At 42.3% G+C, this 144,179-nt stretch overlaps 4 protein-coding genes across 8 annotated transcripts; 3 read left to right on the top strand and 1 right to left on the bottom strand.

Moving 5' to 3' along the window:
* Positions 1–3,969: 3,969 nt before the first annotated feature.
* Positions 3,970–22,178, top strand: LOC129826560 (ABC-type oligopeptide transporter ABCB9-like). The gene is made up of 11 exons (XM_055887440.1): positions 3,970–5,038; positions 8,600–8,714; positions 8,904–9,034; positions 10,599–10,804; positions 10,979–11,176; positions 11,454–11,582; positions 11,950–12,138; positions 19,265–19,438; positions 19,689–19,848; positions 20,072–20,208; positions 20,726–22,178. The coding sequence occupies exons 1-11, from the start codon at positions 4,339–4,341 to the stop codon at positions 21,044–21,046; spliced, it is 2,460 nt and encodes an 819-aa protein (XP_055743415.1). The 5' UTR covers positions 3,970–4,338; the 3' UTR covers positions 21,047–22,178.
* A 747-nt stretch (positions 22,179–22,925) lies between these two features.
* On the top strand, positions 22,926–44,346 carry LOC129826561 (vacuolar protein sorting-associated protein 37B-like). The gene is made up of 4 exons (XM_055887441.1): positions 22,926–23,154; positions 35,605–35,776; positions 40,800–40,882; positions 41,213–44,346. Exons 1-4 carry the CDS (start codon positions 23,050–23,052, stop codon positions 41,699–41,701), a joined length of 849 nt encoding a protein of 282 aa, XP_055743416.1. The 5' UTR covers positions 22,926–23,049; the 3' UTR covers positions 41,702–44,346.
* Positions 44,347–46,510: 2,164 nt separating this feature from the next.
* On the top strand, positions 46,511–93,180 carry LOC129826563 (serine/threonine-protein phosphatase 2B catalytic subunit gamma isoform-like). 5 transcript variants are annotated; one of them, XM_055887443.1, is made up of 14 exons: positions 46,511–47,185; positions 58,738–58,935; positions 61,936–62,060; positions 67,262–67,373; positions 74,010–74,155; positions 74,320–74,459; positions 76,636–76,713; positions 76,821–76,915; positions 77,134–77,259; positions 77,440–77,517; positions 80,614–80,704; positions 81,298–81,395; positions 83,643–83,669; positions 90,069–93,180. In XM_055887443.1, exons 1-14 carry the CDS (start codon positions 47,116–47,118, stop codon positions 90,209–90,211), a joined length of 1,527 nt encoding a protein of 508 aa, XP_055743418.1. In that variant the 5' UTR covers positions 46,511–47,115; the 3' UTR covers positions 90,212–93,180. The 5 variants fall into 5 exon arrangements, with proteins under 5 accessions (XP_055743418.1, XP_055743420.1, XP_055743419.1 ...); XM_055887445.1 differs by having other exon boundaries at positions 90,078–93,180; XM_055887444.1 differs by having other exon boundaries at positions 80,617–80,704.
* Positions 93,181–93,423: 243 nt separating this feature from the next.
* LOC129826562 (zinc metalloproteinase-disintegrin-like brevilysin H2a) lies at positions 93,424–120,337 on the bottom strand. The gene is made up of 22 exons (XM_055887442.1): positions 120,212–120,337; positions 117,480–117,565; positions 117,004–117,080; positions 116,626–116,704; positions 116,450–116,526; positions 111,408–111,591; positions 111,022–111,084; positions 109,269–109,340; positions 105,485–105,654; positions 104,526–104,607; positions 103,193–103,326; positions 102,736–102,913; positions 101,688–101,777; positions 100,270–100,465; positions 99,944–100,049; positions 99,667–99,823; positions 99,436–99,522; positions 98,576–98,669; positions 98,226–98,334; positions 97,963–98,047; positions 97,745–97,834; positions 93,424–95,923 (listed from the first exon to the last, which is right to left on the bottom strand). The coding sequence occupies exons 1-22, from the start codon at positions 120,267–120,269 to the stop codon at positions 95,894–95,896; spliced, it is 2,304 nt and encodes a 767-aa protein (XP_055743417.1). The 5' UTR covers positions 120,270–120,337; the 3' UTR covers positions 93,424–95,893.
* Between the last annotated feature and the right edge of the window lie 23,842 nt (positions 120,338–144,179).

Consider the following 144,179-nt stretch of genomic DNA (forward strand, 5'->3'; position numbering starts at 1 on the left):
GTTGCTGTGTGACAGAGGACAAAGAGGAAACCTTTCTCTTCAATCGACTGGTCTTCTGCCACGGCATCTTTAACTTTTATGGCATGCTTTCAGCTGACCCTGTTTTGAATCCATTTTCCGGTTCACTGTTCTTGGAGATGACACATCATTTGCCAAAATTTTGGAGTTATCAGTTTCAACATAACCTTTAGAAAATGCAGCTGTGTAACTATGGTCAAGTATATCCTGCTCCCGAGCGACGCAGCAGCGGTCTAAGGCACTGCATCTCAGTGCTAGAGGTGTCACTACAGACCCTGGTTCGATCCCGGGCTGTATCACAACCGGCCATGATCGGGAGTCCCATAGGGCGGCGCACAATTGGCCCAGCGTCATCCGGTTTAGGGGAAGGTTTGGCCGGGGTAGGCCGTCATTGTAAAATAAGAATTTGTTATTAACTGACTTGCCTAGTTAAATAAAGGTTAAATAAAAAATATCAATTCTCATTTGGTTTGACCCCACTAACGTTGCTGTCAACTGTCACTTCGATGACAACAAAGGTCTGCTCATTGATGTTCTCAATCATGACATCATCGTTGTGATTGGCAGCAACCCCACATACTCTAACCTAGAGTATCCATGTTCTGTAAGTGTGGTGCCACTTAAATCTGCAGTTGAATATACCCACTTCTCACAGACTGTTACCCCACTTCTCACAGACTGTTACCCCACTTCTCACAGACTGTTACCCCACTTCTCACAGACTGTTTCTGCAAACGATTGGGGGAAGGAGAAAATGGTAGGCTTAGCTGTTTTGTTAAGGCAGCACTTTCTCTTTGGATCTCAGGATAAACAGTCATCCTCGAAGTGGAGGGAGCACAGACGAGAAGTTGCGTTGGGTTTCCAATTCTGTCTCCTGACATTGACCATCCACTGCTGCAGCCTGGCTTCGTTACCCAAAGGGAAACTGTAAGGTAAAGATAAAGGTTTAGAAATGTAACCTATGTTCATTACTAAACAAATAACAGGGAGTAATTCCTCAATTTTTTACACGTTGACCCTTTATCACTAATACATTGATTGTAGTTTGTGCATTTACCATTTTACTATATTTATTTCCATTGTTTAGAAGCTTATTTTGTTTCCATAGTCTGTAATGTATTTTAGAAAATACACCAAACCAAATAATATGACATAATGGGTTCAGATACAATTAAAGTTGTTTTGGAGTGTTTGCAAGGTGTTTTAGAAATATTTTTAGAATGCATGAAGATCAAAACCAATATCAAAATCAAAACTTGGATGACAATTATGTCAATAACGGCAAATAATCTATTTTAAAAAATTACCTTGGAGGATCAACTAAGCGGACAGACAAGTGAAAATTGTGGTCAGTAAAGAAAACTTTAAGCTCCTCTCTCAATTAAAAGAACGTGTCAATACTTTGCCCCTTGTTAATTAGCGCACTTCTGTATGTTGTAAAATCGTTACATGGTCGCTGCCCATATCATTGCATAATGCAGAAAATACACAAGAGTTCAGGGGTCTTGCTTTAACAAAGTTAACAATTTTCACTGTAGTGTCCAAAATGTCTTTCAAGCTGTCAGGCATTCCCTTGGCAGCAAGAGCCTCTCGGTGGATGCTGCAGTGTACCCACGTGGCGTCGGGGGCAACTGCTTGCACGCGCGTTACCACTCCAATATGTCTCCCTATCATGGCTTTTGCGCCATCAGTACAGACACCAACATGAGTAGCAGCTACGTTTGGCAACATACGGACCGCTAGTGGAATTCCCGCGAGAGTAACGGTTAATGTGATTGTATGTTAATTATTTGACTAGGCTACCTGTATTTGACATTGTGTTGTTATTTCTCTGAACACTAGATGGTTTAATTTTATTCTTGGCAGTGAAATGAGACTACTCAGAGGCGAGAAAAAAACCTCACCCAAATGTATAGCCCTGATGGAGTAACCCCAGTTCAGAATATCTGTTCTAGTCCAACCATCTATCAAGTCCCATTCGCTCATTTTTCATGCCTTTGACATGCGGTAATCATAAATACTGGTGTAATAGCCTAGTTTTCTTGAAATATTGTTTTAATTATTGTGATAGGTTCATGTTTTACCAGTACAGTTTAAGTTACCCCCAACTATTTATTTTGCCTACCGCCTTACTTTCACCCCTGATTTTGATAATGAGTTTTGTTTTCACATAGTTACATATGAAATTACATCATGCATGACACAGCCTATGTATGACCCACTGTACAAAACATGTATTCATGTTGAATAGGTGTAATCTTTTTTCAATGCTTAGGCATTCGCATTCACATTATAGGCATTCGCATTATAAATAACAAGGCTGATTGTGCTATCTTTATGCAATAGCAACCAGAGCTCTATGAAACCGAATATATTTTCATAATTAATCAAAATATATTTGCTAGCGTTAGCTAGTTGACGTTTGCTAATTGTCTGTTTGTGTCAGATAGAATGCCCAGTTCGTGGAATACTAAATTAGTGCCATGATGAAGTAGCTAGCAGTTTCTGGGGCAAGAGAAGGCTAGTAGCGAAGTGTCTTGTCTGAGTCTGACACGTGTCAATCATTAACGTCAGCTAGCTAGCTAACGTCAGTTACAGTTCACAGGAACCAACATTTATCACATAAATGTAGACTATAAATGAAGTTGGGTCATGAAATGCAGGTCCATGCGGAGTTGATATTAACTAGTTAACAGACCTCTGTGACAAACCTGTATTCATGACTCATGAACACACTTGCTACTAGCAAACATACTGTAAGATGCTTTGTATGTCGCTCACTATTGAACATACAATTTGAACATTCATGCTAAGCTAGCATTGGAAGCTAGGCTATCTGCTAGTTAACCTCTACTAGCATAAACCTAGTCCTAGTTGACACGAAAATATGAAAGTGAATGAAAGTGAAAATCATAGTTTCTTTAGATTACAGATTTACCGGAAAAAAACAAAGATCATGATCCTCCTTCGAATGGCGATTAGTGCAGTTAAATCCTGAACAAGCCATGTTTTCCCTGCTATCAACACTGGTATCCAAACGACTCAGAAGAACAAACACTGAAAAGTGGCGCGATTAGAGATCGTACAATTATATCTGATAGCGTTTATATCAGCCTGTAGGGCGGTAGGAGACTAGAACATCTTTCTCGCAGGATGGTGACCATACGGTTCTCTCTTTTCTTCTCTACAGATGATTGTGAAATAGATGTATGTATGTGAAATAGATGTATTGAATCGGTTCAAGGACATACATCTGGTGAAATAGAAGCAAGTATTGGTACATTATTGAGTTCGGAAAATGTTTTTAACTCAAATCAAATGTATTTATATAGCCCTTCTTACGTCAGCTGATATCTCAAAGTGCTGTACAGAAACCCAGCCTAAAACCCCAAACAGCAAGCAATGCGGGTGTAGAAGCACGAATAATCCACGAATATTGACTACGAAGACCGCCATACTCCCATTGACTATAATCGAAGGGTCTTGTTTTCTGGAATCAATTACCTGCAATACCGGGGTCGGCCTTGAACTTCAAATCCTCAATGCGAGGGGGGCAGTCGTTCTCCCCTGCTTCTTAGACTTGCTGTCAATGGGAATTAGAAATATCTAACTCAGATTTCTATGTGCATTTGGTCGGGTCACCCAAGAAGTTAGATATTGCAGCTTTAAGACTGTAATGATAAATATTACTTTCACTTAATGCTTATTTTAATGTTAATGTTAATGTTAATATTAAAATAAATATTCACTTGTCAGTTCTGTTTTTCAAAAATGCTCTCTCCTCATTCACGCGCGCGCACACACGGACACACACTCTCTCTATTTTGAATAAACCTAATATAAATAACAATGTACAGGTCTGGTTGTCCATTTGCCCCGCCAAACCCGTCCTTGTATTATCTTGAGGGAGGAGCCTCTCACACCATAACTATTACCGGCTTCCGTATACACTAAACAATAAGGCATGAAACAAGAACGAGAGACGGGTCTGTCGCCTAAAATATAATAAATTGCTGTAGCAAGGAAAGCTGTTAAGTAATCGAATATCAGAGAGAAGACGAGCAGCGGTAGGGAAATGTGATAAATTAACGCAAGCCCTTGAAACCTGATGTCACGGGCGCATTAGTGATCACGGTCGGCATACAATTTGAGTTGAATTCAAAACTTGTCTGAAAAAAAACTTTCTAATTGTAATACCCTATTAATTTCTTCTAATAGCTGCTCTATTAAAACAAATATAAAAAGCTATAGTTTGAGTTTCACTGAAACTTGTTTCTCCCAAGACTTTTTGACATTACACCACTGATAGACTGAAACAGAATGGGGGTGATAGTAGTGGTGAGCTGCATCTTGGTATTCATCCTGATGGATGTTATTGTCACCACTGTCATCTACTTACACGGATCCCAGACTGCAATATTCACAGAGGATGGGCAGAACTTTGACATTCTCCACTCCGTCCTGGACCTCTGGGGTACTGTGCTGGTCAGAGTCTGCCTTCTGCTGGGGGCCTCCATAGGCGTGTTATGGAACAGAGTGGACGGTCCACACAGGGTCTCTGCCCTGGGGACCCTGACTCTCCTCATCTGCCTGACCATCAGTACCTATGCCTCAGCCAAGCTGCTGATCCTGTCGGAGCAGGGCGATCTGGCTCACCAACCCTGGTTTCTTAGCCTGTTCTCCTGGACCTGTGTGTCAGCGCTGGGGACCGTGCTCCTCTGGAGGCTCCTGGGAAGGCCTCCCAACACTGTTACTGAAGGAGAGGGAGGTGGTGGTGGAGGAGGACATGGGGGCTCTGAAGAGATTGAGTGGCTGGTGGAGACAGCTGGAGAGAATGGCACTGAAGAGGGGGAGGAACACGGACAGGAGCATGGGGGGAAGAAGAGGAGGAGGGCTAGCAGGAAAGGAACACAGGACCAGACGGACTCAGGGGCCACAATGGGGCGTCTGCTGTCCTACTGCAGTAAAGACGCTGGGCTGCTCTCTGTTGCCGTCCTCTTCCTCCTCATCTCTGCTGTGTGTGAGTAACTCTAACCTCTTATTTAAGGTCATTGCTAGAAGGGATGCCAGGGTCACCAACCAGGGTTGGTGAGCCAGATCGCCCTGCTCCGACAGCTAATGTCTTGGTGATGTCAAAAGCAGTGGCATGTATTCATGGATGCCAAGGGAAGCCAGGCTTCCTCCCCAAAATGACAAAGAAAATAACAAAAAAACATACAAAATAATTTATCTTATTTGTATAATTGACAGAAAAAAACTTGAATTGTTGCATCTCCATTGTGTCGTTTTCCTCCGGTGACTAACTAGCTAGCTAAAATTGTCCCTTTCCTAAATTAGCCATGGATGGAGATAGGGATTTGGAGTTGATTATAACGGCCATCGATTATAACGCCAATCTGATCCAACCAAAAATTCATACATTGATGTGCCCCTGGTCTGAGAGGATAGGAGTTAGACGTATTATGCTTAACAAGCTGGCCTGGCATATCGTTGCCCATCAAAGGAAGTTAGGGTAGGAAGCATGTACAGTGCCTTCGGAAAGTATTCACACCCCTCAACTTTTTCCACATTGTGTTACATTACAGCCTTATTCTAAAAAAAAATTTTTTTTTAATCCTCAGCAGTCTACACACAATACTCCATAATGACGTAGCAAGAAAATGTTGGGAGAAATTTTAGCAAATGTATTAAAAATAAGAAACAGAAATACCATATTTACATAAGTATTCAGACCCTTAGCAATGAAACTCGAAATTGAGCTCAGATGCATCCTGTTTCCATTGATCATCCTTGAGATGTTTCTACAACTTGATTGGAGTCCACCTGTGGTAAATTAAATTGTTTGGACATGATTTGGAAAGGCACACACCTGTCTATTTATGGTCCCACAGTTGACAGTGCATGTCAGAGCAAAATCCAAGCCATGAGGTTGAATGAATTGTCCATAGAGCTCTGAGACAGAATTGTGTTGAGGAATAGATCTGGAGAAGGGTATGAATAAAGGTCCCCAAGAACACAGTGGCCGCCATCATTTTTAAATGGAAGAAGTTTGGAACCACCAACACTCTTCCTAGAGCTGACTGACCGGCCAAACTGAGCAATTGGGGGAGAAAGGCCTTGGTCAGGGAGGTGACCAAGAACCCGATGGTCACTCTGACACAGCTCTAGAGTTCCTCTGAGGAGATGGGAGAAACTTCCAGAAGAACACCCATCTCTGCAGCACTCCACCAATCAGGCCTTTATGGTAGATTGGCCAGATGGAAGCCCCTCCTCAGTAAAAGGCACATAACAGGTCACTTGGAGTTTGCCAAAAGGCCCCTTAAGACTCTCAGACCATGAGAAACAAGATTATCTTTGACCTGAATACCAAGCGTCACGTCTGGAGGAAACCTGGCACCATCCCTACGATGAAGCATGGTGGTGGCAGCATCAAGCTGTGGGGATGTTTTTCAGTGGCAGGGGCTGGGAGACTAGTGAGGATCGAGGCAAAGATGAATGGGGCAAAGTACAGAGATCCTTGATGAAAATCTGCTCCAGAGCGCTCAGGACCTCAGACTGGGGCGAAGGTTCACCTTCCAACAGGACAACGACCTTAAGCACACAGCCAAGACAAAGCAGGAGTAGCTTCGGGACAAGTCGCTGAATGTCCTTGAGTGGCCCAGCAAGAGCCCGGGCTTGAACCCGATTGAACATCTCTGGAGAGACCTGAAAATAGCTGTGCAGCAACACTCTCCATCCAACCTGACAGAGCTTGAGAGGATCTGCAGACAAGAATGGGAGAAACTCCCCAAATACAGGTGTGCCAAGCTTGTAGCGTCATTCCCAAGAAAACTCGAGGCTGTAATCACTGCCAAAGGTGCTTCAACAAAGTACTGAGTAAAGGGTCTGAATACTTATGTAAATGTAATGTTTCAGTTTTTTATTTGTGAAAATTTATAAAAACCTATTATCGCTTTGTCATTATAGGGTATTGTGTGTAGATTGATGAGGGGGAAAAACAGTTTAATCCATTTTAGAATAAGGCTGTAACATAACAAAATGTGGAAAAAGTCAAGGGGTCAGAATACTTTCCGAAGGCACTGTATTTTAGCCAGGTAGTCTAGGACAACAAAAACTAAATGCGTGGAGTGTATGATAGAGTCATAGATCGTTTAGGCAACATGAAAGAAGAGGATGGCATTGGCATTTCGCTACAAGTAGGGTGAGTCAACATATTTTTTCTACTTGCATGCATGCACGCACGCACACATGCACACACACCATGCACACACACACACACACACACACTCAGTGATCAGTACCATGGACAGCTACATCATATTTAGCTTATGTTGTTTGGACTAAATCGTTTTTGGTGTCTTTTAGTTGTCACTGTATTAGGTGATTAGATGATGTTGAAGTTGAAATGTTGGTGGAAAAGTGGAGGCAGCTCCTGATTTCTTTGAGACTTGCGGTATCTCTCCATGGTTCTAAATCAATAGTTGTTTAGTGGTCCGAAAATAACTTGCTTAAGTATGCTGTAGGTCATGTAACTGTTTGTTACATGCAATAGGTTTTGTGGAATTCACAGAACAGATGTTGCTCTCCGGTTTTGTTGTGGTTGAATTCATTTATCCACTGTCTTCTTATTGTCTCGTCTTTAGGCCTCTATAGCACGTTGTCAAGGCATATGAACTAAAAGGTTATAGAGCAAACATCACAATTATCACAACACATGTTGTAATATGTATTTTTTTAATGGATCGGCTTCACCGGTGATTTTACCCAAGCACCGCTACTGGTCAAAAGTTGCATGTCTGAGTTGCATCGGGGATAATTTTTTCATTTTAGCTAACCCTAAACCTTTTCCTATCTTTAACCTAATTCTCCTAACCTGCCACGCTAATTCAGTTAACCTGCTGTGTAAGTTCTCGCAAATTCATACATTACAAAGATGTAATGGGTCCACACTCAAAAAGATGTCACATAAAGCTTACTTAATTTTAAAAATATTTTTTATTAATTTCACTGCATCAGGAATAGCATACACGTGCAGTGAAAACAACAACAAATGAAGTAAGCTTTATGTGATTTTTTTTGAGTGCGGACCCATCACACCTCTTGTTGGTTAGTAACATGGTCAGGAAAAACTCTGGGCCCTATAGATGACAAATCAAGTTGCTTAATGATCACCATTGTGAGGCATACACTTTACACAGTGCTGTGTGAGATAGTATTCTATCTACAGTTGGTCAAAGGTGAACATGGGTAATAAAGCAGCAATACTTTCTTTGAAGTTCTGTTTTGATCCCATGCGTTTGTGTTTTACGACGGTGTTACTCATACCAGCATTGTATTGCATTTACATTTGCAATATGTTTCTCTACTACTTATTAGCCAAACTTACTGTCCAATTACAGTAGATGACTCGTGCAACATGAGTAAATAACCTAAGCATGTTGTATAACTATTGCGCTATTCTTACTAATTTCGCTTCATTAGAGACATCAGTATGTTGCATTATCATATTTCTATTTTACACTGTTGTGCATATTGTTAGCATTTCATAACAGTTAATGATACAATGATATCCCATTCATAGGTGAGGCCTTCATCCCCTACTACATTGGGCAGGCTATAGATGGCGTTGTTATTCACAAAAGTATGAAGTACTTTACCAAGCCCCTGATCACCCTTACGGTGTTGGCCTTAGCCAGGTAAGACACTATGAATGGTTGAAGTTGTGTGTGTGTTGTGTTAACTTTTTAGACTATGTTGTGTGCTATATCCTCTCTGATGGGCTGTATCTGTGCTTGATTCTACATTTGAATAGATTATGACGTACATTCTTGTGTGTTTGTTGCGTTTATCCTTGGCAGTGTTTAATTTCTTGCATCTCTTCTCAGCTCTATTGCTGTTGGAGTACGAGGTGGTCTCTTTAGTCTAACATTTGCCAGACTGAATGTTCGCCTGCGGAACCTTCTCTTCAGATCTCTGATGCGTCAGGAGATAGGCTTCTTTGATGCTAACCACACAGGTGACATCTCAGTTGTGTACCAAATTGCATCCTATTCCTTTATAGTGCACTATGGGCCCTGGTCAAAAGTAGTAGTAGACTAAATAGGGAATAGGGTATCATTTAGGAGGTATTGTAGACCTCAACACTTATTTCCATTCATTCCCTTTTCCTTTGGTCCTCTGATCAGAAGATACATAAAACACTTGCCAACGCTTTACGTTAAGCCTGCAGGTATAATCTTTTCTTAGATCCCCATCAGCTGACACCATGAGAAGGGCTAGTCTAGCTGTTATAGCAATTTGTAATGCTTTCTAACTTGTTGTTCATGCTTTCTAACTTGTTGTTCATGCTTTCTAACTTGTTGTTCATTCTTTCTAACTTGTTGTTCATGCTTTATAACTTGTTATTAATGGGTTATAACTAGTTATTAATGCTTTATAACTTGTTATAAGGATGTATAATACGTCTTAAGTGATAATGTCTTATAACAAGGCATCCTATTCCTTTATAGTGCACTATGGGCCCTGGTCAAAAGTAGTAGTAGACTAAATAGGGAATAGGGTATCATTTAGGAGGTATTGTAGACCTCAACACTTATTTCCATTCATTCCCTTTTCCTTTGGTCCTCTGATCAGAAGATACATAAAACACTTGCCAATGCTTTACGTTAAGCCTGCAGGTATAATCTTTTCTTAGATCTCCATCAGCTGACACCATGAGAAGGGCTAGTCTAGCTGTTATAGCAATTTGTAATGCTTTCTAACTTGTTGTTCATGCTTTCTAACTTGTTGTTCATGCTTTCTAACTTGTTGTTCATTCTTTCTAACTTGTTGTTCATTCTTTCTAACTTGTTGTTCATTCTTTCTAACTTGTTGTTCATGCTTTATAAATTGTTGTTCATGCTTTATAACTTGTTGTTCATGCTTTATAACTTGTTATTAATGGGTTATAACTAGTTATTAATGCTTTATAACTTGTTATAAGGATGTATAATACGTCTAAAGTGATAATGTCTTATAACAAGGCTTATTATACTATGTTACGTCTCTCTATGCCTACAGGCTTTAAGTAAAGCGTTAAAGTTGTGGAGGAAAAAACCCACTCTGAAGGGAATCCGATCTCAAAATACAGTAAAGCTTTATTTGAGCATGCATGAGAAAACAAATTCAACTCGCTCTTTGTTCTCACAGACATTTTATACAGACCCAGGATGGGTGTGGTGTTTCACATGCCATTTGTATGAGTCTGGTAATTCTGCTTATCAGTAGATAGCAGCCCCACAGGCAGAAGACAAATCATACCAAGGACAATGATTAAGAGCAGTCTTACAGAAACTAAGAGGAATCAGATGACCTGTCCCTTCTTCAGGGCATATACGATAACAAATGAAATGTTCCTCTTCCACAAAGTGTAAAAGCTTTTCTCCTGGGCCCAGAGTTTGGTCCTCGTGACGGTGATCCCGGTTCGATCCCTGCATGAGCCCTTTTGCATTGTTTCCCTGCTTCTGTTCCTATCCTGTCATAAAGTAATGAGAATACGAAAGTTTAGAAAAAGTACAAGAAAAAAACTGTTTGTCCTCCAGGTGACATCACCTCTCGCCTGTCCTCTGACACTACACAAGTGAGTGACTTGATCTCTCTGAACATCAACATGTTCCTAAAGAGTTTGGTGAAGGGCATAGGGTTCTTCATCTTCATGTTCGGGATGTCCTGGAAGCTGACTCTGGTCACCATCATGGGATTCCCCTTCATCGCAGTCATCTCCAAAGTCTATGGGGAGTACTACAAGGTACACACACGCACAAGCAAGCACACACTCAAACGCACAAACACACACACACTTCACTTGTCTTTCCAAACCAATGTCCCCAGCCCATTTATTAAGTTGAAATACTTGTGTGTATTAACAGATTCATTCACACCGTATTTAGTTTGTACATTTTCTTATTAACCTTCCTCTCAGAGACTGACCAAAGAGGTCCAGACTGCCCTGGCTCAGGCTAACCAGGTGGCCGAGGAGACAATTTCAGCCATGAAGACGGTACGCAGCTTTGCCAATGAGGAACAGGAGGCTGATTCCTACTACGGCAGGCTACAGGTCATGTTTCAGCTGAACAAGAAGCAAGCGTTGGCCTATGCCCTCTACATGTGGTCCAGTTGTGTAGGTATTACCCAGATGTGAGACCGTCACTGTAAATAAGAATCAAGAATTTTGTTCTTAACTGACTCGACAGGTTAAATAAAAGTGAAATAAATAAAGATAGACGGGGACTGAACGTTGCTCTGACATACAACAGATGGAGATTTAATGAGCTGCCTCATGTTTTATATCTGTTTTGTGTTTTTTTTATTGTATGCACTGTGTCGGTGCTATACCCTTGTCGTTGGGTACATTCACAAATTCACAAGAGTTTCAAATGTGTTTGTCATTGTTTCAGATCTCAGAGCTTGTTCTTGAAGTGGCTATCCTCTTCTACGGCGGTCACCTGGTCGTTACTGAGCAGATGAGTGGAGGGGGCCTGATATCATTCATCTTATATGAGCTGGAGCTAGGAGAGTGCCTGGAGGCAAGTCTGACTCATTCAAATTAAAGTTTATTTGTCACATGACAGAATACAACAGGTGTAAACCATATAGTGAACTGCTTACTTACAAGCTCCTTCTCAACCATGCAGAGCTCAAAATCAGAGGTCCAAAATAGAAAATAGGATCTTAAAAAAAGCAGGGAAACAACACTAGGTCTGATAAAAATAAAAGCACATATAGTGTACATCTGTAACTGTACACATGACAATCACAACCTATTCCTTTAGAAACCTTACATTACCATAGGCAAGATGATGAAGACGTTCACTATGAAAATCCAGAGGAACTGAAAAAGACCATAATAATTGTATTATCATTATCCCCTGTCTTGATTGAATTGTGTTACAGAGCATAGCATCGGTCTACACGGGTCTCATGCAGGGAGTGGGAGCAGCTGAGAAGGTATTTGAGTACATAGACAGGGAGTCCAAACACCCACATGATGGGAAAGAGGTCCCTGATACCTGCAAAGGACTGGTCGAGTTTAAAGATGTCACGTTTTCCTACCCAACACGGCCCGAAACAGAAATTCTAAAGGTATGTGTCAGCTGACCATTAAAATTGGGCTCAAAGCTAGACTGCTGAGTGGAGCTATATACAGAAAAACTTGTCAGGCAATTCTGTATCATTTCATGCCAGTAGAAAGTTTATACACCATTACCATAGAGTAAAGTTACCCGCTACACGTCTCTTGTCTATCGTCATAAAATAAAGCGATTAATCAATGTCAGTACATTTCGTCATGTCTAAACGTATATTTGTGATATACTGTATGTATGCCTATGCCATGATGGCTGGGTGTGAATGAAGGGATGGTTGGTGTCAGAGCCATCTATTTAGAACACAGGTGTCAAACTCATTCCAGGGAGGGCCGAGTGTCTGCGGGTTTTCACTCCTCCCTTGTACTTGATTGATGAATTAAGGTCACTAATTAGTAAGGAATTCCCCCCACTTGGTTGTCTAGGTCTTAATTGAAAGGAAAAAACAAAAACCAGCAGACACTAGCCACTCCATGGAATGAGTTTGATACCCCTGATTTAGTAATTTGGCAATATGATTTGGCAATATGACTGTAATGAATACTGTAATGTATATAAACTATGTAGAACTGATAGCTCTGTCTGGTGCCACAGGCTTCCATCGAAATATAAATCAAATCCAAATGTATTGGTCACGTATACAGTTTTGTAGATGTTATCACACGTGCAGCGAAATGCTTATGTTTCTAGCTCCAACAATGCAGCAATATCTAGCAGTACAATAACAATACACAGATAAGAACGAGCAATGTCACAGTCTGGAATATAAATAAATATATATGTATGTGAATGGTGTGCATAGAGAGCACATACAGTGCCTTCAGAAAGTATTCATACCCCTTGACTTATTCCACTTTTTGTTGCATTACAGCCTGAATTCAAAAGTGATTCAATAATTGTTTTCTCATCCATCTACACATACTACCCCATAATGACAGAGTGAAAACAAGTTTTAAGAAATTTTGCAAATGTATTAAATTAAATACACAAATATATAATTTTCACAAGTATTCACTCCTCTGAGTCAATACATCTTAGAGTTGCCTTTGGCAACGAATACAGCTGTGAGTCTTCATGGGAAAGTCTCTAAGAGCTTTGCACAACTTATTCTTTTAAAAAATTCTTCAAGCTCTGATAAATTGGTTGTTGATCATTGCTAGACAACCATTTTCAAGTCTTTCCATAGATTTTCAAGCAGATCCAGGTGTGCAAAGCTCTTAGAGACTTACTCAGAAAGACTCACAGCTGTAATTGCTGCCAAAGGTGGTTATTAACTTAGGGGTGTGAACTTTGTAAATGAAATATTTCTTTATTTCATTTTCAATAACTTTGCGCACATACAATGCCTATAGAAAGTCTACACCCCCTTGAACTTTATTCACATTTTGTTGTGTTACAAAGTGTGATTTAAATAGATTGAATTAAAACATTTTGTCATAGATCTACACAAAATTAACCATAATGTCAAAGTGAACAGAAAATCCTACACATTTTTACAAATGAATAACAATTAAATAACAAAAAAAATGTTGTTGAGTAAGTATTCACCCCTTTAGTATTTATTAGGATCCGAGGCAGCGGCTACTCTTCCTGGGGTCCAAACAGGAAACAACACAAATCAAATCAAATCCAAATAAAATGTTATTTGTCACATACACATGTTTAGCAGATGTTATTGCGGGTGTAGCGAAATGCTTGTTTCTAGCTCCAACAGTGCAGTAATATTTAACAAGTGATATCTAACAATACACACAGTCTAAAGTAAAAGAATGGAATTAAGAATATATAAATATTTGGACGAGCAATGTCAGAGCGGCATAGACTAATATGCAGTAAAATAGGACAGAATACAGTATATACATATGAGATGAGTAGTGCAAAATATGTAAACATTATTAAAGTGACTAGTGTTCTAATTATTAAAGTGGCCAGTGATTTCAAGTCTATGCATAGGGCAGCAGCATCTAATGTGCCAGTGATGGCAACATCACAACCAATTAAAAATATAATATACATAAATCGACGTACATAGCACAACATTTACATTACAATTTAGCCATTCAGCAGACGCTGTAAGGTGTTCTTGTATCTGTTTTTTTGGGATTTGGTGTTATTGCTAGCTTGAGTTCCCTGGGATTCAGTGGTGTCGTGCTATTTTTTTTTAGGCGAGGGAGGCAAAAAAAAAAGTAAATTACGTCATCGTTTCCTCTATCAACGTTTGTACGGACAGATGTATCCTTATAGCCTGTCATTATAGAATATGCATAATATGCATCCTCCAATTGCAACTTCTGTCTATGCCCACATATATTGTCCCAAGAACATGTTCTATTTTAAAACCCTCAAACACCAAGTTAGGCATACATCATTTCAAAATAGGCCGTTATCACTGTCAACACTGTCATGTTTTACCCGTGAAACTGCATCTGCATGCCAATCATTTCAATGATCTCAATAAGTTTCATGGTAATAGCCAATGCATTTTGATCTTCTTAAGTTACTGTTTCGTGAGCGAATTAGAGCAGATGGTGTTAACAAACTTATTACACTTTCTTATATTTTGTTTAAATCAAAGCATGTATAATGCATAGTGGCGCGCTCTGTTGAGTTTTTGCGCATGATAAAACATGTTGACTATTCAGCTTCAGCTAACCATTCTAAAATCTCATTAGAAATTAGGTGCTGTTTGTGTAACAGTAACGTTATAGGCCTACTATGCTATTCTATTACAGTATATTCGGTTCTGTTATGTAAAATACTAATGATCTTGCGAGACATTGTTTCAACGTTAATCTAACTTTACTAAACAAACAAGCACCCTTGTTGGAAGTGATAATCTTCTATTTGTAATAATAATCAGAATAATAAGTGATGAGTATAGGACTATTAGATATTGAAAGCACAGCGCCAGGATCGCGCAATGATGTTAAAGAACTTGAACCAACTTGTGGTGCCGAATGATAACTCTGCCATTCGGCCAGTTCAGGAAAAAACTATCATTTCAGTATAACCTCATAGGCTTACGGTTACGTGATATAGTTATATGTATTTATTAGGCTATAACCTACACATATCTTAATTTCATTGCACTGTTTGCAGGAGAGCTTAAGTTGCGCGTAGGCATTTCTTTGTATTGTGTAGTTTACACTACGCTGTATTGATTGATTGATTGATTTGTTATTTTATATTTTTATTTAACCTTTATTTAACTAGTCAAGTCAGTTAAGAACGCATTCTTATTTACAATGACGGCCTATTCCTGGCAAACCTGGACAACGCTGGGCCAATTGTGCGCTGCATTATTTAATTTATTAGACAATAGTTAAAATACATAGATAAGGACCAGCCGGTGACTCCTCCATATACAATTTTCAAAAATCATCAAGGGTAACACAATAAAGCTTAAAAGCGTATTTCCATTGTGGTCCCTTTGGAAGGTGGGATGCAGCAAGGTTAGGCGGCAATAGTAGTAGCAACAGACAATGACAGACACAATTGTTGTTTGTTTCATCAAATTAGCTAATTAGTACAGTTTCATTTCCTAATAAACAACTATGGACTATTTAGCAATTTTTTTCAGTGAGAACTTCAAACTACCCATTGAAGGTATACGTTTCAAATTCAATGGAAGACAATTTCAAAGAATGGCAACTGAATAGAAAAAAAAGTGTATTTCCCCATACCACTATTACATCTAAAAGGAACAACGTCAGTTTCACTCCTAGTGGAATAATGATGGTTATCCCGGACCAAGTTAATGTTGTTACATAGGTGCCTGTGGATCATACGGTAGACAATCTTGTGTACAAGACACAATGTAATCTGAGAGACTCTCTTCTCCACTATGAGACATTTAAGGCTTTCAAAGCGGGAATGGTTAAGATGAGTACGTGCTAGAAGTTTAAGAATAATACTGACTAATTTGTTCTGCGATATCTGCAATTTATTTTTAATTATCATGGGGGCACTATTGCACCAGGAAATTCGTTTTAAAACAGCGAAAAAATCAAGCTTTTGGTGTGGTGTATTCATGCATCTCAATAAACTATAACCTAAATACATGTATTATTACCTCCAATTTGGCCCAATTCACATTTCCAATTTCCCACACTAACATCCCACACAAGCTAGATCTGGCCACGAGTCTCAACCAATAGCCAATCAGCTACAAATCCCAAGCACCGCTACAGCAACTTCTAGAGAAGGTCAGACACCCTTCGGCATTGCGGTGACTACTTTGGTTTGGGTGTGCTCGGCAGAACGGTGTTGCCGTAACCTAGTGGTCAAACATTGTTCTGGGTTCCACTGCGCAAGAGAGGGTCCGTCGAGTTTTATGAATAATCAAGCGGAACACACGGTGATTGTGATTAGTTTTTTTCAACGTTCTGATTGGCCAAAGTGGTCAAGCCTCCATCGGACTTTCACAGTGCGCATACACAGCATACAGGTTTTCATCATTCTCGCCATCGCCAGAGAGAAGACAGGGAAGAAACCACAATTTACTTACCTCTAGGCTGCTATACATATTTATTTGGTTTGCCATTCTATCGTTTTTCATGGAATTTATGGTAAATAAATATAATATATTTAGAATTTAGGAGAATACATTTTCCAGAAATAGTGTTACCAACTCTTTTACCAATTCTCAAATTGATAAAGATGATGGAGCACCGCTCCCCTGCGCTCCAGCAGCACTAACCGTGCTGGGGTGGCAGAGTTCCATTTAGTCATGGCTGTATTTAATACTGTGTGTTTCCCAGGTTTTTTTCTGGACCTGGCAACTGTCAAGAGACCTCTGGTTGTTTAGGCAAGCCTAAATAAGTTCAGAAGGAAAATGTGGCTTAACAAATCACATCATAATTTATATGGACTCACACTGTGTGAAATAATAGGGGTTGGCAGGATTTTTGAATGACAATCCTTTCCTCTGTCACCCATATTTACAACATGAATGTCAAGCACAGATTTAACTACAAAGACCAGGGAGCTTTTCGAAAGCCTCATAAAGACGGGCAATGATTGGTAGATGTGTAACAATAACAAATCAGACATTGAATATACACTACACTGCCAAAAATATGTGGACACCCCTTCAAATTAGTGGATTTGGCTATTTCAGCCACACTTGTTGCTGACAGATATATAAAATCAAGCACACTGCCATGCAATCTCCATAGACAAACATCAACAGTAGAATGTCTCAGTGTCTTTCAACTTGGCACCGTCATAGGATGCCACCTTTCCAAGTCATTTCGTCAAATTTCTGCCCAGCTAGAGCTACCCTGGTCAACTGTAAGTGCTGTTATTGTGAATTGGAAACATATAGGAGCAACAACGGCTCAGCCGCAATGTGGTAGGCCACACAAGCTCACCGAACGGGACCGCTGAGTACTGATGCCTGTAGCGCATAAAAATTGTCTGTCCTCGGTTGCAATGCTTTCTATTAAGTTTCAAACTGGCTCTGGAAGCAACGTCAGCACAATAACTGTTCGTCAGGAGCTTCATGAAATGGGTTTCCATGGCCGAGCAGCCGCACACAAGCCTAAGATCACCATTTGCAATGCCAAACGTTGGCTGGAGGGGTATAAAGCTCGCCGTCATTGGACTCTGGAGCATTGGAAACACGTTCTCTGGAGTGATGAATCACGCTTCACCATCTGGCAGTATCGACGGCGAATCTGGGTTTGGCGGATGGTAGGACAACGCTACCTGCCCCAATGCATAGTCCCAACTGTAAGGTTTGGTGGAGGAGGAATAATGGTCTGGGGCTGTTTCCCTTCACTAGCCCCTTAGTTCCAGTGAAGGGAAATCTTCACGCTGCAGCATACAATGACATTGTAGACGATTCTGTGTTTCCAACTTAGTGGCAACAGTTTGGGGAAGGCCCTAACCTGTTTCAGCATGACAATGCCCCTGTGCACAAAGCGAGGTCGATACAGAAATGGTTTGTTGAGATCAGTGTGAAAGATCTTGACTGGCCTACCCCAATTCCTGACATCAACCCCATCGAACACCTTTGGGATGAATTAGAACGCCTAATCGCCCAACATCAGTGCCCGACCTCACTAATGCTTTTGTGGCTGAATGGAAGCAAGTCCCTGGAGCAATGTTCCAACATCTAGTGGAAAGCCTTCCCAGAAGAGTGGAGGCTGCTATAGCCGCAAAGGGGAACCATGATTTTGTAATGAGATGTTCGACGAGCTGCTGTGCACATACTTTGGGAATGTAGTGTTTTTTTAAGCATGTCAAGTTAATAATTATGCTGTGGATAATGTATTAAACTACCCACATATCAAAGATGCAGTCGTCCTTCTGAACTGAGCTGCAGGACAGGAAGGAAACTGCTTAGGGATGGCACGATGAGGCCATTGGTAATTTTAAAACAGCTACAGAGTGCAATGACTGTGATGGGAGAAAACTGAGGATGGATCAACAACATTGTAGTGACTCCACAATAATGACCTAAATGACACAGTGAAAAGAAGAATACAACTATTCCAAAACATGCAACAAGGCACTAAAGTAATACTGCAAAAAACAAGGCAAAGGAATATACTTTTTGACTTAAAAGCAAAGCCTTATGTTTGGGGCAAAGACAATACATCATTGAGTAGTTGCCTCTTTATTTTCAATCATGGTGGTGGCTGCATCATGGTATGGGTATGCTTGACATCAGCAAAGACTGGGGAGTTTTTCAGGATGAAAAGAAACGGGTTGGAGCTAAGCACATGCAAAACCCTAGAGGAAAACCTGCTTCAGTCTGCTTTACACCAGACACTGGAATTCACAATCTGCTTGATAATCTATGGCAAGACTTGAAAATTGCTGTCTAGCCATGATACCCAACACCTTGACAGAACTTGAAGAATTTTGAAAAGAATAATGGGCAAATATTGCGCAATACAGGTCTGCAAAGCTCTTATGAGACTGCCAAAGGGGTTTTTAACATGTTATGACTCTGAAATTTCTTCCACTTTTACATTACAGTGTTTTGTGTAAATCGTTGACAAAAAAAATACAATTAAATCTATTTTACTCCCACTTTGTAACGCAACAAAATGTGAAAAAGGTTCAAAGGGTTGTAGACTTTCTACACTGTATATGACTCTGGTTTGTGTCTCCAGAGTGTGTCCTTCACGTTGCGGCCTGGGGAGGTGACGGCCTTGGTGGGACCATCAGGCAGTGGGAAGAGCTCCTGTGTGGGGCTCCTAGAGAACTTCTACCTCCCACAACAAGGCCAGGTGCTGCTGGACGGCCGGCAGGTGCACACCTACCAGCATGACCTCCTCCACTCACAGGTCAGCACTCCACACTTGTCCTCTGGCATTTTAACTCCTTGTTTACAATGGCGTCTTTGAGAATCTGTTTTAAATCGCCATTACTACCTGAGAAGTTTGCCATGAAATCCCCATATTCTGTCTCGTGCTAGATATAGCTTATACTTTTTAAACACCAGAGGGAAGCAGTGTTCCTTTTTAGTTGAAGACTGGTAAAGAATCCTATCAGGATCCCTATCCCTATGCCTCTGTATCTGTGTTGTTTTTGCAGGTAGCACTTGTGGGCCAGGAGCCTGTCCTGTTTGCCCGTTCTGTAGAGCAGAACATAACCTATGGCCTGACTGATATCCCTATGGAGGCTGTGGTGCAGGCAGCCACCAAGGCAAATGCACACGACTTCATCACCGGTCTAACCAATGGCTATGATACAGGTGATATTAATGCTATTGCCTAAGCTGTTGGAGTGAAATATAAAAACTAACATCTTAGGAGGTAACTAAAATCTACTGAATCTTATGATGTTTACAGCAACATAGGAAAATTGGTCGATCAGTATGTTGAGAAACACAGCATATCCTCACAATGTTCATATGATCTTGCATTTCTATTTTAAGATCTCTAACGCAGTGGAACTGTTCCTCATTCCTTTCTTAGGAGTGGGTGAGAAGGGGACCCAGTTGTCAGGGGGACAGAAGCAACGGGTGGCCATCGCAAGGGCACTCATCCGCAACCCACATGTTCTGATCCTGGACGAGGCCACCAGTGCACTGGACGCAGAGAGCGAACATGCTGTAGGTTAAGAGGCAGGCCAAATCAGTGTTCTGTGATCGTGTTCTGTAATTTGTGTTTAATTAGATCATGTTGTGAATTATAGATCAAGATACAGAATATCCTGAAAAATGAAAACCCCTCCCTGCCTTGGTGGCTCAAGTTTCATGACAATAACCTACTTCTTGTTTTAGTTCAATAACCTAGTTCTCTAAATGCAGTCTAATGTTATTATAAGGACTCTCAGCTGCTGGTGTCCTCTCCCTGCTCTCTGTCTTCATGCAAATCAAGTATTGAACTATACTAGATACTATTAACCCTGGAGAATCCGCTTTAGTATAAATAAACTGTCTGCAATGTAACTATGCTGCTTTCAAAAAGTCAGTATTATTGCAGAAGAATGTTTGCCAGCATTTAAACATATTCTCTTTATCTGTTGTCTCAAATTTGATGCCACTTTATCTAGTTTTCTGAATTCTATGTATTGTGTTATTTAGACTTAGTGTAGCTTAGGATCCTCTCCCTGTTCTCTCTCCTCAGGTCCAGCAGGCCCTGAACAACAAAATGCGTCAGCACACAGTGCTGGTGATCGCCCACCGCCTCAGCACAGTGGAAAAGGCAAACAACATCATAGTTATCAACCACGGCTGTGTGGTGGAGCAGGGGCCACACAACCAACTCATTGCCAAGGGGGGCCTGTACTGCAAGCTGGTGCAGAGGCAGGTCCTGGGCATCGAGATGGGGGCAGAGGTTCTCAACACCCCAGAGAAGCACTCCTGGAAGTCCGAGGGTGGTAGTCAGCAGAGTGGACCTGATAGCAGCAGTCCCAGTAAGTCTGAATGTGAAGCAACATGCTACTGAGAGAGCTTGGGCTCTATCGGTAGCTAACACTGACTGACTGGCAATCATGGACTAAGGAGTGCCCAATATCCAGGGAACTACATTACAGTACCCTAGATTCATTAAAGGCCAATAATCATTTTTTAAAATCTTGTGTTTTATAAATATTTCCACATTATGCGGTTGGAATAGTACTGTGAAATTGTGAAAATTATGATAATGCCCTTTTAGTGTAAGAGCTGTTTGGAAAGACCTGTTTTGGTGGGATGGAGTTTTGGCCTGATTGGTGAAATCACCAGGCAGTAAATTAGTTACAGGTCTAACTCCACCCCTTTCTCAATTTTCTATCAAAACAGCTGCATTGGACCTTTTAAGGGATTTAACGGTGTACAAAACCTTGAATAATGCATAATTATTGATGAATCAAAAAGAGTAATGAGATTTGGTAGCCATTTGACCAGCTTTGATGGACTTGAATGAGCAACACTTTAATTAGTTTATCAATGTTATTTTTCATAGAGTCTATTATACAGTCTATGGTTATCGCAGTGGTCTTCGTGTTGAACATACATGTATTTTGAGGTGGAGACAGCTCAAGCCAAAGTTATCATTGTTGATTGTATGACATACTGTGAGGATCTGTGTTTATTGCGCTATAACCCAATACTACATCACGTGATTGAATATTAGCAACTGTTGGCCTGGGCGCCTGGGTGTCTGTGTGTGTGTGCTGGAAGTAACATTTTGCCCCAGATAGTGTGCTGAGAAGCTGTGGTTGACCTTGCGCGAGAACAGTATGCTTTCTATGCAGGTGCAAATAGCTCAAACAATGTTACAGAACTGTCTGACCTCAGTCTCTAGGGTGTGAGAGCGTAATCTACACAGCAACAGCGCCGGACACCAAGGAGCGCCAAGAGGCTGGGACCAGCCTGAGCGCCGGCGAAAGGCTGAGCAAGTTTAAACCACGCTCAGCCTCTACTGTGATAGGCCAACAGACGGGTTGGAACTACGTCTATCACCGTATAAGAACAGCTGTTTACTTACATCCTGCCAGTTCCCTGTTCTACCCTGCGAGGTGTTACAGTGAACCCGTATATACGAAAATTGCATTTACCATTTATCGCTTGAGTTTAATAAAAATACTTAAAGTATATTCGGTGACTCTGAATCACATTTTATCCTGATACCAGATTTGAATTGACGCAAATCCCTTATAGTACAAAACAGTAATTGTATTGTGATACTTTATTCTTATGGCAATACTAGGTGGAAATGGTAAAGACATCGCCGCTTACATGTCAACAACTAAGCTTCTCTCTCTGTTAATGTGTAAATGTGTACTGTGTTCAGGACAGAGAGGTGCCTTCGCTGGAGACTATTTTTGAATTCTTTGCAAATCAATGGGAAGTGCATTATCTTCAAACTATGACGCTATCATTGCTGATTTTCAATAGATTACATTTTCTGTTGATGCTGTCTGATTCTTGATTTTGCACAATTAAATGTGAATTTACTGATTGAACTAAGATATGACTGTCATTCTGAACTAGGCTATTGAAAACATATTGGTTGTTGCCTATTGGTTTTACTGTAGCAGAGATGGCTCTGACTGTAGTATATTTAGATCATAGCATTTCTAAACCTAACACTAATCCTGTACTTTTTCTCTTATTATTTTTACAATTTCAAATTACAACACAATAACAAAAAGAAACAGGATATCACTACACTTATATTTTCTCTGAAGAAACTTAAAATAACTATACTTTTTATTTTCATATTTATAAAAAAAAAAAAACAACTATACATTCTGTAATGTATTGTCTTTGGTATGATGTCAAATCCCCACCAATCATGTCCTAGAGACCCACAGCTTCCGGTGATACTCTAGCTTTTTTTTTTTTTGTATCTTCAGCCAGTCACCTAGCTTGATGCTGTTGTTTATTCTCCGGATCGCGTGAACTCGGTGAAGTGAAGGCCCGAAAGGATCCGCGAGGTAAGAGAGGAACACAGCTGTGACAGAAATGTCAGGTTTTGGGAACAAGTTTAGTTCGTACTCGATGACACAGCTCAACGAATTGCTTGAAGATGATGACAAACTCAACAGCATTGTCCAAGAAATGGAAGAGGTAAGGCACTATAACAATATGACTATATCACTTGGGTTTTCTGCTGCATTGTTTCAATGTCAAGCCCTTTGTTTAGCTTTCGCCAGCTTGTAGGGTAGGCAACGAAGCCTCCAGGGAAAGTTAAGAATTTGCGGAACAATGACATACTTCCCACTATATATATATATATATATATATATATATTTACCTCAGTTATGTTCGGGGAGGTAGAGTAGCCTATTTCAATGTCATGTGTGTTACGCTCTTTTACGACCTTTTTAGAACGTTGCTTTCTTACTCGAAGTAACCTTCCTGGAACTCGAGACGTTTCGTAGAATCGAAGCACTGGTGCAGTTTGCATTTTTTACAGCATAACAAGCAAAAACACTCGCAGTGATTGACAGTACAAGAAACATGACAACAATGTTGTAGTTAAAATGGGCAGAATCCTTCCCATGTTTGTCTTGGTATTAGATTCATCATGATCAACATGTAATGAAAATAGTAAAAATGCGTACTTCCTCTCTGGGGAGGGAGTCCAGTATTGTGGTTGGTAAGTGACAAAGCAAAATACTGTACGCTATGTTGCCAAGCTGTAGCAATGACATGACATACAGTTCAGTTCAGCTGGTCAGAAAGGATCTGTTTGGGAAACGTCATTTGCAAGACCCAATAGGGCAGGCATTCACACTTATTTTTGTTTAAATTGGTGCAATGCCTCGAAGTCATGGTCATGCGCCCGATCTAAAAATATAAAATTTTCACTTGTATAACCAGCATCCTTTTTAGCCCAGGGGAACCCTGCCCCGAACACAGTTTGTTAGTAAATAAATGCATATGACTACAACTGGCCATTTTTAAGGACACTGATGACAACAAGGATGACGTTGTCAGCTGCTAAATGGACTTAGTTACAAACTGTGCCATGGCATTCTGCTCAACAAAACATAATAACTTTCAGTACTTTGTTAGATTATATTGAATGTAAACTACTCCACGGCTTAATACTGATGATTGCTTAAGTTTTCAGTCCTCCTTGGTCAGGACTTCTAGTATCACACAAAAAACAAGAACCTAGCTGTCCCACTGTATGTGAGGCTGAACTTACTTGGTTCCTAGACATGAATTCCATAGAATCCTCCTTTCCTACAGATGGATCTAGGCCTTCATAATCTGTAAGGTCTTTAACTGACATTGTAAAATAATCAATGAAACCAGCAAGCATTGATTTGCTTGTCTCAATGTGCTATCATCAGAGATCAGCTTTTTATAGTCCCAAGTTCCTTTTTTATTACTCCCTCTATCTGATTCTAGCTGACCATGGTTTCGTTTTACTACGTATGATGCAGCAACAGTTTGTGGCATTGGAGTTGAATGCCGATAGGGCTATATATCACAGAGCTAAGGCTGTAGGTTACCAACCATGGACCTTCAGCTATGTCATTACAGGTTACAGAGGGTGGTGTATTGACCTGGCAGTGGAGGGAATTAGTCATAGTCTGTGTACCAAATGGCACCCTATTCCCTATACCCCTTTTGACCAGGGCCCTGGTCAAAAGTAGTGCTGCTCTATGTAGGGAATAGGGTGCCATTTGGTACACAGTGTGATAAGTGAGAAGCGCTCCTAATGACTGGAAAAGGCAGTTCTGACTAACTCAGGACACACCTCATTGAGTAAGTTGGGAAGTTCTGCACCTTTATCATATGATGTCTGTGTGTATATTGTAAGGGGACAAAGGCGAAGCTGCTGGCTGTCACAGCTCTGAACATGTGAATGTAATCTGAGCAGGTACAGTAAGTAAGTACACTGTGTACTGCTCCAGGATTGAGAATTCATTGAATGCATACCTGTAAGTATAGACACGTGTACACTTCTGGCTAGCTAACACATTTGGAAACGCCCTCGCTGGCGCAGTTATTGTGTGCAAATGGGGTTACATTTAAATGTGGTCTGTTCTTATTATTTGAGATGAAGAATAATCTCAGTCTGAATCTACACGAGTCTCTTCTGTTTGGTTTACCTTGGTTTCATATCATAGGCTACATACTGACTGTTTTATGTTTGTCTGGCAGCCAGACATCAATCAACATTTACATTTTAATAATTTAGCAAACACTCTTATCCAGAGAGACTTACAGTAGTGAGTGCATACATTTTCATACGTATTGATATCAAATTATATTTGTCACATGCTTCGTAAACAACCGGTGTAGACTAAGTTGTGCCCTACCAGTAGATATAAACCTACTGTTCTAAGTTAACTCTGTGTATTATTATTTTACTGCGCTCTCTAATGGCATGTGTGGAGTGTGTGTGTGTGGTGCATGTTAGTCAGGGACAGACGGGGACTATAGCTGCCAGACTGGCCTTGGTTTGATCAGGCAGCAGAAACTGCACACTATTTTCAACTCAACACATCCAGCTAAGAATAGCATATCAAGCAAGGAAAGTTCCCTTTGAACAAATGTTACAGGGAGGATCTGGATGCCAGAGTGCTGGGTGACCTAGTTGTCTATCACCACATGGTGTATCTTATGAGTAACTTAACATGTGAAATGTACAAATTCTAAGTGAATTTGAGTTTAAGCTGATTGTCTACAGTCATTCAGCCTCTCTATGTGAATTCCTTCCATGATCAGTGTCTCAGCAGGCAAAGCCTCTTTCTCAGTGGAGCTGTAGAGAAGAGAAACATTGTCACCATTTTGATGTGATTGTAGTTAGAGACCGGAGGAAGTAAAATAACGTAACCACAGGTGTAAGCCAGTATCAGTCAGTGAATAAGAGACTGTGATATGTAACTAGACCTATACCAGGCCTGACATTGAGACATGTCCTCTTTATCTCACTCCCTGTTTGGGTTCTCTTGGACTGACAGGGCTCCAGACTAACCTTTTCCCCTACTAACTTTTTCAGTTGGTGATGACCAGGCCATGATTAGGTGGAACCCCCCCCCTCAAAAAATGTGTGCAGCGTCACACAATACATTTGAGTCATCATCTTATAAGTTATTATAAAGTCATTCACAAAGTTTTATTAAGAAATGACAGACTACTGAGATGGTATTCAATAAATAAGTTCTAACATGTCCAAACAGGAATTCATGATTCAAAATATTTAGATATGCAACCTAATCCAGTGATTTGTCATGAGTTTTGGGTTAACAATTGGGCCAAAATAGGACTACAGAATTTTGGTTCAATAGAGATGAATTTGCCTTCATCTGTGTGTGCACTAATATTATATATAGGCCTAATTTAATTTGTGGTTATTCACCATATGAGGAAGTGGAAACTCAAAACACATTAGCTAGATCGTAACTCTAATGATAAAATTAATACCCTTGTCAAACCAAAGGCCTTTGAAAATGAATTTGCTATCAATTTTAATCTCTTTCTAGAAAAATGTGATTTGCTGGTGAAACTTTGATAATTTCACAGGTAATTTTGGTGGGTCAAAATCACATTTCATTCAAGTCCAAGTTTTTTTTACAGACTTTTAGGGATATGATACCACAGAGGTAGGATTAGACAGACAATTTCAACCATTTAATCCTAAAAGTACCCACGAACAACTCAAAATCAATAATAAGTAAACATCCATGATCATAGTCTTTCACAAATTTTGATTTCCAAATATGTGTTTTATTCCTACAAATAAATCTAACAATTTACTTTTTTGATGTTGTTAGAAGAAAGAAAAAGGAATTGACTTGGGTAAATTATTCTAGATAAACCATCAGTCTTGCACAAAAGAACAAAACTCAATTTTGAGTCATCACGTTGCAGCCACTGATTTAAATAATCTCTCATGGAATTAAATATACTATCAATGTTGAAAGATTCTCTGAAACATTTTGTTGTGATAACAATTCTTCAATATTTAACTTTGTTTTTAACAGGTAGGGAGGCAATGTTGACTTGAGTCACAGCAATGAATTGGCATGATATCACATTTGTTAAGGTTGAGTCAACCCAGAGGCCATAGAACATTTCTTGTTTCTGTCAATAGCCAAGGGGGGAAAAGGGCAATATCATCTGCAAATTGACTGATATTTATATCTTTACCAAAAATATGGATCCCTTTTAAATTCTCAGTAAATTGTTGGCTACAATAAATAAAAGAGTGGAGATTGGACAACCCTGTCTAATTCCTCTAGCAATAGAGAAACGAGGGGATGTGCCATTACTCATAGCCACCAAACTGCTAGTATCATGTCTATCCACATTTTTGGCCTGATATTAGAAGGTTCTTGCTTTCGGTCTACAAAGAGGGTATTGCTAATCCTATTTTACCTCCTTCTTTGAGACAGGGACTAATAGTTTTTATGCCCAAACCAAAGAAGAACTCTCTTTAGTTGAACAATTGGAGACCTATCACATTGTTGGCAACTGACTAAGTTACTAGCCAATGTCTATGCTAATAGGCTGAAAAAGGGCCTTGATGATATCAGTGAAACTCAACCTTCATTAAAGGAAGGAGTATTCATAACCATATACTATTGATATTTTAGATTACAGTGAGTTAATAGATGGCTTTATATTGTGTTTAGGTTATATATTTTTTTGACACTTTAGAGCAGGGGTCGGGAACCTTTTTGACTAAGAGAGCCATGAAAGCAAAACATTTGGAAATGTATTTCAGTGAGAGCCATATAATATATTTTAAAAGTGAATTCAACTAAATGTCAGTATAATAAGCCTCTGAATTTGTCGAAGTGCCGCTTTACATTCGACCGTTTCATCGATGTAATTTTGTCATTGCAAATTAGACACACCGCAGAACCTGCTCTCTCCACAAAGGCGAATTCTTCGGTCCATTCGTCCTGAAATGTACGATACTCGTCATCTTTTTTTCTTTTCGCCATCTTCTTCGTCGAAGGGTTAGCTTTGAGCTAATGACCGAGCAGACTGATTCAAAAGGAGGCGTTTACCTGTTTAACCTAGCAACGGCCAACGTAGGCCAGTATCATTTAATTAAAATAATGGACAATTGCTCCTGCAGCCCTGAACAGGACATGAGCAGTGAAAAATCGATGGATGGATTAAAACAAGGGAGAATAGGCCTCCCGGGTGGCGCAGTGGTCCCGGGTGGCGTCCGGGTTATTGAGGGTTTGGCCGGTAGGGATATCCTTTTCTCATCGCGCTCCAGCGACTCAGGTGGTGGGCCGGGCGCAGTGCGCGCTAACCGAGGGGGGCGGGTGCACGGTGTTTCCTCCGACACATTGGTGCGGCTGGCTTCCGGGTTGGAGGCGCGCTGTGTTAAGAAGCAGTGCGGCTTGGTTGGGTTGTGCTTCGGAGGACGCATGGCTTTCGACCTTCGTCTCTCCCCAGCCCGTACGGGAGTTGTAGCGATGAGACAAGATAGTAATTACTAGCGATTGGATACCACGAAAATTGGGGAGAAAAGGGGAGAAAAAAATAAAACAAATTTAAAAAAAAGTGAGAATATTTTGTTTTATCTGCGAGCCAGATACAATCATCAAAAGAGCCACACCTGGCTCGGGAGCCATAGGTTCCCGACCCCTGCTTTAGAGCATAACATTTTTATTTAGAACTATCTCTACTTTTGGGTTCAAAGATAATTTCTGTAAAGTGATAAGGATGATGTAACAACAGCCCTTATCTGTGGTATATTGGCCATATACCACACCTCCTCTGGCCTTAAATATAACACCTACTGCTTGTTGCCATGTATTAATCTAAATGTAAATGTCCTAAAAAAACAACTTTACAATGGCTTAGTGCACTTGCAATGTGACTAGATGGTCACAGTCTGGAGCCCTGACTGAGCTCCAGAGGAGGCTCCAAATGAAAGCCTCTGTTTGGGTGTGCTGCCTCTGGCCTTCTGAGCTCTGTGGCTGTATGTGTGTTTATCAAGCATCAGAGTAGGAGTGCTGATCTAGGATTAGGTGTTCCCTGTCCATAAAATCATATTAATTATGATCTAAAAGGCTGAACTGATCCTAGATCAGCACCCCTACCAACTCTGAGCCGCTTGATACAGATATGGCCGCTGTACTCAAAACCCCACACAGCTAAAAGCCTCTGCCTTCAGCATAATAACGTCATTATGTTATATGGCATCTTAAATGGGAAGAAAAAGAATGTTGAGCATTACACTCTGTCTGGTGTGACAGTTTTGGTGTTCCCCTGTTAAATTTGTTCCTCATCTTCTGTCACTGTACAGAGAAAGTGGAGAGCCAGTCATTAACTATTTCCTTCCCCTGCAAAACATAGTGTTTTTTGGGGGGGGTTTGACAGAACAAGCCTGCAGTCATGGACGCCTTTTTAGGAAGTTATTTTTTTTCTCCAGTGCACTGCGTTGGAGTGGCTTATTGAGACACGGTTCTGAGAAGTTAGTTAGTTGGTTGTATGGTTTGGTCAGCTCAGGTCACGGCAGTACAGTGTGGGAAGCAGTGAAGCACAGTGGTTATGAATGCACTTAGCCTCTGGCCTTGTCTGAAATGTTGTTTTCTCTCTGTCACCATTCATACCCATCCACTCGCAGCCCAAGTCCACACTGCTGGCTGGCTTCTGTCATTCCACGACAAGATCATTTGTTTTGGAAGAAGTGTTCTACTGCCTATTCGGCTTGTTAATTCATTTTCAGAGCTGGGCCACATGATGCTGTTCACGCCCAAGCTACTCGCTTTTTCTGTCCATGTAGCTTGATGAGACTGACCTGAGTCATGTGGTAAAATGACTCGAGTCAATGCAATTAGTTATGTTCGTTTTCGCTTAGCATTTAGCTAACAGCGTCTGAAATTTCACTATCAGTTTGTGCAAATTTAGTTAGAATTATAGTAGAAGCCCCAGAGGGTGTTATTTTTTTTGAGCTACATACAGTACCAGTCAAAAGTTGGGACATACTTTCTCATTCAAGGGTTTTTCTTAATTTGTATTATTTTCTACATTGTAGAATTATAGTGAAGACCACAAAACTAGGAAATAACAAATATGGAATTGTGTAGTAACCAAAAAAGTGTTAAACAAATCAAAATATATTTCAGATTCTTCAAAGTAGCCATGCTTTGCCTTGATGCCAGCTTTGCACACTCTTGGCATTCTCTCAACCATCTTCATGAGAAATGCTTTTCCAACAGTCTTGAAGGAGGTCCCACATATGCTGAGCACTTGTTGGTTGCGTTTCCTTCACTCCGCGGTTCAACTCATCCCAAACCATCTCAATTGGGTTGAGGTTGGGTGATTGTGGAGGCCAGGTCATCTGATGCAGAACTCCATCACTCTCCTTTGTCAAATAGCTCTTACACAGGCTGTAGGTGTGTTTTGGGTCATTGTCCTGTTGAAAAACAAATGATAGTCCCACTAAGCACAAACCAGATGGAATGGCGTATCGCTGCAGAATGCTGTGATAGCCATGCTGCTTAAGTGTAGCTTGAATTCTATATACCGACAGTGTCACAAGCAAAGCACCATCACACATCCTCCTCCATGCTTCATGGTGGGAACCACAGATGCGGCGATCATCCGTTCACCTATTCTGTATCTCACAAAGACACGGCGGTTGGAACCAGAAATCTCACATTTGGACTCATCAGACCAAAGGACAGATTTCCACCAGTCTAATGTCCATTGCTCGTGTTTCTTGGCCCAAGCAAGTCTCTTCTTCTTATTGGTGTCCTTTAGTAGTGGTTTCTTTGCAACAATTCGACCAAGAATGCCTGATTCACGCATTCTCCTTTCAACAGTTGATGTTGATGTCTGTTACTTGAAATCTGTGAAGCATTTATTTGGACTGCAATCTAAGGTGCAGTTAACTCTTATCCCCTGCAGCAGAGGTAGCTCTGGGTCTTCCTTTCCTGTGACAGTCCTCATGAGAGCCAGTTTCCTCATAGCGCTTAATGGTTTTTGCGACTGCCCTTGAAGTTTTCCATGTTGACTGACCTTCATGTCTTGAAGTAATGGTGGACTGTCGTTTATCTTTGCTATTTTGAGCATTTTCTAGCAATAATATGAACTCGGTCTTTTGCCAAATAGGGCTATCTTCTGTATACCACCCCTACCTTGTCACAACACAACTGATTGGCTCAAACATATTAAGAAGGTAAGCAATTCCACAAATTAACTTATAACAAGGCACACCTGTTAATTGAAATGCATTCCAGGTCCACCTCATGAATCTGATTGAGCGAATGCCAGGAGTGTGCAAAGCTGTCATCAAGGCAAAGGGTGGCTACTTTGAAGAATCTCAAATATAGAATATATTTTGGTTTGTTTAGCACTATTTTTACTACATGATTCCATATGTTATTTCATAGTTTTGATGTGTTCACTATTATTTTACAATGTAAAAAAGATAAGTAGGTGTGTCCAAACTTTTGACTGGTACTGTACATAGACACACTGGCTTTACTCAAACCAGTGGCATGTTGTTAGTAAAGATTGAAAAAAGTAAGGGGCCTAAATAGCTGCCCTGGGGAATTCCTGATTCAACCTGGATTAGTTTGGAGAGGCTTCTATTAAAGAACACCCCCTGTGTTCTATTAGACAGGTAACTATTTATCCACAGTATAGCAGGAGGTGTAAAGTTTTTCCAGCAGCAAACTATGATCGATAATGTCAAAAGCTGCACTGAAGTCTAACAAAACAGCCCCACAATCTTTTTATCATCAATTTCTCTCAGCCAATCATCAGTCAGTTGTTTAAGTGCTGTGCTTATTGAATGTCCTTCCCTATAAGCGTGCTGAAAGTCTGTTGTCAGTTATTTTACTGTAAAATAGCATTGTATTTGGACAAACACAATTTTTCCCAAAAGTTTACTAAGGGTTGGCAACCAGACTAATTGGTTGGCTATTTGAGCCAGTATAGGGGGATTTATTATTCTTAGGTAGCGGAATTACTTTTGCTTCCCTCTAGGCCTGAGTGCACACACTTTCTAATAGGCTTAATTTGAAGATATGGCAAATAGGTGTGGCAATATCGTCCTCTATTATCCTCAGTAATTTTTCATCCAAGTTGTCAGACCCCGGTGGCTTGTCATTGTTTATAGACAATAACAAAAAATGTCACCCTCACTTTACGGGATTCTAAATTACAATGCTTGTCTTTCATCATTTGATCAGTTAGACTTGGATGTGTAGTGTCTGCGTTTGTTGCTGGTATGTCATGCCTATGTTTGTTAATCTTGCCAATGAAAAAAATTCATTAAAGTAATTAGCGATATCAGTGGGTTTTGTGGTGAAGGAGCTGAGTTTGCCTTTTTGGCCAAAGTTTTATTTAGGTGCTCCAGATCTTTTTACTCTGATTCTTTTATATAAGTTACCGTTGTTTCATAGTATAGTTTCTTCTTTGTTTTATTCAGTTTAGTCACATGATTTCTCTATTTGCATTACATTTGACAATCTGTTGGGCTGCCAGACTTATTTGCCATTCCTTTTGCCTCATCCCTTTCAACCATACAATTTTAAAATTCCTCATCAATCCGCTGTGATTTTAACCATTTTTAGTCATTTTCTGAATGGATGCATGCTTATTAGTAACTGGAATTAGCAATTTCATAAATGTGTCAAGTGCTGCGTCTGGTTGCTCCTCATTACACACCACAGACCAACAAATTATTTACATCAACAATAGAGGTCGACCGATTATGAGTTTTCAACGCCGATACCAATTATTGGAGGACCAAAAAAAGCCGATCCGATTAATCGGGCGAATTGTATTTATTTGTAATAATAACAATTACAACAATACTGAATGAACACTTATTTTAACTTAATATAATACATCAATAAAATCAATTTAGCCTCAAATAAATAATGAAACATGTTCAATTTGGTTTAAATAATGCAAAAACAAAGTGTTGGAGAAGAAAGGAAAAGTGCAATATGTGCCATGTAAGAAAGCTAACGTTTAAGTTCCTTGCTCAGAACATGAGAACATATGAAAGCTGGTGGTTCCTTTTAACATGAGTCTTCAATATTCCCAGGTAGGAAGTTTTAGGTTGTAGTTATTATAAGAATTATAGGACTATTTCTCTCTATCCGATTTGTATTTCATATACCTTTGACTATTGGATGTTCTTATAGGCACTTTAATATTGCCAGTGTAACAGTATAGTTTCCATCCCTCTCCCCGCTGCTATCTGGGCTCGAACCAGGAACACATCGACAACAGCCACCCTCGAAGCAGCATTACCCATGCAGAGCAAGGGGAACAACTACTCCAAGTCTCAGAGCGTGTGACGTTTGAAACGCTATTAGTTCGCACCCCGCTAACTAGCTAGCCATTTCACATCGGTCACACCAGCCTAATCTCGGGAGTTGATAGGCTTGAAGTCATAAACAGCGCAATGCTTGAAGCATTGCGAAGAGCTGCTGGCAAAACTCAAGAAAGTGCTGTTTGATTGAATGCTTACGAGCCTGCTGGTGCCTACCATCACTCAGTTAGACTGATCTATCAAATCATAGACTTAATTATAACATAATAACACACAGAAATACGAGCCTTAGGTCATTAATATGGTCGAATCCGGAAACTACCATCTCGAAAACAAAACGTTTATTCTTTCAGTGAAATAAGGAAACGTTCCATATTTAATCTAACGGGTGGCATCCATAAGTCTAAATATTCCTGTTACATTGCACAACCTTCAATGTTATGTCATACTTACGTAAAATTCTGGCAAATTAGTTCGCGATTTGTCAGGCGGCCCAAACTGTTGCATATACCCTGACTTTGCGTGCAATGAACGCAAGAGAATTGACACAATTTCACCTGGTTAATATTGCCTGCTAACCTGGATTTCTTTTAGCTAAATATGCAGGTTTCTTTTAGCTAAATATGCAAAATTATCGATTTACGATTGTTCTGAAAACTTGTAATCGGCCCTAATTAATCGACCATTCCGATTAATCGGTCGACCTCTAATCAACAACATGGGAATAACTACAAATTGTATTTTATGACCCCTTATACACTATATTAGGCCCAGCCTTTGGAATGTTGGTTTTCCTAGATATGGCTACTATATTGTGATCACAGCATCTGATGGATCTGGATACTGCTTTCAAGCAAATTTCTGCAGCAGTCGTAAAGATGTGATCAATACACGTTAGATTTAAATCCTGTGCTGTTTGTTACTAACCTGGTAGCTTGACTGATATCCTGAACCATGTTACAGGCACTAATTACATTTTGAAGCTTTTTCTTTAGTGGAAAGCTTGATGAAAGCCAGTCAATATTTAATTCACCCAGAAAATATACCTCTGTTGATATCGCGCATTTCACACACGTTATCCAGATATTGACTAGCTATTGGTGGTCTATAGCAGCTTCCCACAAGAATGGGCTTTAGGTGAGGCAGATGAACCTGTAGCCATATTACTTGAACAGTATTTAAAATTACATCCGCTCTAAGCTTTACAGGAATGTGGTTCTGAATATAAACATCAACACCTCCATTGGCATTTGTCTTTTCTGTAGGTTTTATAACCATGTATTGCTACCATTGTATCGTTGAAGGTATTATCTTAGTTTCAGATAGTCAGAATTTGAATGTTATCGGTTACTACCAAGTTAGTCATTTCATGAATCTTGTTTCTTATTAAGCTAAATATGTTAATGTGGGCTATTTTTAGCTCTTTACTGGGATGCTTGATTGTTTGCATTGCTTTACTGGGAAGCTTAGCAGAGTTTACATGCTCATGTTATTTTTGTTATTGCAAGGTGGGCTGCACACAGTGAGCTTCCTACTAGAATACACTGCCTCAGTGCTAACAATATAACTCTGGATCATAGGCACCTGATTACTGCAAACAATAGCTGTAGGATCAGCAGAGGCATTCAGGGCAGTTAGAGGAACATAAAATACGTTACTTATATTGTGTCTACCAACGCCCCTGGTATAATGTACTTTTGTAGTAGGATTATGACAACTCATCGATACAATGGTAGGGACTAACTGAGCTGGGCTTGGGTCACCGATAAGTCATTGTCTCAATGCAGTCTTATAATGGTGTGAAAGGATCTAGCAACCCAAATTATGCTATTGGATCCCATCCTCCTTATAAATGTGTTTTGTTTCCAAAAGGTATCGAAATTGTCAACAAAAGTTACACCCATTGCGCTGCAATAACATGTAAACATCTTAATCGGCGTTCCAGTGGTGTATTTGATCAGCGCATGTGCTAGCACTCCTTATGTGAGTGTAGTTCAGAAAAACAGAATACGCTTACTTGCAAACTTTATACTGTATATCCAAATTCAGAATCAAGTATGCTTCCCAAAAATAACATAGTCACTGTGGTAGAATGTTTATTTTGATTGCCGATTTTCTGATTGCCATCAGGTAGCCTGATTTTCCAGATGTGTCCATGTAAACAGGATTATTAGGGAAATCTTTCTTCTTGCAAACATTTTAATCTATTGTATTTATCTGACTATCCACAATAATCGCATTATTGTATTCATATAATCATACTCAATGTCTGTGTGATCCTTTGTATGTTGTAGATGCATGAGGTGCAACAGACCAAGGAAATGATCCTGGCCAGTAACCGGAGCCTGGCAGAGCAGAACCTTCAACTGCAGCCCAGACTGAATCACCAGAAGAGCCAGCTCACCAGGTGCTACAGCTCCCTACAGGAGAGCTTCGAGGCCTACCAGGTTCACAAATCCAAACTAGGTAATATATGTTAAACTAGGTAATACACGCTACAGAAACAAGACTAAGGTTCCTGCCCTATTGGCCATTCTGGCTCAGATGAGGCTTTCTTACGGTTTGAATTTATATATTTGAATTTGAAATGCATGACTGTTGACATGAATAGGTTGATATGATAAGCTTTTATTTTGGGTGACATGGTTTGTGTGATGGCTTGACGGTTTGAAGAAGTTCAATGCTATTACCCGGATTGCCAAATTGACAACTCACTTTGAGCTTTTGAACATTGTAATTTACTGGCATGGCGCGTAGTTTGTGAGTTTGCATAATATTTTCCTCTTGTTTGTTCTTCCATTGGATTATGACACACAGACCTGACCAGTTTCTCCAGCTTTTCCCATCAGAAGGCCCATATAGTGGCCCTAACCCAGTTTAATATCCCCTCCCGCAGTAGCTCATCTCTGCCAGTATTGAGCAGGATCCAGCATTGAATTGAAGGAGGGGGGGGGGGCACAATACCCTATAATGACAAAGTCAAAACATGTTTTAGAATGTTTTGCAATTGTATTAAAAATGAAATACAGGAATATCTCATTGACATAAGTATTCACACCCCTGAGTACTTCTACTTTGTAGAAGCACCTTTGGCGGCGATTACAGCTTTGAGTCGTCTGTGTATAACTGTATCAGCTTTGCACATCTGGATTTGGGGATTTTCTCCCATTCTTCCTTGTTAGATGAAGAGCAGCGGTGAACAGCAATCTTCAAGTCTTTCCTCAGATTTTCAATGGGATTCAAGTCTGGGCTTTGGCTGGGCCACATTGTTGTTCTGAAGCAATTCCAGCGTTGCTTTGACTGTATGCGTGGGGTCATTGTCCTGTTGGAATGTATATCTTCGCACCTGTCTAAGGTCATTTGCACTCTGAAACAGGTTCTCTTCAAGGATTTGCCTGTATTTGGCTCTATTCAATGTTCCCTTGATCCTTACCAGTCCCTGCCACAAAAAAACATCCGCATAGCATGATGCTGCCACCACCATGCTTCACAGTAGGGATGGTGTTAGACCGGTGATGAGCTGTGCCTGGTTTTATCCAAACATAGTGCGTTGCATTCAGACCAAATAGTACCATGTTTGTCTCGTCGACTACAGATTCTTTTGCTTTATGCTCTGTCTTTCATGTGCATTTTTGCAAACCCCCATCATGCTTCCGTCTGGCTATTCTTCCATAAAGCCCAGATTGGTGACGTGCTATAGAGACTGTTGTCCTTCTGGGGGATGTGAGTACGTAGACCCATGAGCCACTGTGGCTCCCATGAGGAGTTCTGTTTTTTTGTGTCCCCCACCACCATCAAAGTTGCCCATCCCTGATCTAAGAGGTCGATGAACACTTCCTTGGACTTCATGGTATAGTTTCTGCTCTGACATGCAGTTTCAACTGTGGAACCTTTATCTAGACAGGTGTTTCTTTCTAAATCATGTCCAAACAGTTGAATTGGCCACAGGTTGACTCCAAGTTGTAGGGACATCTCAAGGATGATCAAAGGAAATTGGATGCACCTGATCTCAATTTGAAGTGTCATAGTAAAGGGGTGTGAATACTTATGCAAGTGAGATATTTCTGTATTTCATTTTTAAGGTCCAGGCAAGTTTTGTAGGAAAATGGTTAACTTATTGCAATTCTACACATTTTTAAATGGGTCAGAGAGAAAAATGTACAGTTCTAATAGCTAATCTCATGCTATTTGACATATTTTGCAATGAGGCTGAGAGAAAATGTTGCAGTTTTAAAGTTAATTTTCTGTAATTCTAAACATTTTGTGTTACATTTGACGTGTTCATCTACTATCTGGAGGGCCCCCGAGCTTTAGGGGATCCCCCCTGCCTTGCGGGGCCTGTGGGGGTGCATCCTACGCCACTGAATAAATTGACTGCTGATACTTATGACCTGGTATGATGCGAAGGTTGCCAGGCAGCCCCCTCCAAACAGCATGCCAACATTTCACTTCAGTGTTTGTTGTGGATGTAGCACTCACTGATAAAGTTAGTTTGTCTTTGTATTCTCCTCTAGTCACAAGAGCAGTGATTTGGCCCTCCTCAATGCATAGGCTGCCATTTACCCTCCTGTAGCTGAACAGGCTTTCTGTCTCTCTCTGCCTCCTTTTGTACACAGTAGATGGTATTGTGCTTTTACATTGACATTTTAGTAATTTAGCAGACGCTCATATCCAGAGCGACGTAGTGCATTCATCTTAAGATGGCTAGGTGGGACAACCAAATATCACAGTTCTAGTATGTACATTCTTCCTCAAAGTAGCTATCAGTAAAGTCAGAGCTAGAAATGAAAGTGTGAGTGTTAGTTCACAAAATACATGTTCTTTTTTGGTGTGAGAGGGAATGCTGTGGGATTATTTAAGATACTCTTTGAAGAGGTAGGGTTTCAGATGTTTTCTGAAGATGGGCAGGGACTCTGCTGTTCTAGCTTCAGGGGGAAGCTGCTTCCACCATTGGGGTGCCAGGACAGAGAAGAGCTTGGACTGGGCTGAGTGGAAGCTGCCCCCCCCCCCATAGCGGTGGGAGTGCCAAGAGACCAGATGTGGCAGAACGGAGTACTCAGGTTGGAGTGTAGGGTTTGAGCATAGCCTGAAAGTAGGGAGGGGCAGTTCCTCTTGCTGGTCCGTAGGCAAGTACCATGGTCTTGTAGTGGATACGAGCCTCGACTGGAAGCCAGTGGAGTGTACGGAGGAACGGGGTGACATGAGAGAACTTGGGAAGGTTGCAGGGGTTTGATGGCACAAGCAGGGAGCCCAGCCAGCAGCAAGTTGCAGTAGTCCAGACGGGAGATGACAATGCCTGGACTTCTATTCCCATGCTCTACTTGTGTGACTGTTGTATCACGGAAGACCTCGCCACCTGCCATTTGTTTGTTGATGGCAAGTGTGCTTTTGTCAAATGTAGGATACCGGTTTCCCTGTGTGCTGGCTGGCGCTGGCTGTCCTAGTTGTGGATTTGCTGTAAGCAGCAGCCGTAGTGCATCTGCATGGGAAGGACAGAGCAGGGTTGTGTCCCAAATGGTACCCTATTTTTGCGCAATATAGTGGATAGGGTGCCATTTGGGAGACAGCCCACAGTGCTGGGAGCAACTGAACTCGGCCATGTGACCCAGATGAAAAGCATGGTCTTACGGCAGAATCAACCCAGTATTGTTTGGTCTGTGTCTTTCCTTTGCATACAGTGACTCCCTCCATCCTCCACCATAGCAACTGCAACAACGGTGCTTCAGAAGATTCTCTAGGGTGGCAGTTAGTGGGGACCAGGGTGGCAGAACAGACTGTGCCCCCCTGCCCCTTAGTACAACAGCGGGCTGTTGTGCTGCTGACGTGTGAGGGCAAAAAAGCACGGGAGGGAGGGAGGGAAAGAGCGAGAGGAAGAGAGGCCAAAAACTCCCCCCTCACTGTCAGTGCAGGCTGGTCTGTATCCATTACTAAATGGCAGTCTCATGATCCCTGGGTCCAAACTGTGTGTGTGTTCCACTCTGGTCTTTTAGAGGTGGAGAATCATTCCATTGTGTGGAGGAGTGCTGATGCTCGTGTGAGTCTGTCTCATTAGAGTGGAGAGGGGATGAGAGAGTCATTTGGCTGGGCCAGAGGAAGAGCTTCTATCCTCCTAACACTTCACTCTGAAACTCACACCTACAGTACGCTTGGATTTGGTTCTAATACACTACTTGGAACATGTCTAGTTCACAAACATATCAAACGATCTCAGTCATGTCAATTGGACCGATGACCACTTCCCCTCCCTGTCCTCTCTGTTTAAAAGTTGTTTTCCTGTGATATTAGACAGACAGTAGTTCTCTCTCTGTCAGTGTGGTCATTCACTGTGAGTGGGTGCACCGCTGGCTGGGGCAGCTGTGAAACGCCTTGCATCATGCCCGGGGAAGCTGGTTAAATTAAGCCAGTTTTATCTGACACTGCCAGGGGGGTGGAGGGGGCCAGGCCTTTGTCTATGCTTTACCGTGTTTTCTCGATCGGTCTTTCTTTTTCTATCTGTCTCTCTGTCTTTCTTGCTGGAGCTCCCTGATGTATAGCTCAGATCTGTCTTATTCTGACAAGTCAAATGGGTTTACACATACATACTTATTTTGTTATTACACAAACAATTGTAATAACCGATATGATTTAAAAAAAATAATGCATAGAAATTTTTCCAACCACTCATGTTCTCATCTTCTAGGCTACATGAGTTCTGTCTTTCTGTAAGGTGTGATTTGTCCAGTGTTGGTGAAATGTGGGTGAGTTGGCATTGGCACCACATTAGTGGTTAGGGATCATAAACCTAGAGTTTTGCTGTGTGATCTGGTTGCTTTGGTGTCCGGTCCTGCATGTAATTCCAGCAGCTCCAGCTGGTATTGTCTTTCAGTCAGCAGACTGACTCAACACAAAAACCAGGCTGGCAAATCGTTCAGATTCCTTGGAGACTCCCTGACTGGGCCAAATAGCACCCCATACTCACAAAGGGCTCTGGTCAAAAGCAGTGCACTATTTTTGGAGTAGGGTGCATTTACAGACACAGGCCCCAATATATTTCAGTTCACCACTCATTATGAAAGACAGTCAGTCTCTTTGCTCAGAGTGGTTCTATCCTGGCAACTCGTAATGAGGCCTTGGTTTTGGTGTCAGAGGTTGTTGTAGAGAATGAGTGACGGCTGGATATGGAGCTGTGTGTGTGTGTTCCCTGCTCACTGGTTGAATACTCCCTCATACTTCTGTAGCAGTCATCATGTGAGTCAGTGTCTCATGTTATTGAGGCCTACTCATTATTTTCAGCAGTACAGTTTCAACAGTCGTGACTATGAGAGGCGACTGTTTGAGATTAATTCTAGTTGCGGTCGTAAAACAAAATGTCAACTTTTGTCTTGTCCTTTCCGTTCTCCTCTGTTCAGACCACATATTTCCAAGTGTTGTCACTGACATGATGAATTCTAGCTGCATTCGTAAACAAAATGGTAACTTTGTTTATTTATTTTTTCTCTTCTGCTCACAGACCACAGCTCTGGGAACAGTTCATTGGACACATTTCTTGCTTTATTGCAGGCAGAGGGAGCCAAGATTGAAGAGGAGACAGAGGTAAGCAGCATTACAACACCTCTCTCTGTCAAAGGATGGCCCAATGTGTCTTGCGACATCAGTTTAAACACTGTGTGCTGCCGTTCCTGTTTTATTTCCGCTGTGGCCATGAGGGGCTATCCATTTATGGTTTATTCATCTGGTCCCGTTAGTTACAAGTTGGGGGAACACCTCACATTTGTTCTTTAGTTTTGTTACTGTCGAATCCTCACATCTATTCATCACGTTGTTTATACTTTATTATTTATTTATTTTTCCATAAAAGGTGTGCATGGAATCTCCAGACTGCTTTCTTGGAATGTTTTTAAACCGTCCCTCTTTTCTAAACAGAACATGGCGGACTCCTTCTTGGACGGGGACGTCACCCTGGATGCCTTCATGGACTCGTACCAGAACAACAGGAAGCTGGCCCACCTGAGGAGGGTGAAGATTGACAAGCTGCAGGAGATGGTGCTGAAGGGTGGACAGCTGCCTCGGGTCCCAGTCTCCTGCTCCCATCCTCAGGAGGTCTCAGCCAGGCCAACCCCCCTCTACACAGAGGCCAACAACCACAACCCCTTTCCAGTGCCTCAGCCCAGGAGAGCCCCCCCTCCACCTCCACCTCCAGCCCAACAACCCCCAGCTGTAGCCCCCCAGCCCCAGCCTGCTGTCTTTTCCTACCCTGCCACCCCATACCCCCCTATCCCCCCCAGGGCGGGCCACCCTTTGCTCAGTGTCAACCCTGGGTACCAGCACCCTTTTGTGTCTCAGTACCCCCCTGCCCTGCCTCAGAGGCCTCCCCCTCGCATGGCTCCGCAGTCTGGCTTCATGATTCAGTAGTGAAGGGGCCACAGTGAAGGTGCATTACAGTACACGCAGTGGACTTGCACTGCAGCCTCGCTGGAACTATCTTCTGTGTTGTCAGGCTGTGAACCTCTATGAATACGGTGCAACGTATCGCAAAGGGGGTTGATTGACTTGCTAAGGCTGGTCTGGGCATGTCCAACTGAAGAAGAAAAAAACAATCTATACAACATCGAGATTGAATTTGCACTCTTCTCACCAGAATCAGAACTCCATTGCTACAACACTCCAGAAAGGAGTTGACCTACCAGTCTGTCTATGTCTGCAAAGCTAAATCCCTCAGCGACAGGGCTTTAGATGTAGTCTAAAGTCAAATAAATGTCCATGTATGGTTCACTGGCCTCAGTAGCCTGGACTGGCCATCACCCCAGTTAAATGAGCTCTAGGTTTTCGCCACTTTGTCCCAGTCAGAAAGTCCATGCCCCTCAGTTATGTCCTCAGTCCTCCCTTTTTTCTTGATGGTGCCTCGTCTGAGGTATCTAAAGGGAAAGGGGACTATAGCCGTTCATCACTGTTTCTCATCTGATCTACTGTGTCATTTGAATTGGTTGTTTTTATGTTGCGTTACCAGAGACTGTTCACGGAAGATAATGGCGAACCATATGCAAAACGAACAGAGACCTTACTGTGCTGTTTTAAAACTTATTTCCCAGGTATATCTGCACAAACCTGTATACATTATATTCTGACTTACTGACTTATTTCCATAGGGTACTTAGAAATGTTGAGACTTCTTCTTAAATTAATTAATATATATTTAGAGTACTAATGTCTTACAGGATGCTGGATGCTTATTTTTGCCAGAAAGGAGTGGACAGACATTTTACAGAAAATGTGAGGTGGGTGCATCTCTTCTCCAGCACAGGGATTTGTCAAAGGATTGTATGGATTGCATGCTCAATCCAATACGGAGGACAGTTGGTCTCTGTCGCTCAGGGCAGATATGTGCAAACATGCACTGATAAGGGTGGGTGGGGCACTTGTCACAAACACACTGAACCCTGGGTCTCTTGCTCTGGCCTAATGAAGGATCTGTCCATGGCCATAAAATACATTTTCCTTAACTATATTTTAGTCCTTTATCTAATAAGCATATTTTATGCTCGGCAGTTGAGACATTTGTTTTCCTTTTACCTTTTTTTTGTCTTATCCTTCATCACTCCTTTCATCATTGAATTACCTTTTTATCTTGATTTTACTTGGGTACATGTTCTAAAGCTTATCATTCTTGATGTTTTTAGTTATTGCTGTTGAAACAAGATGTTGTCTATATATCTTAAACTGTGATATAACCATATACTCCATGTAAAATCAAGCATATAACTGAGCCAGTCATCCACAGTTGTGAGCAGTAGCATCCTCTGTATGTAGACAATGTTTGTGTTGGGCTCTAAAGATTTCATTCGGATCATATTGACTGAACACCAAAGATTCCATGTCATCTTAATGTCTCTGAAGTTGTTTATAAAGTAACCGTTGTGTAAAAGTACTATTTTCATACCTTCCTGCATATCCATTTGTTAGGTTTATACCCAAATGGCAGTAGTTTGAGGTGTGCACATTTTAACGTATGTAACCTATTGTTTCTTCACACCAGACACCATATTCAGGAAATGGAGTCTGGATCAAACATAATTCTGTACCCATCTAAAATGTATCTTGCACCATTTTTATTACAAATACTTATCCTGAAGGAGTCACATATCCTAAAACGGTGGTTGGTTACCTTGTCCTACATGCTGCAGTTGTGCGCTGTTAAAGAGCCACTTAGTGCCTACACTGGACTGATTATGGAGAATCATACTGTTCTAGACTTGATCTGTGAACACTGACCATGCTTGACTGCTCTGCTGCTCTGGATCCCCCTAGCCTAAGAACATACATGTATAGTATGTTCCTAGCCCTTTGCTAACCATACCATCAATGTTTTACTTCCCCTTGGCTGTGGCCCAGTTCAGTTTCCCAGTTCAGTTATCCAACTAATGTGATGGTTATGCATGCCTGGGGGCAGGAAAGGCTTGAGTCTGTCTGCCTGTCAGGATTCAACTCTCCTAACTGGTGCTATGGGGCTGGTGCCACCACTTCAGTTTGCTTCTGAATTTGTGCTTGAGAGGTATGTCTTCAGGGACTGTGCCTAATGCTTGTGTGGTACTTGTACCGCTTCTTTATACCATCAATAGAAGGTGGTTTGCCTGCCCTGAGGTGGGTGACCACTAGTTCTGTTCTTATGCATATCTATGTTTCACCAACACAATAGGACTCCTCCTAGAGTTTTTAAATGTGTCTGATATCGAACAAATGCATATTTTTGATAAATGGGCCACAATCGGAGCAATACGTTTGCTTGGGATTTATTATATACCCATTTTGTTTGACGAACTTGCATTTCTAACAAACTGTTAATCAATGATTAATTTCAGAGTTTTTCTCTGCTGTAGTTAGCTGTTTGTCTATAACTGGCATAGTTCAGCTGTTTGGGCTGCTTTAAAATAGACATTTGTAGTACTCATTTTCATACATTGTTTGCTATGTTATTCAATGTAATGTTGTAGGTCTTTTAGCTTTTACGATTGTAGAGGTGGTTGGTGGAATTATAAAACTATTTTTAAGGATGGTGAAAAGTGTTTTTTTTTGTTGTTGTTGTATTTGTTGTCTCTTGAGTTGCATCACACCAAATCACAAAGCTTGATCTGTAAGTTTAATGTAGGTTGTTCGGGAGTAGAGCTTGTACAGTTGCCCATTTCAACTTAATTCAGAATACTTAGAAAGGTTATATTCTAAAATGTGAGATTAACAATGACATCTGAGCTTGGAATGAACTTTCAATGGAGTTGATCTCCCTCTACGGCCTAGGCCTCACAGTCCTATTCCTTTTATAGGGCTCTAAATTTGACCAGGGCCCATAAGGCTCTGGTCAAAAGTAGTGCACTATGTAGGAAATAGGGTACCATTAGGAACACAGCCACGCTTACCTACTGTCTCACTGTTAATATATTTTGCTGTGAAGATGTATACATTGTCACATCTTATGTTAAATGTTATAATGAACATAAGAGTTAGAGGAAGTTTTTTTTTTTTATGAATCCTAATTACAATACAAGAGCCAGCCTTGATGGTAAAATCAAGCTGCAGGGTATATTGAAACAAGACTGCCATCTAGTGTTAATGTACTGACATTGCCATGAAGTATAATTACTGTATGATGTTCCTTGGACAACAGGGGAGTCTCAATTGCATCCTCTCACGTCCTCTCTCGATTCGTTCTCAAAACCCATTGGAGGAGGTCAGAGAGGCGGGACCTCTGGATGAGAAAGCCAATGGGTTTTGAGAATGAGACAAGGAAGCACAGGGTATGTAATTAAGATTCTCCCCGTGTGTGTATATGATGTCTCTGGGACAATATTTAGCTATTGTCTAAAAATGAACATATTCAGACTTTTCCTAATCTAAACAGAAATCTGAAGTGTATGGATAATGGTATGACAGATTGGCTGCCTGGTAGGTGTGTCCAATAGGTGTGCATTCAATACAAAAAAATGTTATTAACAACAATCAATGTCAATGAAACCGGACACTCGACTTAGGAACTACCTACACTGCTTTGAATTCATTGTAGACTTCTCATTTATGATTAAACTAATTTAGCTTTGGCAAATTCTCTCCAGTGTTAAACCCTTTCTGATACAGCCAAAACATTGTGTATTTTGAATGCACCCCAAGTGACATGCAGATGTATGCATTATGTTATCATAGCTACATCATGACCAGGTCAGGGTACAGAACAGAAAACCACATTTTTGGAGGAATGGCAACAGAATCCGCAACGAAAGTCATCTCTAGTGTTCAGAACTGGAACAGAACTGTTATTTTAAAATCTTGAGAACTGGTTTAATAATGTTATTTTTCGTAATGAAAATATACTCGTTTACAGTGGTGTAAAGTACTTAAGTCAAAATACTTTGAAGTACTACTTAAGTTCTCTTTTTGGGGTATCTGTATTTGACTATATTTTTGACAACTTTTACTTCACTACATTCCTAAAGAAAATGTACTTTTTACTCCATACATTTTCCCTGACACCCAAAAGTACTCGTTACATTTTGAATGCTTAGCAAGACATGAAAATGGTCCAATTCACACACTTATTAAGAGAACGTCCCTGGTCTGGCGGACTCACTAAACACAAATGCTTAATTTGTAAATTATGTCTGAGCGTTGGAGTGTGCCCCTGGCTATCTGTTAATTTTACAAAAACATGAAAATTGTGCCATCTGGTTTGCTTAATATAAGGAATGTGAAATGCTTCATACTTTTGATACTCAAGTTTATTTTAGCAATTACATTTACTTTTGATATTTAAGTATATTTAAAGCCAAATACTTTTAGACTTAAGTAGACTTTTACTGTGTGATGTTTACTTGAATAATTTTCTATTAAGGTATCTGTTACTCATGTATGACAATTGGGTACTTTTTACACCACTGCTCCCAGGATGCCAGCCTGGTTTAGGATCAGATAGGGCCAAGTAGTGGCATAGTGGTGAGGTTTTAATGGGTGTAGGGTTAGTTGGTAGGGCAATTTTCTCCCCTGTTGTCCGTCCTTTTCCCCTTCCCTTTTTGTGTACCAAAGTGTAATGAATTCATACCCCGAACAGTAGGTAGAAACATAGCTAGACAAATTCAATTAAATAATAGGGAGGTCGTGACCGGCTTCACACGCCAGTACATTAGGTGGCGATGTATGCACTTCTCGATTGCGATCAGCCAACACAAATTTAAAGAAGAAGGCGCATCGATTTGACAAAACTGGTCTGCTCGAACGCGCCCTGTCTGTGTGGGCTGTCAGATTAGCTAGAGTTTAATCCTTTAGGTTATGGTCAGAACGCTAGTTATACCTGGAACAGGGCTCAATAACCACGAGGAAACTCAGGTTTGAAAGCGATAGATTTTATGAATGAGTAGCTAATCTAAGTAATCCAAGCCATTTGATGAGATGTCTGAATAACGTTAGCATTCAAATGGCTTGATAGCTGGTCATTTGTCAATTTGATAGACATCTAACGTTAACGTTAGTTAGCCAGCTAACAGTTAGCTAGTTTGCTCTTAAACTCTTAAAGTGGAAAATCGTATTTTCCACAAAATATTAAAGACTTTTGATACGCGGAACAAGCAGTCCCGGTGTTGATGGTCCACTTCAGTTTGTGATATTTTGACACGGACTAGCTAGCTCGTTAGCAATCGAGCATAGCTAGCTAACTACTGTAGCTAATCAAATCAGTCTCTTCAGTCTCAACATAACGTCAAAACAGTGTAAGCAGCTAGCTAGTGTTAGAAGCTAGCTAGCTTGTTCATCGAGCTTGGTCCTGAGTTTTGAGGCAAGGCGAAACAATCATGTCTGGAAAAGACAAAGACAAGGAGAAAGCCGGAGAAAAACAATCTACAACTGAGCGGCTCGTAAAAGGTGAGTTGACTTTGCAGGAGCTAGCCAGTTAGACTTCAATTTAACAGTCCATGGGTTAGACAGTTGGCTAGCTAACCTTAGGTAGCTAACGTTACACCACAAGAAACTGCAAGAACAGCATGCTCGCAAGCTAGTCAACTATATTGAACGAACAAATTGTATCTGCTTGGCTGCAGTAGTTGGGTAGCTTAGCTAGCTAGTTCTGTCATACACACAGTTTGTAACTAGCTATATATATTTAGCATGGCTCACTCAACACCTATAGCTAGGTAGTCAACAGGCACGACATATACAGAATGGACAGAGAGACAATTAATGTTACTCGCAATCAAAAAAGTGAGTTTGTTATAAATTGTTGTCTAGCTAACTAGCTACTAAAATGTGTTTTCTAATGTGTATAACCAGGGGTGTAGACGGCCTAATCCAAAAAACAAAATGCTTGTTTTTGTGACAGTCACCAATTTCTCTGTGATGGGTTTACACTTGTGGTGGTATTTTTTAGGACCGGGTTTATAGCAGCCCTGCCATGAAGCTTGGCTGTGAACAGGACTCAGGGGGCCCCTTTGACATTGGCTCTAAATCAGGGTTATTTAAACTTTTTCAGATCGAGACCCAAAATGTGAAATTGACTGTCGTCCTATGACCTAAATTGTCTTCCAACGACCCAAATTAATAATAAATGGTGTGTGATTATAAATGTATTCTCATAACTCGTGACCCACCTCTCACATTCAGGGCCCACTTTGGGTCGCAGACAGACACCTTCTCCCATGTCTGCTGACTCAGTCTGTGGTCAAGGAACGTGATGCAGGGTGACATCATTAGGCAGGTTTCAGTGCGGCACTCTAGGTCTAGATAGGCCTGTAATTTCTCATCATGAGGAATTGAGTGACTGTGTGCAGTGTGTCACACAAGCGCGACTGAGGGAGAGCGTGCCGTGAGAGGTTTGCTATTGCTGTGATTAGGCTGGCAAGGGGGATTCCTGCACTCTGCTGTTGTGGCTCCCTGGGCAGGCAGAACCTCGTTAGCACAGCGCAGCCTGGCCTGAACCGGTCTCTAAAGCCAAACCCGAGCCAGCTCCCGGGGAGACCCCCTCTATCAACCCAGCGCTACCAACCCTTTCGGGGAGAGTGCTGGGCCTGCAGCAAGAGAATGCCCTGGCAGGGGATTGCAATTTGTATGCATGTCTGCCAGTGGTGAGAGGGTGAGTTAATTGCGGAAAGAATCTCCCCAGTGACGTGTACAACATGGTCTAGCTACCACAGGGTGTGAGAGAGTAGCGGGAGGAAGGAAGAGTGGAAGAAAAATTGGTTTGTTGTTTGTACAGCCAGCCAGAAGCAGTGGGGGTCCCAACCTGGCAGTTTAACTGTACCATGGCTCAGGAGAGACTTGGTGAGTAGGATGATACCGCTACTCCTCTGCTAGTGGTACTATCCACACGATTGATCTCACTCACTGCTAGATATGACTAAAAAGTTACTGAAACTGACACTTTGGATAGCCTACGTTATTGAAGAGATGGGATGTTGTGCAAGTGCTCTACTTGTACCACAATTGTAGCCCAGATGGAAAAGAGGAGGTATTCATAATTCTTTCTTTATTGGTGAGTTCATATTTCGCACTCCACTTCATTTGTGTGATTTATGGGGAGCCTCAAATCAATCATTTGGTATGGGTAATTAAAAACTGTGTAGCCTTGGCAGGTGTTCCTGTCTGAATGGGAGCTGCCCAGTTGGGTGCAGTGCAGAGTATGTGATGTCACTGACTAAGTGCCAGAGATGACCACAACTCTGTGTAATTAATTCATTGGGTAAAGTAAAATCATTCAGTGATTAGGGCAATTTGGATGGGAGGGACCTTCCCACAGCACCCTGGGCCACATCCACTGCCCTGATTCTGTAGCCTAATCAGTCAGTGTGCCATTACCCCCTTTTGTGAGTATTTGATTATATAATAGACAGACCGACTATAATAGACAGACCAAATCTGAAACAAGTTTATCAGAATTCAGTGTTTTCACTATATGCATTTAGCAGCGGTGCACCGCGGCTGCTAAATCATTGCTGCCACAATAATTTTTTGTTGCTCTTGTAGATGTATTGATAAAAAAAATAATAGGAAAAAATCCTAGGGGAAACACTGAGAATTAAATACATATTGTTTGTTTGGGTAAGATGTAGGCCTACTTCATTAGATTCAAGACTCATTTGTTATGAAGCAGAGGCTATTGAACAACCATGCTAATTAGTAAATTAATCTGAAGGAAAGATGAATTTACAGTGTAATGTTAGGGTTGTGTGGTGTCCAGATTTTCGTACTGTCATACAGTTTCTGTACCATACCGGGGTATATGGTATTACCGGAAGTGCACAGTAGGGCGCTATACCCCCCTTCCCCCCCAATACAAAATATGTATTTACTTTTTTACTCACATAACAATTTGGGCAACAGTGATCTTGATCCAGGAGGGGATTGATTGTCTCTGCTGTAACCAAGAAGCTTGTTCTTGACATCTAACCACTTAGTTAGCAAACCAAATGCATAGCTGGAACCCTGACCTGGATATCATTTGACATCTTAGAATTCTTATAGTTATAAGCAGTGGCGTACCACGCAGCTCCTGCAATGTGTAATTTAACGGTATTGACAATTATATCCTGGTATAAACTGTATATTGCCCAAGCCTAGTGTATGCCTATCCTAACCTATAATTTTGTTCCCAAACTCCTGGTCCTCCTGACCAGTAGCAGTTTGACTCTCACCACTACTGCAGACTGAGATCATGCGCAGGTGACCCTAGAATACATGACTGTGTGATCCAACTGCCTTGCTCCAGTTAGTGTCACTGAGATGGTGGCGTTGATCCCTATACCTGGCCAATAGTCCTAGCCCTTGACATATGGTCGCCTTTGCCCCTCACTGAGTCTCCATCCATATTTTCTTGGATCCTTGGGGCCAGGATCTTGCCTCCAGTGGGGCTAGCTTGCTAGGCTACCAAATACACAGACTCTGACCCTGTAATAATAGGCTAATAGAGGCTTTTCCCTAATCTCTTCTTAACGCTCGTACCCGGCTTACAGTTCCTTTCGCGGCCTGCCTCGTAGGCCCAGGAGCGCTTACGTTTATTTATACCACACTTGTGAGCATGACAGCTTGTACTGATCATAGGGTGAGTTTGAGTTCACTGTGTGTGCTGCTGTAGCAATCCTACTGCAGACTGGCTGTCCGATCCTATGCCAGCCCATCACATATTCAGCCTGTGCCACACCTGTTCTGTGCTGCACACCAAAACAAGGCTGCATAGTATCATAAGGTTCTGGTCAAAAGTAGTGCGTGAATAGGTTGGACTTGCGTTTGACTGATGGTTGCTCCAAAATAAGGATGCACATTTCGGTCAATTTTGCTGCCGACTAACCGACTCTCATTAACCGGTTAGCAAACTGTAAAATTAGTTCCAAACAGTAAAATGATGTGACCAACAGAGCATCATACACTGAACACAAGTTTTTCATTAAGAGCTTAATTGAAACATGCAACAATAGCAAGCCTTTTGTCTCACAGCCATGAATATGCAACTCCTGTAATGAAGCAGCCAATGTAAAACATTCTTAAAAGGGCACCTGATGCAAGCGGTTCCTTGTGTGACTGATGAAAATCTCAGGTTGAAACTTATAATGCGGGGGGGATCTAAAGATGGAGCAACTACAATGCATTTTTATTATGACTATGATTGTGCCTTTGGCTTCTGGACAAATAATGTTGATATGAAAACAGGGAGTGACACCAAAAAAAATGTGGTCAAAGGACAAGTAGGACATATTTTTTTGTTGTTTCAAAAGCCGAAGTCACTTGTACAAAATAAAAAAGTTTAACACAATTTTTATATTTTACGTAGGGTTGCACATTTTGGGGAATTTTCAGAGGTGGAAACTTTCTGTGTGGAATATATGGGAATTAACAGAAATATATGCAAATTAATATTAATACCATTTAAATGTAGATGTTTTTTGCATTGGATATACACTGCTCAAAAAAATAAAGGGAACACTTAAACACCACAATGTAACTCCAAGTCAATCACACTTCTGTGAAATCAAACTGTCCACTTAGGAAGCAACACTGATATACAATACATTTCACATGCTGTTTTGCAAATGGAATAGACAACAGGTGGAAATTATAGGCAATTAGCAAGACACCCCCAATAAAGGAGTGGTTCTGCAGGTGGTGACCACAGACCACTTCTCAGTTCCTATGCTTCCTGGCTGATGTTTTGGTCACTTTTGAATGCTGGTGGTGCTTTCACTCTAGTGGTAGCATGAGACGGAGTCTACAACCCACAAGTGGCTCAGGTAGTGCAGCTCATCCAGGATGGCACATCAATGCGAGCTGTGGCAAGGTTTGCTGTGTCTGTCAGCGTAGTGTCCAGAGCATGGAGGCGCTACCAGGAGACAGGCCAGTACATCAGGAGACGTGGAGGAGGCCGTAGGAGGGCGACAACCCAGCAGCAGGACCGCTACCTCCGCCTTGTGCAAGGAGTAGCAGGAGGAGCACTGCCAGAGCCCTGCAAAATGACCTCCAGCAGGCCACAAATGTGCATGTGTCTGCTCAAACGGTCAGAAACAGACTCCATGAGGGTGGTATGAGGGCACGACGTCTACAGGTGGGGGTTGTGCTTACAGCCCAACACCGTGCAGGACGTTTGGCATTTGCCAGAGAACACCAAGATTGGAAAATTCGCCACTGGCGCCCTGTGCTCTTCACAGATGAAAGCAGGTTCACACTGAGCACATGTGACAGACATGACAGAGTCTGGAGACGCCGTGGAGAACGTTCTGCTGCCTGCAACATCCTCCAGCATGACCGGTTTGGCGGTGGGTCAGTCATGGTGTGGGGTGGCATTTCTTTGTGGGGCCGCACAGCCCTCCATGTGCTCGCCAGAGGTAGCCTGACTGCCATTAGGTACCGAGATGAGATCCTCGGACCCCTTGTGAGACCATATGCTGGTGCGGTTGGCCCTGGGTTCCTCCTAATGCAAGACAATGCTAGACCTCATGTGGCTGGAGTGTGTCAGCAGTTCCTGCAAGAGGAAGGCATTGATGCTATGGACTGATCCGCCCGTTCCCCAGACCTGAATTCAATTGAGCACATCTGGGACATCATGTCTCGCTCCATCCACCAACGCCACGTTGCACCACAGACTGTCCAGGAGTTGGCGGATGCTTTAGTCCAGGTCTGGGAGGAGATCCCTCAGGAGACCATCCGCCACCTCATCAGGAGCATGCCCAGGCGTTGTAGGGAGGTCATACAGGCACGTGGAGGCCACACACACTACTGAGCCTCATTTTGACTTGTTTTAAGGACATTACATCAAAGTTGGATCAGCCTGTAGTGTGGTTTTCCACTTTAATTTTGAGTGTGACTCCAAATCCAGACCTCCATGGGTTGATAAATTTGATTTCCATTGATAATTTGTGTGATTTTGTTGTCAGCACGTTTAACTATGTAAAGAAAAAAGTATTTAATAAGAATATTTAATTCATTCAGATCTAGGATGTGTTATTTTAGTGTGCCCTTTATTTTTTTGAGCAGTGTATTTACCATATCATATGGAGACAGAAAAATTAACGTTTTACCTTATCATAAGTAGACATAATTGCAAATGATTCAATCCTTCCAATGGAAGAAAACAAATACAATTTTTTTATGAATTGAACTTTAATTAAATGAGTTGACTCTTCACATGGGATGATTGACTGAACAACAAAAGGGAATATTGAATGATCCATCACATCTCCCAAAAACGTTTTCAACATACATCTGTAAAATGATAGTGTAGAAACTAAAGCTTTGGTTGTCTTCCTCTCAGGCTTCCATGTCTTCTCCCTGGACCTCCTCGATGTCCACCTCTTGAACATCAGACTCTGAGGCTTCATCTTCACTGTCACTTTCCAACTTTGTTGAGGATGGCTCGTTGTCAGGCTCAAATTTGCCCGGATGGCAACCAATTTCTCAACCCTTGTATTGGTCAGGCTGTTGCGTGCTTTGGTGTGTGTGTCTGTGTTCCCAAACAAGGACCAGTTGCGCTCTGAGGCGGCTGATGTTGGTGGGATTTGGAGGATGTTGGAGGCAACAGGGAAAAGAGCCTCAGATCCACAAAGTCCCTTCCACCTGGTGGCTGATGATCTCATGTTGGCCCGACTGCCATATTGCATCTCCATCCCAAAGCCCTTGCTTGGAAGTGTACTTCGCCAGACTGCCAAGAACCTTTCCCTCATCCAGACCAATGTGGCGAGACACGGTAGTGATGACACCATATTCCTTGTTGATCTCTGCACCAGACAGGATGCTTTTGCCAGCATACTTGGGGTCCAACAGGTACGCTGCGGTGTGTATGGGCTTCAGGCAGAAGTCTTCACACCTTTTGCAGTATTTCAGAACTGCAGTTTCTTCTGCTTGGAGCAACCGTGAAGTGGGCAGGGCAGTACAGATTTCTTCTCTTACATCTGCAAGCAGAGTCTGAACATCAGACAGTATGGTATTGTCTCCCTCAATCTGTGCAATGGCTGCTACAATAGGTTTTAGGAGTTTCAGGCTGCTTACCACTCTCTCCCAAAATACATCATCCAGGAGGACCCTCTTGATGGGGCTGTCCATATCGGCAGACTGTGATATGGCCATGTCTTGGAGAGACTCCTTCCCCTCCAGGAGACTGTCAAACATGATGACAACACCACCCCAACGTGTGTTGCTGGGTGGTGCTCTTAATGTGGTGCTCTTATTCTTCTCACTTTGCTTGGTGAGGTAGATTTCTGCTATAACTTGATGACCCTTCACATACCTAACCATTTCCTTGGCTCTCTTGTAAGTGTATCCATTGTTTTCAGTGCCTTGATGTCCTTGAGCAGATTCAATGCATGAGCAGCACAGCCAATGGGTGTGATGTGAGGGTAGGACTCCTCCACTTTAGACCAAGCAGCCTTCATGTTCGCAGCTTTGTCTTTCACCAGTGCAAATACCTTCTGTGGTCCAAGGTCATTGATGACTGCCTTCAGCTCATCTGCAATGTAGAGACCGGTGTGTCTGTTGTCCCTTGTGTTTGTGCTCTTGTAGAATACTGGTTGAGGGGTGGAGATGATGTAGTTAATTATTCCACGATCATTCAACCACCCATCAGAGATGATTGCAATACAGTCTGCTTTCTCTATGATTTCCTTGACCTTCACTTGAACTCTGCATCCAGAAAATGAGTAGATAAAGCATGTCTGGTTGGAGGGGTGTATTTTGGGCGAAGAATATTCAGAAATCTCTTCCAATACACATTGCCTGTAAGCATCAGAGGTGAACCAGTTGCATACACAGCTCGAGCAAGACATTCATCAGCATTTCTCTGACTACGTTCCTCCATTGACTCAAAAAAACTTCTGATTTCAGGAGGACCATAGGCTGTTGCTGTCGAGAAGGTGTCTGATTCATCATTTTCACCTCGAATAGAAGTAGAGGGACTTTTGTCAGAGGTTGCTTGTTGTGAGCACAAAGGGAACTTTATGCACTTGGCCAGACTATTCTGCATCTTTGTTGCATTCTTCACATATGATTTGGCACAGTATTTGCAAATGTAAACCGCTTTTCCTTCTACATTAGCTGCAGTAAAATGTCTCCACACATCAGATAGTACCCGTGGCATTTTCCTGTAAAGATTAGAAAAAAAATAGTAAAAAAAATTCCAAATACAATTCCATGTTAAATTGTTAAGCAGTTAGATCAAATCAAAAATTTTTTGTCACATACACATGTTAGCAGATGTTAATGCGAGTGTAGAGAAATGCTTGTGCTTCTAGTTCTGACAATGCAGTAATAACCAACGAGTAATCTAACCTAACAATTCCACAACTACTACCTTATACACACAAGTGTAAAGGGATAAAGAATATGTACATGAAGATATATGAATAAGTGATGGTACAGAACGGCATAGGCAAGATGCAGTAGATGGTATCGAGTACAGTATATACATATGTGATGAGTAATGTAGGGAATGTAAACATAAAAGTGGCATAGTTTTAAAGGTGCTAGTGATACGTGTATTACATAAAGATGGCAAGATGCAGTAGATGATATAGAGTACAGTATATACATATACATTATATTAAGTGGCATTGTTTCAAGTGGCTAGAACTCCTTTGTAAGATGCATATTTTAAAATGAAACATGTATGGAAACAGGTGAATTAACACTCAGTTAGCAGGCTCAAGCAAGTTTAAATCCGTATGGTAGCAAACACTAACTAGCAGAAATGGTTAACAAGTTAGAATTGATTTAAACACACTTTGCTGTAGGCTACTGTTTACTAGTTAACAAAAAATCGTGTATGTCATAAAATATATTCATCCCACCCAGTATTGTAATCAAAACTTACCAGAAAGCATGTAGTCCTTGGCTCAGACTGTAGTAGTATGTGCTCAATAGCAGCTCATTCATGTACAAGGTCTTGAGAATCATCTGCACATGTGATGGAAGTGCACTGTGCATGCAGAGGGTTGCAATTCCATTGAATTGGGGATATTTTAACCAAAATATGCCACAAGACCTAGAATTGCCTTGTGTATCCGATTTAAAAAATGGTTCACTTTTGCGGCGGCAGGTAGCCTTGTGATTAGAGCGTTGGGCCAGTAACCAAAAGCTTGCTAGATCGAATCCCCGAGCTGACAAGGTAAAAATCTTTCGTTCTGCCCCTGAACAAGGCAGTTAACCCACTGTTCTTAGGCCGTCGTTGTAAATAAGAATTTGTTCTTAACTGACTTGCCTAGTTAAATAAAAAATAAGCTAACTTTTAATATCCCAAATTCAGACCTTTAGCAACTCTGATTGTACGATGCAAGGAACATTTGTTTTATTTATTGTATTTTTTTTAGCCTCTATTTATTTAACCTATTTTTTAACTAGTTAAAGGTAAGAAAAAAAGTGGGGAACCACTTTACAAAATAGTTTTTTTTACCATAGAGAATCAGAAAAGAATGTAGACTACACTCTGCCTATTGTCTTTCATATTCAAACCTGTCCCGAATTACAACAATGTCCCTTTAAGACTCTCCTGGAGGATGGTTGGCCACCCTTGGTAGCCTATACAATATTACAATTGCAACCGAATACTTTGTCTTTAAAATAATTCCCTCCAGGGCTCGATATTAAGGTTGTTTTTTATGGTTGGATTTTGGCTAGGCTACTTTGAAGCAAGGTAAGACATGCCTCATAATATGAACTAAGACATTCAGGTTTCAAACAATTAAGGAGGCTATATGTTTTCAAATTGCATACTGCCTCCAGTTTAGATTACAAGGTGCTGACACGCTTATAGTCCTATCGTTTTGCCTATGCACTCTAATGGATGACACCTTTCAATTAGTTGTTGAGAAATAAAAATGTTTTCATAGAAAGCTGGAATCCTCTTTTTAATCGTGGCCATAAACTCTCGATTACATTTAGAATTGTTGCACAATGATTTGGCTTATAAGAACACTTCACTCCAGGAGCTGAAGCTTTTGCGCTGTCCGACAGGTAATATTCCGCTCCTCACACACTTTATATGCTGTGCGCATGTGATTTAAATAAGATACATAGCGGCTACCTAAAAATGCATGTGTCAATTTAATTCCTCTAAATTATGCAAATGAACCTGTAGACTGATAAGCATGACCTGTCAAATGTATTTCCGGCAGCTAACCGATTTAACTGTTAACGTTAACATCCCTACTCAATGATGCTAGTGAAGAAAAGAAGCATGGACATTTGTTTCAGCATGACAAAGTGTTTGTCTCAGACAGATAATGTTATCAATTGATTCTGCTGCTGACACATTACACAAGTCAACCTCCCCTCTCATCTCTCCAGACCAGCGTCAACCTCCTGGTAACCTGAGATGAATGGTAGTAGGTTATAATGCATTAGGCTACCTCTGTTCCTCTGCAGAGTCAGGTGCCATCGCGCTGATTAAACACACTCACACAAAAGCTAATTAGAGCTCACTCATATTCCAGCCTTTGGTTTATGTCGCTTTCATGATCGTCCTTGATGATCTATACAGTGTTATAAGCAGAGCCATGGTGGAGACTGAGTACCTTCTTCTCAGGCATCGAACTCTTTCCATTGAGGTCCTATTGTCTGGGGTTTTTGGGTTCTTCCTTTCAATTAAGCTCTAGACAACCAGATGAGGGATGTTCTTTACTAAGTAGTGCCTTATATTCATCAATCAAGTACAAGAGAGCAGCGAAAACCCGCAGACTCTTGGCCCACCGTGGAATGAGTTTGACACCTGTGATCTGAAGTGACCATGATATGGATGTTTTTTTAATGACAGTTTGATTAGTTTGTCATTGCTGGGCTTCTTTAGAAAACAAAGACAAGTGTTCTTGTAGTATAAGACACTTACTGTGTGGCTCTGTGAAAGGTTATAGGTCAATTTACCTAATCTTTCAAACCAAGACAGAGGGAATGCTAGGCCCTACCTGCCAAACTGGATATGGCCTGCCTCATTATTCCGATAGTAAATGCCTCATCCTATCGGTCTGTCTGCTGATTTGCATTGGAACAGTCCTTTCCTGTTTAACGATTGGAGGTTGTTGCCCCATGTAATCCAACTGCCAACACATCCATTCCACACCAAGTCTATATTATAACCTACAACTGAAAACAACAATTGTTATATTTTCTAATTGCTTGCCTACTTGCTACACAATTTAGCCTAGTTTCTGAACAAAAAGAGGAGCATTTATTTTTCATTTGACAGCAGAGTCCAGTAGCTAAAACATTATCAAGTTTCTTATGCCATGGAAACCTTTTGCACTCTGTAAGGGATTGTGAGACTGTAGAACAGATTAGTGACCAGGCTAGGCGGTTCATGTGAGGTGAGCCGGGATGGATTGGTGCTCGGCGTCTGAGACCTTGCATGGCTGCATTATTATAGCGTAGCCTCCACATCAATAAGAGTCCTCTTGTGACCATAACTTCATCACTCTCTCTCTAAATGTCTACCTCTCCTGATAACACCTCAGTGGGAATGACATTTGATACAGTGATTGACTAGCCTACCAGAGATGCTGCCGTCTGCTTCACTAGTATATTAATGACTGGGTGGACACTGTAGGCAGATGGGGAAACACTTCCCATCAGTTTGTTTCAAATTATTACTGGATGGCTTAATATTGTTTCATTGCCTAAGATCTGGATTCTCATTCTATTTCTCTAGGCTAACTTAAAGCCTAGATTGTATGTGGTTTGCCAGCACAAATGAACAATCTGTAGTACACTAATGGTGGACATAATGCATTGTAGATTGCTGCACTCATTTAGGTATTGAATATAAATGTAACCCCTTGCATCTAGGTTTGCATCCCAAATGTCACACTATTCCCTATAGTGCACTACTTTTGACCAGGGTCGCATCCCAAATGGCATTCTTTAGCCTATTTAGTACACTACTTATGACCAAATCCCTGGTCAAAAGTAGTGTACTCATCCATAATACCTGTTTGGCCCTCTGTTCCCCTGTCTAGCTGTGCCATACCCTCCACAGCAGCGTCTGTCTATGAAGGAGCTGTTTGAGGATGGCAAGCCCAACCCAGAGACCCTCCGAACCCACCTGGTGAAGGAAGGCCGGCTGGAGGAGGAAGTGGCCCTCCGGATCATCAACGACGGAGCCAACATTCTGCGACAGGAAAAATGCATGCTGGAGGTAGAGGCACCCATCACAGGTAAGAGAAGTAGAGTACTTTATTGATCTGTTTGAGACATAAATGTTTCTACTGCACAACACCTTCGACATAAACAGACGTACATTAGGTTGGAGAGAAGGAACTTGGTCACCTTTTTTGTTGTTACTGTACACTGAGTTTACAAAACATTAGGAACACCTTCCTAATATTGAGTTTTGCCCTCAGAACAGCCTCAATTCATTGGGGCATGGGCTACAAGGTGTCAAGAGTTCAACAAGTATGCTGGCCCTATGTTGACTCCAATGCTTCCCACAGTTGTCAAGTTGGCTGGATGTCCTTTAGGGGGTGGACCGTTCTTGGTACACATGGGGAAACTGTTGCGTGTGAAAAACCTAGCAGCTTTGCAGTTCTTGACACACTCAAACCTTTGCGTCTGGCACCTACTACCATACCCCGTTCAAAGGCACTTAAATCTTTTGTCTTGCCCATTCATCCTCTGAGACGTGTCGACTTTACTGTTCATGATGCCTTAAGATTCTGATCATATAGTTCTGAACATGGAATTCCAAACGCGTAATGCATCTACAACTACATTTAAATGTGTCCACATTGTATCCGGATACCCTTTTCACGTGCAATAGGCATTCTACAAACAGTGGAATAGGCAAAATATGAAAACACCACAACTGATGGCTGTAGCTACCTAGCAATCAATGCTAAAGGGATTGAAAACGGGTTAGCATAACTTTATTTTTTTTTAAATTATTTTAGCTACCTGGCTAGCATTTGAGGCCAGCAAACACATTCCTCACACACTTAGAACGTATTTCCGCCAACGTTATAATGCCTCTCGGTCCCAAAACACAAGTCTTCTGGAGTCTTGTGGGAGGAGTGCTGATGCGCTTTCGGTAGCCTTATTGCATCCAGACTGAGGAGAAATCCGCACACAATGCCTCCCTTTTATTTATTTGTACTTTTGCCACTTTTTCGTGCTATTCAATTGGTAGTTATTCTTGTCTCATCGCTGCAACTCCTGTACGGAATCGGGACAGGCGACGGTTTAGAGCCGTGTGTCCTCCACAACCCAGCCAAGCCGCAAAGCTTCTTGACACGATGCCCGCTTAACTCAGAAGCCAGCCCCACCAATGTGTCGGTGGAATCACCGTACACCTGGCGACCGTGTCAGCGTGCATTTCACCCGGCCCGCAACAGGAGTCGCAAGAGTGCAAATGGGACAAGCACATCCCTGCCGGCCAAACCTTCCCCTAACACGGACGGCGCTGGGCCAATTGTGCGTCTTCCCATGCCTCTCTTGGTTGTGGCCGGATGCGACAGAGCCTGGATTTGAACCAGAATCTCTAGTGGCACAGCTAGCACTGCCTTAGACCACTGTGCCACTCGGGAGGCCCCTACACAATGCCTCCCTGACCACCTGAAATGGTCAGCCAGATCTGAACACAATCAGACCATGAAGTGTCTTTTGTGCGTCTAGACCTGTCTTTTCAATGCAATCTTCGTATTCTGATAACAGAAGTCGGATGCAAGTGTAGACGCGACCTGAATTGCACACATACACAATCCATGTCTCAAGGCTTAAAAATATTTTTTTAACACGTCTCCTCCCCTTCATCTACACTGAGTGAAGTCGATTTAACAGGTGACATCAATAAGGGATCATAGATTTCATCTGGATTCACCTGGTCAGTCTATGTCATGGAAAGAGCATGGAACGTTCCTATTGTTTTGTACACTGTGTATGTGCCTGGCTGTTGACTTGAAGCACCCTTTCAATGTTTTACGCAAAAAGATAGTTGAGTACATTCCCTCCCTTTTTCTGAGGAGCAACTTACCTGCTGCTTCAATAGCTGTCAGTCACCCGGCCTCCACTAACTTTACTTCAAACGGATCTTATGCAAATAGTCACGTTTAGCCTGTCATTAGGTCTAGTTGTGTTTAGCTTGTGAAGCCTGACCTTTTGGAATTTGTCTAAAACAACATCCGGGTTTAGCAAGTTAGTTTTAAACCCCAGGTCTTATGGATTTAGATTACATCATATACGTGCTATGGATTTGAATAGTACACATATTAGTGCCTTCTCGTAGCCTGGTGGAACCAGTCTGATTCCTCCATTTACCATTCTGTTTTACTGCACGTATCAAGTGAAGTAGAATGGTGAGAACACAGGGATCAGGTTGGTTCCACCAGGCTAGACTACTTCCTCTGGCCTAGACATGCTGAGTGAGGATGATGCATGCACCTCTCTCTTTTAGACAGACAGACAGTTAGTGCCATGGAATAGTGCCCAACCAGGCCCAGAGTAAACACAGCACTGGGCTGGGCAGTATGCCATGGTGCCACACCACTGTTTAATGCATCTGTTAGCAAAAGGTGTATTGGAGTGGAGTAGACCCATTTTACTGGCCAGAGTTCTGAACTCCGTTTCACACAGCTGTCCTTACAGTCCTGATCCAGCTTCAGCACATATCAGAGTCCAAAACGTGTACGTGTACACTCAGCAGTGTTCTAGGTTAGAGTATTGGACCGTTAACTTTCATACCTTTCAAATTCTCAGCACGGCTCAGGCAATTTCTCCAAATGTTAACACATCCAGATGAATAGAGGAAGAGTATGTGGAGCAGCGTTGGTTGGGAATTGTGTAGAGGTGCGTGTTTGACCTGTGCTTCCCCCTCGGATGGTGGTCTCAGAACCATGTACCTATGTCACAATGGGACACCGGACTCTGAATTACACGTTAATCTTTCTATTAGAGGCTTTTTCTTCTGACTCCCTTCAGGGTTATTCAATATGTTTTTGTATTACAGAGAAATAATGGAGGAAAACATATTGATTTAATATAGACCTACATTTATTCCCTGTAATTCACATTTTTACATCAATAGATTACTTCTTCATAGACTGAATGAGGCTACTCTCTCAAATTACTGTCAAACTATTGTCATATAGCACCGTGCCTCCTGTATTAGAGGATAATAACCTATTCTGTTTCCTTCCATAACAGTGTTGTTTGTTTGTCCTCAGTGTGTGGAGATGTCCACGGCCAGTTCTTTGACCTAATGAAGCTGTTTGAAGTTGGTGGCTTGCCCAGCAGCACACGCTATCTCTTCCTCGGAGACTACGTAGACCGAGGCTACTTCAGTATCGAAGTGAGTTTACCCTACTGCCCCAATTCCCTCAATTCCCCCAATTCCCTCAAGTCTACCAATGACTTATCCTTAATCAATAAGTCTACCAATGAAAAAGGAGAATCTAAATTTGGTTGGAGGGGGAAGAGTGAATAAATACTGGGAGTCATTGGGGGATCAGGGTTGGAGACTGCCTGGTGAGTATTAGAGACCACTCAAAATGAGGGCAAAAGCGATTGGCCCTATTTTAAATTCTGCAGCAGGAGGAAATTCCCTGTCTTGAGTTTAAAGGCGAGCAGTGCGGCGGAGGCATTTAACATTGTAATGGTTGTCTGGCCCTGCTGGACTGGTGTGCCATGTTTAATTAAAAAGTTGAGTCAGTGAAATGTTGCCACGAGCAGTATTGCAGATATTGAGATGAGCGTAATGCACGAGATGCTCTCTCTCAGGCCCAGGGAGGGACAGACAACCGCTCTGCTCTCACTAAGCATTATGTCATGTCTGAAGTTGCTTAGAGCCAAGTTGGCTAAGTCTTTTGTTACATCACATAGTCAAAACCTTAATTTGAGCTGCCATCTCGGTTTATGGTCATACGTCTGTGGCTTCCCACAAGGCAGAGCATGTGAATTGGGGTCAGTGTCCCCTACTTCAGCTCGATTAATCTGGGTGAACGTGTGTAGACTACAGAAACAGCCTGGGTTCTATTTCTATGGTGTAGCCTAAGTTGTTTTCTTCCAAGTAGGGATGATTATGTGTCTGCCTTTCTGTGCGAGGAGACTGGCTGTCTCATGCTAAGGCCCTTTGCTGCCTTCATGCCAGCCTCTCACTCAGCCATCTGTCTCTGTATAATGTCTGCTAGACACACAGAGATGGCCCTGCCAAGCCCTCTTCAGACCATACTGCCTTAAACACAGCCGAGAGAGAGAGATTTCTTTAACAGTCATTGTCGTCATCATGGACATCTCAAATGGGTTCTCTGTCTGCTGCTTTCCTGTGCTTTCTGAATGGTCATCATGGTTACTGCATGATTTAGTTTGAAATGTGAGTGAGAAGTGAACATTTCATTCTAGGAGCCAGTGTCATGTAAAGTGGATGGAAGCATTTTCACTTTTGCGTAGATGGAGAGCATTTAAATAATGAATTTTACAGCCAGTAATGAGAAGAGCAGCGTGTGGATGATTTTAGCCCTAAATTGGTACCAGACAGAGTGGAAACCTGGATCCACTCAGCAGAGTGGATTGGTCCACTGGCTACAGAGCTGGGCTGGCTGGGTTTTGAACTAGGGCTGTAAGTGGGTTAAATGGAATAGCCAACAGGGCCATAGGGCCTGGTCGGCTAACTGGGCCAAGCATTGATCAGTTCCGTCTGTGGCTGTGGAGGTCTTTTGATGGGAGGCGGTGGGTGAAATGTCATAGATGAAAAGGTGTCGGTGAAAGAGAATAGGGAATGACAGGTAGAGTCAAACACTGAGGGAGCTTTCCGGACAGGTGACTCCTGGGGCATTGAACTATTCTGGCTGAAATGTTGTCCTCCCCCTCATAACCCAGGCAGGTGACACCTCTGGAAGCACAATGGAGGGATGTGCTTGTATAAATCAAGGTTCATTCCACTTCCAAAATGTCAGAAACACTTAGCTAGTGTGTAGTCAAGCATGCAGTGTTTATTGTTCACTTGATTCTCACTTTACAACCTGGAAACCAGTGGCAAGGGTTACTCAATGGACTATCCTGGTTAATAAATACTAAGGAAATGACTCCATGTGCTCTCTGTTACACATCATATATAGGTTAGTAATGATGATCTACTGTGCCTTAGTGTAGGGGTAAGGAGGAGGGTACTGTCAGTGCCTTGCTCTCCTAGAAGGACTGGCAGAGAGAAGCTGTGTTTGCTGTGCTGCATAGATGAAACCAGTGTGTTAACTAGGCCAGTAATGAGATCTACTACTGGTCGAAGGCCAAGGGTGGACGAAAGGGGACTGACGCACAGCTCAATTAATGTATAGGTGGTACTGTCCAAAATGTCACGCTATTTCCTAATGTAGTGCGCTACTTTTGACTAGGGCTCTGGTCAATATTTGTGCACTACATGGGGAAAGTGGCGCAGTGGTCTAAGACTGCATCTCAGTGCTAGAGGCGTCACTACAGACAACCTGGTTCGAATCCAGGCTGTATCACAACCGGCCGTGATTGGGAGTCCCATAGGGCGGCGCACAATTGGCCCAGGGTCGTCTGAGTTTGGCCGGTGTAGGCCGTCATTGTAAATAAGATTTTGTTCTTAACGAACTTGCCTAGTTAAATAAAGGTAAAAAATTTGTTTTAAATATGGTGCCATTTGGGATGTACAATGTGAGATCTATCTACCCCACTGAATTCATCTCCATCCACCTCAGTATAATCCTCCCAATGGAACTCTGAATGGAAGCTGCCATGCACTTAGACCCTATCCCCCACACCCCCCAGCCAATGCCTCCTCTGTACACCTAGATTGATTTGATTCAACAGAGCTGGGCTCAGAAACCTGTGTATTCCAGTTCCTTATGATGGCCAAGCACACAGAGCCACTCTGGAATCACACATAAAGGAGGATAGGCTATACAAGGAAAGGGGATCTCAATGGAGTTACCTTGGTAACGGAAAGATTGACTTTATCCTCTCACAGAAAGTAGGTAGCATTACCATTTCAGGCTGGCGATTTGCTCGGGGGTCTAAATTGAGCGTGTGAGCAATCCATTTTATTCTTTGCCTCTAGGTCTCCTTTCTTCCTCTTTGATACAGGAAAGTGCTCTCACCTATGGACCTCCCCTCCCCCCAGGCAGCACACGTCTAGCTGAGGTGAAGTGTGTGTCGACTGTTGAGGCGAGGGAGGTAGCAGCCACTCATGTCTGACACACAATGTGCTGTTCTGCTGCCTTTGTCTGCCTCCCCCGCTCAGCTCAAGGCTCCAACAGACAGTCTGGCTGAAAGAGGGAGCAGGAGAGTGAGAACACAGGAGGAGCGCTGTCCTCATTTAAACGCCTGGTCCCTTCAGCCTCCACCATCCACCCCCTCACTCACACTAGAGGTCCTTTCACCGACTACTGCCCCCCTCTTCACCCTGGCTCCCTCCCTGGCCTGAACATCTCCCCATGGTCAGCCAGTCCCCTAGCCTGGTCCCAGATTGGTTTGTGCTCTTGCCAACTCTTTGCTTTCATTGTCAAGCCATGTTTGGCATGATGGCACAAAGACTGACACTCAGGTTACCATCTCAGCTCTGTAACACTTTGTCCGTCCTAGAAATTAGGATTCAAGGGTAGCGTAATGCTCCCTCCCCACACCTCTCGCTTCCATTGTTTGTTATTGGTGTATCATGAATGCACACCTGCTGGCCTTGGTTACCTCGGCACCCTGTTCTCAGGACTTAATGTAGGGCTCTGGTTGTGTTCCTGGCTGTATGTTTATTCTGAAGAGGAGGACTGGGGGCTGAGAGAGAGACTGAAAGTGCAAGCCAAGTGGAGACTGAGTGCTGCTACCTTGTCTGTCTGTCTGGGGGTGGAAGGGGAAGCAGTCTCATTTGGATTGTAAATGCTGCCAGCTTTTCATATTGTCGTTGCACATTAAATGCGTACTAGACTCTATTTGGGTCCAGCATCAAAGAGTGTCTGGGGATAAATTAATTTTGATTGAATCTGGAGGGCGGTGTTTCTCCCCCAATGAGTGGCCTAAATGGGGAGAGAAAAAATGGTCTATTGTTGCTTTTCGGAAGAGGTCAGTTTCAATGCGCTGTTTTTTTTCTTCTCTGTGTACTGTAGACACAGGCCATCTGGTTAGTTGAAGAGGTGGCTTTGGCTGCATCTTATTTGGCTGGATCATATGTTTTCACTAGGGCTTCAAAGGGAAGTTACTTTCAAGGTTTACCAGTAAACTACCAGAGTTTGGTAACTTTCAAGGAATTTATGGAATTCATCAAATGCCATCTAGTGGCCTTTTGGGGTACTTCGGATTATCACAGGTGTCTATCTCTGGCCCTTTGTGTGGCCTTATCACATGTTAAATATATAAAACAAGATTTTACAATATAATAAAAGCTGTAAAACATTATTCTGAATATAACCCATCAACTTAGTGAATATCATTGGTGTTTAATAGGAGTGTTTCAACATGAAATACCCTTTATATTTTACACCAGGGGTTGCGTTAATGCAGAATTCTGTGTTTTTCACACAGGAAAAAAAAGAACCCATAAGAAATATCTTGCTGCGTTTTGGAAATGCGGATCTAAAAGGCTCTTTATTGTAATTTCTGTTCGGTATCACTCATTTTGAGCTTCCATTACATGTGTAACTGTTTGAAATGTAGCTGGCTACATTCTTTCTTTGATCAACTTTAGAAATATCATTTTTACAAAAAAAAATACCTTGCTTTTTCATTGTAGCTCATTTACTTGTGTAGCTGCCAGCCCAATAGCATTCCACTTCTGTTGTCATCTGATGAAAATGAATAGATTTTCAGCCATATATGTTGCACTAATGTATTTTCTGTGAAGGAAAACTATAGTTGCACGCCCCTGATCACTATTGAAGCAAGTAAACACTTGATTTTCAATGTAAAACGCAGGTGAGGTCTGCTTTTTAAAAATGTAGATTTCTGAAGTGTAACGCGACCCCTTACGCACTTGTGTATTTTACTAGCTATGTCAATATGTCTTGTAATTGTTTTGGTGTCAAACTGGTGGCAGTTGTGAAAAAAGTCCAAAGTTGGAAGCGTTGCAGAGTTAATAAAAAATAATGCCATTGTTTATTAATGCTTTTTTCAGTAAGGCTATTTTCTCTTTAACCATATGATTTATCCACTAAACTCAATAACATTGCTATGGGGGCTGTGTTAAGTTAATTATAGCTATATAGAAATTTAAGATGTGTCAAATAAATGATATCTAGCTCAGGGCTCCAGCTATGTATTTGGTTTGCTAACTTCTTGGTTACATCAGAGACATTCAATCCCCTCCTGGATCAAGATCCCTGTTGCCTAAATTGTTTTGTGCTTCAAAGAAATAGCGGCCCGTTTGGTAATACCGTATACCCCCGGTATGGTACAGAAATGGTATGACTGCATGGATACCACCCAACCCTACTGTATAGTGATTTGTAATTAATTTAGGGCATTCAGGATCTATGCGGGCTTTGTGTTATTGAATTACATGCCTTGTCCCTCTCTCTCGCTGTCTTTCCTTCCTTCCCTCTGCAGTGTGTGCTGTACCTCTGGTCACTCAAGATCAATCACCCGACCACACTCTTCCTCCTGCGAGGGAACCACGAGTGCCGGCACCTCACAGAGTACTTCACCTTCAAACAGGAATGTAAGTACTGTCACTGCAGCATGGCAGGTCACACCAATGAGGACAAGCCTAATGTGATGCAACACTGTAGGGTACTACTTAGGGATCAAAGGACCTATCCAACCTAGAGTAGCAGACCTGGCTCTGCTCTGCAAACAGATGGAGCCTAAAGTACATGCTTAAAGTGGACCTTCTTCCCCCTAGCTTTGATGCCTATTGCTGCTCTTAGTGCAGTTGTATTTGTGGCTGATGAGCTTGGCATCCGTTCAGTGATAGACAGACACCAGGATCAGGAAGCCTGTCAGTCAGTCACCAGATGTAACGTCTCATCATTCAGATGTCTTTATCCATGCATAGAGAACATTTCTCCTATTCAAGGTACAGACAGAAAGTGAGCTACAGAGGCATGAAGAGCAGCCAGCCATGTTCTTATTCAGACAGTTAAACACAGAGCTGACACACCCACAATGTGTTTATAGAGGAGGTAGGTAGGTAGGTAGGTAGGTAGGTAGGTAGGTAGGTAGGTAGGTAGGTGTGTGTGGGTGACGTTGCATTCAAGTGGCAGCACAGGTGTGAGGCAATAGTATGCAAATATCGGCAAAGAAACAAACCCCACTTTGGCAAACAGGACAGGAAAGACAGCCACAACATTGAAAAATAGCATTTAATTGGCAAACACCCATTGGAAAGAAAGATGCTTGTCTAATTTGTTTATAATGAAGCACTCATAAGCATGCATTTAAACTAGTTGAGCAGCGCCAGGCAGGCGGAGGCAGTTTGCATGACTGATCCGTGTTGCCCTTCTCTTCAGGATGAAAGTAAAACAAGTGGTCTGAAAATGTCTAGTAATATGGTTCCTGGGTCGTTAAAACATTTCTCCAGGTGTTGTGAGATCTTATCCTCTGAAAAAGATGACCTGGAATGCCACGTGAGTGTGTACCTGTATGTTTCTCAGGCATTTTGAGAAGCGATGGGTGACCGGTCTAAGCCAGTGTGCGTCCCAAATTGCATCATATTACCTATAGTGGAATAGGGCAGGGTTTCCCAAACTCAGTCCCAGTGTTTTTGTTTCTGAAGCCTGGTCTGGTTGCTACGGCAACACTGATCCACCCTGGACCATCACACTGGGCACACCACATCATTTCAACGTGGGTAATATTTGGTTGAAGTTGATCAATGAGAGAACCTATGTTCACACACTCAAAAAGACAGCCAAAAGTGTGTTGAATTTCCGATGTGTTATCAATTTTTTTTGTTGCAACCATCTAAAAGCACAACCAAATTTCAATGTCTGATTTTTGGTTTAGTTGTCACCCCTATGTGTATACCATTGCACTTTCAACTATTTAAAAGCACAGGAAATTAGAATACAATTTGAGATATTTTGTTTATTTATACAACAGATTAATGTTATCACTGTGATTCATCGAATAGCAGAACCAAATTACCTTGTTTGCAGTTAACATTACATTAAAAGTACATGGTGCAAGTGTACTTAATAGGCAATTTATTGTACTTCAAAAATGATATTGAATTGTTTGGTTATCAATGCAACTAGGGTTGGGCTGTATCCAGATTTTCATATCGTCATACCGTCCTTCTCACGTTGGATTTACGGTATTACTAGTTTATTACAGAAGGTGGCACCAAGAAAAGCAATAAAAGCCCATTTGGTGTCTATTACCAGAATGCTAACAAAATTAGCGAATTTCCATGGAGGCTGCTGGCTAAATATGTTAAACAAGCGCACACGAAGATAATGTATATGCAAAGAACAGCAATCCAACTCATAAAGAAAGAGTACCAGTAAAACATTTGGACACATCTACTCATTCAAGGGTTTTTCTTTATTTTTACTATTTTCTACGTAGTAGAATAATAGTGAAGATATCAAAAGTATGAAATAACACACATGGAATCATAACACACCAAAAAAGTGTTAAACAAATCAAAATGTTTTTAATATTTCAGATTCTTCAAATAGCCACCCTTTGCCTTGATGACAGCTTTGCACATGCTTGGCAGGCTCTTAACCAGCTTCACCTGGAATGCTTTTCCAATATTGAAGGAGTTCCCACATATGCTGAGCACTTTTTGGTTGCTTTTCCTTCACTCTGCGGTCCAACTCATCCCAAACCATCTCAATTGGGTTGAGGTTGGGTGATTGTGGAGGCCAGGTCATCTGATGCAGCACTCCATCACTCTCTTCCTTGGTCAAATAGCCCTTACACAGCCTGGAGGTCCTGTTGAAAAATAAATTATAGTCCCATTAAGCTCAAACCAGATGCTGGTTAAGTGTGCCTTGAATTCTAAATAAATCACAGACAGTGTCACCAGAAAAGCACCATCACACCACATCCTCCATGCTTCACGGTGGGAACTACACTTACAGAGATCATCCGTTCACCTACTCTGCATCTCACAAAGACACGGCGATTGGAACCAAAAATCTCCCATTTGGACTCCAGACCAAAGGACAAATTTCCACTGGTCTAATGACCATTGCTGTGTTTCTTGCCCCAAGCAAGTCTCTTCTTATTGGTGTCCTTTAGTGGTTTCTTTGCAGCAATTTGACCATGAAGGCCTGATTCACGCAGTCTCTTCTGAACAGTTTATGTTGAGATGTCTGTTACTTGAACTCTGAAGCATTTATTTGGGCTGCAATTTCTGAGGCTATCAACTTTAATGAACCTATCCTCTGCAGCAGAGGTAACTCTAGATCTTCCTTTCCTGTGGCAGTCCTCATGAGAGCGAGTTTCATCATAGAGCTTGATGGTTTTTGTGACTGCATTTGAAAAAACGTTCAAGTTCTTGACATTTTCCGTATTGACTGACCTTCATGTCTTAAAGTAATGATGGACTGTCGTTTCTCTTTGCTTATTTGAGCTGGTCTTGCCATAATATGGACTTGGTCTTTTACCAAATAGGGCTAACTTCTGTATACCACCCTTACCTTGTCACAACACAATTGATTGGCTCAAACGCATTAAGAAGGAATTAAATACCACAAATGAACTTAACAAAGCACACCTGTTAATTGAAATGTATTCCAGGTGACTACCTCATGAAGCTGGTTGAGAGAGTGCCTAGTGTGCAAAGCTGTCATCAAGGCAAAGGGTGGATACTTTGAAGAATCTCAAATGTAAAATATATTTTGATTTACCACTTTTTTTGGTTACTAAATGATTCCATGTGTTATTTCGTAGTTTTGATATCTTCACTATTATTCTACAATGTAAAAAAATAAAGAAAAACCCTTGAGTGTGTGTGTGTGTGTGTGTGTGTGAGAGCCACCCATGCCTAAACACAACCAAATATCAGCATTTTGAAGGAGATTTATCTTCTACTTGAATAGTTCCGTCTGTGCCGCTGACTTAGTCTGGCTTTAATTAAAGTTTGTCTACAAATTAACAATTGATATGTTGGATTCCTCTTAACCAAAAATCTAAATAAAAAATAGGACTAAATCATACTTTAAATGCACTTTAAATAAAACATGTAATATGATTTAGTCCTATTATTGAACATCGATTTTTGGTTGAGATGGAGATGTGACTCCAACACATCCATTATTCATTTATAGACCAACTGAAATTTAAGCCAGACTTAAGTCAGTGGCACAGATGGAACTATCCAAGCAGAAGATGCATCTCCTTCAAATGTTTTTATTTGGTTGACAACCAAACATAATTCAATATCATTACATTTTAAATCATCCAGTGCGTAATACCCAAGTCCTATTGTATTGTCTATTTTTAGTTGAATTCTGAGTTAATTTAAATAATGGCTGTTGATGACTTTGCAAATGCTATATAGTCCTAAATATGATCATTTATGCTATGTGAGTGAAAATTATGGTCACGTTTTTAATTTGCTCTGTTAAACTTACCCATTGGAATGACATTGGTAGCAACCATGAATCTATTTTGGTTTTTAAGTGGTGATCTCTCAACATTCTCATTCTCACGATAGCACATTGGTAATAGTTGGTAATAGACAAATACTATAGCTAAGCAGGGCTTGGTTAAAACCCTGGATGGTAGACCAAAGGGTAGCTATAGATAGATCAATTCTCCAGTAGGAGGTGCTACCCATCCAATAGTTCTTTTTTTTCTGATTGGAGATATAACGTTGAAGATCTTGTTTTTAAAGGTACAAATTCAACATTTTATACAATGTATGTCAACGTTGAAATTTGGTTACCATGATATAATCTTGTGGTTGAAATTTCAACAAGTTTTGACTTTTTTCAAATGTAATATTTTTTTCGATGTAGATTCCATGTCACAATACGTGGACAAATTACATTGAAGCAACGTTGCGTCAACCAGTTTTTGACCAGTTGGTTATTAGCTCTCCTCTCTGGAAGTCAGCCAGAAGCTGATGTGACTGACAACAGTTTAGCTATGGGATCCTTCGGCATAGAGCTAGGCAATGTGGCCTGAAAATTATATCTAGATTTTTTTTCAAACTTATGGCCGATTTTCACAATTTAAGTGTTGTACAATTTTTAAAGGTCAATTACACTGCATTTCAAACAGTCAGCAATCATAAAGTTCATTCAGGGCTTGAAGTTTTACCTAGGCTAAATAAGTCTTCCACAACCATACGACCCACTAATAATTAAATTTTATCAAAGTAGTTGAACCTGTTTTTTTTTTTTTCTGCAATCACTCATCTAGCTTTCACGTATCTCTGTGAAAAATGCAAATTTAAGTAGAACCATGGATAATGCACATTCACTAATAATGACTCACTTCTTGAAGCATGAATTAGGCTGTAGAAAATGAACTCAGGCCTCATCAACAATCTCGCAAGCCCATGTGCTAGTGATTAGCCAGCTAATCTTTGTATTTCAAGTGTAGCCAACTTGGATCTATTTGCTAGCTAACAAGGTTGAACTGTTACAAACACACCCTTCTGTCTCCAACTTGTTGAAAAGCATGTTAGACTGTCCACTTTGTTCAGATGTTGAAATCAAGTGGCTTAACTTATTTCTCAGAATGAACAAGTCGCTAATTCCTTATATAATTGTTTTATGCTTATTGCACATTTATAAAACACAAACTAGACAGGTAGCATGACAGTCTTTGCCTAAAATGCTGCTAGCGGGACGTGGTACCCCAGTAGCGCACACGACAAACTGAGCATTAATTTTCCAGAGTCAATATGCATTGATACTCTTGTTTTAGTAGTGTCTGCTCTACGCACAATTTGAGTAGTTGAGACAACTTTTCTAACGATAGCCTTTTTTAATATCTCTCTTACAGTAAAATAATGTCTCAATGTGTTTTGGTGTCCATATGACCAACTCTGTTGGACCAAACCTCAGATGCAAATAGCAAGTTGAAACCGCTTGTCAAAGAGGAAGATGGAACCTCTCAACTTTGTTGCTGTGAGAGGCAGGGGAAGGGGGCTCTTGATGTGTGTGTAAACTGTAGAGTAAGTGGCGAAGCGAGAGGTTTCACTCTTGCTAAAACTGAGACTTGCATCTTGTCATTCTATACAAAACTCTGGTGTAAATGAGAAGACTCTCAGAAGAGCGAAGGAGACGAGACCAAAAATACAACATGAGAACAAGCGGACAAACGCTCATAAAAATAACAAACCTCGATTCTTGCGATAGGCGTTTTGAAATATCGCACAAAAACATACGTTCTAATTAATTCAATATTTCGCCCAGCCCTGCTTGGGCAGATGAATGGCTTTCACTTGATCGCCAAAATCTTTAACAGTAGATTCAATTAGATGGGCTATAGCCAAAGGCCTTAGTATTTCAAAGACTTGTTCTGGTTTGTCATTCAGCCTTTGGGTTAGTGTAAGGCTAGTGCAAGACTGATGAATTCCCTTATGTGCGCCTGTACAGGTCTCTGAACATTTTAACCATGTCAGGAAACATGAGTTCCATATAAACTGATTTCAAACACTGATGGTCAAATGGAGTGCGGTGTGGTTCTCTCTCCCTTCGCTACTTTAGAATAGTTTGAATGCTTCTCTCTCTCAATCATGGTACTCACTGATTATCTTGCTTTCCTTGGACTCTCAATGATAGTGGCCCCTGTCCAGTACTAAGCATTTTCATATAGGGTATTTTTTGGACTAGTTAATGAGAGAGGAAGGGACGTTTGTTGTTAGGCCGAACTAACTGCTCCTAATTTACTGGCCTAATAAGAAACACTGCCGTTCTCTCGCCTTATATGGACTTCACTTCCTCAACAGTCAGTCAGTTAATCTGACCTGTGGTAAGTGTTGTGCAAGACAAGTTACACTGATGAAAGTTCACCAGCATCTGAAGTAAAGAAGCTTAAGCAATTATCCAGGAAGACACAACATCCGCTGGGGTGTAGCCAGTAACTGTTAAGATAGTGGTTGAACATATGTAGGTTACTAGTCCCAAATGGCCAGTGTGAAGTATGTGCCCCCACTACATGTATGCTGTTGCTACTAAAGGCTGACAAACAAAACAATGAAACCCTCTGAAATACTAGGCTGTAGCTAATTGATTCTACTTCCTACTAAGTTATTTTGGCATGTAAACACGGTTAGTTTGACCTCAGTGACAATTGAATGTGGTACTGTCTTATCAAGTGTTTAACTAGCGCTAGTAGTTTCTCTCTGAAAGCAATTGTGAAGTTGTCTCACCTGTTCCATATTTAGGTAAGATTAAGTACTCTGAGCGCGTGTATGATGCCTGCATGGAGGCCTTTGACTGCCTGCCCCTAGCTGCTCTTCTCAACCAACAGTTCCTGTGTGTACACGGCGGGCTCTCCCCAGAAATCAACTGCCTAGACGACATTAGGAAAGTAAGTTCACATGACACCTGATGAGAAAGTGGTGTTTGAGTCCACGTTTGACTACAAAACCAAGTGTGGATACATTTGGTTGATTTTATTCTGTGATCGATCAACTTTCTGTGACTCACGGTGCTGTGTGTGTGTGTGTGTGTGCGCGCGCACGCGCTCCACAGTTAGACAGGTTTAAGGAGCCTCCAGCTTTCGGCCCTATGTGTGACCTGATCTGGGCTGACCCAGGAGAGGACTACGGCAGTGAAAAGACAGCAGAACACTTCAACCACAACTCAGTGCGAGGCTGCTCTTACTTTTTCAGGTACGGTACTAGTAGAGCACAATATGTGTCCAGTTTCAGATGGATAAAATAAATATTATATTCAATAATACTGGCCAATGAAATCAAATAATACTGTTTGCCACTTGAATAGTTTCCATATCCTCTGAGTATCCAGGGATAGGTCTACATGATACAACAAATGCTGACACTACACATCCAAGTATAACTGATTTGAAATGGTTAAATTCCAGGCTGTATCACAACCGGCCATGATTGGGAGTCCCATAGGGCGGTGCACAATTGGCCCAGTGTCGTCTGGGTTTGGCCCGTGTAGGCTGTCATTGTAAATAAGAATTTGTTCTTAACTGACTTGCCTAGTTAAATAAAGGTTTAATTTAAAAATATATATATATTTTTTAATTCTGTAAAATGTGGAAGAGGTGAGAATTGTCTATCAACAATGACAACCCACCGACGTCTGACAACAGATTAAAAATTACTGAGGATAATAGCGGACAATATTGCCACTCCTATTTGCCATATCTTCAATTTAAGCCTACTAAAAAGTGTTCCCTTAGGCCTGGAGGGAAGCAAAAGTAATTATACTACCCAAGAATAGTAAAGCCCCCTTTACTGGTTCGAATAGCCGACCAATCAGCCTGTTATCAACCCTTAGTAAACTTTAGGAAAAAATGATTTGACCAGATACAATGCTATTTTATTGTAAAAATAATTCAGACTTTCAGCATGCTTATAGGAAAGGACATTCAACAACTTACACAAATGACTGATTAGCTGTCAGAAATTGATAAATATATTGTGGGAGCTGTTTTGCCTGACTTCAGTATGGCTTTTGACATTATCGATCATAATCTCCTTCTGTAAATGCATATGTGTTATGGCTTTACACCCCCTGCTATATTGTGGATAAAGAGTTACCTGTCTAACAGAACACAGAGGGTGTTCTTTAATGGATGCCTCTCAAGCATAATCCAGGTAGAATCAGGAATTCCCCAGGGCAGCTGTCTAGGCCCCTTACTTTTTTCAATCTTTATTAATGACATGCTTGAGTAAAGCCAGTGTTGTCTGTATGCGGAGGCCTCAACACTATACACATCAGCTACTACAGCGAGCGAAATCACTGCAACACCTAACAAAGAGCTGCAATTATTTTCAGAATGGGTGGCAAGGAATAAGTTAGTCCTAAATATAACCAAAAAAAACTAAGCATTGTATTTTGGACAAATCATTCACTAATCCCTAAACCTCAACAAAATGTTATATTAAATAATGTGGAAATTGAGCAGGTTGAGGTGACCTAAACTGCTTGGAGTAACCCTGGATTGTAAACTGTCATGGTCAAAAACATGATAATACAACAGTAGCTAAGATGGGGAGAAGTCTATCCATAATAAAGCGCTGCTCTGACTTTTTAACAACACTATCAACAAGGCAGGTCCTACAGGCCCTAGTTTTGTCGCACCTGGACTACTGTTCAGTTGTGGTCAGGTGCCACAAAGAGGGACTTCTGAAAATTACAATTGGCTCAGAACAGGGCAGCACTGCTGACCCTTAAATGTTCACAGAGAGCTAACATGAATAATATGCATGTCAATCTCTCATGACTCAAAGTGGAGGAGATTGACTTCATCGCTACTTGTTTTTGTAAGAAATGTTGACCAACTGAATGTACTGAGCTGTCTGTTTAAACTACTAGCACACAGCTCGGACACCATGCATACCCCACAATAATATATTGTGTGTAAAAGCCAGTCCAGCAGCCACATTGAGATCTGTCTCTAATGGCACCCTATTCCCTATAGGGCCCTGGTCAAAAGTAGTGCACTATATAAGGAATAGGGTGCCATTTAAGACTCACACCAAGTCTCCTTGCTGGCCGTAGCTGTGAACTCCTGTTCTCTTGACTGCATTTGGATCAGCTATCAGAGCTCATAAATACCACTGCCTTGCCTCTGCTCTACTTTGGCCTCACTAGTTAATTAAACCCTGCCTACCTCCCAGGCCTGCCTACCTCCCAAACCCTGCCTACCTTCAATACACAAAATCTATTTCCAAAAGTAAAGAACTGCTAGAGAATGCTTCGAATGGTTTTACTCAAAGAATCTGTCACGTTGTCAGACTGACTCTGTGAGGTCCAGATTTAATTCCACTCACTGTTCTAATAGTTTTTTTTTCTCTCTGTCTTGCCTTGCAGTTACCCGGCTGTATGTGACTTTTTGATAAATAATAACTTGTTGTCGGTAATAAGAGCACACGAAGCACAGGATGCAGGGTAAGTTTCACTGTTTTTGATCACTTAACGTTACCAAAAATAGCAATATTTATTTTTGTCTCTCTTCACTATTGTGCTGTCAAACTAAAATAATTGTCTCATCCCAGGTATCGGATGTACAGAAAAAGTCAGACTACAGGCTTTCCTTCATTAATTACAATCTTCTCAGCACCAAATTACCTAGATGTGTACAACAACAAAGGTTTGTGTACTCCTTATATCAAGACAGTGTGTGGGTGTTTTATGCATAGTCTTTATATGGCTGTTATGTTTACTAGCTGGGATTGGCATTTCCCTCTTCTGTCTCCAAAATATGACAATTTGCCAATGTGTTACAAGTGCTACTTTTGCCAGTGCTACATTTTCTGTATATCAGAATGGCTAAGTGTATCATTATTTTGTTCTTGCTCCGACTTCCAGCTGCTGTATTAAAGTATGAGAACAATGTGATGAACATTCGGCAGTTCAACTGCTCCCCCCACCCCTACTGGCTGCCCAACTTTATGGACGTCTTCACGTGGTCTCTGCCCTTTGTTGGAGAGAAAGGTATGCATGTGGTCCCCGTCCAAACTGTGTTTCAGAGTTAAGAATGCGGAGTAGAATGCCAGAAAGGAGCATTGGCACATTCTAGTGTAATAGGTCTGCACCCAAAAAGATGCAGCAAAGAGTGTTTTGGTGGTGGTGCTAACCTGAGCTGTGGTGCTGCCGTCTCAACCCTCCCAACAGTGACAGAGATGCTGGTGAACGTGCTGAACATCTGCTCTGATGATGAACTCATGTCGGAAGGAGACGACCTGTGTGAAGGTAAGAGGCACAGCCAGGATTTCACCCTCGCTGGTCCCCAGGTTGCAAAACGCACACATTGGATATCACATTTTATTAGTCACATGTGCTGAATACAACAGGTGTAGACCTTAGAGTGAAATGCTTACTTAAGAGCCCCGAACCAACAATGCAGTTTTAAAAAAAAATAGATAAGAATAAGAAATAAAAGTAACAAGTAATTAAGGAGCAGCAGTAAAATAACAATAGCGAGACTAAATACAGATATACAGGGGGGTACCGGTACAATGTGTGGGGGCACCGGTTAGTTGAGGTAATATGTACAGTTGAAGTCAGAAGTTTACATACACTTAGGTGGGAGTCATAAACTCGTTTTTCAACCACTCCACAAATTTCTTGTTAACAACCTATAGTTTTGGCAAGTCGGTTAGGACAATTCCAGTGGGTCAGAAGTTTACATGCACTAAGTTCACTGTGCCTTTAAACAGCTTGGGAAATTCCAGAAAATTGTCACGGCTTTAGAAGCTTCTGATATGTTAATTGACATAATTTGAGTCATTTGGAGGTGTACCTGTAGATGTATTTCAAGGCATACCTTCAACCTCAGTGCCTCTTTGCTTGACATCATGGGAAAATCAAAAGAAATCAGCCAAGACCTCAGAAAAATAATTGTAGACCTCCACAAGTCTGATTCATCCTTGGGAGCAATTGCCAAATGCCTGAAGGTACCACGTTTATCTGTACAAACAATAGTACGCAAGTATAAACACCATGGGACCACGCAGCCGTCATACCGCTCAGGAAGGAGACGCGTTCTGTCTCCTAGAGATATACGTACTTTGGTGCGAAGAGTGCAAATCAATCCCAGAACAACAGCAAAGGACCCTGTGAAGATGCTGGAGGAAATGGGTACAAAAGTATCTATATCCACAGTAAAACGAGTTCTATATTGACATAACCTGAAAAGCCGCTCAGCAAGGAAGAAGCCACTGCTCCAAAACCGCCATAGAAAAGCCAGACTACGGTTTGCAACTGCACATGGGGACAAAGATTGTACTTTTTGGAGAAATGTCCTCTGGTCTGATGAAACAAAAATAGAACTGTTTGGCCGTAATGATCATCTTTATGTTTGGAGGAAAAAGGGGGAGGCTTGCAAGCCGAAGAACACCATCCCAACCGTGAAGCACGAGGGTGGCAGCATCATGTTGTGGGGGTGCTTTGCTGCAGGAGGGACTGGTGCACTTCACAAAATAGATTGCATCATAAGGATGGAAAATTATGTGGATATATTGAAGCAACATCTCAAGATATCAGTCAGGAAGTTAAAGCTTGGTCGCAAATGGACAATGACCCCAAGAATACTTCCAAAGTTGTGGCAAAATGGCATAAGGACAACAAGGTCATGGTATTAGAGTGGCCATCACAAAGCCTTGACCTCAATCCTATAGAAAATGTGTGGGCAGAACTGAAAAAGCATGTGTGAGCAAGGAGGCCTACAAACCTGACTCAGTTATACCAGCTCTGTCAGGAGAAATGGGCCATAATTCACCCAACTCATTGTGGGAAGCTTGTGGAAGGCTGCCTGAAACGTTTGACCCAAGTTAAACAATTTAAAGGCAATGCTACCAAATACTTATTGAGTGTATGTAAACTTCCTACCCACTGGGAATGTGATGAAAGAAATAAAAGCTGAACTAAATCATTCTCTCTACTATTATTCTGACATTTCACATTCTTAAAATAAGGTGGTGATTCTAACTGACCGAGACGGAATTTTTATTAGGTTTAAATGACAGGAGTTGTGAAACTGAATTTAATGTATTTGGCTAAGGTGTATGTAAACTTCTGACTTCAGCTGTAGGTAGCGTTATTAAAGTAACTATGCATAGATGATCACAACAGAGAGTAGCAGTGGTGTAAAGGGGGAGGGGGGAGGGGGGCAGGCAATGCAAATAGTTTGTGTAGCCATTTGATTTGGTGTTCAGGAGTCCTATGGCTTGGGGGTAGAAGCTGTTTAGAAGCCTCTTGGACCTAGACTTGGCACTCTGTTCTCTCTGCTACCGAACGGCAAGCTGTACCAGTCTGACTAGGGTGGCTGGAGTCTTTTTCAATTTAGGACCTTCCTCTGACACCATCTGGTACGGAGGTCCTGGATGGCAGGAAGCTTGGCCCCTACCCTCTGTAGTGCCTTGCAGTTCGAGTCTGAGCAGTTGCCATACCAGGCAGTGATGCAACCAGTCAGGATGTCCTCTGGTGCAGCTGTAGTACCTTTTTGAGGATCTGAGGACCCATGCCAAATCTCTTCAGTCTCCTGAAGGGGAATAGGTTTTGTCATGCCCTCTTCATGACTTTTGGTGTGCTTGGTACCATGTTGGTGATGTGAACACCAAGGAACTTGAAGTTCTCAACCTGCTCCACTGCATCCCCTTCGATGAGAATGGGAGCGTGCTTGGTCCTCTTATTACTGTCGTCCACAATCGTCTCCTTTATCTTGATCACGTTGAGGGAGAGGTTGTTGTTGTTGTTGTTGTTGTCCTGGCACTACACGGCCAGGTCTCTGACCTCCTCCCTATAGGCTGTCTCGTCGTTGTCGGTGATCAGACCTATCATACAATTAAAAGCAAAGCTGCCCTTCTGTTTTTAAAGAGGCACTTCAACGCCAACTCTATGACAGAGGCACACACACACACACACACACACACACACCACGTTATCGCTGGAGTGCTAAGTAAAGCTGGTAGCTGGTTTTATCAATCAAATGTATTCATAAAGCCCTTTTTACTTCAGTCAATGTCAGTGCTATACAGAAACCCAGCCTAAAACAGCAAGCAATGCAGATGTAGAAGCACGTCATCATAGCTCAGTCAGAAACAGTCTCTCATGCGTGGAGTTCAGCTCGGAGATCTCAGGACTCGCTAGAGATCTGACAGAGCTCTACTTCTCTCCCCTCCCCTTTTTGTCCTCTCCACTCTGCTTCTTCCTTTGGCTCCCTTAATTTGCATGGACTAATGTGTTGTTTTGTAGACTCGGCGTATGTCAAATGGTAGAAACCATTACAATGCAATATGAAATCTCCTATCTCCAGCTTAGGATTTTTTTTTTCTTATATTTTATGAGAAGACGGTGGAATCCCAGCGGTACGCAAAGAGGTGATCCGGAATAAGATCCGAGCCATTGGGAAGATGGCCAGAGTCTTCTCTGTTCTCAGGTGAGAAGTTCTCTCTCTCTCTCAGAATCACACCAGACAGCATATATTGTGTCCCAAATTGCACCCTCTTCCCTGTATAGTGCACTAGTTTTGACCAGGGCCCTAGGGCTTTGGCTATAAGTAGTACACTTTAGGGAATAGGTTGCCATTTCAGACGCACCCAAAGTCTCAAGACCTTGAGGTTGGGAGTAAACTGAAGTCTATTTTTAGTTTAGACTTGAGTGTAATTCATGACATGACTGAAGTCAGTTAAGTGCATAATGAAGTAATGTTTGAAAACACAGTGCAGCTTCTCAGAGGTTTAATGAGCAGGCAATAGTGAGTCACGACACAGCACCGTGGTGAGGCTGTGTAATGACATTAGCCTGCCACACAAATGCAATGGGGAAAGGGAGATGCAGATCAGCACAGAGATCCTAGAATTCACACATGTTCTATATGGAGGTCTATTACTGTTTCTGTATGTAGGACCATTAGTGGCCCATATACAGGGATGTCATTGGATGCTACAGAGGAGTGTTTTAACATATGTAGTTATTGAAAACTTTGTTAGATATCTAAGGTGTCTCTCCCCTTTCCCTCTCGCTCTTCAGGGAGGAGAGTGAGAGTGTGCTGACACTCAAAGGACTCACCCCGACTGGGTCGCTGCCTCTAGGAGTGTTATCAGGCGGCAAACAGACCTTGCAGACTGGTAAGTGTTCCTTTCACCCTCCCCTGTCTACCCTCACCTTGCTGTCTCTGTCCTCCTCTCTCTCTCTTGTACCCCCAGCTCCACCCGTTCCCCATGCCCTACCCTCAGAGGGCCCTGGGGTGCCATGTTGTTTTTAACCTGCACTAACGACACAGCCTTGCCACAGTAAACCGAAGGATGTACGCTTCACTCAATGTTTTGCATTTTGACATAAATAAGTTCACTTTGGGGAAAAAACATAATAGACCCGGCTCTTCTGCTTTCCTTTTTTCATGATGCTGTGGAGATGTGGAAACCATCACTGTCGCTGAAGCCTACACCTGGCTTTTGTTAATGTACATTAGATTAACATCATATTAGATTGCTGCCCTCACTCCCCTAGCTCACTGGGCTACTATGGGCCACACTGGTCACTATAAAGGGAAGATGTTGTGATTTGGGACACAACCTTCGTCTGTCTGGGGCTCTGTATCAAGCCAGCCGTCCCCGTGGGGTAGAGGGGGGACTGTGGGCGGGTGTCCGGGGGGTCGGCTCAGAGCCGCCTGTCACTGAAGTGGCCGTAGCCCTGATCTAAAGGTCAACCAGCCCAGCCAGCGGGGGAAATACACACACCAGGCCTGTCAGCAGGAAGGAGAGAAGGGCATGTTGGGGGCTGGTCTCCCAAGCGAGGCGAAGGTATACTGAATGTCGCCACAAAGCTGTGAGCACTCAGATAGAAACCACATGACGTGACCTTTACCAGAATGCCATTGTCTGTCTCAGGCTGCGCCCCAAATGCCATCCTATTCACAATCGAGTGCACTATTTATGACCGGACCCCTATTAGTAATTGGGACACACCCTGTGTCTTTCGCCCCTCCAGCCTCACCAAGGCTTTAACATCGAGGAGGCTAGGCTGACTGGCCAAGTTAAAACCCTGGGTTGGTTGTGTGTCCTGGGTCATTACATCCCTGTTTGTCTTCACTGCTACCTGACAGTGCTCTGGTGACGTTTAGGGAAATGCTGAGCCGTTTTGACTGCAGTGCCAGTGCTCTTTGAAAACTAAAGGGGGAAATGCCTTACTTTAGCTACTGTATTCAGCGCTCTGTTATGGTCTCAGAGCTAGATTCACCATGTGTTATTCAGAGTGACACCAGTAACAGAGCACCTCATTAAGAACAAGTTGAATAGAAAGATTAAAGCTGTCATCTCGCCACAGTTGTCATCTGTCATCACACGTGTTCCTTTGAGAACTGAGCCATAACACACTTCATTAAGAGAGATGTAGCAAGGAGATCTGTTCCCTTCTCCTCCCAGCAGACTTCGTCATTGGGTTGTTCCCATAACAAGATCCAGAATAGCCCAATAAAAGACGCTTGTGTGTGCGTGCTCACTGCTCAGGACCAGAGCCTAACTGATACTGTTCCCTATAGTGGCCTACTGTTGACCAGAGCCTAAATGACACTGTTCCCTATAGTGGCCTGCTGTTGACCAGAGCCTAAATGACACTGTTCCCTATAGTGGCCTGCTGTTGACCAGAGCCTAAATGACACTGTTCCCTATAGTGGCCTACTGTTGACCAGAGCCTAACTCATACTGTTCCCTATAGTGGCCTGCTGTTGACCAGATCCTAAATGACACTGTTCCCTATAGTGGCCTACTGTTGACCAGAGCCTAACTCATACTGTTCCCTATAGTGGCCTGCTGTTGACCAGATCCTAAATGACACTGTTCCCTATAGTGGCCTGCTGTTGACCAGATCCTAAATGACACTGTTCCCTATAGTGGCCTGCTGTTGACCAGATCCTAAATGACACTGTTCCCTATAGTGGCCTACTGTTGACCAGATCCTAAATGACACTGTTCCCTATAGTGGCCTGCTGTTGACCAGATCCTAAATGACACTGTTCCCTATAGTGGCCTGCTGTTGACCAGATCCTAAATGACACTGTTCCCTATCTGATACTGTTCCCTATAGTGGCCTACTGTTGACCAGATCCTAAATGACACTGTTCCCTATAGTGGCCTACTGTTGACCAGAGCCTTGTGGGTGCTCCTAATCCTAATATAATACATTGTCATTAGGGAGGCAGACTCTCTCTCATCACACTAAAAACGGTTTGAGGTGTATTTGAATGGTGCTGTTGCTCTGGAAGTATAACCTGTTTTCCTGGTTGGTTCGCTCTGTCTGTTCTGTTATTGATGTTATTTGGTCTCTGCATTGATGACTCACTTTTCTCCTTCTCACCACTACTCACATTGACATAGCTGCTGCTGAGGCCGCGGAGGCCAAAGGTACGCAAGTGGTCCCCGGATCCCTCCCTCAGTGTCTTGTCCTTGTGTAACTTTTAACCTTTTCAAATGCCTTAAATGTTCTATGCACTCCTGTTTTTGTGTCACTTTTGAAATGTTTTTGTTATTCTTGTTGTACGTTCACTGTGTGTGGTTCATGAAATGCTTTGTCATGGATTGATGTTCTTCACTTTGCAAAATGGCTGCTCTTGCATTACCAGTGCCTGCAACTACTCTGTGTGTGTCTGTGTGTGTGTACAGTTGAAAGTTTACATACGTCTTAGCCAAATACATTTAAACTCAGTTTTTCACAATTCCTGACATTTAATCCTAGTAAACATTCCCTGTCTTAGGTCAGTTAGGATCACCACTTTATTTTAAGAATGCAATGTCAGAATAATAGTTATTTTTCATCTTTTAATTCTTTCACCACATTCCCATTGGGTCAGAACTTTACATACCCTCAATTAGTATTTGGCAGCATTGCCTTTAAATTGTTTAACTTGGGTCAAACGTTTCAGGTAGCCTTCCACAAGCTTCCCACAATAAGTTGGGTGAATTTGGCCCAGTCCTCCTGAAAGAGCTGGTGTAACTGAGTCGGGTTTGTAGGCCTCCTTGCTCGCACATACTTTTTCAGTTCTGCCCACACATTTTCTATAGGATTGAGGTCCGGGCTTTGTGATGGCCACTCCAATACCTTGACATTGTTGTCCTTATGCCATATGCCACTTATGCCTTATGCCTTATGCCACAACTTTGGAAGTATGCTTGGGGTCAATGTCCATTTGGAAGATCCATTTGCGACCAAGCTTTAACTTCCTGACTGATGTCTTGATGTTGCTTCAATATATCCACACAATTTTCCTACCTCATGATGCCATCTATTTTGTGAAGGGCACCAGTCCCTCCTGCAGCAAAGCACCCCCACAACATGATGCTGCCACCCTCGTGCTTCACGGTTGGGATGGTGTTCTTCGGCTTGCAAGCCTCCCCCTTTTTCCTCCAAACACAACGATGGTCATTATGGCCAAACAGTTCCATTTTTGTTTCATCAGACCAGAGGACTTTTCTCCAAAAAGTACGATTTTTTGTCCCCATGTGCAGTTGCAAACCGTAGTCTGGCTTATGGCAGTTTTGGAGCAGTGGCTTCTTCCTTGCTGAGCGGCTTTTCAGGTTATGTCAATATAGAACTCGTTTTACTGTGGATATAGATACTTTTGTACCTGTTTCCTCCAGCATCTTCACAAGGTCCTTTGCTGTTGTTCTGGAATTGATTTGCACTCTTCGCACCAAAATACGTTCATCTCTAGGAGACAGAACTCCTTCCTGAACGGTATGACGGCTGCGTGGTCCCATGGTGTTTATACTTGCGTACTATTGTTTGTACAGATGAACGTGGTACCTTCAGGTGTTTGGAAATTGCTTCCAAGGATGAACCAGATTTGTGGAGGTCTCCAAAAAAAAAAAATCTGAGGTCTTGGCTGATTTCTTTTGATTTTCCCATGATGTCAAGCAAAGTTTACAATTGGCTCATTCATCCCCCTCCTCTCCCCTGTAACTATTCCCCAGGTCGTTGCTGCAAATGAGAACGTGTTCTCAGTCAACTTACCTGGTAAAATAACGAGAAAAAAAAGAAAAAAAAAGAGGCACTGAGTTTGAAGGTAGGCCTTAAAGTACATCCACAGGTACACCTCCAATTGACTCAAATGATGTCAATTAGCCTATCAGAAGCTTCTATAGCCAATTTTCCAAGCTGTTTAAAGGCACAGTCAACTTATTGTATGTAAACTTCTGACCCACTGGAATTGTGATACAGTGAAGTATAAATGTAATCTGTCTGTAAACAGTTGTTGGAAAAATTACTTCTCATGCATGAAGTAGATTTCCGAACCGACTTGCCAAAACTATAGTTTGTTAACAAGAAATGTGTGGAGTGGTTTAAAAATGAGTTTTAATGACTCCAACCTAAGTGTATGTATGTATATTTTTATATTTTAGTGGCAAGAAAAAGTATGTGAACCCTTTGGATATACCTGAATTGCTGGATAAATTGTTCATTAAATTTGATCTGATCTTCATCTAGGTCACAACAATAGACAAACACATTTTCCTTAACTTATAATTGTTTGTTATTAGTTTTTCATGTCTGAACACTCCGTGTAAACATTCACAGTGCAGGGTGGAAAAAGTATTGTGAACCATTGGATTTAATAACTGGTTGACCCTCCTTTGGCAGTAATAACCTCAACATTTTCTGTAGTTGTGGATCACTGCACAAGTGATCTGACTGCACAACAGTCAGAAGGAATTTTGGACCATTCCTCTTTACGAAACTGTTTGTTCAATATATGGGATGTCTGGTGTGAACTGCTCTCTTGAGGTCATGCCACAGCATCTCAATTGGGTTGAGGTCAGGACTATGACTGGGCCACTCCAGAAGGCTTATTTTCTTCTGTTGAAGCTATTCTGTTGATTTACTTCTGTGTTTTGGGTCATTGTCCTGTTGCATCACCTCTGTTGAGTTTTAATTGGTGGACAGATATCCTTACATTCTCCTGCAAAATGTCTTGATAAACTTGGGAATTCATTTTTCTGTCGATGATAGCAAGCTGGCCATGATGCTCCCTCCAATTTACTTTACAGTTGGGATGAAGTTTTGATGTTGGTGTTCTGTGCCTTTTTTTCCTCCACACATAGTGTTGTGTGTTCTTTCCAAACAACTCAACTGTAATTTAATCTGTCCACAGAATACTGGAACATCCAGGTGCACTTTGCAAACTTCAGACTTGCAGCAATGTTTTTTGGGACAGCAGTGGCTTCTTCCGTGGCCACTCCTAGGGAAAGTAGCAACAATGCTCAACTTTCTCAATTTATAGACAATTTGTTCATCAGTCCACGGTAAGACATCAAGGCTTTTAGAGATACTTTTTTGTAACCCTTTCCAGCTTTATGCAAGTCAACAAATCTTAATCTTAGGTCTTCTGAGATCTCTTTTGTTCGAGGCATGGTTCACATCAGGCAATGCTTCTTGTGAATAGCAAACTCAAATTTTGTGAGTTTCTTTTTTTTTAAAGGGCAAGACGGCTCTAACCAACATCTCCAATCTTGTCTCATTGATTGGACTTGAATCCAATTAGCTTTCGGAGAAGTCATTAGCCGAGGGGTTCACATACTTTTCCCAACCTACACTGAATGTTTAAATGATGTATTCAATATAGACGACAAGAAAAATACAATAATTTCAGTGTTCTTAGTTTAAGGACACTATGTTTGTCTATTGTTGTGACTTAGATGAAGATGAGATCAAATTTGATGACCAATTTATGCAGAAATCCAGGTAATTCCAAAGGGTTCACATACATACATACATGCATGCATACATAGGCAAGACAAAGTATGTGGACACCCCTTCAAACTAGTGGATTCGGCTATTTCAGCCACACCCGTTGCTGACGGGTGTATAAAATCACGGACACAGCCATGTAATCTCCAAAGACAAACATTGGCAGTAGAATGCCACGTACTGAAAAGCTCAGTGACTTGCAACGTCATTGGATGCCACCTTTCCAACAAGTCAGTTTGTAAAATTTCTGCCCTGCTAGAGCTGCCCGGTCAACTGTATGTGCTGTTATTGTGAAGTGGAAAAGTCTAGGCGCAACAATGGCTCAGCCGTGAAGTGGTAGGCGACACATGCTCACAGAACGAGACCACAGAGTGCTGAAGCGCATAGCATGTACAAATCACCTGTCTTCTGTTGCTACACTCACTACAGAGTTCAAAACTGCCTCTGGAAGCAACATCAGCACAATAAATGTACGGTGAGAGCTTCCTGAAATGGGTTTCCGTAGCTGAGCAGCTGCACACAAGCTTAAGATCCCCATGCGTAATGCCAAGCTTCGGCTGGAGTGGTGTAAAGCTCGCCGCCATTGGACTCTGGAGCAGTGGAAACTCGTTCTCTGGAGTGATGAATCACGCTTCACCATCTGGCAGTCCGACGGAAGAATCCTGTGCCAATGCATAGTGCTAACTGTAAAGTTTGGCGAAGGAGGAATAATGGTCTGGGGTTGTTTTTCATGGTTCGGGCTAGGCCTCTTAGTTCCAGTGAAGGGAAATATTAAAGCTACAGCATATGACTATCTAGACGATTCTGTGCTTCCAACTTTGTGGCAACAGTTTGGGGAAGCCTCTTTCCTGTTTCAGCATAATGCCCCCATGCACAAAGCAATTTCCATACAGAAATAGTTTGTCGATAAGTGTGGAAGAACTTGTTCGATGAGCAGGTGTCCACATACTCATGGTAATGTAGTGTACATAGGACTCAAATGCCCAAGCAGTGGGCTCTTCATTTGGCAGGAGAGACTTTAGCTTGAACCTCAACATGCACCAGACAGTTACATTATTCCTAAGTCCTAGGGGCATTGCAAGATCTGGACCATGATAACTTAAAGGCAAAGCCTAAACCGTCTTCACAGAAAGATATACTGGAGTCACAGATACAGAGAGTCAGACATTAGGCCTAGCAGTGATTTGTAGACAAACTGTAGGCAGAGGCCACATGGGTGAAAGCCGAGGTTGCTGCTTTCCTTTCCATTGGTCCAGGCAGCTGTTCCCTGAGCAAAGCCAGCGAAGACTTCTAGCCTCCCCATCATCACTAATGGAGATAGAACATACCTCCTCCTGGCTATCCAGGGATATTTCCAGTCTAATCCTGTTATGCTGCTTGGCTGTTGCTACTCTGTCACTGTCTGCTCCTGTTGACATGTTACTATCTTAGCACTCATACTCTCCTTGACTGCATGCACATGTTGAAGTAGTATAGGTAGTTTGGTTTCTGTCCAATGATATTGATATGTTTATCAGAGCATGTTTTATAGGGTTTTATGTACCACTCACCTATTAAGTACCACTGTTTGCCTTTCCTTGCAAGGATTCATTTCTCACTGATGTTAAGAGGTATTAAGGTGTTTGTGGCACTTCAGCTGTTATAACTGCAGATCTCTGGTTGTGCAAGAGTGCCCATTTCTGAGTGCAGTTTTGTAGATAACATTATCATAAAATCAACTCCAAAACTACCATTTTAGGGTGTTATTTTCCTGTTATTCTAAATGTTCACATTCTTTGAAACGTTATGGAAAAAAGTGGAATAGTTACTTACTGTATATCTCTGGTTTGCCCATGTTTTCTTTGTGGTTTCTCCTTGGCACTTGGAATGTTACAGTAAGTCCCACATTCACTGTGAGGTGTTGTAGCTTGTTCAGTGGTTTTGCCAATCGTACAGTTTTTCTGTCCATACGACTTGCTGTGTTTCTGTGTATTCAATGTATGTCTGCACTGTTTTCAGTCTGTCAGCTATTACCTGCATTTGGTAACAAAATAACCTGGAGTTCACGAAGGGCATACAATTTGACCGAATCAAGGCAAAACTGAGAATCTGCACAAAAAAGCTGTAAATGGTTTCATTTTGCAGGTTTTGCCTACAATTTATTATAGCAGATCCTTCAAGTACACTGAACAAAAATATAAACGCAACATGTAAAGTGTTGGTCCCATGTTTCATGAGCTGAATAAAAGATCCCCAAAAATGTTCCAAACGCACAAAAAGCTTATTTCTCATGTTATGCACACATTAGTTTACATCCCTGTTAGTGAGCATTTCTCCTTTACTAAGATAATCCAGCCACCTGACAGGTGTGGCATATCAAGAAGCTGATTAAACAGTGTGATCATTACATAGGTTCACCTTGTGCTGGGAACAAAAGTTCACACAACACAATGCCAGAGATGTCAAGTTTTGAGGGCGCGTACAATTGGCATGCTAACTGTAGGAATGTCCACCAGAGCTGTTGCCAGAGAACTGGATGCTAATTTCTCTACCATAAGCCACCTCAAACGTCGTTTTGAAGAATTTGGCAGTATGTCCAACCGGCCTCACAACCCCAGACCACATGTATGGCGTCGAGTGTGTGAACGGTTTGCTGTTCACAACGTCGACATCAGAGTGCTGTGTATGTGGTGAGGTTATGGTATGGGCAGGTGTAAGCTATGGACAACGGGCACAATTGCATTTTATCGATGGCAATTTGAATGCACAAAAATACCATGACAAGTTCCTTAGGCCTATTTGTTTTATATATTAATAAAATAATTAAAATTAAAAGGTAACAGATGAATATCTGTATTCCCAGTCATGTGAAATCCATAGATTAGGGCCTAATGTATTTATTTAAATTGACTGGTTTGCTCATATGAACTGTGACTCAGTAAAATCAATGAAATTGTTGCGTTTTTATATTTTTGTTCAGTATAATGGCTAACTATTTTTCACTAACTAAATGTTTAAGTATTCAAAGCATTGTTTCCTTTGATTTCTAATTGTCCCTCTCTTTCATTTCTTCCTTCCAGCCATTCAAGGCTTCTCTCCCAAAAGGAAGATCAAGGACTTTGCAGAGGCACAGAGCCTGGACAAAGTCAACGAGAGAATGCCCCCTCGCAAGGATGGCCAGCAGCCAGTCAACCCAAATGCCCCCAAGAATGGCACAGACTAAACCTGGAGAGAGACCCCCTCTCACCCCCACCAGCCCCAGGCCATGGCAATGTCTCATACACCCAAACTATCTTTGTCTCTTTAACTCTGTCTTCTATCTCGCTCGCTCCCTCCCTCCTTCTCACGTTCTCATCTTTCTTTCTCTCTCGGTCTCATTGAGAATTTGCCCCCAGCTGGCCTATACAGTTGAACAGGCACAGAACGTGGGTAGAGAAGACGGCACAGAACGTGGGTAGAGAAGACGGCACAGAACGTGGGTAGAGAAGACGGCACAGAACGTGGGTAGAGAAGACGGCACAGAACGTGGGTAGAGAAGACGGCACAGAACGTGGGTAGAGAAGACGGCACAGAACGTGGGTAGAGAAGACGGCACAGAACGTGGGTAGAGAAGACGGCACAGCACTGGGAGAATGGTTTCAGCCACCACGCAGTAAAACCATATGAATAAATCAAACACTTATTTTATTTATTCAATTAGTTATATTAGATATATGTCATAGCTACAGTTTCATAAAATCATACATTTCTAAGATGTTTAAATGTATAAGCATACTGACATTCTTATAACAATGGTAAATGTCAGAGCGAAAACCATGAAGACTATTTTGTAAATTTGAGTTGAATGAGGTAGCTATTGAAGGAGACCTTATTATCCGTTCTTAGTCAATTCAAGTTTTTCTATTTTATGTGTTTCACAAGGGAAAAGTTGAGTGTGTCTGCTCTTATACGTTTATTTAAATGATATTATGATGTGTATTAACTGGAGAGAAAATAATTATGGGAACTAGATTTGAGACGCCATTGCAGAAGATTATTTTATACCTCCAGCAGAAGTTCAGTAAAAACACCAACTGTTTTTTTGTCCAATTTCTTTGAAACCACTGAATGCTGTTTAATGTGGGTCAATGTGTTCCTCCTGTATTTTAAAGTTAGGGTAAACAGGGTTTAATCTTACAACCTTTAGTCAACCTTGAGAAACTGCCCTGGGGCAGCAGGTAGCCTAGAGATTTAAGATCATTGGCCCAGTCACTGGAAGGTCGCTGGTTCAAATCCCCAAGCCGACTAGGTGAAAAATCTGTCTGTGCCATTGAGCAAGGCACTTAACCCTAATTGCTCAGGATAAAAGCATCTGCTAAATGACAAATGTGAATGTACATTTTCCAAATGATATGGAAAAAATTGTATATGGATGAATTGATTCTAGTTTGCTACGATTATTGATGTGACGTGTCAATGGATGGTGGTTAGTTTCTCTGGTTTTATGTGTTCTGTATAGTGTTTTGACAGTTGGTGTTGCTTGCAGGCTGTCACCAACCAACATTTTTACCAGTGTGCTTAACTGTAAGCAGCTGGGGGATTATATACATTTAGATCATCTTCTGCAAAACCAAAGTCTGATTGAAAGGGGTTATAGGCATACAGTATGTATTGGTACATCTCCAAGTGGACTTGGTGGTGGTGGCACTGCTATTTGGTTAGCTTTCCTGGGACATTGAGCTGAGAGTGGCCAACTGTTCTGCAGAGTGATTTTCTGGATGGGGAAAGAAGTCTTCATGGTAACGAAACATACATACCAACCTAATATCAAGGAAGAACAACCAGTGTCCTTTTCTGAAGATGGAGGGGTAATATTTCCCATGGAGCAGATGGTGAAAAACGCTCATATTGTCCCAAAATGAACTGAAACTCCATGTTCATTTTATGTTTTAGATAAGATTTCTGTGTTATAATACTACTAATAATAATGACACTTCGTTTGATTTCATATTGCTCTCTACACTACAGAAAGGATGTTTTTGGGGTTTCTTGACTCCATCTACTGTTGATTTGATGCATATGTGTTAGATGAACTGAAGGGAAAGCTTGTCTCCAACAAATGCTTTAGTTGCTAGCAGTTTGAGCAATGCTGTAGCCCGAAGAGTAGTAGATTGAGTCATTCTCAGTGATGCTGTGAGGATTGTTTTGGGTATTTCCTTCTCTTTATCATGAATCCCACGGACTGACACAATTCTCAGTATCGGTGGTAGTGCAAAGTTGGGGACCAACTACAGACTCTACATTGATCATGCAGTAAAAATATAAGTAATTCCTGATGTTTCTTCTATGTTCATTTGATTGAGTGTCTTGAGTTATGGTCTTGACACCTTTTTGTCTTTATCACCTGCATGGCAGGAATGAGGACTGGACACTTTTGTAACACCTGCTCTGAACCCTTTTAATGATTGACTTCTTTAGGACTTGTGACTCGATGAACCGGTGCTTAGAGTTTTAGCCCTAGATTTTTTGGGGGGCTAGAACTGCTTCTCTGACACTCCTCCCGTCACGTAGTTATTCTATTGTCTTCAATCATTCAAGAAAAGCATTGAGATTTTGTTATCCTTATGTGAATTTTCCCTTTTATAAAAAAATATATTATACAGCTTTTAACAAGTTGCTTTTAATGTGCCATGCCACTTCCTAAACAAACACCAACACCTGTGTGTGACTGGTGGGGGAGAATGGCCATCAGAATGTCCTGTTCTTGTGTTCAGTGGTCATGGAGAGATCCTGGAGCCTGTTTCCACTCAACGTGGGTCAGGTTCATTGAGTTGTCACTGCTTAGATGCTTATTTACAGCCCCTTTTTGTTAGTAAAATAAAAAATCATCTCTACTGTATTGTGGGTTCAGAAAATGGTCAAAAGATGCTCTTTAAAAATGTTTTTTCCCACATTCACGACCGCTTAAAATGTTGGTTTGGTGTGAAGTTAGCTAGGACTTAGAGGCCCCAGAGTAGGCCTGTATTCCTGACCTCTTGTCAGTTTCTAAATATTTCTCAGAATGTACAGAAATATTTGTCATTCAAAAGTCTTTAGCTGTAAAAAGGATGAAAATAATCCTTTCGTCAAGTACAGTACTTGTCATGCGAGGCCATGAAATCTTAATCTATGTAGATGAATCGCTTGAAAAATAAAATGTAAATACTAAGCGTTTCCCTGTCCTGGTTGTCTGAGTTTTTAGCTCTGCAGATTTTACGATGGTATGCCAGATGCTTTCTCACTTCATTGCTCTTGTTAAATTCTAGTCTCCCTTGATCTAAGTTATTCTACATGTTGCTAATACTTTCTCTACATGTCAGGTTGAATGGGTGGATGAATGTCATTGGGTTCTTCAGTGTTTAAATGTTGAGCCCTAAAAGTTGTTTTATAAATATCACAATTCTACATAAGCAGGACTGTCATGTCCAAAAAAATAACATTTATTTTTTTCACGCTTGAAATGTTAATCAGGTCGTACTTCTTGTACAATCAGAGAGAAGAAAATAGTGGCAACAGAATTGTTAAAGAAAATGCTGTTCCTCAAGTAATGGTATATGGTCATTTCTCAGTCAGTTGGTTATGCAAAATTTAGAATGTTCTACGCTGTTGTAACAGTATAACTTTAAACCGTCCCCTCGCCCCGACCCGGGCGCGAACCAGGGACCCTCTGCACACATCAACGACGGTCGCCCACGAAGCATCGTTACCCATCGCTCCACAAAGGCCACGGCTCTTGCAGAGCAAGGGGCAACCCTACTTAAAGTCTCAGAGCAAGTGACGTAACTGATTGAAATGCTACTAGCGCGTACCCGCTAACTAGCTAGCCATTTCACATCTGTTACACTGTGAAAAGATACATAAGATAAAAGGTCTCGCTCACTGAATTGAATATTTGTTTACTTTAGTCAGCAATGTCTGTCTCCCTCAGTAATATTTACTATTGATAAACTATTTACTGTTGGCTTACAGTATTCATCCAAAGTCAGGCATATACAGTCAGCCTAGAGCAAATGTAGAATTATAAAATAAATTGCATATCACATACTGTGCACTCACCCCCTCAAATGGCAATGACAAATCACAGGTATAAAATTATATGGCTAATAAATAGTAAAAAGTGCAATTTTTAAGACGTCTGTTCCTCGTAAAGAGGTCTCCTCAGTCCATGGCTCATTTGTAGCTACAGCTAAAGTCTGAAGTTTACGTACACTTAGGTGGAAGTCATTAAAACTCTTTTTTCAACCACTCCACAAATTTCTTGTTAACAAACTATAGTTCTGTGAAGTCTGTTAGGACATCTACTTTGTGCATGACATGTAATTTTTCCAACAATTGTTTACAGACAGATTATTGAACTTATAATTCACTGTATCACAATTCCAGTGGGTCAGAAGTTTACATGCACTAAGTTGACTGTGCCTTTAAACAGCTTGTAAAAATTCTGGGAAATGATGTCATGGCTTTAGAAGCTTCATTTGAGTCAATTGAAGGTGTACCTGTGGATGTACTTCAAGTTCTACCTTCAAACTCAGTGCCTCTTCGCTTGACATCATGGGAAATTATAAGGGAATCAGCCATGACCTCAGAAAAAATGTTGTAGAACGCTCAAGTCTGGTTCATCCTTGGGAGCAATTTCCAAACGCCTGAAGGTACCACGTTCATCTGTACAAAATAGTACACAAGTATAAACACCATGGGACCACGCAGCCGTCATACCGCTGAGGAAGGAGACGCGTTCTGTCTCCTAGAGATGAACGTACTTTGGTGCGGAAAGTGCAAATCAATCCCAGAACAACAGCAAAGGACCCTGTGAAGATCCTGGAGGAAACGGGTACAAGTATCTATATCCACAGTAAAACAAGTCCTATATCGACATAACCTGAAAGGCCGCTCAGCAAGGAAGAAGCCACTGCTCCAAAACCGCTATAAAATAGCCAGACTACGGTTTGAAACTGCACATTGACACAAAGATCAAACTTTTTGGAGAAATGTCCTCTGTTCTGATGAAACAAAAATGGAACTGTTTGGCCATAATGACCATCGTTATATTTGGAGGTAAAAGGGGGAGGTTTGCAAGCCGAAGAACACCATCCCAATCGTGAAGCATGGGGGTTGCAGCATCATGTTGTGGGGGTGCTTTGCTGCAGGAGGGACTAGTACACTTCACAAAATAGATGGCATCATGAGGTAGGAAAATTGTGGATATATTGAAGCAACATTCAAGAAATCAGTCAGGAAGTCAAATCTTGGTCGCAAATGGATCTTCCAAATGGACAATAACCCCATACATACTTCCAAAGTTGTGGCAAAATGGCTTAAGGACAACAAACTAAAGGTATTGGAGTGGCCATCACAAAGCCCTGACCTCAATCCTGTAGAAAATGTGTGTGAGCAAGGAGGCCTACAAACCTGACCCAGTTACACCATCTCTGTCAGGAGGAATGGGCTAAAATTCACCCAACTTATTGTGGGAAGCTTGTGGAAGGCTACCTGAAACGTTTGACCCATGTTGAACAATTTAAAGCAAATACTAATTGAGTGTATGTAAACTTCTGACCCACTGGGAATGTGATAAAAGAAAGAAAAGCTGAAATAAATCATTCTCTACTATTACTCTGACTTTTCACACTCTTAAAATATAGTGGTGATCCTAACTGACCTAAGACAGGGATTTTTTTAGTAGGATTAAAGGTCAGGAATTGTGAAAAACGGAGTTTTTAAATGTATTTGGCTAAGGTGTATGTAAACTTCCGACTTCAACTGTATGTGTAAAATTATCCCAAAGACGTGAGGTCTCAATGCACTGACTGCACTCAGCTCTGGCGGCCCTGCATTTGAGGTCTTGGTAAGGTCTGTGTGATCCTCCCGTTTCCTCTCGATGGCGACATCAGACCCGTGGGGGTGGGGGCCTCAAAGCCTGGAAGATAAATTACATTGTTTAACTTAAGCCAGAAATGTTGTCTGAACATTAACATTTATTTAACCATCCCTTTAACTATTGTTGTCTATATATTAGCCTTGGAAATCCCAGACCTAGGGAAACAGCACTATGTGGGAGGTAACCCATTTGTCTAGGGAGACTACAGTGCCTTCAGAAAGTATTCAGATCCCTTCACTTTTTCCACATTTATTTATGTTACAGCCTTGTTCTAAAATTGATTACATAGTTTTCCCCCCCTCATCAATCTACACACAATACCCCATAATGACAAAACAATAAAATGCTTTTTTAGGCATTTTTTACATAAAAAATGGAAATATCACATTTACATAACTATTTTGACCGTTTACTCTGTACTTTGTTGAAGCACCTTTGGCGGCGATTACAGCCTTGATTCTTCTTGGGTATGACACTACAAGCATGGCACACCTGCATTTGGGGAGTTTCTCCCATTCTTATCTAAAGACCCTCTCAAGCTCTGATGGGGAATGTTGCTGCACAGCTATTTTCAGGTCTCTTCAAAGATGTTTGATCGGGTTCAGGTCCGGGCTCTCGCTGGGCCAATCAAGGACATTCAGAGACTTGTCCTGAAACCATTCCTGCATTGTCTTGGCTGTGTGCTTAGGGTCGTTGTCCTGTTGGAAGGTGAACATTTGCCCCAGTCTGAGGTCCTGAGCGCTCTGGAGCAGGTTTCCATCAAGGATCTATCTGTACTTTGCTCCGTTCATCTTTGCCTCTCCTCGCTGCTCTCCACCTTCCTGCCCCTGAAAAACATACCCACAGCACGATGCTGCCACCACCATGCTTCACTGTAGGGATGGTCCCAGGTTTCCTCCAGACATGACGCTTGGCATTCAGGCCAAAGAGTTCAATCTTGGTTTCATCAGACCAGAGAATATTGTTCCTCATGGTCTGAGAGTCTTTAGGTGCCTTTAGGCAAACTCCAAGTGGGCTGTCATGTGCCTTTTACTGAGGAGTGGCTTCCATCTGGCCACTCTACCTTAAATGCCTGATTGGTGGAGTGCTGCAGAGATGGTTGTCCTTCTGGAAGTTTTTCCCATCTCCACAGAGGAACTCTAGAGCAATCTCAGTGACCATTGGGTTCTTGGTCACCTCCCTGCCCAAGGCCCTCCCTGTCCCCTGACTGCTCAGTTTGGCTGGGCGACCAGCTCTAGGAAGAGTCTTGGTGGTTCCAAACTTCTTCCATTTAAGAATGATTGAGGCCACTGTGTTCTTGGGACCTTCAATGCTGCAGACTTTTTTTTGGTACCCTTCCCTAGATCTGTGCCTCGACACAATCCTGTCTCGGAGCTCTACGGACAATTCCTTCGACCTCATGGCTTTGTTTTTGCGCTGACATGCACTGGCAACTGATGGACTTTATATAGACAGGTGTGGGCCTTTCCAAATCATGTCTAATCAATTTAATTTACCACAGATGGACTCCAAGTTGTAGAAACATCAAGGATGATCAATGGAAACAGGATGCATATGAGCTCAATTTCGAGTCTCACAGAAAAGGGTCTGAATACTTATGTAAATAAGCTATTTCTGTTTATTTTTAATACATTTGTCATTATGGGGTATTGTGTATAGATTGCTGAGTAAATGTTTGTATTCAATCCATTTTAGAATAAGGCTGTAACATAACAAAATGTGGAAAAAGTCAAGTGGTCTGAATACTGAAGGGACTATATATTGAAATCTAATGGATTACTTTTTTTAAGCCCATTGCATTTGTTTAGGATGTATCCATCATAATAACTAGATGCTGATATTCTCAACCATCACCATTACCTGTCGTATGGCCCTGAAGTCATGGGCTGGGGCTCGTGATAGGTTAGCAGCAGGAGGGGGTGGGGGCGGAGCACCCTTTGGTTGCTTGGGCTGGAAATTGTAAAGAGATGCATTAGCTAATAGGCACAAGTCCAGTTCATGAACACAATAATGATATCAACCAAACCCTACATTGAGATGATACTCTATAAATTAAAAAGGTATTTCACTGTTATTACCTGTGGTGGCATAGCGTTACTGGGGATTGGCAGTTTGTTATTGTGGTCGTTGTACACTTTATTGGTTTTCTGCTGGGTATGGTAGCTGGTAGATGAGCAGACAGTGACATGTTGTATTAATTTAACCTTTATTTATTCTGGAAGTCCCATTAAGTTCAGAAGACCTCAATTGCCAGGTCTCCCTTGTAAGAGAGTATATTTACATTCATCAAAAGGGTAATCTTGTTGCAAGTCTTTATATATGGTCCACCTAGTGTACTCACCTAGGGAGAGTGGGGGACTGTTGTCTCTTCTTAAGGAACACAGCCACTACCCCAGCAATAGCAGCCAGGAGCAGCAGAGTGACTGTCACTGCAATGGCAATCAGTCCTTCTACAATCACACAGAGAGGGAGACCGTTATGGCAAGGTCTATGAGCTGAATACATGAAAGCACAGACCAAATCTTTTGGCAACACTTTACATGAAGATGTTCAAATACCTGTGTAGTAAAACACTAACACTCTAGTTACATTGTATTGACATGGAAAGTATTATCCCTTTCAACCACTGAAACCATGTTATAAAAAAACTAAGATTTTATGGATGTCTTTAGCAAGGTCTGAAGGGCCTACCTCTGGAGAGACCTGTGAAGCTTTCATCCTTTGTATCGCAGCCGGGAAGTAACCATCCTGGCTCACACTGGCACTCCATTTTGTGATTACACACCTGTAGTGGCACAACACAAACACACACATTATTATAATGGGTTTTCTACAATTCTATTTTATTGTTTGTGGTGTGACCTGGAAAGATCTGCCCCAAACCGAGTGAAACGGAGGACATTTGTCAATGGCCTATGTTCCTTATGTAACAGTTTAACTTTAGTACGTCCCCTCGCCCCGACCCGGGTGCGAACCAGGGACCCTCTGCACACATCAACAACAGTCACCCACGAAGCATCGTTACCCATCGCTCCACAAAAGCCGCGGCCCTTGCAGAGCAAAGGGAACCACTACTTCAAGGTCTCAAAGCGAGTGATGTCACCGATTGAAACGCTATTAGCGCGCACCACCGCTAACTAGTTAGCCATTTCACATCGGTTACATTCACCCCCCTTTCGACCTCCTCCTTTTCCGCAGCAACCCCGGTTCGAATCCGGGTCAACAGCATCAATGTAACAGTTTAACTTTAGACCGTCCCCTCGCCCCGACACGGGCGCGAACCAGGGAACCTCTGCACACATCAACAACAGTCACCCACGAAGCATCGTTACCCATCGCTCCACAAAAGCCGCGGCCGTTGCAGAGCAAGGGGAACCACTACTACAAGGTCTCAAAGCGAGTGACGTCACCGATTTGAAACGCTATTAGCGCGCACCACGGCTAACTAGCTAGCCATTTCACATCGGTTACACTTATAAGAGCCAAGGACCAAGTAAGTCCCCAAGCTCAAAAATATCAGAGACAGGGGCTGCTTGAAGCACTGTACTCACAGCATGTCCTTTACATAGTGCTGAGCAGTTGGTGACTCTAGGTCCGTAGGCTGTCTCAAAATCCACACATTCATTCTGGCTGCACACCTTGGAATAGAAGACGGGGAAATGGGAACAAGGGTTAAGAGTAAATAACACTCACCACATTAAATCTGACGTCTCATTTAATTTCCCCAAAACACAGCTAGAGGTACAAAAGCCTCATTGGGAAAAGCCAAAAAATCACTACACCTTTCCATCATTACACTTGGTCCCAGTGTCCACCTGTCCAAAATCACTGGTGTGATCATCGTAGAATGAGGCTTTGCAGTCAGAGAATTTCACCATGCGACCGTAGTTGGGGTTGTCGTTACCGTTCTTGCAGAAGAGTTTCCCACACTGCACATCTCTACACAGGAGAACAACGGGGAAATCATATCAGTGATACACTGCTTCAGTAACGAACACTATAATCTGAGTAGGAAAAACGGTCTATTAAAATAGCATGGTATTGCTTGTCGGGACTCACTGTCTCTGGCAGGGGATGTACTGGTCCTTTGAAGGCCGTCTACAGTAGGCGTAGTACAGTCCTCTGGTGTTCTGCTCATAGCAGTACGTTCTGGCGTTTTCAGCAGCTAAGGAGGGGATAACGCCCAATGTTACACAATGCGTTAGAGTAGTAGTGAAGCTACCATGTGTGTCCTCTGTCTCCACACTAATACACTACAGATGGAAAATGACAGGTATCAGTAAGGTTGCTGTGTGAGAATAGGATCCAGAAGAGTTACCTACATCACCTAAACAGATGAAAGGTGCATCGGTGTTGTTGAGACGGAAGGAAATGCTTTCACTTACATGGTCCATACATTTTCACACACTGGTCGTGGTGCTGTGGACACTGGCCGTTGTTGCAGTACCCACGTCCTCCATCACAGGGAATCCCGTTGACAGTGAAGACGTCCTCGGGACAGTCGGCTGATTTCCCTGTGCAGTATTCTGGCAAGTCACAGTCATCATGTATCATTCTGCACTCTCTGGACGAGGACAATATCTGTGGAGAGAGTTGTTGTTGCCATGTTTCGTATCACTAGCGTGATAGTCTTCCCGCAGCCGACTGCCATGACTATGGCAAGATAGTCTATAAGCTTGGTGAAAGACGTGTCAGGCTGCAACTGCACTCTGAATCTACTCTGTTTGCTGAACTAGAAGTTCAAAACTAGCCTGGCTGACCCGCAGACCCACTTGGGATACAGCAAGCTGCTTTTGCCAGACAAGTTCTAAACAATACGTATCCAAGACTACGGCATTTTTTTTATTGTGATGCTATGGAAAATATTCTCCTTACAGTAATTCCTTTACTTTTTAAGTTTCATAAAATGAGAGAGTGAAAATCAAATGTCTTTAATTTACTTATACATTTGAGTCAAACAATCTTTGACATAGTTATGCGTGTCTGCCGCTGTCCACAAGAGGGCTTTTGTATCAAAGGAACACAGAAGGAAGTAAAGAGTGGACAGAGGGAAGATCTCAAATGCAAACTCCTTGTCTCTTTCTCTAAACCCATTGGAGGAGAAGGTCAGAGGGGAGGGACCTCTGGCTTACTCATCCAATGGGTTTAAGAAGGAGATGAGGAGAGAGGAGTATGTAATTGAGATTTTCCCAGAGCAGAGGCATGGTTGAACTGTGGTCTGCTCTCACCCAGTGGTGGAAAATGTACTCAATTGTCCGATTTGTGTAAAAGTAAAGATACCTTAACAGAAAATGACTCAAGTGGAAGTCACCCAGTAAAATTCTTCTTGAGCAAAAGTCTAAACGTATTTAGTTTTAAATATACTTAAGTATCAAAAGAATGTGTAATTGCTAAAATATACTTAAGTATCAAACTACAAGTACAAATCATTTAAAATTCCTTATATTAAGCAATCCAGACCAGATAGACAAACTTAAACATAATTTACAAACGAAGCATGTGTTTAGTGAGTCCGTCAGATCAAAGGAAGTATGGATGACCAGGGATGTTCTCTTGATAAGTGGGAATTATACAATTTTCCTGAGCTGGTAAGCATACAAAATGTAACAAGTACTTTTGGGTGTCAGGGAAAATGTATTGAGTAAAAAGTACATAATTTTCTTTAGTAATATAGTAAAGTAAAAGTAAAAGTTGTAAAAAAATATATATATAAATAGTCAATTAAAGTACGGATAGCCCAAAAAACGACTTAGGTAATACTTTTAAGTATTTTTACTTAAATACTTTACACTATTGCTCTCACCTTACAGTTGTCACAGCACGCTCCTGCAGCACACTCTGAGCCCTTAGTCAGTGTGCAGCTGGTGGCATTACAGCATGGGTTTGTACACGCCTATAACAACATCAAACCATACAGTACATGTCATTTTGATAACGATTTAAATATTGTATCTCAAAATAGTCAAGCCTCTGTGTATGTGTATACTTGGACTAGATACTAAGCGGTTTCCCACTACATATTTACCCCTTAGTGTATTACACCACACTAAGACATACACTAACTAAGTAAAACAAACATTGTACTGTCGTAGGCTATCAAGAGAAACTGGAATTACAGGCATCTGAAGCAAACAAGACTTGGCAAGAGAGGAGTGGTTCAGCAAGACAGGGACATAATAAGATAGTGTCTTATCAGCCTGACTAACAGGTCTGGACAGATTGACTTGACTAAACCACTCTGTGGATAAATATAATCAAAGTTTCTTATGCCTGCTTACCATATAGGTATGGCTATCATACTGTGCATGGACATGTACAGAATAGCCTGCTGTACTATGCACAAACATGTGAAGCTTGTTGAATTTTATCAATTTGAATCACATCATTACATTACTGCCATGTCAGTACACTCATTCGAAAGGAAATGTACCAAACTTAGTAAACAGGTTTTTCTGAGGTGGGCGGTGGAGGAGATACATCAGTTATCGGGAAAGGTCTGTGCTTGTCATATACATTCCTTTTGTTTACCCCTAGCCAAGGAAAACAGGTAAGATCAGACAAAGCGTAAATCTTATTCCCAGAAGTGTTTGTCTTTATCTGTCTTGTTGAAAAATAAATGTACTCTACATTTGATCAGATACGGTCAAAGATTAAAATTAAAATTTTAGTAAAAGATAACTTTGAATAAAATATATATATATATATATTTTGTAATCACTTGAAAACCTTGTATTAACTTCATGAGAACCAAAATACTTTTGTATGATTTGAATGGTGCATTGCTGATCTAGGATAATGAGAGAAAATATACAAAAGGTGGTGTAAGGAATGTAAATGAAAGGTTCATTCACCTCCAGGGAGCCACAATCACACTGCTCTCCTATCTCCAGGAAGCCATTGCCACACACTGGGGTTGATTCCACATTCCGGTAGTCTGGCTTGTCCAGCAGACACTCAGGGTTACGATTATTCAGAAACCGGTCGTAGTTTACACTACTGCAGCTACTGAATGACTTTGGAATATCCCAGCTGAAAGAAACACTTTAGTTACCCAAATAGGCTATGTTTTCATTTAATAAAACCACTGACACACACCACTGTGCTATTGCTACACAGTCTCATGAGCTATGTTCCATGTAAATGTTTTTGCAATATGGCTGCTCTGTGTGTGTTATGGGCGGAGAACAATGCCTGTAAGTGTTCTTTAATAGAGGTTCCCTCTTCCTTGTACAACACAATCAATCAGATGGATAATCATTGACACCATTCCAATCTAGTCACAAGATCATATCTCAAAACAGTCCTTACCTGAGGGCCCCAGCCATTATACAACTATTCCCAGAACAAGCACAGGCACTGGAGTCATCGTGGTTCATACCCAGGTTGTGGCCCATCTCGTGGGCCAATGTGGCCCCTACAGCAATGGCCCTGGGGTTGTGATCCTGCAGTAAAACACATAGTTAACATTCACTAAACCTGAATGTATTGGACCATATTTCTCTTGTAAAATAGATTTTATATCAGTGAAACTGATATGGATGCATTGGTTAGTATTTACATTGCTATAGAGTATGAGTTACTGTTCCACTGTATTAAAGTGCACTACAATTGATCTTCCTTTTTGAGATTATCTACATGTTGGTTCATTGGCTAATTTACCATTTGAAATAATTACTTCCTCCATTCACATGATTTTTTTTTGCATTTCTCGTACGTATTTATAAAAGAGTTAATCTTGCAATTCAACACACAATTTCTTCTTTGGAAACGTCACTTCTTGGAAACTTGGTAAAATCTCTCCGTTGTCCCCTTATTGCAATACCACATGAAGCAACATATAGTTGAAATACCTTAAGCAAATACAGTACTATTACCACATTCAAATAATGGCAGCTCATCGTGTATGCAAATGTAGGGAGACGGTCCAAACACTTAAAAGACACACCCTATACCCTCAGCCCTCAAATTAAATGGACACTTCTGATGACGTATCATGATGTCTGACGAGTATACACTTGCAGGCCAAGGGGCGAGGGAGAAAGGAATTATTTTTAAATGGACCACCCTTGGCCTGAAATTTGTCACTTGTGTTTTCAGCCACCGGTAGCTTGTGGATGCTTTATATGCGGTAGTCAATTATGAATGCATGTCTACTTATATTAAATATATAATTACTAATATACGCATACTGTATGATAGCTAGCAAATTAATTAACTAACTAATGTTAGCCTGCCTAGCTGGAACTTCAAAAGGAAGTTTTATTTCTACAATTTCTAAAAGAGACGTGTTTGTGCCATCATGTGCATTAGTAGCACAATTTCTAACTTATTAACTTGTTGACTTCTCCATTGATGTTTTTAAGTTTTCGTGGACTTTTCTTAGCGGATGTACAATCGTCGCAAATTGAATTATGGGGAGTTTCAGGCCCCGGAGTGAACATAATTGTACACTTGTCAACTTGACTAAAAACAAGGGCTGAGGGGCTTACGTTGCAAACATCCCTTTCCTGGCTAATCATTTGGACCGTCCTCCAAGATGGCGACGGGGATTCCCCTAAGGGCATAAGGCGAGGGTAAGTGGACGAGGGTGTGACTTTTCTGAGTTTGAACCACAGCCTAGATCTAATGAAATGTACTTTACCTGCACAATCCCAACTGAATGATCTGAACATAGAGTCCCAATGAAGGCCAGACCCACCGTCGATCCCTCAAAGTCAATGCCACTGAAACACAGGGAACAAGAAACATATGAACCCCACATATGTATATATATATATCAAGTACCCATACATGTCACATACTCTTGTTATGAATTCTTAAATGTGGGTCTATCAATAATAACAACGTTCCAAACCAAGATGACCTCCTTATCAGGTGACCCATCAGCTGATTGTCACCCGACCCTATTTAGCTGTCTGACAAGCACACCAATAGAGAATGATAGAGGCCTCTAGTGTCCAAAAGCCTTCCACCATTTTAATGTAGTCAACTGGGTGGGACATCCAACTTCAATGGCTAATCTCTCCCGGTGATCTTGTTGGAGTCATGTCATTGGAGGACGTCCGGTATGCGCTCTTGTGTTATCTCCCTCGACGCAACGCAGAGTGCCTGGATACAGCCCTTAGCCGTGGTATATCGGCCCTATACTACAAACCCCCAAGGTGCGTTATAGCTATTATAAACTGGTTACCAATGTAATTAGAGCAGTAAAAATACAGGTTTTGTAATACCCGTGGTATACGGTCTGATATACCATGGCTGTCAGCCAATCAGCATTCAGGGCTCGAACCACCCAGTTTATAATCCTGTTTATCTTGTACTCAACTCATACCTTGAGAGCCTCACAGATATGTGTTTAATCAGAGAGTCAGAGATAGAGGTGAGGCACTTTAGATGAACAATTCCATTTATTTGAGTTAGCTGATTAAGTGTGCGTTGTGGGGTATCTGATGAAGTGTGCATTGTAGCCTCCTTGAAGGTGTGTCCAGGCCTACCTGATGAAGTGTGCATTGTGGCCCACTTGAAGGTGTGTTTGTCCAGGCCTACCTGAGGAAGTGTGCGCTGGGGAATTCCTAATAAGTTGTGTACATCGTGACCTACCTGATGAGGTGTGCGTTGTCATGACGCTTGGTGTTGACCAGGTCGCTGTTCCTCCACTTGGTAAAGGCGTCCAGGGTGGCACCAGCAGGGGCGGTCACTGATATCTTATCATTGTCTGTCCACACCTCCAGACCAACCAAGGCAATGAAGGTGTTGAGGGGCTTGTATACCTGCAGGCAGATTAATTGCATGGTGAGGTGAGACTCTCCCCATTAAAACAAGTAGTATTTTACCCGGACACAGATAAAGAATAGTCATGGACTAAAACAAATGTAGATAGGTTCTCCGTTGAGTTTACTTTTTTGTCCTTTTTTGTCTAGGCTTAATCTGTGTCCTGGAAACCGGCCTTAACAGTTCATTGGATAACAATTAACTCCCACAGTCCGACCATGACGCCTGCATGTTTTGGACTTCTAACCCTATAAAAACGCTATGTTTGAGCTACAGACTTCTGGGTTGTACAATTGGATTTGCCTATTTCTGCAATCAATTTCTGCAGTCTGTGCGATTAACGGGGGCTGAGCTAGAGCGGTGTTTGTGAGATAAGGTGGTGTGGCTCAGCACTTTTTACAAAACAATGTTTAGCTTTAGTTTGAGCTACAAACTATTAAAGGATATCTAGGAAAATCGGAGACTCCCATGAACATGTTTTGCTCTATGACACTCACAAGCCACACAAAGAAAGGGGTTGCTCTACATAGAAAATCATACTGTAATATACTCACATAACTGTTTGGAGTTTGTGACAGCAACTGTCACTGACTAGTTGGATATTAATTTCCCACTGAGCAAACAATTTATTTTCAATGACTTACAGCATTTATGTAAATTCATTTTTAATCAGGTTTTTGCTTTGGCTGAACGTTTTATTTATTTTTGACATGTCAATAAAACTAGTGCGTATGGCCAAGTACATCACTGGCCCTAAAAATTGCCAAAGACTCCAGCCACCCTAGTAAGACTTCTCTCTGCTACCGCACGGTAAGCGGTACTGGAGCGCCAGGTCTAGGACCAAAAGGCTCCTTAACAGCTTCTACCCCCAAGCCATAAGACTGCTGAACAGTCGCTGTTTATTATCTACAGTTGAAGTCGGAAGTTTACATACACCTTAGCCAAATAAACTGAGTTTAAATGTTTCACAATTCCTGACATTAAATCCTTGTAAAAATTCCCTGTCTTAGGTCAGTTAGGATCACCACTTTATTTTAAGAATGTGAAATGTCAGAATAATAGCGGAGAGAATGATTTATTTCAGCTTTTATTTATTTGATCACATTCCCAGTGGGTCAGAAGTTTACATACACTTAATTAGTATTTGGTAGCATTGCCTTTAAATGGTTTAACTTGGGTCAAACGTTTTGGGTAGCCTTCCACAAGCTTCCCACAATAAGTTGGGTGAATTTTGGCCCATTCCTCCTGACAGAGCTGGTGTAACTGAGTCAGGTTTGTAGGCCTCCTTGCTCACACACGCTTTTCAGTTCTGCCCACAAATTTTCTATAGGATGAGGTCAGGGCTTTGTGATGGCCACTCCAATACCTTTACTTTGTTGTCCTTAAGCCATTTTTCACAACTTTGGAAGTATGCTTGGGGTCATTGTCCATTTGGAAGACCCATTTGCGACTAAGCTTTAACTACCTGACTGATGTCTTGAGATGCTGCTTCAATATATCCACAATTCCCCTACCTCTTTATGCCATCTATTTTGTGAAGTGCACCAGTCCCTCATGCAGCAAAGTGCTTCACATTTGGGATGGTGTTCTTCGGCTTGCAAACCTCCTCCTTTTTCCTCCAAACATAACGATGGTCATTATGGCCAAACAGTTCTATTTTTGCTTCATCAGACCAGAGGACATTTCTCCAAAAAGTTTGATCTTTGTCCCCATGTGCTGTTGCAAACCGTAGTCTGGCTTTTTTATAGCTGTTTTGGAGCAGTGGCTTCTTCCTTGCTGAGCGGCTTTTCAGGTTATGTCAATATAGAACTCGTTTTACTGTGGATATAGAAATGTTTGTACCTGTTTCCTCCAGCATCTTCACAAGGACCTTTGCTGTTGTTCTGGGATTGATTTGCACTTTTCGCACCAAAGTACATTCATCTCTAGGAGACAGAACGCCTCTCCTTCCTCAGCGGTATGACGGGTGCGTGGTCCCATGGTGTTTATACTTGCATACTATTGTTTGTACAGATGAATATGGTACCTTCAGGCGTTTGGAAATTGCTCCCAAGGATTAACCAGAGTTGTGGAGGTCTATAATTTGTTTTTATGAGGTCTTGGCTGATTTCTTTTGATTTTCCCATGATGCCAAGCAAAGAGGCACTGAGTTTGAAGGTAGGCCTTGAAATACATCTACAGGTACACCTCCAATTGACTCAAATTATGTCAATTAGACTATCAGAAGCTTCTAAAGCCATGACATAATTTTCTGGAATTTTCCAAGCTGTTTAGGCAATCAACTTAGTGTTTGTAAACTTCTGACCCACTGGAATTGTGATACAGTGAATTATAAGTGAAATAATCTATGTGTTAACAATTGTTGGAAAGATTACTTGTGTCATGCACGAAGTAGATGTCCTAACCGACTTGCCAAAACTATAGTTTATTAACAAGAAATTTGTGGAGTGGTTGAAAAACGAGTTTAATGACTCCAACCTGAGTGTATGTACACTTCTGACTTCAGCTATATGCATAGTCACTATACAAATTACCTCGACTAACCTGTACCCCCGCACACTGACTCGGTACCGGTTCCCCCTGTATATAGCCTCATTATTGTTATGTAATTTTCTTCTGTTACTTTTTTTTTAATCACTTTAGATTATTTAGTAAATATTTTCTTAAGTCTATTTCTTGAACTGCATTGTTGGTTAAAGGCTTGTAAGTAAGCATTTCATGGAATGTGACAAATTAAATACTATTTGATTTGATATGATATGATTTAAAATAAAGGGCTGGACATGCAGATAAATGAAGGTCAGATAAATAAATAGGCGTTTTTGCTGGAGTCTCACGACTGATAGGGTTTAAATATAGTGAGGTTTCAGTTGAATGACCTTCACAAGGCAGAGAAAAAAACTAGTACTGCACAAGCAGAGGCAGAAGACAAAAAGGTGAGGATTATTTTTTAACATGGAGGTGTTGGGTGACCAGATAGCAGGGACATGCTCCTGTCTAGGTGCTTTTAGCGACGCAGGTCTATTTACATGCAATAGTGTTGCTTTGAATTGTATTGGGTTGCACAAAAACAGTCCGTGGGAAGCCAGAAGATAAATACAATTCCATTTCAACTTCATGTGCCGGAGGGCAGGATGGTTGGTCTAAAAAATAATATTATTAAACAGACTTTCCAAACGTGGATCTGTTGTAGACCCATTTTCTCTGTGCTTACCTCATGTCAAAATAAAAGTCCTGCACATGTGCCATATGTGGAATAAAATTTTAAACTTATGGGGAACTTTTATTTTGAGGTAAGCGGAGAGAAAGTGGGTGTACAACAGAAAGCCTGTTTAATAATATGGTCCTTTAGATATTTTGTCTCAAATTCCCCCCATCATAATGACCAACTTACTGTGCTGTTCCCACCGGCACAGTAAGTTGGAATGGAATTACATTTCACTTCTGGCTTCCCATGGACTGTTTTTGTGGAACCCAATACAATTGAAAGCAACTCTAGTGTATGTAAATAGACCTATGTTGCTAAAAGCACCCACTGTAGGTCCTGTTGGGTATCTTATATGGGATTTACTGGCAGTTTGCTAATACTGCCACCTTGCAGGGACTGACTCACCATGTTGACAAAGTTGACCACTTCAAATATCCTCTTACGCAGCTCTCTGAGGTTACTCTTCATGTTCTTGTACTGAAATAGCATCATGTTTTAGTACACTCACAAGAGAACAGTGGAAATCCTGTTTCACAATACATTGCTCACTACTGACTCATTAGATACTGTATACTGAACAAAAATATAAACGCAATATGCAACAATTTCTAAGATTTTACTGAGTTAATTTAAAGAAATCAGTCAATTGAAATAAATCCATTAGGCCCCAATCTATGGATTTAACATGACTGGGAATACACATATGCATCTGCTGGTCACAGATACCTTAATAAAAATAGGTAGGTGCTAGGATCAGAAAACCAGTCAGTATCTGGTGTGACCACCATTTGGCTCATGTAGCGCGACACAGCTCCTTCACATAGAGTTGACTGTGGCACGTGGAATGTTGTCCCACTCCTCTTCAATGGCTGTGCGAAGTTGCTGGATACTGGCGGGAACTGGAACACATCCCAAACATGCTTAATGGGTGACATGTCTGGTGAATGTGCAGGCCATGGAAGAATTGTGTACAGATCCTTGCAACATGGGGCCAGGCATTATCATGCTGAAACATGAAGTGATCGCGTTGGATGAATGGAATGACAATGGGCCTCAGGATCTCTTCATGGTATCTCTGTGCATTCAAATTGCCATCAATAAAATGCAATTGTGTTCATTGTCCGTAGCTTATACCTGCCTATGCCATAACCCCACCGCCACAATCAGGCACTCTGTTCACAACATTGACATCAGCATACCACTCACTCACACAATGCCATACACACTGTCTGCCATCTGCCTGGTACAGTTGAAACCGGGATTCGTCTGTGAAGAGCATAATTCTCCAGTGTGGCAGTGGCCATCGAATGTGAGTATTTGCCCGCTGAAGTCGGATACAACGGCAGTCAGGTCAAGGCCCTGGTGAGGACGACGAGCAAGCAGATGAGCTTCCCTGAGATGGTTTTTGACAGTTTGTGCAGAACTTCTTCGGTTGTGCAAACCCCCAGTTTCATCAGCTGTCTGGGTGGCTCATCCCAGACCATTCTGCAGGTGAAGAAGCCAAATGTGGAGGTCCTGGGCTGGCATGGTTACACATCGTCTGCGGTCGCGAGGCCGGTAGGCCATACTAACAAATTTTCTCAAACGACGTTGGAGGTTGCTATGGTAGAGAAAGGAAAATTCAATTCTCTGGCAACAGCTCTGGTGGCCATTCCTGCAGTCAGCATTCCAATTGCATGCTCCCTCAAAACTTGAGACATGTGTGGCATTGTGTTGTGTAACAAAACTGCACATTTTAGAGTGGCATTTTATTGCCCCCAGCACAAGGTGCACCTGTGTAATGATCATGCTGTTTAATCAGCTTCTCGACATGCCACAACTGTCAGGATTATCTTGGCAAAGTAGAAATGCTCATGAACAGGGATGTAAACAAATCTGTGCACCACATTTTAGAGAAATAAGGTTTTTGTGCCTATTGGAACTTTTCTGGGATCTTTTACTTCAGCTCATGAAACATGGGACTAACACATTACATGTTGTGTTTATATTTTTGTTTATTATAGATATAGGTTGTTTTGATCTAAATATAATTAGGTCAAGTAATGGCCAATTAAATAATGTTAACGAAATATTGAAGTATGAAATGTTCAAGTGTATTGTGTTGATTCTGGTAAAGGTGGGACTTGTATTTCTGATGTATTTGTCTGCAAGTTCTTACCTCACGGTTGTCTGCAACGAGGATGAGCTCAACATACTTTTGCTGTTGAAGTAGAGATGGACCCTAATAAACAGGAAACCATTGTTGTAATATATATTGTTATTTTCTTTTTAGGAAGGAAGTGGAGTGTGCTCATCCAACTTGAGTCGAGGTGCAACCCCAAAAATGGGATCATCATTGAAAATAAAATGGCACAACCCACGCTTACCATTAAAAACTCAATGTTTTTTCAAGCAAAGTTAAAAAGGTTGACGTTTCAGCTATCAATGGCCTTCATTAGAACACATCATTTCCTGTTCTGCTATTTCTGTTTTGATGTGAGATACCACATCAGACTATATTTAAATTGGGAAATTTCAAATATATTAATAGATTGTATGTCTTACTGAGGCTCGAGAGCGGCTCTTGCTAGTTATGGGAGGGTAGTCTGCATTCCAGCTAGTGTTGGTGACTCCACACACCACAGGCTTGGAGCTCTGGTCCTCGTATTTCAGCACTGCGTGATCGCCATCATCCCCCCCTGACAGAGGCTCAATCAGGTACCTTTGGGCGGCTGTTCTGAAATAACCCCTAAAATAAAAACATATAATAGACATGACACAACTGATTTGGGGTATAAAATAGTGTTTCACTGTGGACTTACACTACTGGTCAAAAGTTTTAGAACACCTACTTATTCAAGGGTTTTCTTTATTTTTACTATTTTCTACATTATAGAAATACATCAAAACTATTAAATAAAACATATGGAATCATGTGGTAACCAAAAAAGTGTCAAACAAATCAAAATATATTTTACATTTGAGATTCTTCAAATAGCCACCATTTGCCTTGATGACAGCTTTGCACACTCTTGGCATTCTCTAAACCAGCTTCACCTGGAATGCTTTTCCAACAGTCTTGAAGGAGTTCCCACATGTGCTGAGCACTTGTTGGCTGCTTTTCCTTCACTCTGTGGTCCGACTCATCCCAAACCATCTCAATTTGGTTGAGGTCGGGGGATTGTGGAGGCCAGGTCATCTGATGCAGCACTACATCACTCTCTTTCTTGGTAAAATAGCCCCTACAAAGCCTGGAGGTGTGTTGGGTCATTTTCCTGTTGAAAAACATATGATAGTCTCACTAAGCCCATACCAGATGGGATGGCATATCACTGCAGAATGCTGTGGTAGCTATGCTGGTTAAGTGTGCCAATTCTGAATACTTTACAGACAGTGTCATCAGCAAAGCACCCCCACACCAGAACACCTCCTCCTCCATTCTTTACGGTGGGAAATACACATGCGGAGATCATCCGTTCACCCACACCACATCTCACAAAGACACGGCGGTTTGAACCAAAAATCTCCCATTTGGACTCCAGACCAAAGGACGAATTTCCACCGGTCTCATGTCCATTGTTTGTGTTTCTTGGCCCAAGCAAGTCTCTTCCTCTTATTGGTGTCCTTTAGTAGTGGTTTCTTTGCAGCAATTTGACCATGAAGGCCTGACTCACACAGTCTCCTCTGAACAGTTGATGATGAGATGTGTCTGTTACTTCAACTCTGTGAAAAATGTAATTACCCTACAATTTCTGAGGCTGGTAACTCTAATGAACCTATCCTATGCAGCAGAGGTAACTCTGGGTCTTCCTTTTCTGTGGCGGTACTCATGAGAGCCAGAGCCAGTTTCATCATAGCGCTTGATAGTTTTTGCAACTGCACTCGAAGAAACTTTCAAAGTTCTTGAAATGTTCCATATTGACTGACCTTCATGTCTTAAAGTAATGATGGACTGTCGTTTCTCTTTGTTTTTTTGAGCTGTTCTTGCCATAATATGGATTTGGTCTTTTACCAAATAGGGCTGTCTTCAGTAATCCCCCCTGTTATAGCTGTCGCTCTCCTCATCCTCAGATGAGGTGAGGAGAGAAGGATCTTCGGACCAAAATGCGGAGTCAGGGAAATAAGCCATTTTTATTACAAATACGACGTAGACTAAACAAAACAAAACACTTTCAAAACTTACAAAATAACAAAACGATGTTGACGCAACCTGAACATAAACTTACATAGACAAACGTAAACTCACGAACAGGAACGTACATCGAAACAAAACGAACAGCCAAACAGCTCCAAAAGTGAATACATCGAACATAACGAAGACATCACAGGAGACAATCACCCACAAACAAACAGTGAGAATGCCCTACCTAAATATGACTCTTAATTAGAGGCAAACGCAAACCACCTGCCTCTAATCAAGAGCCATACCAGGCAAACCGAAACCAACATAGAAACAGAATAACATAGAATGCCCACCCAACCTCACGTCCTGACCAACTAACACACAAAAACTAACATAAATAGGTCAGGAACGTGACAGTACCCCCCCCACAAGGTGCGAACTCCGGACGCACCAGCACAAAGTCTAGGGGAGGGTCTGGGTGGGCATCTAACCACGGTGGTGGCTCAGGCTCCGGGCGCGGTTCCCACCCCACCATAATCCATCCTAGCCTCCTCCCTCCAAGCATGTCCACCCTCTTTCTTCCCCCACAAAATCCTCTTAATAACACATCTAATAATGACAACACCGGGACAGAGAGATAAATCAAGACAGAGGGATAGATAAGAATATAGAAGTAGATAAAGATAGAGAGGGAGATCAGGATAGAGGGGCAACTCCGGACTGAAAGGCAGCTCCGGACAGAGAGACAGCTCTGGACTGATGGGCAGTTCTGGGTATCTAGCCTTTTCAGGCTGAAGGGCAGCTCATGGCTGACTGACGACTCTCGACGCTCATGGCTGGCTGACGGCTCTCGACGCTCATGGCAGGCTGACGGCTCTCGACGCTCATGGCAGGCTGACGGCTCTCGACGCTCATGGCAGGCTGACGGCTCTCGACGCTCATGGCAGGCTGACGGCTCTCGACGCTCATGGCAGGCTGACGGCTCTCGACGCTCATGGCAGGCTGACGGCTCTCGACGCTCATGGCGCTCTGACGGCTCTGGCTGCTCATGGCTCTCTGACGGCTCTGGCTGCTCATGGCTCACTGACGGCTCTGGCTGCTCATGGCTCTCTGACGGCTCTGGCTGCTCATGGCTCGCTGACGGCTCTGGCAGATCCTGTCTGATTGGCGGCTCTGGCAGATCCTGTCTGATTGGCGGCTCTGGCAGATCCTGTCTGGTTGGCGGCTCTGGCAGATCCTGTCTGGTTGGCGGCTCTGGCAGATCCTGTCTGGCGGGCGGCTCTAGCGGCTCCTGTCTGGCTGACGGCTCTAGCGGCTCCTGTCTGGCGGATGGCTCTGTAGGCTCATGGCAGACGGGCGGCTTTGCAGGCTCATGGCAGACGGGCGGCTTTGCAGGCTCCTGGCAGACGGATGGCTCAGATGGCGCTGGGGAGACGGATGGCTCAGATGGCGCTGGGGAGACGGATGGCTCAGATGGCGCTGGGGAGACGGATGGCTCAGGCCGGATATGGCACACTGTAGACCTGGTGCGTGGTGCCGGAACTGGAGGCACCGGGCTAATGATAAGCACCCTCCTACTAGTGCGTGGAGCAGGGACAGGGCACACTGAACTCTCAAAGCGTACTCTATACCTGGTGCGTGGTACCGGCACTGGTGGCACCTGGCTGAGGGCACGCACCTCAGGACTAGTACGGGGAGAAGTGACAGTGTGTACAGGACTTAGGAGACGCACAGGTGGCTTAGTGCGTGGGGCCGGAACTGGAGGCACTGAACTGGATACACGCACTATAGGGAGAGTGCGTGGAGGAGGAACAGGGCTCTGGAAATGCACTGGTAGCCTAGTGCGTAATGTAGGCACTGTAGGTACTAGGCTGGGGCGGGGAGGTGGCGCCGGAAATACCGGACCGTGCAGGCGTACTGGCTCTCTTGAGCATTGAGCCTGCCCAACCTTACCTGGTTGAATGCTCCCGGTCGCCCTGCCAGTGCGGCGAGGTGGAATAGCCCGCACTGGGCTATGCAGGCGAACCGGGGAAACCATGCGTAAGGCAGGTGCCATGTATACCGGCCCGAGGAGACGCACTGGAGACCAGACGCGTTGAGCCGGCCTCATGACACCTGGCTCAATGCCCAATCTAGCCCTACCAGTGCGAGGAGGTGGAATAACCCGCACTGGGCTATGCACACGTACAGGAGACACCGTGCGCTCTACTGCGTAACACGGTGTCTGCCCGTACTCCCGCTCTCCACGGTTAGCCTGGGAAGTGGGCGCAGGTCTCCTACCTGCCCTTGGCCCACTACCCTTTAGCCCCCCCCCAAGAAATTTTTGGGAGTTACTCACGGGCTTTTCGGGCTTCCGTGCAAGACGTGTCCCCTCATAATTCCGGTTACGAGCTTGAATCTCCGGCTTCCATCCACGTCTCCTAGCTGCCTCCTCATACCAGCGCCGCTCCGCCTTCGCTGCTTCCAATTCCTCCTTTGGACGGCGATATTCCCCTGGTTGAGCCCAAGGTCCTCTACCGTCCAAAATCTCCTCCCAAGTCCAAAAGTCCTTATTGCTCCGTCGATTTTTCCCATACCGCTTGGTCACATTTTGTTGGTGGGTGATTCTGTTATAGCTGTCGCTCTCCTCATCCTCAGATGAGGTGAGGAGAGAAGGATCTTCGGACCAAAATGCGGAGTCAGGGAAATAAGCCATTTTTATTACAAATACGACGTAGACTAAACAAAACAAAACACTTTCAAAACTTACAAAATAACAAAACGATGTTGACGCAACCTGAACATAAACTTACATAGACAAACGTAAACTCACGAACAGGAACGTACATCGAAACAAAACGAACAGCCAAACAGCTCCAAAAGTGAATACATCGAACATAACGAAGACATCACAGGAGACAATCACCCACAAACAAACAGTGAGAATGCCCTACCTAAATATGACTCTTAATTAGAGGCAAACGCAAACCACCTGCCTCTAATCAAGAGCCATACCAGGCAAACCGAAACCAACATAGAAACAGAATAACATAGAATGCCCACCCAACCTCACGTCCTGACCAACTAACACACAAAAACTAACATAAATAGGTCAGGAACGTGACACCCCCTACCTTGTCACAACACAACTGATTGGCTCAAACGCATTAAGAAGTAAATCAATTCCACAAATTATCTTTTAAGAATGCACATCTGTTAATGAAGCCTCATGAAGCTGTTTGAGAGAATGCCAAGAGTGTGCAAAGCTGTCATCAAGGCAAAGGGTGGATATTTGAAGAATCTCAAATATAAAATATACTTTGATTTGTTTAACACTTTTTTGGTTACTACATGATTCCATATGTGTTATTTCATAGTTTTGATGTCTTCACTATAATTCTACAACATAGAAAATAGTAAAAATAAAGAAAAACCCTTGAATGAGTAGGTGTTCTAAAACTTTTGACCTGTAGTGTATATGCTGTAGAAATGTGGGGCTGCCTACCTGAGTCCATCGCAGGTGCTCATGCTAACCGTTGACTCACTGTCATTCACAATAGTGCCGTGGTAGTAGCAGTGGTCCTGGAGAAGAGAATTAATTAAAATGTTTAAGGGCCTTCTAATCAAGACACTTCTACACAGCCTCCTGCTACCTATCAAGGGTTTGTTATAATCACTTACTACATCCTGAGGTGTAGACGTGACTGGTGTACCATCCTCAGTGTAGTAAGTCTCACTATAGTTGTTGGTGAGTAATTCACTGAGGGAACCAAAATAAAGTTATTCATTACATTATTTCATCAGGCACCTACATGTTCAAAGGAATTCATGCTGTGGTAAAACAAAATTGTGTCATTCCATTAATGACGCTTGACAATGATGCAGTGTGTGATTGTAAAGGAGAACTGAAAATTACACTGTAGTAAGACAGTTCTCTACATACTGACCGTTCTTGTTAAGGAGAATGAAGAAGCATGTGATCATTCTACTGATGTTGTGTGAGAGGTTAACATTTTGGAGAAAAAGATTGAAGGAGGCTTTTTTTGCTAGAGTACATACCCATTCTTCTCCAGATGCATCTCAATGTCTTTCCCACCCACTCTCATTGCATACTTCATAGTTTCCAGTCTGGATGACTGGTGGAGAGAATTAGGTCACACTTTATATGGATAGTTTACTATCAACAAACTATCTGTTGAAAAGCAACTGCTTGCTACGTTTAGAGATAGGGTTAGGGTAAGGGTTAAGTTTAAGGTGAGGGTTAGTAGATAGTTGGTTCAAATGTTACTGATAGACTGTAGATACTTTGTAGAGCATCTATAGATGGACTATCCAAATAAAGTGTTACAGAGAATTAGGATTAGTTGATACCCTAGATGCAGTATAATATCTCCTCACTACATTAACATCGTTGATCTTCCACCACTTTATTACAAGCATTAAACACAGTTGTTAACAAATAATATTTTGGTATTGGTGTGTATTTCACTTCAAAACAGCTCCTGTGCAGGTAGGAAGAACAGGAGAAGACTTACTTGTGTTTCTCTTTTCTGCAGAGAATGTAGCCTGATGGGTCGGACCACCTCATAGTCGCTCACTCCTTCAAGAGGACCATGACTCACTGTAGGGCGATAGAGAGAGAGATGGAGTGGTAGAGAGATGAGAGAGAATTCAAGAATGGACCCACTTTGTCTATCCCCACACTGATCCTATCTATTCTAAACATAATAACCTGGATAGGATGATGTTAACACGCTTGTCTCCAGGCATTGACTGGTCCAATGGTAAGGATCAGTCAGGTGGCAGTATAGCAGTGTTTTGCCCTTGAACTGCAGTAGCAAAATCCCGGCTTTCCATATATAAGTTACTCTATTGAAATTCCTGATCTCCTGAACATTGCATTTTGATCGTCTGGTTGTTCATCAACTTCCAGCCACTTCATCCCCTCAGTCCCTTGTGCAGCCAACCCTGTAATTATGGGTATGGGTTATTCCATTGTGTGTGTCTACCAAACCATGACAAATTAATGTGTGGTGCGTACACTAACAACATAGTTGGACCTTTGGTTGAGCTACGGCAACTATCTTGTAATGAAAGCTTCTGCTGACTTGGCCCTATCTTTTAATAAGCGAGGGCTTTGGCGGAACTTTAATGATTTTCATTATTGTTTACACATTGTTTCTTCAAACTACAGTATGAATACCGCAGATACACAATGAACACAGGCTGTTTGACCCTTGCATACGATAATAGACTGTGATAGACTTGCGTCCTGTCCAGGGGGTGTACTTGTACATCAGGCTGCCTTACTCTACAGAAACAGGGCATACTGTAGGCTCCTGCTCCTATGAGCATTCCAGCAATAATTATATTATATGTATGTTATGTTTTGTTATATGTTATGTTTTGTTTGTGTATGAAACAAATGGATACAGATGCTTCGTTATTGATGCCCTTTCTTGTTCTCTGTCAGGCCTGTTTTGATTTGTACTTGACCATGGCCATTGAATTGCAGTACATATCCACTGCTTTGTGATTGGGCCACAGAGGAACATTGGGAATTATGTAATTATATTGGTCATTTCGTTTTCCAGTCACTTCCACCTTTGCGCAATAGCTGTGAAATGAGGTTATTATATTGGTAAACGTATGTCACGCGCTGACCGTAGAGAGCTTTTTATGTCTCTATTTTGGTTTGGTCAGGGTGTGATTTGGGTGGGCATTCTATGTTCATTTCTATGTTTTGTATTTCTTTGTGTTTGGCCGGGTGTGGTTCTCAATCAGAGGCAGCTGTCTATCGTTGTCTCTGATTGAGAACCATACTTAGGTAGCTTTTTCCCACATGGTTTTTGTGGGTAGTTATTTTCTATTTAGTGTTTTGCACCTGACAGGAATGTTTCGGTTATTGTCTTTGTTATTTTGTTCTTAGAGTTCAGTTTCAATAAAAAGCATGGACACTTGCTGCGCTTTGGTCCACACCTTCTTCAACAGATGACCATTACAACGTATGGGTATTTTCAAGTGAATTTGCATGATTTGCTCACTTTTTAATTGTATGTTTTACAACGAACTGTTCACATTAAAACAAACAATACTGAGCAAATGAGGCAATCTCATTCCATGTCTCTACTTATTGGAAGAGCTAAGTTTTTGAAATACTGGCAATGCCCAAGACAATCAGGGGGAATTTACCAGATAATGCAATTATCTCTGTTTTCATTCAATCCATTCCTTGGATTTATTCATTACGGAAACTGTTTACCGTTTAAGAACCAAACGGAAGCAAACAGAGCAATATGATCGTTTCTATTGGACAAATTCAGGAAGCTCCCCCCTCGTTTGATTCGGGTTGCCTCCATTTAAGAAAAATGTTTTTCAACAAAATGTGCGTAACGAATGCACCCTACGTGTGCCAATACTTACTAACACTACTACAATGATGTTTCCCAACAGTTGTTATGAAAATGAGTCTAAGTTAAGGTTTCATCACTAAGTGTATTTACAGGGGCTTACAGGTAGTACCTGCCTGACTCACCTCACCTGATCAGGTAAGGAGTAAGTGAGAGAACTGAGAAATGTGGCATTGTTGTGGTACAAAGTCCAGTTTCTGTCACACAATTTCACAAAAAGTACTCGTTATGTCTGTTTTCTGTCCATATTCATTGACTGTAATTACTACTGTAACTATTATACTATATAGCACGGATAGCATGATAGCACTGTCTAGTGCTCTGTCGGTGCCACAGGTTTTCATCATGACTTTCTGTATTTCCAGAAGCCATGAAAGAAACAAATGGAGGAAAAGTAGTTTCGACTGAAATATACACCGATTAAAGTGGATTTAACAAGTGACATCAATAAGGGATCATAGCTTTCAGCTCGATTCACCTGGTCAGTCGATGTCATCCTAATGTTTTGTACATGCATTGTACTTTGGCTGCTATTTCGGATTCTGTTAACAAATCCATGGGGAAATCTGAAAGCTCACATAGACTTCCAATTTAAACAAAACATTTCACTCCCTCAGAAAAACATATACAGTAGAGATATTCTTTGCCCCTCTTCATCTAAATATTTTTGCTTCAGTATTAAACAACTCATATTATATTTATTCCTCACTTTAGAAATCCTTGTTTTACTTTCTCCCATGAAAATATCTTTACAGTCACTGTAGTAGTCTGAATAAAGTGCACTGAGAAGATGGCTGACGGGGGTTAAGTTAACCTGTCATTGTATTGTGTGGAGATGAGTGTATCCAATGACTTACCTGAGAGATTGAGTGAAGCAGTTAGGGTAAAGATCCACAATATATGTTTCTGTGCCATTGTTGACTTGCAGACAGCTGCTAAAACAGAATAGAGTGACTGAGGGGCTTTATAGGTTACATGGCTGCATGCTCATGTCATGTTATCTACCGTCCACAGGCCACACCTTATTAGTATCACAGCCACTTCCTGATTGTAATAGCTAGTGTACACACAACTTGCTACAGTGTGTCTGTCCCAAATGGCACCCTGTTCCCTATAAAGTGTACTGCTTTTGACGAGAGCCCTATGGGCCCTGGTCAAATGTAGTACTCTACAGAGGGAACGGAGTGCCATTTGGGATGCACACAGTGACTTGTATAAACACACTCCAGGTTAATTGAAAGAATGCAGGGGAAAATACCAGGTACCAATGGTGTTGAAGGTGTTTACACAACATTCTTTTTGCATAACTTTGGCTTTTTTCCTGTAACATTCCGTCCTACCAACATACACACGCATGCAAACACACACACACACACAATGGTAACAGTTAGAAAATATATATTTGTCAATTCACTTTTAGAAAGAAGTGCATCTTCATAGAGATAAAAATAAATGAGTTTAAACCAGTTTCTGGAGAAGCTATGTTCCCACTGTTCCCTTTATCATTACAATACAGAGATTAGTAGCAATAAGTTAATACATTTCTATTTGTACCGTTTTATTTGGAAGACTTAGTTCTCCTTCAGCTTGCCTGAAACCCATGAGTCAGCTTGAAACAGCTTGTGGTCTGTATGATGATGATGATGATGATGACGATGATCACTGTCAATTTCCTATTTAGGAGTTTCATAAAGCATTTTACTTCTGTTTTCTCTGTTGCGATTTACTTTTCAAATATAGCCAAGACAATTCATTGTCCATGTCAAATAAAGACTCAAACCCTATCAGTAGCAGTTTTGATGCCCAGCGTCTCTCACCCACTAAACACATGCTTAGATCACACCCAAAATACTGACACGTCTGAGAAGACAATAAGGTTGTCTCTCACACTAGAGAGGGATGGCCAGGCCATTCCAGAACACTGGGGAGAAATGTATGCTGTGTCCCTGGGGATCTAATAATAGCAAACACACGTAAGTCATACTTTCTTCTCAGATGAGACCATCTCTCTACTTTAATGGTATGAACTACCCCATGGGTACACTAGATGTAGGCCTACTACCTATTTTAAAATGTGTGGTTTTTCAATGATCTGGTGGCACTGTGATACATGGTTGACAATGAAAGAATGAGGTGCCCTGAGGCCGGTTGGCTGGGAATGACCCCTCCAAAGAATCTCATGGTTGAGAATAGGGTCACTCTGGGTTATGTCACTGTTCACTGCATTGACAAAGATGTTGGTTGCTCAATCAGTAAGAAATGCACTGTGATTAGGGATGTGACGGTGACCATATTACCGCTACTCCGGTGGTCACGAGTCATGAAGGCAGTCAAATTCCACATGACCGTTTAGTCATGGTAATTAGGCTTCTGCAAGCTTTGATGCTGCTGATGGTCATTAGTAGCCTACCTAACTTGCTAACTGCCTGGTACTCAGCACTCTATTGTCCCTCTAATCACTCTTGACATCAATGCAAATGTGATCTAAAATCTAATCAAACACTTCATGAGACCCCATGAGCTCATGTTGTGCAACATTTCTATAGGCTATGCAATTGTGTGAGAAAACAGAGTGATGGCCTCTGTTAAAATGAGGAGTATCCCATCAGCTTTATATAGGCTAGGCCTACTATATTTATTTCTCAACCTTCCTAATATTAAGTACATTGCTTCTCTTTACAACAGGAGTATAGCCTACCTGGCTGGCATTAAAATGAACCATGGGAAAAGCATCCTCCTTCTGCTATTAAGTGCATAGAGGACATGCATTTTTCCCCATTGCTCCTGTTTTGAGACAGGTGCATGATAATGGTCCATTCAAAATAAAAACAAATTTCACACTTATTATTTAATATATGTAGAGACAAGATTAAATCAAGAATAGTGTGATGGGTGACATTATTAGCTTGTCAGTTGTGAATGATAGATTTTCACTTTTGAATGATGTCCAGCTTAATGCAAGAAACAGCCATTCCTTTTTTTGTACAACTTTTTCAAATCATAGTCGCACACCTTATGTAGCCTAGTCCATAGGTATATAAGGTTTGTATCACAACTAAAGTGGCCAAATAAATTCTCAAAATGAAGCACATTAGTCTGCTTTACAATGGGTGTAGAGCCTAACTGGCATACATACATACATACATGCATGAGTTTCAAGTTTGGGGAAGATAAAATGCACCTTCCTTATAAAAGCATTACATGCATAATGGCATTTATGGTCACTTTTGAGAATGGTGTTTTCCTGCTAATGGCACATTCGCGCTTATAGACTACTGCCGTGTGCACATTGCTGAGCTTATAATGTGAAGAAATAGCCTAATAGTTTAGCAACATTTTAAGCTAAAGGTTCTCATCTGTTGTGTCAAGCTCATTGCTTAAAACAGTTTTTTTTGATGCTAGTGGTTGTATTCATTTGGGATCTATCGCATCCCACAACATTCCCAGACTGTTTGGAATATTTATTTCTCGCCCAGAATAGGTCAACTTTTGTACTATGGGGGATAGTAGATTGACATAGGCTAGTGCTTTTGCTGTTCGTTAGGCCTACTCATCTTGTTGGCTGATGAAAAGTAAATGTAGACAGTTCTTCCAATATCTTCAAAATTGATGTGTCTGTCTTCACTTGTAGCCTATGAGAAAGACCCGATCACATGACATGGAGAGCCATGTGAGTGAGAGGTGCTTCAGCAAGCAACCGGGAGAAGGGAATTATAATTATATTCAGCCCAAGGGCACAACGGCCACTGGCCGCAAAATGCCAGGAAATTCAAAGTATTATCAATTGCTAGTCAAATTGTGAATGAGAGACTGATGAAGTGTGTAGAGCCTGCACAAAAAACAAAGCAGAGCTCATGCCTTTCATGCAACTTTAAAGAAATCATTATTAGATTAGCAGCATACTGTAACACTCGTCATTGGAATGAGAAGAGGAGGACCAATGCGCAACGTGGAAAGTATCCATTTTAATAGGAATACTTGAACAATGAACAAAAAGAATAACGTGAATGGAACAAAACGACAGTCCCGTATGGTGAAAAACACAGACACAAGAAACAATCACCCACCACACACAATGACAAACAGGCGACCTAAATTTGGCTCCCAATCAGAGACAACGACTGACACCTGCCTCTGATTGAGAACCATATTAGGCCAAACACATAGAAACTGACAACCTAGACATACAACATAGAATGCCCACCTACATCACACCCTGACCAAACAAAACATAGAAACATACAAAGCAAACTATGGTCAGGGCGTGACAGTACACCCCCCCCCCCCCCCCCAAAGGTGCGGACTTCGGCCACAAAACCTGAACCTATAGGGGAGGGTCTGGGTGGGCATCTGTCCGCAGTGGCGGCTCTGGCGCGGGACGTGGACCCCACTCCACCATAGTCTTAGCCCGCTTAAGTGGCGTATTTGGAACAGCGACCCTCGCCACCGACCTTGGACTTGGGACCCTAATAAAGGACCCCACTGGACTGAGGAGCGCCTCTGGACTGAGGGGCGCCTCTGGACTGAGGGGCAGCTCCGAACTGGAGGGAGACTCTGGCAGCTCCGGACTGGAGAGAGACTCTGGCAGCTCCGGACTGGAGGGAGACTCTGGCAGCTCCGGACTGGAGGGAGACTCTGGCAGCTCCGGACTGGAGGGAGACTCTGGCAGCTCCGGACTGGAGGGAGACTCTGGCAGCTCCGGACTGGAGGGAGACTCTGGCAGCTCCGGACTGGAGGGAGACTCTGGCAGCTCCGGACTGGAGGGAGACTCTGGCAGCTCCGGACTGGAGGGAGACTCTGGCAGCTCCGGACTGGAGGGAGACTCTGGCAGATCCGGACTGGAGGGAGACTGGCAGATCCGGACTGGAGGGAGACTCTGGACTGACGGGCGGCTCAGGCGGCTCCCGACTGACGGGCGGCTCAGGCGGCTCCCGACTGACGGGCGGCTCAGGCGGCTCCCGACTGACGGGCGGCTCAGGCGGCTCCCGACTGACGGGCGGCTCAGGCGGCTCCCGACTGACGGGCGGCTCAGGCGGCTCAGGACAGACAGGCGGCTCAGGCGGCTCAGGACAGACGGGCGGCTCAGGCGGCTCAGGACAGACGGGCGGCTCAGGCGGCTCAGGACAGACGGGCGGCTCAGGCGGCTCAGGACAGACGGGCGGCTCAGGCGGCTCAGGACAGACGGGCGGCTCAGGCGGCTCAGGACAGACGGGCGGCTCAGGCAGCGCTGGACAGGAGGGCGGCTCAGGCGGCGCTGGACAGGAGGGCGGCTCAGGCGGCGCTGGACAGGAGGGCGGCTCAGGCGGCGTTGGACAGGAGGGCGGCTCGGGCGGCACTGGACAGGAGGGCGGATCAGGCGGCGCGGGACAGGAGGGAGACTCCCTGGTGCGTAGGGCTGCCACCTGAGGTATGGTATGTGGAGGAGGTACCGGATAGCCTGGACCGTGGAGGCTCACTGGAGGTCTCGAGCACCGAGCCTGCACAACCCTACCTGGCTGGATACTCCCCGTAGCCAGGCCAGTGCGGCGAGGTGGAATAGACCGCACTTGGTTGTGCTGGCAAACCGGGGACCCCATGCGTAGGGCTGGTGCCATGTACCCCGGCCCGAGGAGATGCACTGGAGACCAGATGCGCTGAGCCGGCTTCATGGCACCTGCCTCGATGCCCACTCTAGCCCACTCTTGCCATCCAAGATCTCCTCCCAAGTCCAGGAGTCCTGAACCCGCTGCTTCTGGGTACCACGCTGCTTGGTCCGGTTGTGGTGGGTGATTCTGTAATGCTCGTCTTCCTCCTCTTCTGAGGAGGAGGAGTAGTAGGAAGGATCGGAGGACCAATGCGCAGCATGGTAAGTTTCCATATTTTAATAAAGCAAATAGAACACTGAACAAAAACAACAAAGTGAACGAACGAAAACGAAACAGTCCCGTATGGTAACAACACAGACACAGGAACAATCACCCACAACCCACAATGACAAACAGGCTACCTAAATATGGCTCCCAATCAGAGACAACGACTGACACCTGCCTCTAATTGAGAACCATATTAGGCCAAACACATAGAAACAGATAAACTAGACAAACAACATAGAATGCCCATCCACATCACACCCTGACCAAACAAAACATAAAACATACGAAGCAAACTATGGTCAGGGCGTGACACATACAGCCTTAGAATGTCTTAAAAAGCAAAACATATACCCCGACATTTGTATCACAACTAAAGTTGCATAAATAACTCTAAATTAGAATATAGGAGTTTCTTTGTTAACTGCTCAACACAGAATAGCCTCATGTGCGCACTCCCTAAAATCGTTTGGAGAAAATATCCTTTCTATTTTATTCAGCTATGGTCAATTGTATTCTTCATACTATAAAATAATATAAAATAATTAAACGGAATTCTAAGCAAATCTTGCCTGCTAAATGAACTAGTGTAGCCCAAAGCCATATAGCATAGCCAGATCAGGGCCTAACATAAGGACAACTCAGAGTATGCTATTCTGGTCTTTTGAAATACACAACATTTTCTTCATATCATGTTTCTTTAGAACTGTCTAAAATAAATAATGGATTCATTGTGATGATGCAGGCTATATTACATGGATTTATTCAACTATTTTTAAATGTAGATGTTCCAAAGGTCTGCATCAGTGGCTTGTAGGCTATGTGTGGAAGCCAGGATATTCTAAATGTGTTTATATCAATTAACAGTCAATTACCATGAGACCGACAGTTATTTGCTTGACATTCTTTAGCTTACAAATGTCATGAGTGCCACAGCCCTAACTGTGATTTGATTTATTTTGGGGTAAAACAATTTGTACAGTTGAAAAACAATTTAAAAGTACAAAAAAGTCCAACAAGATACCACAATTATGGTGGAATATCATTAATGTTTTCCTAAGTCCCTCTTTATGGCACCTGACCACACGATTGAACAGTAGCGCTTTATTATGGTCAGACTTCCCCTCCCCATTTTAGCTACTGTTTTATCAACATGTTTCGACTATGATAGTTTACAATCCAGGCTTACTCCAAGCAGTGTAGTCACCTCAACATGCTCAATTTCCACATTATTCAATACGATATTCAGTTGAGGATTAGGGTTTAGTGAATGATTTGTCCCAAATACAATGCTTTTAGTTTTTGAAATATTTAGGACTAACTTATTCCTTGCTACCCATTCTGAAACTAACGGCAGTGCTTTATTAAGTGTTGCAGTCATTTTAATCGCTGTAGTAGCTGATGTGTATAGTGTTGAGTCATCCGCATACATAGACACACTGGCTTTACTCAAAGCACACTGGCTATTTATGCGGATGACTCAACACTATTCACATCAGCTACCACAGCATGTCGTTAGTAAAGATTGAAAAAAGTAAAGGGCCTACACAGCTGCCCTGGGGAATTCCTGAATCTACCTGGATTTTGTTGGAGCGGCTTCCATTAAAGAACACCCTCTGTGTTCTATCAGACAGGTAACTCTATATCTACAATATAGCAGGAGGTGTAAAGCCATAACAAATAGGTTTTTCCAGCAGCGGACTATGATCAATAATGTCAAAAGCCTCACTGAAGTCTATCAAAATATCCCCTCGTCAATTTCTCTCCGCCAATCATCAGTCATTTGTGTAAGTGCTGCGCTTGTTGAATGTCCTTCCCTATAAGCGTTCTGAAAGTCTGTTGTTCATTTGTATACTGTAAAAACTTTCCCAAAAGTTTACTATGAGTTGGTAACAGGCAGATTGGTTGGCAATTTGAGCCAGTAAAGGGAGCTTTCCTATTTTTAAGTAGCAGAAGGAAAAGTGCTTCCCTCCAGGCCTGAAGGCACACACTTACTAGTAGGCTTAAATTAAAGATATGGCAAATAGGAGTGGCAATATCGTCCGCTATTATCCTCAGTAATTTTGTCATCCAAGTTGTCAGGCCCTGGCTGCTTGTCATTGTTGATAGACAACAATAATTTTTTCACCTCTTCCACACTCACTTTACAGTATTCAAAATGATGCTTGTCTTTTATCATTTGAACAGTTAGACTTGGATGTGTAGTGTCAGCATCTGTTGCTGACATGTCATGCCTAAATGTGCTAATCTTGCCAATTAAAAAATCATTAAAGTAATTGGCAATATAAGTTGGTTTTGTGATGAATGAGCAATCTGATTCAATGAATGATGGAGCTGAGTTTGCCTTTTTGCCCAACATTTTATTTAAGGTGCTCCAGAGATTTTTACTATCATTAGTCATATAATTTATATATATAATATAGTTTCATATTATAGTTTCTTCTTCTTTTTATTCAGTTTAGTCACATGATTTCTCAATTTGCAGTACGTTTGCCAATCTGTTGGGCTGCCAGACTTATTTGCCATTCCTTATACCTCATCCATCTCAACCATACAATTTTCCAATTCCTCATCAATCCACAGGGATTTAATAGTTTTTACAGTAATTTTCTTAATGGGTGCATGCTTATTAGTAACTGGAATAAGCATTTTCATGAATGTGTCAAGTGCTGCGTCTGGTTGCTCCTCATTACACACCCCAGACCAATAAATGATTTACATCAACAACATAGGAATCACTACAAAACGTATTGTATAACCTCTTATACACTTTATTAAGCCCAGCCTTTGGAACTTTGATTCTCCAAGATATGGCTACTATATTGTGATCACTACATCCGATGGATCTGGATACTGCTTTCAAGCAAATTTCTGCAGCATCTTGCAGCATATTGATGATTTCATTTTTGTGCTGTTTGTAACTAACCTGGTGGTTGACTGATAACCTGAACCAGGTTGCTGGCACTGGTTACAGCTTTTTCTTGAGTGGGCAGCTTGATGAAAGCCAGTCAATATTTAAATCACCCAGAAAATATACCTCTCTGTTGATACCACATACATTATCAAGCATTTCACACACGTTATCCAGATACTGACTGTTAGCACTTGGTGGTCTATAGCAGCTTCCCACAATAATGGGCTTTAGGTGAGGCAGATGAACCTGTAGCCATATTACTTGAACAGTATTTAAAATTAGATCCTCTCTAAGCTTTACACAAATGTGCTTCTGAATATTAACAGCAACACCTCCACCATTGGTATTTCTGTATTTTCTGTAGATGTTATAACCATGTATTGCTACCACTTTATTGTCAAAGGCATTATCTAAGTGAGTTTCAGAGATGTGAGTTGACAAACAAACTGAAAGGGTACATACCGAGACCTGGAGTGTGTTGTTTGAACAGGTAGGAGGCAAGTTTGGTGATTTACTCTTAACCTATAGGAAGTCCCACCCAGTTGACTACTTGAAAATGGTGAGTCCTCAATGGTACTGCATATGCTAAAACAGGGTTTTGGGCACTAGTGTTGTCTATCTAAGTCTACGTTTTCAGATGTTATAGCCTCCCCTAGTGGGTAAGGTATGTATGTATGTATGTATGTATGTATGTATGTATGTATGTATGTATGTATGTTGGGTTCCTGTAGCTCCTCTCCCAATCCGTTAAAGCACTTCCATCTGAAAATATAGTGACTTCAGAGCAACCAAACATATTTATGTCTTCTTTCAAATACCTTTGTGTAACTGCTTTCACGTCTACAGAACATTTCTTATTCCTTGTACCTGAATTTCAGATGATGAAACTATTATTATTCCACATTGACAGACGAAGCCATGTGACAGACAATGATTTCAGACATAGACAGTGATGAAATGTGTCGAAGGGCAGCTGGGATGTTTAATTGATCTCTCTTTATTTGTTTTTCTGCAGGGGACAGCAGAGAGACAGAGCAGGGAGATGCACCAGGAGATGTAACGGGACAAGGGAAACACTGAGGAGTGGTGGTCACAGGCTGATGACCCTATAGCTGGTCCAAGGGCACTTTTTTGGAGGTGTGGCATGCAGAGATGGCCAGCAGGTTACCATATATCTATCAGTGTAAGGAAAAACATACAGATTTTTCAAAAATACAGGTAAGCAATACTCACCACTGACCACTGAGAAATCTTCATTTTAGAGCAATGTTATGTCATTATTCATTCGGGTACACAGTGAGTTTACACCACTGTCTAGGCCAGAATCAAAATCTCATGTGAACACTGGCCTTTGGTGAGCTGTTTTCATCTCTGTTAGGACAGACTAACCTTTGACAGTAAAATGATGTGATGAAAGAATACCACCACAAGAGGGAGATCTCTCCTCATTAATACCTCAGGCTCTCAAGCCAAGTGAATCTGCACTCCCCAGTGAATCTGAGCTAAGCTGCCTGCCTGCCTGCTCTACCTGCCTGCCTGCCTCCCTGCCTGATCTTCGTCCCTGCCTGATCTCCTTCCCTGTCTGCTCTCCTTCCTTCCTTCCCTGCCTGCCTGCCTGCCTGCCTGCCTGCCTGCCTCTCCTGCCTGCCTGCCTGCCTGCCTCCCCTGCCCGCTCTCCTTCCCTGCCTGCCTGCTCTCCTTCCCTGCCTGCCTGCTCTCCTTCCCTGCCTGCCTGCCTGCCTGCCTCCCCTGCCCGCTCTCCTTCCCTACCTGCCTGCCTGCCTGCCTGCCTGCCTGCCTGCTCTCCTTCCCTGCCTGCCTACCCTGCTCATCTGCCTGCATGTCTACCTTGCCTGTCTGCTTCCCTGCCCTGCCTACTCTCCTTCCCTGCCTGCCTGCCCGGGGCCGAAATGAGCACAAGGGCAAGGCAAAGGGAGAACCACTGGCTGGGGGTTGCTTCATCTCTCTGTGGAACAATGTGACTTTATTGATTGCAGACAGACAGACATTCCAGCCTAGCGGCATTGGGATGCTTTAGGGTAGAGCCTTGTTGCCAGGGACACGGTAATCTGTTATATGGCTGGTTTGCCCTTGATGAAAGAGGGAAAGCGTGTTGCATAATGGTGCACCACCCTTTTACAATTGGATTTCTATGCACTATTTACAATGCATGTCACCAATGAAGAAAAACAAAGCATACCATCCCTGACAGTAAGAAAAACTATTTTGGGAGACAGAAGGGAGATTAGGCTAGAATTTGGGATTGGATCTTCTTATGCAGAACACTTTCTCTAATAGGCACCATGTTGCATGATTCCTGATTCCCTGGCTCTGCAGAAGGAGATGAATCTGCACCTTGAAACTGTAGCTTGTCTCTAGAACTGATAACCATGTTATGTTATTGCTATCATGACTACAGTGATGCAGTTATTTTATTGCTGGTTGCAGACAGTCAGGCTTCACTTGGTTTAACACGTGTTGAGGCAGACTGCAGGACTGTGAAAATGACTGTACAACCATACAAATGAGGGACTGCAGCTGCAGAAAGCATCTGCCTGTGTGGCCCAGTTCTAATTCTTAATTGCGTACAGCTTAATTATAAGTTACTTACTGTAAGTTAAATATCCTTTAAATCTATGAAATATGGTGATTTATAATAAAGCCTACATATTTTGCATGATTATGAATGGGACGGAAGCTGCCTCCCTGCCTACCAGGGTCTGTAACTGAAAGATTGCTGGATCGAATCCCTGAGCTGACAAGATAAAAATCTGTCGTTCTGCCCCTGAACAAGGCAGTTAACCCACTGTTCCCCGGTAGGCCGTCATTGTAAATAAGAATTTGTTCTTAACTGAATAATAATAATGATATACCTACCTGCCTGCCCTGCCTGCTCTGCTTCCCTGCCTCCCGTCCTGCCTGCTCTTCTACCCTGTCTGCCTGCCTGCCTGCTCTCTTTCCCTTCCTGCCTGCCCGGGGCAGATATGAGCACAAGGACAGGGCAAAGGGAGGACAGCTGACTGGGGTTGCGTGCTCATCTTTCTGTGGGACAATGTGACTTTATTGAAGTTACTTAAGTTAAACATCCTTTAAATCTATAAAATTGGGGGATTTATAAGAAAAGCCTACATATTTTGCAAGATTATGAATGGGACTGTAGCTCCTTGAGCCTAATTTGTATGTAAGGGCTGTCGTTCTCCTCTTCCTCGGACGAGGAGAGGAGAGAAGGATCATCAGACCAAAATGCAGCATTCGGGAAATAAGCCATCTTTTATTTAAACACGACGATGGCAACACGAAAAACAAAACACTTTCAAAATTACAAAACAAGAAAACGACGTAGACGAAAAAACCTGAACATGAACTTACTTAACTAAAACGTAAAACTCACGGACAGGAACAGACTACATCGAAACGAAACACCGAACAGTCCCGTATGGTGCAAGACATAACACAGATACGGAAGACAATCACCCACAAACAAACAGTGAGAACACCCTACCTAAATATGACTCTTAATTAGAGGAAAATGCAAACCACCTGCCTCTAATTAAGAGCCATACCAGGCAACCCAAAACCAACATAGAAACAGAAAACATAGACTGCCCACCCAAAACACACGCCCTGACCATAAACACATACAAAAACAACATAAAACAGGTCAGGAACGTTACAGAACCCCCCCCTCAAGGTGCGAACGCCGGGCGCACCAGCACAAAGTCCAGGGGAGGGTCTGGGTGGGCAGTTGACCACGGTGGTGGCTCAGGCTCGGGACGCTGTCCCCACACCACCATAGTCACTCCCCGCTTCTGTCTTCCCCTCCCAATGACCACCCTAAAACTAACATCCCCTAAATGAACGGCCAGCACCGGGAGAAAGGGCAGCACCGGGACAAGGGGCAGCACCGGGACAAGGGGTAGCACCGGGACAAGGGGTAGCACCGGGACAAGGGGCAGCACCGGGATAAGGGCCAGCACCGGGATAAGGACCAGCACCGGGATAAGGGGCAGCACCGGGACAAGGGGCAGCACCGGGACAAGGGGCAGCACCGGGACAAGGGGCAGCACCGGGATAAGGGGCAGCACCGGGATAAGGGGCAGGTCCCGGCTGATATACTCAGGCAGATCCTGACTGAACGGCTCTCGACGCTCATGGCTGGCTGACGGCTCTCGACGCTCATGGCTGGCTGACGGCTCTCGACGCTCATGGCTGGCTGACGGCTCTCGACGCTCATGGCTGGCTGACGGCTCTCGACGCTCATGGCTGGCTGACGGCTCTCGACGCTCATGGCAGGCTGACGGCTCTCGACGCTCATGGCAGGCTGACGGCTCTCGACGCTCATGGCTCTCTGACGGCTCTCGACGCTCATGGCTCTCTGACGGCTCTCGACGCTCATGGCTCTCTGACGGCTCTCGACGCTCATGGCTCGCTGGCGGCTCTGGCAGATCCTGTCTGGTTGGCGGCTCTGGCGGATCCTGTCTGGTTGGCGGCTCTGGCGGATCCTGTCTGGTTGGCGGCTCTGGCGGATCCTGTCTGGTTGGCGGCTCTGGCGGATCCTGTCTGGTTGGCGGCTCTGGCGGATCCTGTCTGGTTGGCGGCTCTGGCGGATCCTGTCTGGCGGGCGGCTCTAGCGGCTCCTGTCTGGCGTGCGGCTCTAGCGGCTCCTGTCTGGCAGACGGCTCTGTAGGCTCATGGCAGACGGGCGGCTTAGCAGGCTCATGGCAGACGGGCGGCTTTGCAGGCTCATTGCAGACAGATGGCTCAGACGGCGCTGGGGAGACGGATGGCTCAGATGGCGCTGGGGAGACGGATGGCTCAGATGGCGCTGGGGAGACGGATGGCTCAGATGGCGCTGGTGAGACGGATGGCTCAGATGGCGCTGGTGAGACGGATGGCTCTGGACGGATACGGCGCACTGTAGACCTGGTGCGTGGTGCCGGAACTGGAGGCACCGGGCTAAGGATAAGCACCTTCCTACTAGTGCGGGGAGCAGGGACAGGGCACACTGTACTCTCAAAGCCCACTCTATAACTGATGCGAGGTACCGGCACTGGTGACACCGGGCTGAGGACAAGCACATCAGGATTAGTAGGGGGAGAAGATACAGTGTGTACAGGGCTCTGGAGACGCACAGGAGGCTTAGTGCGTGGTGCCGGAACTGGAGGCAACGAACTGGATACACGCACTACAGAGAGAGTGCGTGGAGGAGGAACTGGGCTCAGGAGACGCACTGGTAGCCTAGTGCGTAGTGTAGGCACTGTAGGTACTAGGCTGGGGCGGGGAGGTGGCGCCGGAAATACCGGACCGTGGAGGCGTACTGGCACTCTTGAGCATTGAGCCTGCCCAACCCTACCTGGTTGAATGCTCCCGGTCACCCGACCAGTGCGGCGGGGTGGAATAACCCGCACCGGCCTATGTAGGCGAACCGGGGAAACCATGCGTAAGGCAGGTGCCATGTATGCCGGCCCGAGGAGACGCACTGGAGACCAGACGCGTTGAGCCGGCCTCATGACACCTGGCTCAATACCCAATCTAGCCCTGCCAGTGCGGGGAGGTGGAATAACCCGCACTGGCCTATGCACTCGTACAGGAGACACCGTGCGATCTACTGCGTAACACGGCGCCTGCCCGTACTCCCGCTCTCCACGGTAAGCCTGGGAAGTGGGCGCAGGTCTCCTACCTGCCCTTGGCCCACTTCCTCTTAGCCCCCCCCAAGAAATTTTTGGGTGTTACTTACGGGCTTTTTGGGCTTCCGTGCCAGACGCGTTCCCTCATAACTCCGGTTCCTCTCTCCGGTAGCCTCTGCTCTCCTCAGTGCCTCCAGCTGTTCCCATTGGAGGCGATCCCTACCAGCCAGGATCTCCTCCCATGTGTAGCAACCCTTTCCGTCCAATATATCGTCCCATGTCCATTGCTCCTTCTTTTCCTGTCCCTTACTCCGTTGAGTTTTCCCTTGCCGCTTGGTCCTAGTTTGGTGGGCGATTCTGTAAGGGCTGTCGTTCTCCTCTTCCTCGGACGAGGAGAGGAGAGAAGGATCATCAGACCAAAATGCAGCATTCGGGAAATAAGCCATCTTTTATTTAAACACGACGATGGCAACACGAAAAACAAAACACTTTCAAAATTACAAAACAAGAAAACGACGTAGACGAAAAAACCTGAACATGAACTTACTTAACTAAAACGTAAATCTCACGGACAGGAACAGACTACATCGAAACGAAACGAACAACCGAACAGTCCCGTATGGTGCAAGACATAACACAGATACGGAAGACAATCACCCACAAACAAACAGTGAGAACACCCTACCTAAATATGACTCTTAATTAGAGGAAAACGCAAACCACCTGCCTCTAATTAAGAGCCATACCAGGCAACCCAAAACCAACATAGAAACAGAAAACATAGACTGCCCACCCAAAACACACGCCCTGACCATAAACACATACAAAAACAACATAAAACAGGTCAGGAACGTTACATTGTATTCACTATCTTTTTCTTATTGTATAACAGGCATACATGTAGCTGTTGGCTGAGCAGTAGAAAGTTATGTAAAATTGTTAAGACTCTGTGGTGCATTGTCTTCCATCATATAGCACAACCTTTTTCATAATTTAGTTATTTAGAATACAAGGTGATTAGTAGATGTTATTTAGAATGCAAAGTGATTAATATATGTTATTTAGAATGCAAGGAGATTAGTTGTCACGTTCCTGACCTGTTTTCCTTTTTCTTGTATTTATTTAGTTGGTCAGGGTGTGAGTTGGGTGGGTTTGTCTATGTTTGATTTTCTATGTTGGGATGTTTGTGTTCGTCCGGGTATGATTCTCAATCAGAGACAGCTGTCAATCGTTGTCCTTGATTGAGAATCATACTTAGGCAGCCTGGGTTTCACGTGTGTTTTGTGGGTGTTTGTTTCCGTGTCTGTGTTTGTTGCACCACACGGCACTGTATCGGTTTATGCACTTCGTTTATTTGTTTTGTAATTCAGTATTCAGTTTCGTTTTAATAAATCATTATGAACCCTAACCACTCTGCGTATTGGTCCGATCCGTCCAGCCATAACATTAGTAGATGTTATTTAGAATGCAAGGTGATTAATAGATGTTATTTAGAATGCAAGGTGATTAGTAGATGTTCTTTAGAATACAAGGTGATTAGTAGATGTTCTTTAGAATGCAAGGTGATTAATAGATGTTCTTTAGAATGCAAGGTGATTAATAGATGTTTGTTAGTTATTTAGAATACAAGGTGATTAGTAGATGTTATTTAGAATGCAAGGTGATTAGTAGGTGTTCTTTAGTTATTTAGAATACAAGGTGATTAGTAGATGTTCTTTAGAATACAAGGTGATTAGTAGATGTTGTTTAGAATGCAAGGTGATTAATAGATGTCCGTTAGTTATTTAGAATACGAGGTGATTAGTAGATGTTATTTAGAATGCAAGGTGATTAGTAGGTGTTCTTTAGCTATTTAGAATACAAGGTGATTAGTAGATGTTATTTAGAATGCAAGGTGATTAGTAGGTGTTCATTAGTTATTTAGAATACAAGGTGATTAGTAGATTTTATTTAGAATGCAAGGTGATTAGTAGGTGTTCTTTAGTTATTTAGAATACAAGGTGTTTAGTAGATGTTCTTTAGAATGCAAGGTGATTAGTAGGTGTTCTTTAGTTATTTAGAATGCAAGGTGATTAGTAGGTGTTCTTTAATTATTTAGAATACAAGGTGATTAGTAGATGTTCTTTAGAATACAAGGTGATTAGTAGATGTTGTTTAGAATGCAAGGTGATTAATAGATGTCCGTTAGTTATTTAGAATACGAGGTGATTAGTAGATGTATTTAGAATGCAAGGTGATTAGTAGGTGTTCTTTAGTTATTTAGAAAACAAGGTGATTAGTAGATGTTATTTAGAATGCAAGGTGATTAGTAGGTGTTCGTTAGTTATTTAGAATACAAGGTGATTAGTAGATGTTATTTAGAATGCAAGGTGATTAGTAGGTGTTCTTTAGTTATTTAGAATACAAGGTGTTTAGTAGATGTTCTTTAGAATGCAAGGTGATTAGTAGGTGTTCTTTAGTTATTTAGAATACAAGGTGATTAGTAGATGTTCTTTAGAATACAAGGTGATTAGTAGATGTTCTTTAGAATGCAAGGTGATTAATAGATGTTCGTTAGTTATTTAGAATACGAGGTGATTAGTAGATGTATTTAGAATGCAAGGTGATTAGTAGGTGTTCTTTAGTTATTTAGAAAACAAGGTGATTAGTAGATGTTCTTTAGAATGCAAGGTGATTAGTAGGTGTTCGTTAGTTATTTAGAATACAAGGTGATTAGTAGATGTCATTTAGAATGCAAGGTGATTAGTAGGTGTTCTTTAGTTATTTAGAATACAAGGTGTTTAGTAGATGTTCTTTAGAATGCAAGGTGATTAGTAGGTGTTCTTTAGTTATTTAGAATACAAGGTGATTAGTAGATGTTCTTTAGAATACAAGGTGATTAGTAGATGTTCTTTAGAATGCAAGGTGATTAATAGATGTTCGTTAGTTATTTAGAATACGAGGTGATTAGTAGATGTATTTAGAATGCAAGGTGATTAGTAGGTGTTCTTTAGTTATTTAGAATACAAGGTGATTAGTAGATGTTATTTAGATTGCAAGGTGATTAGTAGGTGTTCGTTAGTTATTTAGAATACAAGGTGATTAGCAGATAATGTTTAGAATGCAAGGTGATTAGTAGGTGTTCTTTAGTTATTTAGAATACAAGGTGATTAGTAGATGTTCTTTAGAATGCAAGGTGATTAGTAGATGTTCTTTAGTTATTTAGAATACAAGGTGTTTAGTAGGTGTTCTTTAGTTATTTAGAATACAAGGTGTTTAGTAGATGTTCTTTAGAATGCAAGGTGATTAGTAGGTGTTCTTTAGTTATTTAGAATGCAAGGTGATTAGTAGATGGTATTTAGAATGCAAGGTGATTAGTAGGTGTTCGTTAGTTATTTAGAATACAAGGTGATTAGTAGATGTTCTTTAGAATACAAGGTGATTAGTAGATGTTCTTTAGAATGCAAGGTGATTAGTAGGTGTTCTTTAGTTATTTAGAATACAAAGTGATTAGTAGATGTTCTTTAGAATGCAAGGTGATTAGTAGGTGTTCTTTAGTTATTTAGAATGCAAGGTGATTAGTAGATGTTCTTTAGAATACAAGGTGATTAGTAGATGTTCTTTAGTTACTTAGAATGCAAGGTGATTAGTAGATGTTCTTTAGAATGCAAGGTGATTAGTTGGTGTTCTTTAGTTATTTAGAATACAAGGTGATTAGTAGATGTTCTTTAGAATGCAAGGTGATTAGTAGGTGTTCTTTAGTTATTTAGAATACAAGGTGATTAGTAGATGTTCTTTAGAATACAAGGTGTTTAGTAGATGTTCTTTAGAATGCAAGGTGATTAGTAGGTGTTCTTTAGTTATTTAGAATACAAGGTGATTAGTAGATGTTATTTAGAATGCAAGGGGATTAGTAGGTGTTCTTTAGTTATTTAGAATGCAAGGTGATTAGTAGATGTTCTTTAGAATACAAGATGATTAGTAGATGTTCTTTAGTTATTTAGAATAAAGGGTGATTAGTAGATGTTATTTAGAATACAAGATGATTAGTAGATGTTCTTTAGTTATTTAGAATAAAGGGTGATTAGTAGATGTTATTTAGAACGCAAGGTGATTAGTAGGTGTTCTTTAGTTATTTAGAATAAAGGGTGATTAGTAGGTGATCTTTAGTTATTTAGAATAAAGGGTGATTAGTAGATGTTATTTAGAATGCAAGGTGATTAGTAGGTGTTCTTTAGTTATTTAGAATAAAGGGTGATTAGTAGATGTTCTTTAGTTATTTAGAATAAAGGGTGATTAGTAGATCTTATTTAGAATGCAAGGTGATTAGTAGGTGTTCTTTAGTTATTTAGAATAAAGGGTGATTAGTAGATGTTCTTTAGTTATTTAGAATAAAGGGTGATTAGTAGATGTTATTTAGAATACAAGGTGATTGGTAGGTGTTCTTTAGTTATTTAGAATAAAGGGTGATTAGAAGATGTTCTTTAGTTATTTAGCATAACATGTGATTATTAGATGTTCTGTAGTTATTTAGATTAAAAGGTGATTAGTAGATGTTATTTGGAATGCAAGGTGATTAGTAGATGTTCTTGAGTTATTTAGGATAAAATGTGATTAGTAGATGTTCTTGAGTTATTTAGGATAAAATGTCATTAGTAGATGTTCTTGAGTTATTTAGGATAAAATGTGATTAGTAGATGTTCTTGAGTTATTTAGGATAAAATGTGATTAGTCGATGTTCTTGAGTTATTTAGGATAAAATGTGGTTTGTAAAACAGTGACTTCTACATTTGATGCTCTCAAACACAGCCAATGTTTGTCTGTGGTACTAATCTGCAGATGGGGTTACTTTGGGGTCTTACTTCAAGTTTGGGACTTGAAATAAGAGCAGGTATTATGTTGCCTACTACGCATGTTCTATTCTGCTCTCTTAAAATAACCCTCTTGTCTTCTCTGCTAAATTTAGAAACCATTAAACAAACAGGACCAAGCCTGACCTGCTGAGGAGTGACGGACTCCATCCTAGCTGGAGGGGTGCTCTCATCTTATCTACCAACATAGACAGGGCTCTAACTCCTCTAGCTCCACAATGAAATAGGGTGCAGGCCAGGCAGCAGGCTGTTTGCCAACCTGCCAGCTTAGTGGAGTCTGCCACTAGCATAGTCAGTGTAGTCAGCTCAGCCTTCCCCATTGAGACTGTGTCTGTGCCTCGACCTAGGTTGGGCAAAACTAAACATGGCGGTGTTCGCCTTAGCAATCTCATTAGGATAAAGACCTCCTCCATTCCTGCCATTATTGAAAGAGATCATGATACCTCACATCTCAAAATAGGGTTACTTAATGTTAGATCCCTCACTTCAAAGGCAGTTATAGTCAATGAACTAATCACTGATCATAATCTTGATGTGATTGGCCTGACTGAAACATGGCTTAAGCCTGATGAATTTACTGTGTTAAATGAGGCCTCACCCCCTGGTTACACTAGTGACCATATCCCCCGTGCATCCCGCAAAGGCGGAGGTGTTGCTAGTGTAACGGATGTGAAATGGCTAGCTAGTTAGCGGGTACGCGCTAGTAGCATTTCAATCAGTTACGTCACTTGCTCTGAGACTTTAAGTAGGGTTGCCCCTTGCTCTGCAAGGGCCGCGGCTTTTGTGGAGCGATGGGTAACGACGCTTCGTGGGTGTCAGTTGTTGATGTGTGCAGAGGGTCCCTGGTTCGCGCCCGTGTCGGGGCGAGGGGACGACGTAAAGTTACACTGTTACATTGATGCTGTTGACCCGGATCACTGGTTGCTGCGGAAAAGGAGGAGGTTGAAAGGGGGGTGAGTGTAACGGATGTGAAATGGCTAGCTAGTTAGCGGGTACGCACTAGTAGCATTTCAATCAGTTACGTCACTTGCTCTGAGACATTAAGTAGGGTTGCCCCTTGCTCTGCAAGGGCCGCGGCCTTTGTGGAGCGATGGGTAACGATGCTTCGTGGGCAACCGTTGTTGATGTGTGCAGAGGTTCCCTGGTTCGCGCCCGTGTCGAGGGGACGACGTAAAGTTATACTGTGACATTGATGCTGTTGACCCGGATCACTGGTTGCTGCGGAAAAGGAGGAGGTTGAAAGGGGGGTGAGTGTAACGGATGTGAAATGGCTAGCTAGTTAGCGGGTACGCGCTAGTAGCATTTCAATCAGTTACGTCACTTGCTCTGAGACTTTAAGTAGGGTTGCCCCTTGCTCTGCAAGGGCCGCGGCTTTTGTGGAGCGATGGGTAACGACGCTTCGTTGGCAGTTGTTGATGTGTGCAGAGGGTCCCTGGTTCGCGCCCGTGTCGGGGCGAGGGGACAACGTAAAGTTATACTGTTACACTAACATTTACGATAGCAAATTTCAATTTACAAAAAAAAATGACGATTTCGTCTTTTGAGCTTCTAGTCATGAAATCTATGCAGCCTACTCAATCACTTCTTATAGCTACTGTTTACAGCCCCCCTGGGCCATATACAGCGTTCCTCTCTTAGTTCCCTGAATTCCTATCGGACCTTGTAGTCATAGCAGATCATATTCTAATTTTTGGTGATTTTAATATTCATATGGAGAAGTCCACAGACCCACTCCAAAAGGCTTTCGGAGCCATCATCGACTCAGTGGGTTTTGTCCAACATGTCTCTGGACCTACTCACTGCCACAGTCATACTCTGGACCTAGTTTTGTCCCATGGAATAAATGTTGTAGATCTTAATGTTTTTCCTCATAATCCTGGACTATCGGACCACCATTTTATTACGTTTGCAATCGCAACAAATAATCTGCTCAGACCCCAACCAAGGAGCATCAAAAGTCGTGCTATAAATTCTCAGACAACACAAATATTCCTTGATGCCCTTCCAGACTCCTTCTGCCTACCCAAGGATGTCAGAGGACAAAAATCAGTTAACCACCTAACTGAGGAACTCAATTTAACCTTGCGCAATACCCTAGATGCAGTTGCACCCCTAAAAACGAAAAACATTTGTCATAAGAAACTAGCTCCCTGGTATACAGATGGCTTTCACTTCAGCAGTAATAAATTAATGAACTTCTTTGAGGAAAAGATCATGAACATTAGAAAGCAAATTACGGACTCCTCTTTAAATCTGCAAATTCCTCCAGGGCTTAGCTGTCCTGGATCTGCACAGCTCTGCCAGGGCCTGGGATCGGGAGAGACACTAAACCTGTTTTAGTACTATATCTCTTGACACAATGATGAAAATAATCATGGCCTCTAGACCTTCAAGCTGCATACTGGATCCTATACCAACTAAACTACTGAAAGAGCTGCTTCATGTGCTTGGCCCTCCTATGTTGAACATAATAAACGGCTCTCTATCCACCGGATGTGTACCAAACTCACTAAAAGTGGCAGTAATAAAGCCTCTCTTGAAAAAGCCAAACCTTGACCCGAAAAATATAAAAAACTATCGGCCTATATCGAATCTTCCATTCATCTCAAAAATTTTAGAAAAAGCTGTTGCACAGCAACTCACTGCCTTCCTGGAGACAAACAATGTATACGAAATGCTTCAGTCTGGTTTTAGACCCCATCATAGTACTGACACTGCACGTGTGAAGGTGGTAAATTACCTTTTAATGGCGTCAGACCGAGGCTCTGCATCTGTCCTCGTGCTACTAGACCTTAGTGCTGCCTTTGACACCATCGATCACCACATTCTTTTGGAGAGACTGGAAACCCAAATTGGCCTACACGGACAAGTTCTGGCCTGGTTTAGATCTTATCTGTCGGAAATATATCAGTTTGTCTCTGTGAATGGTTTGTCCTCTGACAAATCAACTCTACATTTCGGTGTTCCTCAAGGTTCCGTTTTAGGACCACTATTTTTTTCACTATATATTTTACCTCTTGGGGATGTTATTCGAAAACATAATGTTAACTTTCACTGCTATGCGGATGACACACAGCTGTACATTTCAATGAAACATGGTGAAGCCCCAAAATTGCCCTCGCTAGAAGCCTGTGTTTCAGACATAAGGAAGTGGATGGCTGAAAACTTTCTATTTTTAAACTCGGACAAAACAGAGATGCTTGTTCTAGGTCCCAAGAAACAAAGAGATCTTCTGTTAAATCTGACAATTAATCTTGATGGTTGTAAAGTCGTCTCAAATAAAACTGTGAAGGACCTCGGCGTTACTCTTGACCCTGATCTCTCTTTTGACGAACATATCAAGACTGTTTCAAGGAAAGCTTTTTTCCATCTACGTAACATTGCAAAAATCTGAAATTTTCTGTCCAAAAATGATGCAGAAAAATTAATCCATGCATTTGTTACTTCTAGGTTAGACTACTGCAATGCTCTACTTTCCGGCTACCCGGATAAAGCACTAAATAAACTTCAGTTAGTGCTAAATACGGCTGCTAGAATCCTGACTAGAACCAAGAAATTTGATCATATTACTCCAGTGCTAGCTTCCCTACACTGGCTTCCTGTTAAGGCAAGGGCTGATTTCAAGGTTTTACTGTTAACCTATAAAGCGTTACATGGGCTTGCTCCTACCTATCTTTCCGAGTTGGTCCTGCCGTACATACCTACACGTACGCTACGGTCACAAGACGCAGGCCTCCTAATTGTCCCTAGAATTTCTAAGCAAACAGCTGGAGGCAGGGCCTATAGATCTCAATTTTTATGGAACGGTCTGCCTACCCATGTGAGAGACGCAGACTCGGTCTCAACCTTTAAGTCTTTACTGAAGACTCATCTCTTCAGTGGGTCATATGATTGAATGTAGTCTGGCCCAGGAGTGTGAAGGTGAACGGAAAGGCTCTGGAGCAACGAACCGCCCTTACTGTCTCTGCCTGGCTGGTTCCCCTCTCTCCACTGGGATTCTCTGCCTCTAACCCTATTACAGGGGCTGAGTCACTGGCTTACTGGTGCTCTTTCATGCTGTCCCTAGGAGGGGTGCGTCACTTGAGTGGGTTGAGTTACTGACGTGATCTTCCTGTCTGGGTTGGCGCCCCCCTTTGGTCTGTGCTGTGGTGGAGATCTTTGTAGGCTATACTCGGCCTTGTCTCAGGATTGTAAGTTGGTGGTTGAAGATATCCCTCTAGTGGTGCGGGGGCTGTGCTTTGGCAAAGTGGGTGGGGTTATATCCTTCCTGTTTGGCCCTGTCCGGGGGTATCATCGGATGGGGCCACAGTGTCTCCTGACCCCTCCTGTCTCAGCCTCCAGTATTTATGCTGCAGTAGTTTATGTGTCGGGGGGCTAGGGTCAGTTGGTTATATCTGGAGTACTTCTCCTGTCTTATCCAGTGTCCTGTGTGAATTTAAGTATGCTCTCTCTAATTCTCTCCTTCTCTCTTTCTTTCTCTCTCTCGGAGAACCTGAGCCCTAGGACCGTACGTCAGGACTACCGGGCATGATGACTCCTTGCTGTCCCCAGTCCACCTGGCCTTGCTGCTATTCCAGTTTCAACTGTTCTGCCTGCGGTTATGGAACCCCTACCTGTCCCAGACCTGCTGTTTTCAACTCTTAATGATCGGCTATGAAAAGCCAACTGACATTTATTCCTGATTATTATTTGACCATGCTTGTCACTTATGAACATTTTGAACATTTTGGCCATGTTCTGTTATAATCTCCACCCGGCACAGCCAGAAGAGGACTGGCCACCCCTCACAGCCTGGTTCCTCTCTAGGTTTCTTCCTAGGTTTTGGCCTTTCTAGGGAGTTTTTCCTAGCCACCGTGCTTCTACACCTGCATTGCTTGCTGTTTGGGGTTTTAGGCTGGGTTTCTGTACAGCACTTCGAGATATTAGCTGATGTACGAAGGGCTATATAAAATAAACTTGATTTGATTTGATCAAACACACGTGAATAGTTTTATAGAATTAGTGTCATTGTGGAGTTGGAGAGTCATGTCTTTTTGACCTAATTATGTTCCTCTTTCCTTCCTTCATTCCATGATAAAGGTTCAGGTGAGGCTATGTAGCTTCTAATCAACCTGAGATGCTGGTTAAGGAATTATTGGCTAGGTTGAATGTTATTCCCTGCCTGTCTCTCTCTGTATGGTGAGCTGCTGATACTGATTTTAGCTCTCTCCTCACTGATCTGCTTTCTTCAGGCAGGTAACCTAGCGGTTAGAGCATTGGGCCAGTAACAGAAAAGTTGCTTGTTCTAATCCCCAAACCGACTATGTGAAAGATCTGTCAATCTGCCCTTGGGGAAAGCACTTAACCTTAATTGCTCCAGGGTCTCCATCAATAATGTCTGATCCATGGCCGTGACTCCACTATCTGAGGGTGTCTCAGGAGGAGTGGGATATGCAAGAAACACATTTCGATTTCACACACACACTACAGGTTACACACTTGTACATGTGTAAAACAGGACAAATATAAGCACCCTCTATTTTACTTTTCTCCATTGTCTGGCCCTAGTGCTGCTGCTGTGCTGATGGGTATCCAAGGCCTTGCCT

Source organism: Salvelinus fontinalis, chromosome 28 (assembly GCF_029448725.1).
Source record: "Salvelinus fontinalis isolate EN_2023a chromosome 28, ASM2944872v1, whole genome shotgun sequence".
Taxonomy (NCBI): Eukaryota; Metazoa; Chordata; class Actinopteri; order Salmoniformes; family Salmonidae; genus Salvelinus; species Salvelinus fontinalis.

Excerpts from the sequence above, each read along its gene's own strand:
- LOC129826561 (XM_055887441.1), top strand. The coding sequence starts at position 23,050 with ATGTCAGGTTTTGGGAACAAGTTTAGTTCGTACTCGATGACACAGCTC. Across the intron at positions 23,155-35,604 it reads TTGTCCAAGAAATGGAAGAG|ATGCATGAGGTGCAACAGAC; the intron begins GTAAGGCACTAT and ends TGTATGTTGTAG. Across the intron at positions 40,883-41,212 it reads AGATTGAAGAGGAGACAGAG|AACATGGCGGACTCCTTCTT; the intron begins GTAAGCAGCATT and ends TTTTCTAAACAG.
- LOC129826563 (XM_055887443.1), top strand. The coding sequence starts at position 47,116 with ATGTCTGGAAAAGACAAAGACAAGGAGAAAGCCGGAGAAAAACAATCT. Across the intron at positions 47,186-58,737 it reads AACTGAGCGGCTCGTAAAAG|CTGTGCCATACCCTCCACAG; the intron begins GTGAGTTGACTT and ends TCCCCTGTCTAG. Across the intron at positions 76,714-76,820 it reads CACGAAGCACAGGATGCAGG|GTATCGGATGTACAGAAAAA; the intron begins GTAAGTTTCACT and ends GTCTCATCCCAG.
- LOC129826562 (XM_055887442.1), bottom strand. The coding sequence starts at position 120,269 with ATGGCACAGAAACATATATTGTGGATCTTTACCCTAACTGCTTCACTC. Across the intron at positions 105,655-109,268 it reads TGGTCAACTTTGTCAACATG|GTATACAAGCCCCTCAACAC; the intron begins GTGAGTCAGTCC and ends ATCTGCCTGCAG. Across the intron at positions 98,670-99,435 it reads CACTATGTAAAGGACATGCT|GTGTGTAATCACAAAATGGA; the intron begins GTGAGTACAGTG and ends GTGCCACTACAG.
- LOC129826560 (XM_055887440.1), top strand. The coding sequence starts at position 4,339 with ATGGGGGTGATAGTAGTGGTGAGCTGCATCTTGGTATTCATCCTGATG. Across the intron at positions 10,805-10,978 it reads TCTATGGGGAGTACTACAAG|AGACTGACCAAAGAGGTCCA; the intron begins GTACACACACGC and ends CCTTCCTCTCAG. Across the intron at positions 20,209-20,725 it reads ACGCAGAGAGCGAACATGCT|GTCCAGCAGGCCCTGAACAA; the intron begins GTAGGTTAAGAG and ends CTCTCTCCTCAG.